Here is a 144,179-nt window from a genome sequence, read left to right as displayed (position 1 = left end):
TGGTACTAGCACCACCACCACCCCCCCCCGCCACCGCAAGGAAGTTGTAAGTTCTGTTTGTAGACAGGTCATAGAGAAAAAATTTTATGATTAAAAATTTACGATAAATTTTATGAGTAGAAAATCCAGTAAGCAGCTGGAGGGTAACAGAAGCCGCAGCTGCCATCAACTCCGATGGCAGGTTTACACAGAAGTCATGCCGGGAAGCCATGATGGTTTTTTATGCTAACTAATTTGTAACATGAGTGGGAAGAGGGGCAACCGAAGATTTAGTGCTTTTTGATTTTAGAAAAGCCTTTGATTCCGTGTCTCGTGAAACCTGACTGGCAAAATTAATTTCAATTGGCACGGACAGGGATCGTCCCTGAGATGGAGCTCAGCTGAAAGTCTATAAATGCAGGTGTGATAAACGGGGTGGGGGTGGGGGCACGGACGAGGGGGTAAAGGGGAGGCCTGGGTTTCAGCTGGCAGGGCTGAGAGGAGGGAAGCGACTCTTCCATCACGTGGGGCCTTCACAGATGTGAGGTCCACGGTCGAAGGGTGAAATGTGTATGTGTAATTCCTCCAGGCAGACACAGAAAACAGAGGGAGGAGACATGAGAGATGGACACAGAGCAAAATGTGCCACCCACCCTAAATCAGCGTGTGCTGCACAGAAGGGTGCCCAGCGCCTGAAGCAGCAATGTCCAGTTGGCAGCAGAAGTCTGAGTCCAGGTAAAACAGAAGGGCCCTAGAGGGGTAGGGTTCACTCAGGGACTCATAGCTGACAGGAGCTCAAGGAAGAGAAAACAACAAAGACATTTCCATGTAGGGATCGGGAATAAAGGTGAGCTTCAGACACAGGAGAACCAAGTCCCTGGCTTAGACTCCCCCCTCCCCCTCTCCCTCCTCCTCCCCCAAAAGGCTATGTTCATGCCCAGAAACATGTGAATCATTTTTTAAAGGAAGACTGAAACTTTTGTTTTTTGTGTTTTTAATTAATTTTTATCTTATGTACATGAAAGTTTTACCTACATATCTGTTGTCTATTGTTATGATAAAACACCATGACCAACTTGGGCATTTTCTTAGTGATTGATGGGGGAGGGCCCAGCCCATTGTGGGTAATGCCATCCCTGGGATGGTGGTCCTGGGTTCTATAAGAAAGCCAGATGAGGGGCTGGAGAGATGGCTCAGCAGTTAAGAGCACTGACTGCTCTTCCAGAGTTCAATTCCCAGCAACCACATGGTGGCTCACAGCCATCTGTAATGGGCATCTGATCCCCTCTTCCGGTGTGTCTGAAGACAGCTACCATGTACTCACATACATAAAATAAGTAAATACATCTTAAAAAGAAAAGAAAAGAAAGCCAGATGAGCAAGCCACGAGGAACAAGTAAGTTAGCAGCACCCCTCCATGGCCTCTGCATCAGCTTCTATATCCAGGATCCTACCTTGTTTGAGTTCCTGCTCTGACATCCCTCAGTGATGGATGACGATGCAGAAGTGTAAACCAAATAAACCCTTCCCTCCCTAGCTTGCTTTTGGTCATGGCGTTTCATCACAGCAACGGTAATCCAAACTAAGACAGCCTGGAGCTGGAGGGAGGTGGAAGAGGCGAGGAAGCTGCCACCATGGAGCCTTTGGGGAGACATGGCTGTGCTGTTCCAGAACTATAGGAGAATGAGGTTTCTGTTGTGTTAATATTCGTTTGTGGAGCCTTAGTCGAAGAGTCTTGGGGAGATCACACAAGGCTTGCCAGGAGCAGCTGTGTGTGGTCAAGCTCAGAGTGAAGAGCTTCCAAAGCCCCAAGGAAACCTCCCTATACTCCTGATTGGCTGATAAGAGCCCAGGCTTGTCCTGGAACAATCCTGAGAAAGATGAAAGCTGCTCATCTCGCAGAAACGGAGCCACAGCCACGGGCCGAGCACTGTAAGAGAAGTGGGGCCCCCATAGCCAGTGTTTCCTTATGAGAGTTCATGTGAATTAGATTTCTTTTAAAAATGTCCCCAAAGACTCATGTGTTAAAGACTTGGTCCCAGGTGCTGGCACTGATAAGAGATGATCCTCTCCCTCTCTCCCTTTGTCTCTCTCTCTCCCTCTGTCACTTTCTCATTCTCTCACTCTCTCCATCTCTCACTCTCTCTCACTCCCTCTCACTCCCCCTCTGTCTTAGTCAGGGTTTCTATTCCTGCACAAAACATCCTGACCAAGAAGCAAGTTGGGAAGGAAAGGGTTTCTCCAGTTTACACTTCCACATTGCTGTTCATCACCAAAGGAAGTCAGGACTGGAACTCAAGCAGGTCAGGAAGCAGGAGCTGATGCAGAGGCCATGGAGGAATGTTGCTTACTGGCTTGCTTCCCCTGGTTTGCTCAGCTTGCTTTCTTATAGAACCCAGGACTACAAGCCCAGAGACTGCACCACCCACAGTGGGCTGGGTCCTCCCCACTTGATTACTAATTGAGAAAATGCCTTACAGCTGGATCTCATGGAGGTATTTCCTCAACTGAGGCTCCTTTCTTATAACTCTAGGTTGTGTCAAGTTGACACACAAAACCAGCAATACACCCTTCCCCCCCCCACTTCCATCCTCCCTTCCATCCTCCCTCACTTCTTCCTCTTGTTTCTGGCTTCATTCATTGAGCAGCTTCCCTTCCCCATTATGTTTTGCTTTGCCACAGTCCAAAAGCAAAAGAGTAGTGTATAGGACTGATACCTCTGAAACTGGAAACCAACACAACCCTGCCTTTTGTGGGAAAAACCTGATGAACAAAGACTGAGTGGAGACTACCATCCAGCCTGTGCCACCTCCCCATACGATGGGCAAGCACCTGAGGGGGAGCACAACACCTCCTGTTTAAGCTACCTCGAGTGCTGTGTCTCAGTGCTCTTGTCTCTGACTGGTTCAGAGATTGCTAAAATCACCTAGGGAGATGGGATTCTGACCACAAGATATGAGAGCTATTCCCAGCAGGCAGAGCTGCCAGGGGAAGAAGGAGCTACTAGTCTGGGAAGAGTTTGTAGCTGCACCCCTGGAAATGAGTGTTAGAAGGCAAGAACAGGGTTCAGGAAGGGAAAGATGGATGCTCTTGAGGACAGAACTTAAATTTGAAAAGGAAGGAATACAGGGTAGGTAGATGCTAGAACTGCAGCAAGGGAGATAACAAGAATGGTGTGGAAATGCCATTGGGTGGTTTGTCAATAATCGATAGTGATGGTTGTTTTTTTTTTTTTTTGTTTTATTTTAAAGATTTATTATTTATTATAAGTACACTGTAGCTGTCTGCAGACGCACCAGATCTCATTACAGATGGTTGTGAGCCACCATGTGGTTGCTGGGATTTGAACTCAGGACCTTTGGAAGAGCAGTCAGTGCTCTTAACCGCTGAGCCATCTCTCCAGCCCCTGTTTTTTGTTTTTGTTTTTTTTTTGTTTTTTTTTCACTTACTAGTGTTCATTATGTGCCAAGGGGCCTGCTGACTGCTTCATTTCCGTGTCCTCATGGAAGGAGGAGCTAGGATTAACCCAGGTACTACCTAGATGAGCTTCAAAGAACCCTGGCCCGTGCCCTAGTATGAAATGCCTCTGCTCTGCCCCCAAGTCTCCTGCTGCACCCACGTGCACCTGCAGTGGTGTGTTGTCCTGAGCATGGCTGTCCCTACTCTGTGCTGAACGGGCTGCTGACCTACTGTGAAGAAGGTGATCCATGGTTTGAGCCACAGGCTTACACGTCAAGGCATGCATGTCCAGGGCATCTTGTGGCTTTGTAGGCTACCTTGGGAGCATTAGACTCAGTGAGACACATGAATACCCTGGGGAAGCCTTTAGGGGGTGTCACTCCACTGGAGAAGCAATGCCTGGTTCTGGAAGAGGGACAACAAAAGAAAAAAGTATCACAGCCCACACCATTGAAAGGTCTACCAAGACTGAGTTCAGGAAAAACCCAGTTAGGCTGCTGGGAGGATGTCAGAAGTCCAGCCTTCTGTTAGCCTTCCTTTGCTTTGGTCTCTCTCAACTTGGTAGCAAGGCTGACCTTGACGCTGGTAGCTCCCTTGGAAATCAGTAACTCTAGAGACTGGCACTAGGTATCTTTCCTATGGCTTCATCAAAATCCCCAGCTGTGACTGTCGCTGGCTCCTGGGTGTGGTGTTCACATTAAAGACTGGGATAGGGTCTGCTCCGCTGAAAAGCACAAGTCCAGAGCGACAAGCTGAGGGCAGCTCTCATCGAGCTCGCCCACAGATGCACACTGAGACAAGGGCTTCAGAGTGAGCCTTTTGTATGGGAGGTGAGCCCAGGAGGCATGCGCAAGAACATACAAGTGTAGGACTCGGGGAAAAAGAAAGCCACAGAGGGTGAGTCACAGCACAGGGCATGTCATGGACAGTGGGGGACTCTGTTCCACTGAAGCCCTGAGAACAGGGTTCAGGGGATGCTGAAGGACATTTATCAGCACACAAACTCATCACTGGTTGAGGGAAGAGCATTGGTCATTAACTCTCAATGCAGGCCCCTACTCCATTTAGGTAGCCAACCATATACATCTAGAGGCTCATGTATGACCTCTAGATAAGACCTCCCTGTAAGGGGGTTGGGGAATTTAGCTCAGTGGTAGAGCGCTTGCCTAGCAAGTGCAAGGCCCTGGGTTCAGTCCCCAGCTCCGAAAAAAAAAGAAAAAAGAAAAAAGAAAAAAAAGACCTCCCTGTAAGGTGGCAGTGTGCTTGGAACTGAGTGCTTAAAGAAGATCTGCAGGCCATTGATGCCCTCTGTAAATGGTCTCCAAGGAAAGATAGGGAGAGATTGTCCAAGGGAAACAGGAATGCACAGGGTAGGCACAGTGTAGACACAGACTGCAGCTGAGCCCCTGGTTATAGGAGCTCTGAGCAGTACAGGAAGCTGACCTCCGAAACTCCACCCCCAAATGTTGCATGTTTCTGCACAGGAGATACAGAAGTTGCATAGACTCCCAGACAAAGTCTTGTACTGACTCCAAGAATATTAAGAACAGCCTGCCTAGGGGTTGAGTTGATCAAAGGTACACTCACCTCAAGGTTGAGGACTTACAGTGGGACGGTGGCTGGCGGACTCAAGAACATCACTAAATGGGGTTGGGGATTTAGCTCAGTGGTAGAGCGCTTGCCTAGGAAGCGCAAGGCCCCTGGGTTCGATCCCCAGCTCCAAAAAAAAAAAAAAAAAAAAAAAAAAAAAAAAAAAAAGAACATCACTAATGGTTTAATTTTGGTCTCCATGAGAGCTGTCCAAATGAGAGAGATTCCTGGAGAGAAAGGGCATACGTAGCATAATACACCTCAGGTCTCACCATTAGGAGCGTTGCAAAGGGTACAACAGATCTACAGCTAAGAACAATGTCGACCTTATCTGGACCACAGAGTACTCTGAGAGGCAGAAAGAAGTATTAGCCCCACTTCAGAGACGAGAAAACCGAGGCTCAATGAGCTAACGCAGCAGAGCAAGACTCTACTTAGCTCCATCAAAATGTCCTTATAAAATCCACCACCATGGGCTGGAGAGACGGCTCAGCGGTTAAGAGCACTGACTGCTTTTCCAGAGGTCCTGAGTTCAATTCCCAGCAACCACAGGGTGGCTCACAACCATCTGTAATGGGATCTGATGCCCTCTTCTGGTGTGACTGAAGACAGCTGCAGTGTACTCACATACGTAAAATAAATAAAAAATCTTTAAAAAAAAAATCCACCACCATGTACAGTGACTGTATTCTAATTTCAAAAATTTAGATCCGCTTTATTGATTTTCCAGCTGCAGTTATCTGTGCCCTCTTGTGTGTGCATAAGAAGAACTTTCCAGATGTTCTGGGAAGCTGCACCTCTGGGCTTCCATAGCAGTGAATGGTGCGCTCCCCAGCTCTGCCGACCAAGGCATGATAGGCTTCCATTTCAGAAAAAGGGATTACAAGCCTTTCCATGAAGTCTCTCACAGCCTTAACAGTGGACAGAGGTACAACCCGTGTGCAAGGTCACCTGAGTGTGAGCCTCGGCCCTGACGCCTCCTGGTGTGTGACCTTGGTCAAGACTCTTGGGCTCTCCATCACCTTCATCTCCTCTTCTGCCAGAGGCAGGTTCTAGTAGTTCTCGCCCTGGATAGGAACCGATTGGGTAACAAAGGATGCCTGAAACAGAGCCCAGCACATAGCACTCGATAAATGTTAGCCATTTAGATTATTAATGAGTGAGTGCTGTCTGAAAGGGGCCAGCAATTTGCAGAAGGGATGTCCCGGGAGGGCTCCTTAAGATTTCTCAGCCATCCTTCTTACCGCACCATCAATATTTGGTGAGCTGCCTGCAAGAACTGTTGCTACTGCTGTTTCCCTGACTACCTGTTGCCCTGAAGATGCTTGGCTGAGGGTTTGGGGCGGGGGCTGGGGAGGTCTTGCATAAAGAGCTTTGAGATTTGCTGAAGTTTTGTTCCTTGGGGGCGCGGGGGCAGGGGGAAGCTTGGGCAGCCTCACCTATGAAATCCTGCCATCAGTGATGGACTTAGGTAGAACTGGCAGAATTCTTTATTGGTCTTTAGCTGCGTCTCTAGAAAGTGTTTCTCAACCTTTGGGTCGCGACCCTTGTGGGAGGTTCAAATGAACTTTTCCCAGGAGTCGCCTAAGACCATCAGAAAACACAGATGTGGGGTTGGGGATTTAGCTCAGTGGTAGAGCACTTGCCTAGGAAGCGCAAGGCCTGGGTTCTGGTCCCCAGCTCGAAAAAAGAACCAAAAAAAAAAAAAAAAAAAAAAAAAAAAAAACACAGATGTTTACATTACAATTCATAACAGTAGCAAGATTGCAGATAAGAAGTAGCAACAAAAAAATTAATTTTGTAGTTGGGGTCACCACAACATGAGGAATTGTATTAAAAGGTCACAGTATTGGGAAGGTTGAGAACTACTTCTCTGGGTGGTAGTCAGTGGCCCCCCTGCATTCCTTTCCTCCAAGAACTTGTTGAAGGGAAGTTATCCCTATCACAGAGTCTGGTTACGGTGGCTCCTGATCAGGCATTACTCTGGCTTCTCCTCCCCTCAGGGTCTTGACAATGGGTATTGAGGCCACCTTAGCTGCCAGTTCTGTGAGGGGGATGGGGATGGAGGGGTAGTGGGAGGGTGGGTCACTATCTGCACTCACTCTGGTTTCCTCAGGTATGGAGGATCTTGCTGTTCTATTTGATCTTCACAGAAGCCCCATGAAGTAAGTACTATCTTATCTCAATTCTAGACTGGGGGTGGGGGTGGGGAACAGAACCGCCAAAGAGGGAAAGTACCTTGCTTGAGGTTACACAGGTATCACACAGTCAGGCTTCTAAACCATCTCTTGGCATCTGATTCCACAACAGACTCTTTAAACTGTTAACCAGAAACCACAGAAGAACAAACATCCCTACCTCTGCTGGCTGCTCCCCTCTGTGAACTGCTCTGAAGTAATCACAAAGTGAGCTAGCTGCCTGATTAGATTCCAGTTCATGGTTGCTCCAAGTGCCCCCCTCCCTGCCCCGGGGTGGGGAGGAGGAGCTTCTAGTATGGACAAGTGCACATTAAAGAGGGAAGATATGATCCAGAGACCCAGAGAGAAGAAAAGCAAACTTCCAGCAAATTCTGGGTATGCCAAGAGCTGGCTTGGGCTGGCACCTCCTTCTAATGTACCACAGACTGGACTGGCCAGACTGCAGAGAGAAGGTGCCCTGGGTACCAGGGTGGTTGTAGTCTAGGCTGAGCTCCCATGAGACACCTGCTTTTGCCTTGCATCCTTAGTATCTAGTCCTGTACAGCTCAGCCACACCCACTACCCCTCCCCAGCCTCCCCAGCCTCCCCAGCCTCCTCAGCCTCCCCAGCCTCTGATCAGGATGCAGCATCACAATGGGTCTTTTTTTTTTTTTAATCCTTTTGGGATCTCTTTTATTTTTTCCCCCTTTGCTGGGCTTTCTGGGCTGTAATTTTTCCCTCTGTGTCATCCATCACAGACACAGCATCGCTTGTGCAAATTAAAATGCACCTCAGAATAATAAAAAAGGGGCTTTCTCTCTCCCCCTCCTTTCCTTTCCCAGCAGCAACTCAACACAAAACATTTGTCTCCAGCAAGAACAGAAGTTTTAACCCCATGTGTGCTGTCTCCAGTCCTGTATAACCCTGCAGGCACCAACAGCTGGCTCGGGATTCTATTGGTTTATCTGGACAGAAATCAGACAGCCAAGGAACAGCCCCTTAGTGTTGGTGGACTTGAGTTCCAGAATTTCACAAGATGGACTGCCTAACTCAGAGGTTTAGAGCTCTAACCCTGGAGGACTAGAGGATTATGACTCCTAGCCATCAAAGACAGGGGTGTATTGCTCTATGTGCTCAAGGTGCAGAGGCATATTGCCTAAGAAGTATTGCTCTGAGCTGACAGTATCAACACTGTGCAGCTAAAGCTGGAGCTCTGGAGCCTCATGTCTTTATCCCCCCCCCCCGCCCCAATTGTGTAAAGGTTTCCTCAAAAATTAAAGTGTTCATTCTATCCTGAAGGAAGCTCCTTATACAGGAGGGTAAACAACTCAAAAGAGCTTCAGGAAGTTCCTGAAACTGAGCAAATTCACTAGGCCCCTCCCTGACAAAGTAAACAATAAAAGTTGAGCAGCAAAGAAGGCTCTGAGACCAAACCAGCTCCCTGGAAGAAGCAGAAACAAGTGGCTGAGTTGCCTATAATTAATTTAGACCAGAGTCACTTGGAAAGGACACTCTCCAACCTGATGAACTGCTTGCAGGCTGTACAGTGTGCTCCACATTCCTGGTTTTTGTGAGCTAGGTGAATTTTTGTAATACAGCTATCCTGAGTTATTTCTGCTGCTGTAAGTAACCTCTCCCATACTCCTGTAAGTAAACCCAATAAAACTCACTGGTATCCCTACTTTTGATCTGTCATGAGCTCCCTATGGGGGTGAGAAGACTTGCATGTTGCATTTCCCAGAGAAACGTTTTCTCACATAACACCCTGGCTTCTTTCTCTTTCAAACCTTTCTAGTGACTGAGGCTTTGAGCCCTTATAGCCTGGGTCCCTTTTCATTCCTCTTTATGCACCATTACTACAACTTCAGCCTCTCCCATTCCCTACTCCCCAAGAGTGTTAACTTTCACACTCTTCACTTTTCAGCTTCTGTGCTTGCTGGATCTCTTAGTTCTTTTCCAGTTGCCGGGCACACGATGACAAAGGCAACTTAAGGGAGAAGGGTTTTATTTTAGCTCACAGTTCACGCCTCAATCCATCCTGGCAAGGCAACAGGAGTTAAAGCAGCTGATTATATTATACACACAGTCAGAAGAGAAATACATAACTGTTCTCTCTCTCTCTCTCCCTCTCTCTCTCTCTCTCTCTCTCTCTCTCTCTCTCTCTCTCTCTCTCTCTCCCCAGTCCAGAGCACAGCCCATCTTCCAACATCAATTAATATGCCCAAGATAATCCCCCGGCATGTTCAGAGATCCACCTCCCTGAGTGATTATTAACTTTGAGTTAATAATCAAGTGGACTATTAATGCCAGCCATCAAGGTCAGCTTCTAGAACTTTTTAGCCTCTCCTAGTGTTACAGCCCTGAAATCTGGGCACTGGGAACTTTAGCTCTAAGTGTCTGGGCTCTTCGACTCTATCCTCAGAGGTACTATTAGGCCTGGAGCTGGGGGATTTATCTGTTCTTTGTGCAAGCATCTCAGCCCACCTAGGTCCATGATAAAGACCACAAGCAACCCAAAGACCACTCAGGAGAAGCTGTTGTGGGACCTAATATTTCAACACTAGGTGTGTGTGTGAGGGAGAGAAGCCTCTATGACTAAGCCTACTAGACTGAGGAGTAGAGAGGGGTGTGGCATGCAACTGTTTAGTTCACAGTTCTTCCAACAATGGCTCTACATGTGCATGGCTTCAAAAATCTACCAATCACAAGAGTCTGCTGAGTCAGAATAGAGATGACACCAGCGAGAGTAGCTGCAGGGAGAGCAGAGTCATGTGAAGCTCACCAAAGGCTGTTTGCCTGGAGTGGAGCCTTCCAAAGCAAATGCAAGTCCCGTGGAGCAGCCGTGACTGGAGCAAGGCTTCTAAAGCAGAAGTCAAGACTGCCACGGCAGCTGTGGTTTCAGTGAGCCTTGCAGTGGGGTGATCAGTGAGATAAGGGTCTGTCATCTGTCATCAGAGGGCCAGACCAACATGGCCCCAACAGCCTGCTTTATTTGAAGGAGAAGAATTAAAGTGTGTTCACAGCAAAGACTTAACATTCATAATGGTGCGTAAGAGTAGTCAAGTCTTGGAAGTCTCCCTTTGAGAGAATTGGGTCCTTCGCCAGTCCTACAGCCAGTGGTTGGGCTGAGGTGGTTGAAGACACAGTAGAGGAGTCTCAGGTCTCCAGACTTTACCCTGGCTTCTGCTCTTATGTCCTTTGCTACATACCTGAGAATCAGGTTCACACCACTGTCATTGTGAGAACACGTGAGCTGTGGATGGTTGGTAATTTGCTCACTTCTTTAACCGGAGTATTTGCACTAAAGGCCACACCCTACTCAGCGTGTGGTCCACAAATTGGTCAGTTCATGGACATCTCTTGGGGGCTTTTTAAAACCAGTATAGAAGATAAAGAGCTTTCAGGTTAACACAAGGAAAGCAACTCATGGCCATTTACCGGAGATTCTTAAAGGCATCCTACACACAGAGGAGGGGAAAAGACAGTATCGAGCATAGAGACTTGGGAAAGAATAACTTCATGAGAGGAATACACGAACAATGAAAACCAAGAAAGTGTAAAATGTATTCAGATCAATAATCCAGCAAACCCCTACACTGAAAAGAGTAGGCACAAACAAACAATATTTGAATCGATCAGGAAAAGAACCAGCAAAATCATAGGAATCCATGAGTACACTTCAACAATAACCCTATAAAAGGTCTTAACACTTAGGACTCAACTTAGAAGATTGGATTTAAAAGATCTGGGACTAAAGAGAGATGACTTAGCAGTTATGAGCACTGTCTGTTCTTCCAGAGGAGCCAGGTTTGATTCCCAAAACCCACACAAGAGATCACGACCATCTGTAACTTGAGTCATAAGGAATCCAACACCTTGTTTTGGTCTCTCCATGGATAACACACACCACACACACACACACACACACACACACACACACACACACACACACACACTCCATATCATGTGAAACCCATAGTTCATATGATAACCTAAAAGATTAATGTGAAAAAATATAGCCTAGTAGCTAAGATTACTGGGTGTTCTTTCAAAGGACCCAGGTTCAAGTCCCAGCATCCACACAATGGCTCTCAAGTTCCTCTAAATCTAGCTCTATGGGGTCCAATGTCCTCCTCCTGCCTCTGAAGGCACTACACCCATACATACATGCTGACAAAACGCCCATGCACTAAAAACAAAAATTTAAGATTTAAGCTTAAACATATTTATAATAAGTCATAAGGTTGAAGCAATATTACAAAATCTGAGGGACTGGGGGAGATAGCTCAGTCAATAGATCCTGCTGTGAAAGGAGGAGGACTTAAGTTCATATTCAGAGAGAAACATAGAAATACACATAGATAGATACACACACACACACACACAAAGTCACTATAGAAAAAATCAGTACTTTTATACAATAGTAATAAAAGTGTTCAGAGATCAATCAAGAAAACAATTCCATTTACGATAGCCTTAAATTTTTATCTAGGAATACATCTAACTAGGGAGGTTAAAAACATCTATACTGAAAACATTAAAACACTGAATAAAGGAACTGAAGAAGACTTTACAAGATTGAAGAGGAGGCTTGGGGGCAGGATGCTAGCACACCGGAGGCCCAGGATTCAGTCCTCAGCACCACAAAGAATAAAGGATGGAGAACCGCGAAAATAGAGACCTCTGGCGTTCATGCACTGTCAGAACATGTAGTGTGGAAACAGCTATCCATATTACTGAAAGTGATCTACAGATTTAATACAATCTCCAACAGAATTCTAATGACGTTCTTCACAGAATTAAAAATCAATCAGTCATGAAGTTCATCTGGAAGCACATATCACACCTGATCTCAAACTGCACCACAGAGCCATAGTAACAAAAGCAGCACAGTACGGTCATGAGAACAGACACACAGACCAGTAGAGTAGCAGAGACCCAGAAACAAACACACAGAGCTAAACCTGCGGGCTGTAGGCAAACTTGCCCAAACCCACAGTAGCAAAGACAGCTTCGTCAATAAATGACGCTGTGGCGAATCTGGATGTCCACTCGTAAAAGAACGAAGCGTGATCCCTATTTTCACCCTGTTCAAAATCACTCCAAACTTGTTAATAGGCCTTAATGTAAGGCTGGAAACACTGAAGCTATAGAGGAAAATATAGAAAAAAAATGTTTCCAGATAGGACCATACGCAAGGACTTCCTGAAAAGGATTCTGAGAACCTAAGAAACATCAGGGGAATTGATAATTAGAATTGCACGAAATTAGGAAGCTTCTGCGGTGGGGGGGGGTGTTGGGGGGTAGGAGGTGAAGGTACAGTTTACAGAGTAGGAGAGAAACCTTTGCTCACTCTGTTGGCATACTCACTGGGAGTTAATATATAACACAGATATATAAAGAACTCAAAATCAAACACCAAACCCCCAAATCTTAAATCATCCAATCTTTTTGGAACTGCCACTGATTATCAGGTGGAAGAAACGCCCCAGGGCGTGGCTGTTCTGCTCACCACCCAGCTAGGGTCTGGGTAATAGGGCCGCGGATAATAGGGCCGCGGAAGGAATAAGATCAAAGAAGATAAGACAAGAGCATGCCGCTTTTATGGGAGGGAGAAAATGGGGCGATGCGGAGAGAGGGAAAGAGAGGCGCAATCACCGTTATTCTTCGACATTCTATGGTATATGAGAATAATCCAGTAGTCCTGGGAATCCTAATTATGCTTGATGAAGAGTAATCCGTGTAAGACCAAGCCTGGAACCTGTAGTGTTTTGCCCTTTTTGTTTTGGGTCGGGGTCTTGTGTAGCTCAGGGCTGCCCTTGGATTTGCCAGGTAGTTGAGGCTGGCTTTCAACTTATTCTTTCTACCTTCTAGGATTACAGCCGTGCACCTTTACACTAGACCTCGTGCAAGGTTTTATGTGATGCTCAAATCTCAAGCGGGGAACACGAAGAGCATATTCCGTACCTGCAGCCCGGACCAGCTGCTGCTGCTCAGTCACTGTTGGTGAAGAGGGCATTGGAAAGGCTTGTCTGAGTCTTTGCTAGGAAGGCGCAGTACTAGCAGTGGGTACATTTCGTTAATTGTGAGAGGTAGAAGGCCAGGGTATCATCTCTCTGTAAGCCCATGAAAAGCCCTGCTGCTACTGTCGGAATGAAGGGCTGTTGCTTAGGGCCTCTGACTGCTGACTCGTCTGGCACGAGCGGCTACAACAAGAAGCATCATCCGGATGACAGGTGCCACACATGCCATGGCGGAGTCACAGCCATGGGACCTAGGAATCTGGTACGCTGCCAGCAAACCTCCGAGAACTGGTGGGATCCCCAGTGGCTGTGTGTCCCTTCTTCTGTTCCTTCCTCCCTCCCTTTCTTCCTTCCTTCCCTGTCGGTGTCTTGTACCATCCTCAAAGTTGCCATGTCATCCAAGATAACTTGGAACGCCTACTCTCCCTGCCTCTGCCTCCTGCATGATGGTGTAATCCTCATCCAGTTCGTGCAGTGCGGGAAATCGAGTCCCAGGCTTCACCCAGACTAAGAAGCATTCTACCAACTAAGCCACACCTCCAGCCCCATTCCTTGTTTTTCTATTAAAAGCAACCTTGGCGGTGGATGTGGAGATGGACACAGCCGTGATGTGGTTGGTCCACAGTCACTTCTTGGATTCAGAATTCACTGACTGCAAGGCACAGGTACTGATGCCAAGAGAAGGACATTTTCCTGAGCAGCTCCCGATGACAGCCTGTTCTCAGGAAGGGGAGGAAGCTGCGTAGCTACAACCAGAGCAGATCCCTCAAAAGGTGCCATCACAGGACTGTGCCAGGGTCAAGGTCTGACTGGCCAAGCTCCAGCCTTGGTCCCACCCCATGGGGAGGGCGGTATGAGTGGTGAAGTGGGGCATGACATTTATAGTCGTTGCATTTGCAATGGAGGCAGGAGTTCATTCAGGGCCAGGCTCAGCTATAGTGAGTTTGATATCAGCCTGGGCTATGGGAGACACCATAGCAAAGTAAATAAATAAATAAATAAATGAGTTAATAAAGACAGCGGGAGGAGTGCCTAAGAGTACCCAAGGACACCCTGGAAGGTGGCTTAGGAGAGAGACCCTGGAAGGTGGCTTAGGAGACCCTGGAAGGTGGCTTAGGAGACCCTGGAAGGTGGCTTAGGAGACCCTGGAAGGTGGCTTAGGAGACCCTGGAAGGTGACTTAGAGTTGTTTACTCAGCCCAGCAAGTAAGGGATTAGGACAGCAGGATCAAAGCTATCTTCTTCCTTGGAGTCCTGGGCAAAGTGACAAAGATCAGTGCCGGTCAGGCAAGTTTCCAGACTCTCATAGTAGGGCTGTTCCCTCATATTTCAGCTTCTTTTGACTCAAAATGCTGCCGCCTGAGCACCAGGCAGTGAGTGCCTTGGGTTTGGAAGAGGATATCTCTCTGTTTCTTGTTGCTTGGTCCCCAGGAGGATTCTGTCCCCTCAGCAGGTAGACTCCAGTGTGTTCTTCTCGAAGCATCGTGGCTTTAATAAGTAAGTCCTCTCTGAAGGAAGGCAGAGCAAAAACCTCAATACCAATGAACCCCAGCCCCATCTGGCTGACCCCAGGCACAAAGTGACCAGTAGAGGTAAGCTGACTCACCTCTTGCCTCTCTCACCAACTCGGGGGTAGCCTTCTATCCAGTTTCGAGAGACATTCATTTAATCTGATCATCCCCAGTTGTAGCCATTTTATTTTCAAATGACATGATCTCATCCTTCTTTATAGATGAGAAAAGCCCCCACTGATTACAAACCATGTTCTCCTCAGCCATCCTTTGTTGGGGACGCTTAGGCTGGCTTCATAGTGTAGCTGTTATGGATCATGATATGATAAGTATTGATATGAAGTTAGCTATCCCTGTGATAAGTCATCTGAAGTCCCATAGGTGAATGCCCAGGGGTGGAATGGCCAGGCCTTTTTATTGTTCATTTTTTTGGGCAACTTCCATATTGATTTCCGTACTGGCTGAACTGCCTTCCAATCCCACCAGCACAAGGTTTCCATTTTGTCCATTTTTTCCAGCACTTGTTGTTACTCATTTTCATTTTTTTTAATTGGATTTTTGTATTTACATTTTAAATGTTATCTCCTTTCCCAGATCCCCCCCTCCAGGAACCCACTATCCCATCCCCCCTCCCCCTGCTTCTATGAGGGTGCTCTCTCACCCACCCCCCCCACCCACTCCCTCCCATCTCTCCGCCCTGACATTCCCCAAACTGAGAGCAGGGCCCCCCCAGTAGAGGAGTTAGAGAAAGGACTGAAGTAGCTGAAGGGGTTTGCAACCCCATAAGAAGAACAACACTATCAACCAACCAGACTCCCCAGAACTCCCAGGGATTAAACCACCATCCTAAGAGAACATGGAATGGACCTATGGCTCCATCTGCATATGTAGCAGAGAATGGCCTTGTCGGGCATCAGTGGGAAGAGAGTCCATTGGTCCTGTTACTCATTTTCTTAATAGCTACTGTTCTAACTAGACCAAGATGGGATCTCACTATAGCTTCAAGTTGCATTTTTTGACATTTTAGTTTATTTTTATTTTATCTGTTTGAGTGGTTTTCTTGAACGTCTGTCTGAGTACCACGTGTGTAGTGTGTACTGTGCCAGTGGAGGCCAGAAGAGGGCGTTGGATCCCTTGGAACTGGAGTAACAGATGGTTGTGAGCCAGGCTGTGCATGCAGGCAATTGAACACAGGTCCCCTGGAAGAGCAGACAATGCTCTTAACCACTGAGCCATCCCTGCATTCTCTAACTTCCAGAGCCAGTCACTATTGTTACAGGCTAGGAAACTTGACTTTCAGATAAGCAAAACAAAAGCCCACAGCGCCCCAGAATACACTTCTGTAAAAATGCACTCTCATGTACCTGAAGTTCAAAGTTAACTAGACTCATCAGGCATGGTGACTCGGACCTGCAATCATAGCACTGGGGAGGCTGAAATGGAAAAATGGCGAGTTCAAGGCTAATTTGTTACGGACTGGCAGGACGGCTCAGGGGGTAAAGGTGCCTGCTGCCGAGCCTGCTGACCTAAACTCAATCCTAGGCCCTACATGGACGAAAGAGAACCGACTCCCATAAGTTACTCTTTGACCTCCCCATGTATACTATTCGTGTGAGGACACGCACACATTTAACTAACTAATTAAAATAGTGAGTTGCAAACAGTCTCACTACAGCAAGACCCTGTCTCAGTAAACAAAAACAGGGTTAGAGAGATGGCTCAGCACTTAGGAGGGTAGACTACCCTTGCAGGGACCCTGATTTGGTTCCTAGCACCCACGCTGAGCTTTAAGCTGCCAGTAACTACAGCTCAGGGGGATCCAGTGGCTTCTTCTGGCCACCAAGGTCACTGTACTTACAGGGGTGTAGCCCACTCCTCACAAACATGTAATTTAAAATATCTTTGAAGCAAAGATAACTAGCCTCGTGTGTCATCTTGGAGAGGCTTCCGGGCTGACACACTCTTGTATCTGAGGCTCCAGGCCCTCGCATTCACCATTTTTCTGGGGCAGTTGGTGGGGAATGGGCATCCCCTGTACTCCCAGGGAAAGCTTCTGACTCGCCACCTTGTTTAGATCCCCACCTTCTAGTTGCCTGCAGCATCAGCTCCATCCCGTATCCAAGACCTGCGGGACCAGGGATGCAAGTGACCACCGGGCCTAGATGAGAACCTGCCAACCTAGGGCAAGCTCCCGCCCCGTTTTGGCTCTTTATCTAGTCTCCGGCTGTGGTAAGCTGTTGTCTGCCCTGTGCTGTTCCTTGGGCACACTGCTGTCACCTACACACACCTGATTAGAGGATTGGCGTGACTTACAGGGGCTTCTCTTCCCTGGGGTGGGAATTTGCATAGAGTGATGGATGCCGAGATGTCTTTTGCGGACAGTTGTACTTTGCATATTAAACAAAGCAATTTCCAGAGGAAGCTGGGGGAGCTTGGCCTCTTTCCAGGGATGTTTCCTCTGAGTCAAAGTCCCTTTCATTTCAGTGCTTACCCTTTTAGTGCCCCCCTCCTCCCCATCCCCCATGGGTCCTGGATCCCTGGCATCTACTAGCCTCCTACCCTCTCCCATTGCAGGAACACCATCTTGGCTGCATGGGGCACAGGATGAAGGATCACATGGCCAGGACTAGGACAGTTATTCAGCCTTCTTCCTTACCTGATACTGGTATCCTCTCCCCATGCCCCACCTCCCAGGAGGCCTATGACTAAAATAGGAGGGGAATCTTAGCCAGTACCAGTTCCCAAGAGACCTGGCTGAGGATCACAACATATCTGCCATCCCCACCCTCAAGCTGCAAGCGCAGGGCTGGCCTCTTAATCCTTCTGGGATGTCGGGAGACACATACTCCTGTCTGGCTGCTAAACTTGGACAGTGCACAGCTGAGATAACTTCTGCTTTAAATGACTCTCAGCTTTCCATCCAGGGACTTTTAGGATGCTGAGAGGGGGGGAAATGTCACAACACTAGCCATGGGGTTAGACTTAATGTTTTCTTCAAAGATGAACAGCAGAAAGTAAGGTTGGAAGTCTTGCTGTTTTTGCTCCCATTAGTGTAGACCGAAGGCTACATCAGTGATTGGACTTCAGTGAGGCATGGCTTAGGGTAGTCACATCGCCACCAAACCAGCACAACAGTGTCTCCTCCAGTGGCCCCACTGGTGTGCATAGGCTGTGGGGGCACCTAGAGAGCTTCCAGTAAATCATTTGGAGCCCTTCCCCAACACACTTCCCCTTATGCATATGCCTGAGCTAGCCCTGGCAGGGTGGGAGCAGACATCTGTGGCTACAGAGGGCTTCTGTGGCCCCATCATAACCAAGGAAGAGGTGAAGATGGAGGGATTTGTTGAGTGGCTACTCTACACTCAGCCCTTTCTGTGACTAGCCAGATTTGGGATGTGAGGATTCAAAGAAGAGGCTTCCTTTGGAATTGTTCAAGACTGGGTATGAACCTGGCCTCTGGAACCTTAAGCCTTGCTAAAATCTCAGCCCCCCGTAAAGTAAAGGCTGTGGTCACTCATCTAACACATCTGGAATCCATTGAGAAGCCTACTGACATTGGTCATGGGCAGCAGCTGTGCCCAGTGCAAGGCTCCATTACACAGAGGTTAGGGGAGGAGTTATGCTGGCTCCTAGAATCCTGCTAACCTTGGACCAAAGGTCTTACATCATTCTTACAGCTAACAGTAGATCCATCATTCCTTGCTTGGGACTCTACGTGGTTTACCATTGTTCTACGGTGCTGAACAGCCTCAAGGCCGACAAAGCCAGGACTCCTACAGTATGCGTTCTTCTCACTTCCTGTCTTATCCTCTGCCACCAATGAGCTAGACCGTTCAGTGGGTAGAGGCACTTGCCACCCAATGGTGAAAGCTGGACAGATGGTCTGAGTTCAATCCCCACAACCCATCTAATGCTGGAAGGAGAGCAGGGACTCCATATAATTGTCTTCTGTTCTCTACATGTATAGTGTACATGTATATGATTTAGCTCAGTGGTAGAGCGCTTGCCTAGCAAACACAAGGCCCTGGGTTCGATCCCCAGCTCTGGAAAAAAAGAAAAAAAATAGGATCCGGTGCCTGCTGGCACTCAGACCTTTCTTGAGACTCCTGTGAAGTCTTGGATCACAGCTCGAATTTCCCAGGAAGGATCTTTACTAGAAGCTTCTTTCGGTCCTATTTATCTCACTGGTAAATAATGACGTACAAGGTGGTCACGGAGTCCTTACTGCTCCACAAAGCAGGGTCTACCTCAGTCACCTCAGATCCAATGCAGACATGCACCTCAGAGCATATTTCTTTTCCTACACACACACACACATACACACACACACACACACACACGCCCCTCTATGATAAAGTCCAACTTAGCAGGATAGGCGATAAGCAAGTAGTACTAATGAATGCAGCAATCATGACAATACAATGAATAAAGGTTATTTAAAGATTGGAAACTGCTTATTTTTGGAACTTTGTGTAAAGTGTTTTCAGTCTGGTAACTGGCGACTTCAACACTGCTGAAGGTGGCACTGGCAGAGAGAGCCTGCCTCTGTACAGTGGAGGTTGTGTGTTGGGGAAGGAACCCACCCCAGGCAAAGGCTTCCGTGAATCTGTTACTAAGGAAGCTCATGGCATTTCCTGGTTACCTGGAGCACCCCTCTTTGCGCTGATGGTGTCTCCCTAGACAAGCAATAGCAACTTAAACTTCACATCAGTTCTTCTGGCCCCAACCTTCCATCAAGTCCTCCCGTCTCAACAGACACCAGCTCTCTCTTCCAGTCCATTTTCAGTGTTGTGATTGACACCCCCCTGACATCCCCCACCCCCCCCCTGTGCGCGCGCACACACACACACACACACACACACACACACACACACACACACACACACACACACAGTTAAGCATGGGTAGCTGCTGGGTGCATTCCCCGGTGCTGAAATCGAGGACAGCCGGTTGGGGACCCTGTGTTGGTGACTTTCATAATTTGTTGAAAGCTGGCCAAACTCTGAGCTGTCCACAGATGTGGGGTCTGTGGTCTGCTTCTGAGGGCTTCCAGGCCACTCCTTTCCTGTTGCTTCTCAGTAATGTTGTTGAGTGGAATTTACTCTGTCCTCGATGACTAATGACTCCTCCAGGAGAAAACCTTGAAACACTGGGATTGAGGATGAGAACCAGGCATTTGCCACATTTGCAATGAGAGATTCTCCCCACCCCCTCCCAGGATATGAAGTAAAACAACAACAACAACAACAACAACAACAACAACAACAAAAAGAAATCCCTAACTGTCTCTTGCTAAGCAGACAGAACAGGATTGAACTGACCCAGAGAAGCTGAGCACTCCACAGGAAACCTCCAAGCCATGCAAGGTTGAGGCAGATGAGGCACCCAGTTTCATGGACGCAAAACTACATTGTTCTCAGCCTCTCTGAGACAGCCATTGATGACAACCACTGTATCATGAGAACTAATCCAATAAACCTCCTTTTACTAGACTTTTAAAAGTCTAGCTAGTAGTAAATTGACTTTGCAATTCTGGATCAAACCCAGTCTGATGGTGTCCTACTTCACACACACACACACACACACACACACACACACACACACACACACACACACACCCTTCCTCTGTGGGAATTCCCCTTAAGTCAATTTGAGATGGAATGAGTGTCCTTTACTTGTAACAGAAGAATTCTTGTGGGTTTTCCTGGTCTTGGCAGGCAAGCATAGTGAGGTTGTAGCAGCCTTGGACTCTTGCTTAGTTTGAGCTAACCTTATAGCCCTTAGTTTGGGCTATCCTTACACCTCTCTCCCAAAAATGTACCTAGCATCAAGCTGCAGACATACCCCATTTCAAACAGTGGAAAGTCACTCCTTCCTAGTAGCCCCTTAGTGACTGCTCTTTTGTGATCAGTTCCCACTCCAACATATCCCAGAACACATCTGGAAGGAAACTAGAGGCAGAGCACCAATCCAGTCTGAACCAGTTTTGAATGCATAAACCCTATTTACCGTGTACAGTTGGACATGCATATGATTAAAACCAGATGCACCATGGGCATATGAGCAGTGAGCTAAGTCTTAAATAATCCAAACCTGCCAATGAAAACAGAGAACCACTTACTTACCCCATGCCCCTTAGCAACCATCTCCTGCCCACAAAAGCAGTAACCAGGGCTTTGTGTTCTCATAACTCAAAGAACCTGTTGCAAAGCAACGTATCTGCTCGATACTACCAACTAGCTTTTGAATGAAGTTCCTTGTGACTTTGCCATTTTGTTTCTGTAGAGTGGTGGGGGCGGGAGGTGTGACTTCAATGCTTTGAAGAGCCAGGAAGCATTAGGTGACTTAAAGCAGCCTAGGTAGCTGCTGTGCTCAGTTTGGTGATGTCCCACCTCCCTGGTGAGCAGCAACAGAGTCTCTATGACCTCCGTTTGATATCCCAAGTCACACACTCTTGACTGCTGCTGACCACACTTATGCTCTGCGATGCTAGGGATTAAACCCATGGCCTCTGGCATGCTGGTCCCACTCACTGACAATCCACGCAGCCTGTACCCACGAGGCCTCTCGGGCTCAGTGCTTTCTCCCTGACCTCTCCGGTTATCGAGTCCTAAGGGCAATGCTGTCCAGAGGGCAGTGCTCTCCAACAGACAATGAATGTGTGGACAACACAGCAGACCTTTCCTTATTTATTAGATTTCAGATACATGGGACTGGATGGGATAATCCCAGGGCATGTGATTTACATGAGGGCTGTGGGACAACACATACGTACGGGGAGGCGAGACAGCGAGAAGGACTGCCGGTTAAAAAATATATACATCTTAAGTCATTCCAGCCACGACATCATTATCAGAAAATAAAGCAATCTCTCCACATAGTGCTTCTCTTTGGTGCTGTTCCATGGGCTTGGACTCTGGGCCCTCCTGTCTCCTTGTCGCAAGTCTGTCATCCTTGCCTGCTACCTGTATCCCATGGGCAGTCGAGTCTGGAAAAGGGCCAGGCACAGACTCTGACCCAACTATCCCCAAATGAGAGCCTTTTATTTCTCAAGCTGTGTCCTAGGGAGGTCGTCTGTTTATGTACGCAAAAGCTGTGAGGCTTGCCAAAACCATCCGGAATCTTCAGAAAGGTTAGGGGACAAGGGGAAGAAATCCCAGTCAGCACCTCTCTCTCTCGCTTTTTCCTGTTTTAAGCACCCTGGCCTCACAAGATCTCCCTCATCTGGCCAGTCTTTGAGCAAGTGGGCTCTACCTTCTGACTCCAGGTGCCCAGGGGACCCTGCTTTCCCACGGGGTGCTCAACTGTCACTGGTCCATTCTCTTCACTTGCATTAAAGAAGAATTTCTATCTAGGGACAGCAGGTGAGCAGTCACGTCTGGTGACAAGTGTCCCATACAGGGGTACTTGCATTAGTAGACCAAGGAGGCAAGGCTGCCAACTTAACTGATGCTGCTTCAAAGCAGTGTCCCCTCCGGCAGCTGTGGGCGCTTGTCGGACTCTTGCTGGTGTATCCCGGAGGCTGAGAAATAGGTGGAATCTTAGGGGACACCCCCTTTCCACAATTCTGGGCACACAAACAGTGTGGCTGAGGGGAGTTTTCAGAGGCCAGGATTATAAGCCCCGCCCCTAAGAGTTAACCCAGCTTAATACAAAAGTGGGATCTACCTTGGATCAGGGACAAGGATAGCCCACGCAGAAGCATGAAAGCCTTGACATCCACTCGCCCAGTGGCTCTGAGATACAATTCCTTGTGGGCAAAAGGACAGGGAAAGGCTCTTCAGGAGAGGTTAGCATTAACTATGTGAAGTAACCAGCCTCTAATCTGGAGTCCTAGCAGCTTCTAAAGTGTCACCAGGGAAGCAGAGTCAGTAGCAGTGACAGGTGCCAGAAAGCCTGAAAGAGGGACCCTTGGCACTCCAGGCAGGGATCAGAGTAGGTGAAGCCTGGAGGGCTTCTCAGAAAAGTGGCATGTCCATTTTCCAGAATGAATCTCGTCTTCTTTAGGACATCCTGTCAACCCATAAACACCACGATGAGCTCAGGACTGCCCTCTGAGTGAGTGAATTGGAAGAAAGCTGTTTGTGTGCCTAGGACCGAGGGGTTTATTAAGACTGGGATGGGTTGGTGGGCCACCCTATAAAGACAACCGGACGGCAGGAGGCTTGGTAGGAATTGACCCAGGAGGGCCACATCAAACAGTTCTGGTATAAACACCAGGAATCTGCTCTCCCACAGCACAAGGCCTTGCCTTTTATGAGGTAAGGGAAGGGCCAAAGAGGACCTTTAGAGCTCCTTCCTTTCCAAGGTGCAATGACACTTCCCCTCTACCGCTGGGTCTCTCACTGTCCTACAGGCTATCCTACACCCCAACCTAGGCTGCTGACCTTGAGTGTCCTCTGATGGGGCCAGGTCCTGAATTCTCCATAGGTTTCTAGACTCGCCATGCCCAAGAGGATTAGGAGAAACAACAGGCAAGGGTGGGTATAGGACCCGACTCTTTTCTGAGCCAGCGAGTTCCCAGGTGCATGTCCTGGAGTTACCTCAGCTGGCTGAGGTAGGGGCAGGAAGCAGGGGAAGGGCCTCTTAGTGGTGGGGATGTGGCTACTCTAGCAGGAGCATCCACTGAGAGCTGGATATACTAGGACAAGAAAGGGGGTAGGGGAGGGAGACAGCTAGACTGAGGAGGCACAGAGCCCCAGGAGAGGCCACAGAGACCTCCTGTTCCAAGGGCCTGCCCTCTGTGATACCAACACCTTCAGGAGCACCCAATCTAAGTCTCTTGGGCCCTGGGCACTAAGCCCTGCCCATCCAGGTACCTCCAGGTCCTAAATATGGAGTGGTCCAGAAATGGATCCCTTGCAGGAAGGGATGCTTCCTCCCGTGGTCTCCAGCCCTAAGGGAAGTCAGCCCCGGCCCAAGCCTTAGCACTGCCCATGGAGAAGGAAAAAAAAAATACCAAAGAAAATGCGGGTGACAGATGAGCCCCCCGCCCCCACCCTCCCATCCCCATCTCCCCATCTGCTGCCCCCCAGGAGTCTGCACATGGCCAGGAAGCAAGAAACCCCTTCTTCTGGGACAGCTCAGAGCCCCGTTGCAGGTGTGAGAAAGTCGAGGCCGGTGGCCGTGGAGGTCTCCACGTGGATCGTGTCCATCTGTCTGCGTGCGGGGCCATCACACCTTGGCCTCCAGCATCTCCAGGAAGAGTTTGTGCATGGGCACCTTGCCCTGCAGTTTCACACTGTAGAAGTGCTGGACGGCTTTGGCTGCCGTCTGCCGCAGCAGGGGCAGTGTCAACAGCAGCTTGCCCGCCCTCCGTGGCTCCTCGTGGCGCTGGCTCAGCTCATAGTCCTGCAGCGCCTCGTGCAGCAGGTCCTGAAGCTTCTGCACAGCCTCCAGGTTCTCGATGTACATTGAATCTGCAGGCACAGGAGAGGGTCGGTGTCAGTAGGGGTTGAGCATGGGAAAGGCATTCCTGGAGTGGAGGACCAGACCAGCAGGCAGCCTGTCTGCCTTCTGCAAAAAGCTGACTGAGTAAAATGAGGATCTTCACTGCAGGACTGAGTCAGAGACTGAGGGCTGAACTGAGCTCAGCCCCTCCCAGAGAGACCATGAACATGAGCAGACCTATTGGATGTCCCGGGGGTTCAGGGGACTCTGGAATCTGTCTAGCACTGTTGGAGTCCTAGATCCCTCACTTTCAGGCTCTGTGAGACTTTAGGTAAGTTATAGAACTTCTCTGCCCCCCATTTTCCTAGCCATACCTACGTCATAGGGTTAAGAGGGTTACGCAGCTAAGTAACCCTAATTAAGTATCTGTGTCATAGAAGCCTCACTGTTATCACTGCGAACACCATCATGTCTTCACGATGATGCTGGGCCATGGGTATCACCCACATGCAGTACAGCCACCAACCTTACAACTCTGGCTGCAGAACAGACATAAAGGGGCAGGAGTTAATACCTAGGTGTTTGGGAGGCAAGGGGAGTAGGAGTGTGGTGACAGAGGGAGGCGGCAGGAGCAGAGCTCAGGGGTGGGTGCTTGCCCAGCACACCTGAGGTCTTGCTTGGGTCTGGCCTGGGATGTTTACAGCTCATGCACTCGGCCGTCTGAAACACTAGGATACAGTCGGGCCTGAGGAAACAACAAAGGGAATCCCCCAGTCCCGTGGGAGAACTACTCAGACACTTTTTTTTTAAAACATTCTGTGCTGCCCCCATGAACTGTAGCCCCAAAGCTTGCCAAGTGGACAGAAAGAACTGAGCCTTCTGCATTCCTTAAAGGAGTAGACGAGTCCAGTGCACGCCTGAACCAAACTGCCAAGGCAGCTGCACCAGGGGGCTGGTCATAGTGATGTGCATGCCCCTGGGTCTCCTCCCAGCCTGTGCTTTCCAGAATCCCTACAGGGCTGGGCCCCAGCCACCTCTGACCCCATTTTCCGTCCCATCACCCTCCCCAAGGAGCCACAATTGACAGGTGCTTTCAACCAAAAATGAAATAAAATAACATTGCAAGATCAATTTCTTTGCAATCCATCAGCAAGTCTGTATCGATGGCATTGATAAACTGTTAATTACAAAATCAATGGCTATGAATTTTTTTCCCTGCTGTCAGAGAGCCCTAGAGATGGCCGGGATGCAGGTGAGTGACAGCTGGCACACTCTCAAGGGGCCCGGGTCAGCTTCTGATGAGCTTTGCTCTTCTGCCAGGTACCTGAGTCACCCCATCCACTTAGCCATGGTGGGGGGGCCCTTGTACTGCTGCCAGGAGGCCTGATTGGTCTCCTAGACATCTATCCAATATGCTTTGTAGGCTCCCGGGTCACTGTTCTACCTCGGAACAATGACCTGCAGGGGCCATGTCCACCCAGATCTCCTTTCCTGGACCACAAGGTACTGGGCTTTAGAAACCAAGGGAAGACAGGAGGAGTCTCTGGTGCAGGCAAGGGTCACTGCCATGAGAGGGTGGTATGCACCTATAATTACAATACTTGGAAGGCTGATGCAGGGGGATATCCATGGGTCAGCCTGGGATATACAGTCAGTCCCAGGCCAGCCTGGGCGACAGACTGATGAAACCTTCAAAAACCCGAGAGGCATCAATCCTCATTGGCTTACTAATTGCAGCAAATTATCTAACACTGGGAGTGGAAAGAGCACGCTGAGGATGGGGAGGAGCAGGGAGGACACACGGAATTCCGCGTGCTGTTCATTTATAGAGCTACAGCAAAAAATAAAACACGACAACCTGTGTTAGGTTAGGTCCTTAGGAGCAGAGCCTAAGGTGGGGGTTTAGGATTAGTCATTTATGGAGAGGGAGGGGAAGGGGAAGGGGAGAAGGGGGAGGGGGAAAGGAAGGGCAGGGGAGGAGAGGGGAAGGAGAGGAAGAGGGAGGGGATTTTCAGAAGGAAGAGGGAGCAGGCAGCCAAAAGGAACACAATACAATGCCAAGGCCTGAACCCACACAGATGTCCAAGGTAGACTGCTATGCTATGAGACGCCTCCATCAGCTGACAATGCCTGGCTGGGGGCTGATTACATCAGGAAAGGCACCAGAGGGTGAATCTGGGGAGCGGAACAGCAACAAAGTCAAGTTGCTAAGGATGGGAGTTCCTGGGCTAAGAGACTTTCGGGGAAAGCCTGGCAAGGACCGAGAAGGAGACATGGAGCCTGCCTGTGCGAGTGTCTCCACCTGGGAGCCAGCTTTCCCTCATCGTGTGCTGGGAGCGCCATTTCTTCGGATGTTCTAACATCAGTGACAATAATCAATATTTACCAGGCTTTCCTCTAGGCCTGGCCCTGGGCCGCATTATCCTTAGTTGATCTTTAATACTCACGGGTGCTTGAAGGTGGACCTGGGAATATCTCCTACTCAAGGACAGAGCTAACCAAGGTCATGCTGTGTGTGTGTGTGTGTGTGTGTGTGTGTGTGTGTGTGTGTGTGTGTGTGTTGTGCAAATATGTATATGAACCATGTGTGTGCAGTACCAGGTAAGGCCAGAAGAGGGCGTTGGATCCTTTGGAGCCAGAATTAGAAGTCTGAGTGCTGGGAAGGGTGTGGGTGCTGGGAACTAAACTCTGGTCCTTTGCAAGAGCAGCCAGTATTCTCGCTAGAATTTGAACTCAGCTCCATCTGGCCCCAGCCGGAGCAAGAAGTCAGCCACATAAATGCCCTGCAACCGGATTACAATTCTGTGTGTGTTCCTAGCACTACTCTCACGCACGTAGACCTGTATGTCTCTCTTTCCCCAGCACCCGCCCAGTAAGCCAGCCCCGCCCAGTAAGCCAGCCCCGCCTATTGCCTACGCTGTGCTTGTTAGGCGCCCACAGAAGGGTCACGTGCCACCCTTACCTGAGTTGGCGAGGGCCAGGGCTTTGAGCATCACAAACTCTTCCTTCTCCACCTTGAGCTTCTTGTACCTGCGTACGAGCTGCAGGATGGCTCGGTAAAGCTCCAGCAGCCCCACCAGGCGAGAGTGTTCCTCATCCATGATATAGTCCTCCGCGTATGCCAGCTTGTCATCGTAGGGAAGCGAGCGGTACACGATGCCCAGGATGAGGATCTCCATCCAGGCACTCTGCAGCAGGCTCATCTGGTCCCCGAGTGTCAGATTGGAGAAACCTGACGAAGGAGAAGACCATGATCAGAAGAAGTGGTCCCACGGGCTTCCTTGGCGCTTGCCGGAGGGCAGCCTGAGAATGGACTTTGTCCTTGCATCTCCAGACTCAGCAGGACGTGGGGGAGCCCTGTGGGGCTGTTGCCATCCCCTTAGTAAATGAGTCACACCGGAATTCGTGGAAAAGACTTACATAATAAGAGCTGGGTCAATGTTGACAGTTATTATCGCTACATTCATTGACTCTAGGTCTTTCCCAGCGTGGAGAGACATACTGATGAATTAGGTGCATATGTAATTGAAGGAGCTGCTGAATTAATAGCAGGATTTGTGGGTGGCAAGATGGGCGTCTCCAACACCAGGGAAGCTCTCTGCTTTCATACCAGATCCTCCCAGCCAGGAAGGAGGATTCAGTTATCCATGGCCTGGGCAGAGGCTGCTGGGAAGGCAAGACTCGGAAGACAGCCTGTGAGCACTGTCTGTCTGCCTAGACTGTCATCACTCTCCCTTGAGAAGACTCAGCAGATGTGCTCTGGGCACTCGTACTTACGAATGCTACTCTCCTCTCTCCAGGGAAGGGAAATAGGTGTTAAAAGGGTGTACTGGCTGTTTGTGTGCCGGCTTGACACAAGCTAGAGTCAGAGAGACCTCAGTGGAGGAAATGCCTCCATGAGATCCAACTGTAAGGCATTTTCTCAATTACTGACTGATTGGGGAGGGCCCAGCCCATTGTGGGTGGTGCCATCCCTGGGCAGGTGGTCCTGGGTTCTGTAAGAAAGCCGGTGGAACAAGCCACTAGGAGCAAGCAAGTAAGCAGCACCCCTCCATGACCTCCACATCGGTTCCTGCCTCCAGATTCCTGCCCCACTTGAGTTCTGTTCCGACTTCCTCCAAGGACAGACTACGTGGGATCTGTCAGTGTAACCTGAATAAATCCTTCCCTCCTTAGCATGCTTTTTGGTTGTGGTGTTTGATCACAGCAATAGAGAGACCCTAACTAAGACTGAGGGCTCCATGACACTGCCTTGTCCAATGTGCTGTGTAAGGTTGCCTGAGCTTGACCCTGACTGCCCACGTACTAGCTGTGGGTGGACCTTGGTAAGGGCCTGTAACTTCTGCAAAGCTGAGCCTCTTTGTCATTGGAGTGAGCACAAGAGTGGGCGCAAGAGCAGAGTGTGCTCCAGGCAGTGGTGGGCTGGGCGCCTCGTGGGAAGACAATTATAGAATACATGAGTTCTTATTAATGTTAAGACTGTGTCTGCAGGGGTTGGGGATTTAGCTCAGTGGTAGAGCGCTTGCCTAGCAAGCGCAAGGCCCTGGGTTTGGTCCCCAGCTCTGAAAAAAAAAGAAAAGGAAAAAAAAAAAAAAAAAAAAAGACTGTGTCTGCCGGGCGAGGGTGACAGGGAGGGTGACATGCTGAGATTGAACTGTGTGTGTGGACCTGACAAAGTCACTGAACAGCCTGAAAAGCCAACAGAAAAGGGTAAGGTTGCTAATCTCTGCCATCATAACCACTAAACAGGAGGCAGGAACTTCTCAGGAAGGCTCACCCAGAAACGGCAGCGGATTAGTCAAATTCTAAGGATTTATTAAGAGAAGGAAATGGCTGGACACGAAGGATACATGCCTATAATCCCAGTACTTAGGAGGATCTGGAGTTCAAAGCCCGACTTTGTCTCAAGCAAAACAAACAAACCAACCCGGGCTGAGCGTATAGTTGAGCATATAGTGAGCGTATAGAGCAGTTGTTGAGTTACACCAGTTGGCCTAACTTGTGTAAGACTCTGAATCCAACTCCCACGCCACAGAAGAGTGAGAGAAAAAGGAAGAGTCCACAAAGCCATTCGTACAATGTGCCATGTGCAATTTGAAATCGAGGGCTTCGTTTCTGGGTAGTCCCCGCCAGTGAATGGATTTGCTAGCGTAGGACTTAGCCCTGCCTAGTCACTGCTCAGGACACGGAGGTGTCAAGAGGATGAAAGGCATGTATGTGTGAAGACCTCACACCAGTAGGTGTGGTACACAGTAGGCCAGCATCCTTCTGCCAAGGATGACAAAGGAGGCTACCATTATCCTTCCCTGCAGTCATTATTACTTCCGTCTCCTCTTTGGATTTGCCCAGTGCCCGGATGGCCTTTAGGGCCTGTGCAGTGGTCTCTTGTCACCCACCCAGGGTAAGTCCCTTCCCTCTTGGACCTGAGGCTGAAGGCCAACTATCTTGCCTTCATTTTCTAAGTCCACCCATTATGGGCCCTGGACCTGTCTATACAACCTTTGTCTTGGATCACCTCCTAACTGCCAGGCTCCATGGGTGACCAATCGCAGAGCAGGAGTGCACCCACCAACCAGTGGGCGCTTTGGTGACTGTGCCTCCGTGGGGGTTTTGGGTTGGTGGTGGTGGACAGGACAGAACACGGGGGTTAAACTGTGTGTATCTGCCCACATTCCCAGTAGTACCACAGAGGGTATGTGGCTACGGGGGTGGGGGGCGGGGTAGGAAGCTGGAGGTAATAAAAGATAGAAATGGACATCCAATTTCCCTTATCAGGTCCGTGAGTAGGAGAGGCTTTGGGTGACATTAATTAACAGATACCAATCAGCCCACATGGGAGGGTGTGGGTGGGGAAGATGTAGACCGCACAGGGAGGGGTAGGCTTGGAGCAGAAGGACTGGGAAGGGTGGAGGAGGCACATGGGAAGGCAGCAGAGATGCTGGGAGTGGGGCACAGCCAGGCTCTGGGCTTGGGAACAGGCCGGTGAGGCTCATCCCTCAAGGCATGGCCTCTGCAAGACTGAAGATGGCTTGCTCACACCATAACTCCAAGGCTTACCGTGGAGACCATGTCGCATGTCACTAAATGTCACCAACCATGGGGCGACCCACACCTTTATGAGGCCATAAACTATGAGGCCAAGTGAATCTCTCAGTTTGAGGCCAGCCTGGTTTACAGAGTAGGTTCCAGGACAGCCAGGGAGAGATATAGAGACACCCTGTCTAAAAAAACCCACCAAAAATAAACAAACAAATTTTTAAAAAGAAAAAACGAAGACTGGAAGATTCTGAGAGCATGCAACCTGTAGTGATGCTAAGGGGAGTCCAGGAATCGCTCGCTGTAGGATTCCCGGGGGCTGAGCTCTGAAGGGAAACCCCACAGAGGTATAGACTTGTTCCTGATCCCTATGCTCGCCTTCCTACCCACCCGTCCTGGTCAGCAGTCACAGCAGAAGATTGACAGATGCCACAGCCTGCCCCTGGGATAGCAGGAAAACAACCTAAAACATTTGCTTAGAGAGCCCATTCATTAGATCCCATGTACGAGGTTGGGGGTGGAGCGGGAGGGTGGAGGGGCCAACAACTACCTGGAAATTTCTAGGCTGCTGTGGGAGAGACCGCTCAGAAGGCTAACTAACTTTCATAAGCTGGGCCAGCTGGGTGTGAGGTCTGAGTAGCAGGCTCACCCCTGGGAGAGAGTCCCTCCCTCCTCTCCAGCATCTGAGAGGTCCGGGACAGAGTTCGGAAAACCCCAGCACACATGCGTGTGGCATGTCAGTCCAGGCAGCAGCCAAGTGTGTGCAGTCACTACTTGAAACCGTTTTAATGCTTTCTAACAGTTGAGAAAAGAAACAAACACTATGAGAGGAAATGGGGCTACTTAACTCCAGGAGAAGACCAGGGTAGGGGGGGGAGAGGGGTTGTTGCGGGCTCACGAGCAGAAAATATGCCAGGCAGGGCTGGGGATTTAGCTCAGTGGTAGAGCGCCTTACCTAGGAAGCGCATAAAAGGCCCTGGGTTCGGTCCCCAGCTCGAAAAAAAAAAAAAAAAAAAAAAAAAAAAAAAAAAAAAAAGAAAATATGCCAGGCAGAAAACTATGGAAATGTAATGTGTGGCACATGTATTAATTATATCAGCCCAACATGCGAGGGAGAACTATTTATGTAGGTGTGCAAAGGCGCGTTGAAGGCACAGACTCCAGAGCCAACTGGTCAAAGTAGTCACTCCGCTGGCCACCAAAGGTTGACCCTAGGCGAGGCCACCTTCTCTGACCCTGTGTATCTACACTCCTCTGTAAAGTGGGACTGACAATACCATGTCAGAGGTGCAGAGGTTAAATGTGGCCACACACAGAAGCCTTCTTGGTCTGCTTAGCACCCAAGTAGGGCAAGTAACTATCTACTATCATTGTGTGATAAAGTAGGGTGATACAGTGTTAAAATGTTAGCCCATGGTGGGAGGGAATACACCTCGGCTGGCTGTGTTCTCCCTCCCTCCTGAGCCCTCCATTCCCAGATGACTCCAGGTTTTCCACATTCACTTCAGTTACACCTGGCCTTAGCAGACAAGCAGATTCTCTTGTCATGTAAAACACGAGCACCTTTGGGAAAACACCCTGCACTTGGGTTTCCAATTGGGCTGGGCCTCCAACAATTCATCTGGGATCTGGGCCAGCAAGGTCCCTTGAGCAGAAAGTCCTAGAACAGTTCAGGGGGCCAGGGCTCAGGACCAGCATGGCTGACCAGTCCCTGCCTGCTGCTCACCCTGGATGGCATTACCGAGTCCTGGACGCCCTGGCTCTCAGGCCTCCCTCCGTATGCTCCCCTTCCCCGGGAAAACTGCCTTATCTGCACCAGTAGATCTAATAACAGCAGGCCCCATCCCCCCACTGACACTCTGCACTGCTAGAATTTAAAGGGGGGGGGAGCACATAATTTGTGGCAAGTGGAGTTCATAATCTGCTAATTTATGATAGTCTCTGCCGACCTGGAGGGCCATTAGAGAGGTAATAAAGGGAGATGTAATTATAGGATCTGGGGCCACTTCAGACACAGCTGCTGCTGCTCGGCGGTTCATCCTTCATCCAGCCAGACAGCGGTTCCCTGGGAGCAGGCTGTCCAGAGAGCCTTCCTGAAGAGGCCTCTGGGGAACCCCTTGCACATAGCAACCTGGGCTGGGCAGGAGTGGGGACTCCTGATGAAGTCTCTGCTGGCCAAGGTGGAATCCAAGCTGCCCGGGGAGGGGCAGATGGCGGGACAAGACACAGGAGAGCCACACTCGCTGTGTGCTGCCAGCAGCCTAGCTCCAGCGGCCTCAGGATCCAGCTCTCATCTCTGGGTCACACGGTTCCTCAGCTGCCGCTCTCACGCCTAGGGCTTACCCTCCAGGAAGCCTAATACTTGGAAAAATTCAACTCAGGGCAACATAGTGTAACCAAACAAGAACCGAGCAAAATGTTACTATTCTGACTGAGTCTGTGACTGCAGCACTGAGAGGGAGAGGTAGAAGGGAGGAGGAGCCCAACTTCAAAGCCAGCCAAAGCTACACAGTAGCATCCTCATCTCCCAAACAGAAGAGGATGAGCAAAGCTAGTCGGCCCTCCGAGTTCTAGATTTCACTGAGATGTGGCAGAAAACTTCAGAAATAAATTTATTGTAAGTTTTAAGTTTTGCAACATTCTGTGGACTGTGTGACCTCTGTCAGCCTGTGCTACTCTGCTCCATACATCAATCTGGCTGTTTTCTGGTGTAGACAAGTGGTATGTGCTCCTCCCATGCTGTCCCAGGAAGCCACCTCAGTTGTGAAGTCGAGTATCAGGGTATGTATGCAGTGCACAGCTATGCTGAGGTGGACCTCAGTTCACTCACTAATGGTCCCAGGTGCAGAAGAGGCACCAGGACATAGACACACAAAGGACAAATAAAATCTAGTCAGTGAGATGATAAAAATTCAATCTATATGGGTTTCAGACACGGGAACCTCTTGGAGGTCTCAGGCTTCTGGGCTAGGGGTGGTGTCTCAGATCATCTCTGGTTAATGAGTGGGTACCCCCTACAACTCTGTCTAAGCCCCATCTTGAGAGAGAACCACTGTCCAGTGCTTACTCTGCAAGCAAGCGCCTTCTGTGCCTCTGGTTGTTAGACCACAGGCTAAAGACACGGAAGGGCGAGCCACCACCCTGCGTCTAAAGAGAGTTTCAGAACTCCAGTCCCAGGCAGTCGGAAAGTCTCCCTTCTGAGTGTTCCTGACCAGAATAAACAAGACTCAACATGGGCTGGGGGCAGGCTCTAACATGTTAGCCCTCTAACCAACCTCTGCTTTCTCTCCCTCTGTAAGCCTGTCCTCTGTGTAATCAGAAATAGGGATTCAGTCACCAGGAGCTAGGTCACTTGCTGCTCCTATAGGGAGGGCTCAGGATAGATTCCTAGCACCCAAATGGAGGATCACTGTCATCTGTAATTCCAGTTCCAGGGGATGACGCCCTCTTCTGGTTTCCTTGGGTACTGCATGCACACAGTGCACAGGTTTCTACGTCCTCAAAACACTTACCCATAGATTGCTTTTAAAAGACACTTGGTCTTTCTTTGTCCTTAGTGTGAGGTTTACAACCAGTGTTAGGAGACCCCGATTACTTAACTTTACCTTAAACACCCGAGGGTCAAGTCCCAGTGATTGATTGAATGCGCAGATTTATATGAAATAGGCATCAGTGATGAACAGACAAGCAAGCCTTTGCTTACTGGCTATGCGGAACAGACCGGCCTCAACCCTTCAGCTAGCCCACTGCCCGTTTCTAGAGTGCCGAGATGACAGGCATGAACCACCACACTCAGTTGCTCTGTCTCATCCACAGGAATCCTGCTTTGGGGATGAAATGCGGGTGCAGGGAGAGGTTTGTGTCACTCAATTAGTTACTATGACAACCATGGCAGGCATAGCAGTTCTAGCAATATCCTCCCAGGACTCCTAGTGGGGATCTCTGTGGTTCCCATTTTACAGATGGGAACACCGAAGCTCAGAAAAAGCTTGCATGAGGTCACCAAGGGCAGAGCTGGGACAGGAGGAGCCCTGCTTGTCTGGATCTAAAACCTATGTCCCTGCCAACCATTCTTGCCTATGCCTCTTACTTGGCACAGAGGTGAAAACTATCTGTAGGACACAGGGAGACCCAAGTCTTCTGGACACTCCCTTCCCCCAGGTGTTGTGCCGGTAAGGGCCACAAAAGGAAGATATACTACTGCCATAGGAGACCGCCCGCCAGGCGTCACTCCAGAGTCATCTCTCGGACACTGTACCTGTCTGACCGGGAATAGTAGTCTCGAGGGCTGGGCTGGGGTGACTGTGCCCAATTTGGCTTGGGGTTAGTGGAGCAATCCAGGCTGAGGTGTCTTAAGCATCAGCCTGACGCCACATCTGTGCTGAGTCAGCATGGGACGGATTTCAAAACTACTGAGTGTGTAATCCCCAGAGGCCGAGCTTCTTACAAAGGGCATACGTACTAGCCAGGCTCTGGCAAACCCACCCGAGGGTTAGAGATCCGGGAGACCATGTCAGAAACCTCTAGGCTTCCTGAAGGTTAGTGTTGGCAACCGCGTCTTCAACCCCTGTCCACAAGTTGGTGCCTTCCCATGAGGCATGTGCGAGTCTCACACAGGACCTGAATCCCCTCAATTGACTGCTGGCATCCACAGGCCTGGACACCTCTGTTACCACGTGTGCTATGCTCACTTAAAGGGCCACAGCTGAGGAAAAAACTATGCACAGAAAGAAGAACCCATGTGTCACATACCTAGAAAGAGGCCACAGTGTTAGTTCACTGCCAGGGCTAACAGCCCGTCTCCACACAATCCACAGGGGCAGGACCTTGAACTGTACAGAGTTCCCACTGTTCACCTGGACTCACCAAGAGGCTTACAATGGGGGTCTGGGTCCAGAGAGTGAGAGGCCCACAGGGCCTGAAACACAGTGTGCATGCACTTCCTGTCATGGAGTCTCAACCATGAGACAAGGCAAAGCTCCATCAGGTGGCCACGGTGAGCATGCAGGTGACACTGACCCATGCCAGCCAGATGCCACACCTGGGACTCATGACCTCGTTTTGCCCGTGAGTTAAGCTAAAAAGGTCGTTTTCTCATATTCCCATTTGACGGAGTGATAGGCTCAGACCTCATGGCTTCTAGGCCTAGAATTGGAATCTGAGTTGACTCCCCCAACCTGCTCCTAACTCCTTCTATCTGCCTGCAGCTAATGTTAAAAAGCAAGGGGAGGTGGGTGTAATGATTGTAAACCTCTAATTGCAGCTCCTCCTCCTAAAATGAGAAGTGGTTCTCCTAATGCTCCCTGGCAGTCCATAAACATTGCTGAGCCTTCCAAATGCTACTCCCTTCAACCCCACAGAAAAGAAAGGGGTCTTTAGAAAAGTGGGCTGGCAAACGTCTTCTAGGCTTCGCTGGGCCAGGGACCAGGCATCCAAGGCACAGCTATGGGACAGGGTGAGTCTAGAGCCCCTTACCATTCCTGCCCCCGCCCCACCGTGACTCACCTGGGATGTGCTTGGCCCAGCTAATGAGGAACACAAGCTCCCGATCTGCCAAGTCACAGAGAGTGGTCAGGGCCTTGATATCCCCTTCAGGCACATCGTCGGGAGGCATAGCGTACAGCTTGTCCGGCTCGGCCACCAGTAGATACGAGACAATCTTAGTCACTGCAATGACCAAAGAGGGAGTGAACAATCAATGCCTGGGAAGAGCGGGGACAGAGCCCACGGGAAGGTCAGATAAGGCTGGGGTCAACATCACAAAACTGCTAGCAACAGTGGTGAGAGCACTGAGATGTCCCTGCGAGGGGAAGCTACTTCCTGAACGGGAGAGGGCAGCCATGGAGACAAGGTCTGTGTACTGGGGCCCTTATTGCACACGGAGGTGGGGTTTGGGTCATCCCATATGGATGGGCCTTCTGATGAAGCCAGGCAATGCCAGGCACTGTTGGCTGTCTTTAGGTCCACACTGCCCACCACCCAGTGGAGGGAGGGAAGACAGATCCGCCCAGGAAGATGCCAGCTATTCCTGCCTGGTACGCACATGGCTTTTTAGCAGGCGGGGAAATCTGTAAGCTCAGGTAGGGGCTGTTCTCCGAATCCAGCCGTCTCTTGTACTTCTGGCGGCCTCCTCGCACCCGGTCAAGGCGCACGCCTGTCAGACAAGAAAGATGTTGGCATCGAGAGTTGATCCAAATCTCCGGTGAATGGGCCCCGACTTGAAAACTGCTGCCCTTGATAAGAGTTTCACAGCCATGCCCAGATGGCCAGCATCACGTCAGAAGAGGAGAAATCATCTGAAGTCCATCCCACCAGCTAGCCCAGGTCCTGCCTCTCCAGGTACAGCTCCATCTTAAAATCACCTTGAGACCTCTGAGACCTCAAGCGAGGGCTCAAGAAAGTCCCCTGCCAAGCAAGTGTCTCAGGTCTGCTCTGCGTCCAGGGAGGGCTGGGTTCATTAAGCTAGAAAAAGAGGGCTAGAGATGCAGGTCAGTTGGTACCCTGCTTGCCTGGCATATGCAAAACCCTGGGTCTGATCCCTAACACCTAACAAAGGTGGTATTGGCCAGCACATGCCTGTAAGCAGTGAAGACAGGGGGATCAGGAGTCCATGGTCAGCCTCAGCAACATAGGGAATTTATGACCAGCCTGGGCTACATGAAGAGTGCCTCAGAAATAAAAAGACAGATGGAGAAAGAGTCCTCAGAGAGAGAGAAAGCAGGGCTACTGCCTCCGAGGCTAAGAAAGTTCTTCTGTACTTTCCCCTGAAGGAAGGCATCGCACCTCAAAGTCTGCTCTTCCTTTTCCAGGAAGACTTGCAGATCTAGAAGTAAAAGATGGTGGATGGTTGTCAGCGGCCTTAGCCTGTACTCAACTCATACCACCCTGCAGAAGAGAAAGCTAAAATGGCCACTTGATAGAGGGATAATTTACATCCCATTCATGCCCCGGGCTACTTCTTTGATAGTATATACCACTAGTTATGTGCAAACAGGCCAAGGGAAAAGAGGAAGCTGACCAGAGAATGAGAGCAATTGAAAGTGCAATGATTTTGTAGGTGGAGCACGGCCTTTGGGGCTGAGGAGGGAAGACACCCACACATCCACACCCAGTTTCCAGTTAAAGGCTGCAGCCCACATCCTCTCCCTGAAGGGAAAGACGGTGCTGGAGCTAAGGAGCCGAGCTAAGGAGCCAAGCTAAGGAGCTAAGGAGCTAAGGTGCTGGAGCCAAAGTCAGCAAGCCCCTGCTGGAACTCCTTCTCACTGAGCCAATTCTCAGCCACATCTAGCCCAGGCTGGCCTCCAAAACGGACCTTGAACTTTGGATCTTCCTGCTTTCACCCCTGAAAGCAATAGGTGTATCACCCCCCCTGGTTTACACAGTGGGGAGGGGAGATTGAAGGCAGGGCTCCTTCTGTGCTAGGAAAGCACTCTACAGTGGAACTACATCCTCAGCCTTTTAATCCCTCGCTGGAAACTTCTGTAACAGGTGAGGCACAAGGCTATAGTGAACACTGGGGTGAGGAGGACTCAGGATCCCCTCCCCCTTCTACTTAATGCTAACCCCATGTGGAGGAGGGTCGTCTTGTTGGAGGTCCTGTTCTGTACTTCCATTGGTGAGTCTGACACAGGCCCATCCAATGGGAAGCAAGACGGGTACAGAGTATGGGCGTGGATTCAGGCCGAAACATCCTGGTTACTCTCAGGCCACTTTCCTGAGCATTCTGGGACCTGCTGCTTCCTAAGTCGGGGTCCTTAGACCTCTTGAGAAGCCACCCACAACCCCCTGCCTCTGTTTAGAGGGTCAAATGGTCTGTGTTGATTTCTCTAAGATCAGAACCTGGGCAAAAGATGCGCCTGCACGAAGCTGTGAGGGAGGGAGAAGAGAGGCCGTTCTGGATTCTGCGCCTAGCTGGGTCAGCTCAGGCGGCTGGTACTCCTCAGTGCCTGGTGGTCTAGCCCAGGCTGAGCAAGTGGGTAGCCGAAGCTCTGGGCAGAACCGAAGTCATGAGACGTTAAGTCAGCACACAGACCGGTAGCATCACCATCATCCTGGACTTGACAGGAGAGCAAATTTCTCAGGCGGGACGAGCAAATAGGCCTTTCGCGCTCGCGCACCTCTCTACTTGGCCTCCAAACTGCTGAGTTGCCAAGGATCGAGGAGATCCTGAACTCCTGATTCTCCTGCCTCTACCTCCCCAGGGCTGTGATTTTAGGCGTGTGATGCCATACTTAGGGTTCGAGTATGGGCTTTGTGCACGATAGGCAAGAACTCTGTTAACTAAACCATATCCCCGCACCCAGAATGAGCATCTCATCATGATGAGCTATGGTGCGCAGAGCACGGGGCGCTCTGGTGGACCTACTCTAGCTTCCGCCTTCATCACCATCCTGGACGTTAGGGGGCAGCAGAAACAGCTCCATTTCCCTCAGCACAGACCTTTGTGTCCCGCTCCTGGGATCCCCCGTAGTGGGGGGCAGAGACACGAGTAGACAGGAGACTCCTGCTCAACTGCTCTCCCACTAGAACTCCTCAGCTCACTCCTTGAAATGCCAACACAACCCAAGTGCAACCCCACTGCCCAATTCACAGTGGACAGCAAGAATCCCCGGGCACCCTGCATGTGCCAGGGGCTGAGAGGCTCTCGTTCTGAGTCCACTTTCTCCACTCCTTTTCCCCACAAGTCACTCCACGGAGTCCCTCTTCCCTCGCCGCCTAACCCTAAAGTGGCTGTTAGCTAGAGAGAGATTTGAAACAGGAAAAAAAAAAAAAAAAAAAAAAAAGGCCAGTTGCCACCTCCACTGATGTTCCTTCTGGAATGTTCTCTGACTTGATTAAAGGCCTTGGTAGGTGTTTAAAAAAGACCTCATGTATGTATAAGGGCACGGACACCCCGGCCCCAGGCCCACTACCAGTAACACACACCATATTGTTTCTTCACAGCACCAGAGCCTCTCCTGATGACTAGGTAGGTGTCCCGTAAGGCCAGGTTCTGCCATGGTACCTGGTACCCATCGGGTGCTTAGGAAGAGCACTGTGTTCTAAGTCCTATCAACAAAGGTTCAGTGCTTCAGTATCATCCTCTGGTTAGAGAAGGCAGCAGTGGTCATCATACCCACTCTGCCGGAGTTGGGGCTTTCCCAACAGTTGACCTTGAAGGGGGCTGCAGATGACCTTGCTGCTTTCAGGCAGGGCTACTACCACAGGCTTGTTCCCATCATGCTGTGGATTCTATATTCCCTACAGTTCGGCACCAGCACAGTCAGGATTTGCTAATGATCTTTTGGAGTGGGGGACATGGGCCTGTGCTTCACGACCTGTGGAGCATAGTGCCACATAGTCGGTGCTACCTCCAAATCCAATGACTTTGTCCTCCTGGCCCAGTGCTTGAAGCTCAACTTTGCAGTTGTGTACCACCAGCAGCAGAAAGCAACCTCATAAATCAGCTGTGCTGGTTGGTACCTGCCTGTGATACCAACGCTTGGGACTGGGGGACAGAAGGATGAACACTTCAGGGTCACGCTCAGCTATACAGCCAAGCTTGAGGCTAGTCTGGGCTACCAGGGACAGAAGGGGAAAAGCATCTCCATTTGCTGATGCTTACACTACCAGCTATCAGAGGATGTGGCAGTAAAGAGCTATCCCCACTGACTGATACAATGAACCATTACTTCTAAATTAGAATGTGACTTCAAACTGGGGAGAGAGAAAATGGAGTCTTTAAATAAGAATGTCTTATTGTTTGTGTTCTTATATTAGCAAAAAAAAAAAAAAAAAAGCAGCCAGGAAGTGCAAAGAAAATACTAATTAACTTATACTGACTGTCTCAGATTAATAGATCCTATCATTGAGACTTTCCAAATATAAAAAGGTATTAATCATGCTAATATGAAAATCCTTGCTGATCTCCAAATACTTAGTAACACGTGGCCGTTGTCCTAACTACTATCGGATACTGTTTAACCCCTTCAGATGTACAGAGAAATTTAATGCCTAGATAGTATCTCATGAATATACATGATTGGTAATCAATGCAATTCATAGCTGTGGGCAAACAAGGTCCTTGGAGTTTTAGCCAGAGCTAGACTCCTGGACAAGTGTGATAAGTTCCTAGTATAAGCAGAGTAGTGGCCTAGGGCAGATCTGGGTCAACCCAGATGGACCAGCTACCTGAGTGGTACTGGGTAGGGTAGGATCTTCCCCTCTTGTACCTTCACTTCTTGGTGTCTAATGTGAGCATTTGAGAACCTTCAGTGACAATTGAAATAAAGACAATTAAATAAATGCTAATACCAAAATACCTCAACCTGAAGGGGGTTCTGTGTCGCTGCTGTTACTAACATCAGCATCTTGACTATATAGTGTTACATTTTCAGGACACCATGAAGGAGAAACTGGGTGAAGGGTACACAGAATCACTATGAATTTTCTGACTACTGATCTCAATGATCTCAAAATGAAAAGTTTAAAAACTTCTAGAAAATTCTGGAAGGTATACAATAGTATATGTGCTGGTAGCTCAAAAAAACTACCCGGAATCACCACAAGCCCCACTCCTAGATTTCTACTCCAACTGAGGATGGAAAGAAGCCAGGGTTAGCTCAAAGCAGGGAGCAACCTTGTGGCCATCAGTTGCCATAGGCAAACAAATGTGGCCTATAATATTGGTCTACTATTCAGTCATCCTGAGTGAAATAAGACAGAAAGGCAACTATTGGCCAGTTCCATCTTTGAGGTTTTTGGAGTCGGCAAGATCAGACACAGAAAGCCTGGGGAGGGGCTGGTTAGGAATCTGGAACATAGACTTAATATGCCCAGGGTCCCACTTGGAGCAAGCATGGGGGTTTTGTGCTTGTAAATCCTAGCACTTGAGAAGCTGGGGCAGGAGGATCAACGTGAGTTCCAAGTTAGCTTGGGTGTTACAGTGAGTTCCAGGTCAGCCTTAGCGACAGTTTGAGACCCCATTTTAAAAAAAGTAAAAGTGTCAAGTTATCAGACAGGACAGCAACAGAACCCAGCACCCACCTCTGTCCAGCCCAAGGACAGAACTCTTGGCCTTGGCTAAGTCACACTAGCTCCACCCTTCACCAGCCTTATGACAGGAGCCCAGGGGCCTGCAGGGGCCCAGTTCCGAGCCCAGAAATCAGCATACAAGATTCACACACAGGATTCACACACAGGAGGGGAGGGTCTCAAATCTATGCCCCACCTCCTGGCCTCTGCCATCCAAGGCAGGCACCTCAGAGCCACAGATCAGGCACAGATTAAATGGACGCCACGACTTCGTTGGGCTACTCCTTCTTTCTTAATGGAATAGCAACACTTCCCACTTCCCGCCACCCACCTGCTTTGCTTCTCACTTGCAACCCCCCTCCCCCAGGGCTGGATGGGATCCCAGTCTTTCAGAAGCAAAAATAGCTGATCGCACTGGGGTAGCAGCCAGTTTAAGTTTCTTTCATTTACACTAAAAATAGCCAACTGAGGCATAGTCCCACCACCTGGCCCCAAGCCTGTCCTGGTGCTGCCCTCTGACTATCAGATGTCTCCACCCTTGGGGTGGGCGGGGCTGTGTGTCTGGAAGCCAGTATCCTTCCCTCATTTCTGTCCCAGGTTAAAGCCAGGAAAAATCCCTGTTGACCTTGCTGAGGTATTCAGGGTTGACAGGCTTCCTCTCCAAAACCCAGCACCACCACTGACCCCACCATCTTCTGTTTCTTTATTCAGTGAAGTAGGTCCTGAACGGAATGGGCTCTGCTTATAGAGCTGCTCATCTCATTTTTGAGCTGCATGACAACTCTGGGAAGGGGGAGAAAAAAAAACAAGACTAGAGAAAGGTCAGGCGGACTTGGGGGCACAGCTCAGGTGATAGAGTGCTGGCTTAGCACTCATAAAGCCTTGCATTCAGTCTCCAATGTGGTATAAACCTGTGCGATGGAATCTGCCTGGAATCCAGTCCTCTTGAAGGCTGAGGCAACACAGCCTGAGGAATGCAGGGTCATTTTTGGGTACTTTATGAAGTTCAAGGCTAGCCCGGGATACATAAGACCTGAGTGAGGTCGCTCCACCAGGAAGTCCAAAGGATCTGCACTGGGATTTGTGGGTGACCAAATGTCAGTCCATTTCAGTCCTCCGTGGTGAGTATGGCCTGGAAGGAGACTGGAGGACTTGTTCCTTGAAGACACTGAGCCTGGGGGCTCTGGGGTCATGTATTCTCTACAAGAGTTTAAAATTCTGGTGGTTGTATGTATACTGGACCTGGGTCTTTATGATACATTTATTTGCGCTGAGTACTCTTCCCTGGGGGGGGGGGTTATGGGTTGAAGCTTAACCTGGTGTCCCAGTTTGCTGTGATAAACACCATGGCTAAAAGCAACTTGGGGAGGAAAGGGTTTGTATGGCTTATGGGTTACAGTCTATCGTTGGGGGAATCCAAGGAATGAACTCAAGGCAGGAACCTGAAAGCAGGAACTGAAGCAGAGACCATGGAGGGATGCTGCTTACTGGATGGCTCCTCATGGATTGCTCAGCCTGCTTTCTTATACAACCCAGGTCCACCAACCCAGGGATGGCATCACTCACAGTGGGCTGGATGCTTCTGTATAAAGATAGCACACCCGTAGACTTGACTTGCCTACAGACCAATGTGATGGGGAAATTTCCTTAGTTAAGGTCACCTCTTCCCAGATACATCTAGATTTATGTCAAACTGATGAAAACTAACCATACATCTGGTGATGGGGACAGGGAGGGGGATGAGGAGGAGGAGGAGGAAGTGGAGGAGGGGATGCTCTCCTCGTGGGTAAACAAACACACCTCTACCTTATGTTCCCAGGCTCCTGCCAACTCTCTGTACCAGGTACTCCAGGTCCCCAAATAGCTAAAGGGGAACTCCAGTATTCTGGCTACCAGTGTCTGTCTACTACTGTCACTTTCCTTCCTCTAGACCCTTCTGGTCCATGGCATCACACCAGTGAGGACACTTTGCCTGTGTCATCCCTGTGTTCCCACCGGCCAATACCTAAAACTACATCTACCATGGAAAAGTCAGTTCAGCCAGACCCTACTCCAAGCTTGCTGGGGAGGGACTGCAGGCTCCTGCTGGGCAGGGAAAGCACACTGAGGTTAGGACCAGCTCCCTACAAGAAGTCTAGGTTACACCCAGCTCTGTCCTGTCCTAGCTGTGTAGGTCTAGGGGGAAAGAATCACCCGGGCGTACCTGGACCAGATCAAGCATGGCGGGTCTCATCCCTGTGCCCCAGCCTGCCATTTCCTTGCTTGGGATAGACATTGCTAATCAATCACAGCACCGCAGCCTGCTGGTCTCAGATACTCCACTGGGGCCTCTCAATCATGCATCCTACCACCCTGGAGGTGACAGGCTGGTGGAGAGGCAATTTGCCACCCTGCTTCCTGAATTAAGAACAGGGGTGATAGGAGATGGCAGAATAAACAAAATAAGCCAAGCGCATAAACAAAAACGAGGTCATTTCTTGAGGAGGGGGAGTTCAATGACAAGGTCTTCCAGGGGCTGTGACAGCAAGTGATGGGGATGCTGACATCGACATGGAAACTGAAAGGATGAGAAGCCTGCCTTCAGGAAGGCAGGCCAAGGGAGTGCACTGTCTGGAATTCCTAAGGAGAGGAGTTTGCCATGCTCAGAGACTGAAAGCCAGCCCATGAAGTCTGGAGCTTAAGGGATTGGAGTACGGAGAGGACATGGTGGCAAGGTTGATGGCAGAGTATCAGCAGACCTGAACCGTGTGGTCAGATTCTAGGCATTATTCTAAGTGCAATGGAGAACTTCAGGAGGATGGAAAACAAGACGACAGACTCTCGTTAAGGCTTTTAAAAGGCTCCTCTGAGCTGGCTGAGGTAGCACCTACCAATAATCCCAACACTTGGGAGGCAGAGGTAGGCGAATCTCTGAGTTCAAGACCAGCCTGATCTATAGAGTGAGTCCCAGGACAGCCAGAGAAACCTTGTCATGAAATCGTAAAAAGCAAACAAACAAACAAATAAACCAAAGCCAGTGTGGCTTCTAACCCAGCACTGAGTGGGGGCAGAGATGGGAAGACCCCTCACTGTAGCTTGCAGGTACCTGCTTAGCTCCAAGTTCCGCAGACAGTCTAAGGGGATAAGGCAAAAAGTGACAAAGCAGGGTAGTCGTGTCCTCTTCTGGCCTGGGCACCGATACATACACACTATATACTATGTGCTATATACCATATATACTGTGATGGTTCGCATATGCTTGGCCCAGGGAGTGACACTATTAGAAGGTGTGACATTGTTGGAGGAAGTGTGTCACTGTGGGGGTGGGCTTGGAGACCCTCTTCCTAGCTGCCTGAGGATGCTCAGGCTGTTCCTGGCTTCCTTCGGGTACAGATGTAGAACTCAGCTCCTCCTGCACCATGCCTGTCTGGATGCTGCCATGCTCCCACCTTGATGATAATGGATGGAACTTCTGAACCTGTAAGCCAGCCCCAATTAAATGTTGTCCCTTATAAAACTTACATTGGTCATGATGTCTGTTCACAGCAATAAGACCCTAACTAAGACATATACTATATATAGTATATACACACACACACACACACACACACACACACACACACACACACACACACATCCTGGAGCTGAAGTTGTATTCCAGGTCCTTCTCCTGGGAAACTAACTCTTCCACATACACATCTGGGAAACAAACATAAGCACAGTGCTTCTACGACAGCCTAAAGCCCAAGTGCTAAGAAAGGGAGTTAGTACACTCCAGTCCACAGGCCAAGTCTAACCTCCGCCCTTTATGAAAACACTGCTCAGCTGATCATTACATCAGTGGGGTTGAGTACTTATGGCAAAACAACCTGTTTAGTAGCTTCTATTTCAGAGAAATAAAACACCTTCTTAGCAGCACTGCCTAGGAGTCACTGGCTCCGGTGGTAGGATCCTAGGCTAGAGAGATGCTGCAGTAGTCAGGAACACTTGCAGCTCTTTCAGTGGACAAGAGTTCAAATCCCAGCAGCAGTGTCAGGTGACTCCCAGCTGCCTAATTCCAACTCTAGCGGGGAGGATCCAATGCCCTCTTCTGGCTTCCAAGGGTACCAATGAACATGTGGTACACACAGACACACACAACTTTTGTTTTGAGGCAGGATCTCAGACCACCCAGGAACTTAATATGTAGACCAGGCTGTCTGCCTCTACCTCCCAAATGCTGGGATTAAAGGCCTGCAAACCTACCCCCAGCACACAGAATAAAGACAAACTCAAGAGTGTACTCCAAAATAGACAGCACTACATAGCGAGGCCCTATCTCGAAAAACACAACCACCTCACTCCACCCCTCCAAACATCACACAAAGTCATTACAACTAAAAGCTAAAATACTAGAATAAAAAGAAGCTCGGTGAGATGGCTCATCCCTGTAATTCCAGCCTTCGGGGAAACTGAGGCAGAGGATTGCTGAGACTGTTACCCTGAGCTGCAGAATGAAAGCCCTTCCCAACAAACAAAAACCTCCAGATGAACCTGCAGGGAAAGGCCAAGAGAAAATAATGCAATAGCCAGGATAATGGTTTCCTCCAAGAATGGAGGTTGGGGGGGAGGATGACAGGGGGAAATGACAGGGAACTTTAATGGTGCTTCTACCTTCCTGTGGTGGAGGTGTCCATATTCTTCCTGTTTGGCATGTGCTCACACCTGTCCTGGACCCCCTGAGATGGCTCACCAGGTAAGGGTGGCACGACCCAACCTGATAACCTGGGACCCACATATTAGAAGGACTCCCGAAGATGACCTCTGACCTCCAGGGCATGTGCAGGCACACACATAGGAAATAAAGGTAAGAACGTATATTTGAAGATGTGTGTGCTTTAAATACCCTTCTTCCTTACCAACTGGGCTTTTGTGCAGCACACCACATCCCAGATAAAAAACGATTCCTAGAGTCTTCTACGGAGGGGGGACGGTCATGTGATTAGGCTCTGCCAAGTCTGTGAATGAAAGGACCTGTGTCCTGACTACCTTGAGAACTGGAGTCATAGGTATAGAGCACAGGCTTGTGAGGATTGTGGAGCTGTTACCCTGTCCTGTACAGACCTTTGAACTACTATCTTTCTATTCAAGAGAATCAAACAAAAGGAGCTGGGGTGTGGTGCCCCATGACTTTAATCCTAGCTCTTGGGAGGCAGAGGCAGGAGAATTTTTTTGAGTTTAAGGTCAGCCTGGTCTACAGAGCCATACTCCAGGACAGCTGGTCCTGCAAAAAGAAACCCTGTCTCAAGACGGAAACTGATTTGATACATGGGACTGAGGCAGAAGACCTACCTAATCAACAAACGGGGAGGACTCCACCGGAGATGGATAAAAAGTTCCCGCCTGGCCCAGAGCTGCTACTTGGGAGGCTGAGGCAGAAGAGTCAGGGTTCAAGGCCTGCCCAAGGAACTTCGTGAGATCCTGTCTCAAAGGGGAGAGAGCTGGGGTTGTAGCTCAGATAGGAAGAACAGCTGTCTAATATACATGTGACCCTGGGTTTTACTCCAGCACTTATTAATTGGAAATTTTCTATTTTACTATTTCTACTTTCAAGACAACACGAAGCAGGGGTCATTAGCTAAGTGTGTGTATGGGGACCCCAAACTGCTTTCCAGATTACAGAAAAGAAGAGAATCACTTGGGGGGAGATTCAAACAAAAGAGCGAGGGAAGCTTTGTCTACACTGCCTGGGCTCACAACGAATGAAGCGATGCACTCAGGTGTCAGCTAATAAAGAATTTTAATGACAAAATGAACTGGCGACGTGATAGGTATGTTTGCTAATATGCTTGAATCTTCATATAGTATTTACATAAAGCCAAGGGCCACAATGTGCCTTATAAATGCAGTCACCCACCAGTTAAAAATAAAACAACCACAAGAATCAATGCTATTCCATGAAGACTATCTCTCATCAAAAGTCAACACTGGACAGCATGGTGGAATCCCAGAGGCATCCCTGGAGATGGGGAAAACAAGATGACAATAACCACGCCATGGTCCTCATTTTCCGGAGGAGGGAAGTGAAGCTTAGGGGCGTCTAAGTGGCTTTCCCACGGAGCTGCTAAATGGTCAAGCAGGGTCTGACCCAGTGGGGTGAACCTGTGATCCAATGCTCTGGCGTTAAGTGCCCGGAGTGAAAGGTAATAAGAATTCTGCACAGCCACAAGCAGCTGTCTGTATTCAATCAACACCTGTCCAGCCAGAGGTCACTGTACCTGAGTGTGCAGAAGGCTTTAGGAAGACCTTGTGAGCTAGCAGATTGGGGAACTGGGAGGGCACTGTGTATAGGCAGAGAGTAGTTCAATGGTGTCCTCTGACATGCTGGAGAGTTGGTTTGTTTCAAAACATAAATATATTTTGGAAAAGCAAAAGAATGTCTCCTCTTTCATCCACGAGACCAGAACAATAGTATTTCTGGCACAGACTTGAGGCAGAGCACTCTATAAATACAAAACTATTAGATTCCATGCAGTCGGAACCTGATCAGGGCCCCCTTTTAATTCCCTGACATGAGCTGCCCACTAACCCAATTACCCAGAATCCCTGGAGGAGCTCTCCGCTTTTCCATCGCTCACAGAGAGAGTGAACGCATATTGCATGGCCATCAGCCCAGCCTCTCACTGAAATCAGATTTCTTTCAGAAAACACTTGGGGAAGAGGCAGGCAGGGCTGGACAGGGAGGAAACAGCAGGAGCGGCTGGAGGGTGGGTAAGTCGGGCAAGGTGAAGGTAGAGCTGAACGGAAGACTTGGTGGGGTGGGGCGCCTGATAAACGCAGCAAGTGAGTTGGTCTTCAGAGTTCTGATCTGGAGACTAAATCAACCCACACCTGAGATGCCAGGGGACCATCTGATTCCATCCTGATCCCAGAACTTAGCAAGGATCAGCTCAAGGTAATGCCATCCCCTGTAGAGCGCCCCCAACAGGTCCAAAGGAGATCAATGGGTCCTGTCAATCTCACTCAACTCTGTGGGTGGCTGAAGAAAAGACAAGCAGAACCTGAGCGAATCTAACTCTAGCTGAACTGGCACCAGGGAGCTGACACACCGAGGCAACATCATGGCTGTCTGACTGGATCCTCACCCTTACCTGGTGAACAGTACGGGTATCAATACAAGTGAAGAAAGGTCCAGCGAGTGTTAAGTACAGGAACCACAAATGCCAGTCACCAGCTCTGAACCCAAGTCCCATTTTAAACTCGATTCTGCACACTGAAAAAGGACGGCTTTCCCTGAAAATGTGAATTGGCATAGAAAAGATCTGCATAAAGACTCTGGGACACCATCTTCATTCTCTGACCACTCCAGTCATCCCAGGAGAGACCGGGCAAAGCCAAAGGAAGTCACGTGGGAAACAGGATCCATCTCCAAACACCTAAGGAATGGGGCAGGCTTTGATCCGGAGACAGAAGACACCACACATCTGACGTCATCCCTAGTAATGGTGGAGCCCCTACATCAAGGATCAGTGACCCGCACTCTTTACTAAGAAAGTTATTGGAGACGTCTTGAGCTGCTTTAGGGTGTTGAGCTAAGAGCACTGGGAAGGGCGTGCTAACCGAGGGAGATTAGAAGCGCCCAGCAATTGAGCCATAAGGCAGGTTGAAAAATAAGTTAATGTGTGAGTGTTTCCGGAGCTTAACGGCCGGGTAGCAAAAAATACTCCCTACAAGCTGCTGGGTAGTTGGAAAATATGGTTCTGACATGTAGAACTAACTAAGGTGAGGGTGTGGGGGAGGGCAGTGTTTCTATTCCCTGTGAGACTCTGGAACCCCTGCTGCCCAGCTTGACTGTGAGACCCTCCTGACACAGGAACCAAGCAGCATGGCGAAGAGTGCCGCTTGTTTCCAGAATCAAGTTGGAGTGGGGCAGGAGCCCAGGCTAGTCCCCCAGGGACTAGACCTTGAGCATGTAAGCAAGGAGGGACACTTCCAAACAAAGCAGGGGCCAGGACTACTGCCAAAAACTCTCCCTGGCAGAGCCCCAGACTCCTGCAGGCTCCTCCAAGGCTGGTCCCAGGGGGGCTTCCGATGCCAGGTACCACTGAGCTCTATGGGGATCCACACTAAGCCAAGAGCTCAGCTTCACTCACACTCAGGAGGCTTCCTGTCAGTTTTTCTCTTTCAGATACAGGCCTGCCAGCGCTGGAGGTATGGTGGGATGTGTCCTGGTAACTGTCTCTTCCTCCCTCAGGTAAAGCTCCCTAATGGCTGAATTGGGCTCAGTGTTATCAGGACAGGAGACATCTGGCTGCCATGGGGGAAGCCACTCCTGGAGGGGGGGCAACTCTGGGACCACCCGGTCCTCCCACATGGCCAGCATCCTTGCAGCACTCCACCCCATTCCCACCACTGGAGACCTGCATTAGCCATGGGCTTCTCTCTCAGGAGCCAGCCCAGGATCTCCCCACCACGGTCCTTCAGTGCGCTTGGTCATGACTCCTGTCTTTGGTGAGAGGACAGGAGACCTTTCTGGGGACCACTAGAAAAGTATCCTCCTTTTTCCCAGCACTGGATAACTCCTGGGCATTCCAACTGTCAAGGGCCTGAGTGGCGGCTCCCCCATTCCTGGCTTCTATCACGGGGAGATGGAGTGGGGTGGGGTGGAGTGGGGGTGGGGTAGGGGAGCAGAAGGCATGGAACAGAAAGGTCCAGACCTGGGCCTGACCTTCTCAAGCCAGAGGATGGCTGAAGGTGCAATAGCTAGCCATCTCACTTGAGCCCCTGAGAGCCCCATTATCACCTTAAAGGAGAGAGGCTGCCTTTTGCCCTGATTCCCTTAGATCAGATTTTTTCCAGATTCCCTGGAAAGCAGGCAGCAAGCGAGGCATACTCCAGTCAAGGAAGTGTCTGCTTAACAGCTCATGTCTCACTCAGCTTCTAGAACAAGATGGTAGTTCTATCTCTGGGGCTTAGGAGGAAGAAGTCTCTTCAAATCCTAAAAACCCTCAGGCTCCCAGCACCAAAACACAGGTGTAAGGAGACCAAGCATGCCTGCCTCTCTGGGTCTCCTCGTCTGTGAACACCGGGAGTCATGGCAGCAGAAAGAGCCTGGTGTGGGGGGCAGGGGATCAAGTCCAACCTCCATCTCGGTCATGCCTATGTACAACCAAGGCCAAAACTGTGCCGCAGACTGACACATGGTCTTCCATACAGCAAGCCCAACACAGGACACTCCAAACAGGGAGGCTGTTTCCTCCAGAGCCCTCTGAACTTCAGCCAACACACCACCAAGGACTTAGGAAATGACAAAGAAGGGATTTGTGGTAAATAGTTTTGTGTCAACTTGATACAAGCTATAAAGTTATCTGAGGAGGGAACCTCAATTAAGAAAATGCCTCCATAAAAATCAGGCTGTAAGCAAGCCTACAGGGCATTTTCTTAATTAGTGATTGATGTGGGAGGGCCCGGCCCATTGTGGGTAGTACCAACCTTGGGACAGTGATACTGGGCTCTATGGAGACTGAGCAAGCCATGAAGAGGAAGGCAGTAAGCAGCACCTCTCCATGGCCTCTGCATCAGCTCCTGCCTCCAGGATCCTGCGCTATTTGAGTTCCTTTCCTGACTTTAACGATGGACTAGTGGAAGCATAAGCCAAATAAACCCTTTCCTCCCCAACTTGCTTTGGTCATGGTGTTTCACTGCACCGCAGATCCAAAAGGCAATTGGGATCTGCCCTGAGAGCTTCTTCATAGGTACAAATGCTAAACTGAGCTCAGGTAAGGAGAGAGAGGACCTGGAATTTTCCATGCCCAAGCTGTCTCACAGGCAACACAGCTCAGAGGTAGACACTTCTCCAGGGCACAGGAGAGGAGCAGGGAAGGTCCCTAGCCTGCTGAAGGTTGAGCTAGGTTTGGGAGGCGAGCAACCCCACCTTGCCCTTCTCAGGGAGGACTGCACCCCTAGCATGCCCCTTCCTCTTTGCCTGCCCTGTTCCTCACCCCCAGAAACTTTCCCTGTTTCCTTCCATGTTAAGAAGGATCAAGGCTCAGATGCTGATCTGTAAGCATTTACACTGGCTCTCTCTGAGGGAGACACACATGTGCCCATGCACTGATGTGGGTACATACAAGGGATGCATGCACGCACGCACGCACGCACGCATGCACGCCATTCCCAAAATGGTACTGAACAAGATGCAAACCAGGCAGATCCACAGAGAGGGTGAGGAAAGGAGGGCCTTACAGCAGCCTTCCATACAACGAGTCTGACATCACCCCCACAGTTCCTAGGAGCCACCTTTCAAGTAAAAAAGACGCTAGTTTGCTAGTTTCACAGTGCTTTAGTTGACTCAGCCTGGACCAGGGTTTGGGTTCCAGGACCCACACAGCAACTTACAACCACTCCCAGGGTATGGATGGCCTCTTCTGAACTCCATGAGCACCAGGTATGCACATACATGCATGCAGGGACTCACACATACACACAGAACAAATACAAACTTTTAAAGCTAATTTCCTTAATAAAATATCTTTTTTTAAAAAAAAATCTATGAAGGATAAAGCTATTCATAGAGCCAAAGATATTTAAAAAAAAAAAAAAAAAAAGTACCTTGGCTGAAACTAAATAAAACTCATTCAGCATTTGCGACACCTACGGCATGGTGCAGCTCTGGAGTGTGCAAGGGCTCACCTGCACACCTGAGGGAGGACCAGGGATCCTAAGGTCACTTGCTAAGATGGATTGGGGGGCGGGGGGCAGCTAGTCCAAATGAGGAACTTCCCAAAGTGACAAGCTTACAGCTGAGGCTCCAAATAGGGTCTGGAGTCCCAAAAGGATCCTTGGGACCTCTGGACTTCCATACTGCTGGCCCACATATTGCCAAGAAGAGATGCCCAGCAGGCTACGGTGTGACAGCTATGATGGCAGCCAGCCTGTAGCTGCATTTACACACATACTGCCCTCGGGAAGGTCCTGGGTGTGACCCTCAGCCTTAGGTACCCTTACACAGGCCTGACTCTCCCCACCAAGACAAACCAAGCGGAACCCCGACCCTGGTGCTTGGCTGTGGGGCTCTTACCTTCCTTCAGCATCCCCACTTTGAGGCATTTCATAAACCGGCAGGCCTGACAGGACTTGCGCCTCCGTTTGGTGATCTCACACTCGTTGGTGGCAGGGCAGCTGTATTCGATGTTTCCTGCAACAGAGAGATGGGTTGCCAGGTGTCTGCTATCCGGCCAGGACCCCGACCAATTAGGTTAGCAATCTGGGGATTAATTGGCTAGGGCTGACTTGCCCACCCAGGGCTGCATAGGGAATTGCTTCTGGAATAGGGGGTTCCAAATGGCTGTCGGAATGCTTCAGGCTCTCCCGTGCCAGTTCCAGCCTGTGAGCTGGGTAGGCCAAGAAGCCACCTGGAGAAAAAAAATGTTCTTCTGAGAATGGTCACTCACGGTTCTGAAACAGCCAAGGGATTTGGGGGAGGGGTGGAATCAAAATATGTTGAGCCAGCATTTTACCTCAGGAAAAAACAGCCACCATGCAGAGCTGAATGTTGACACAGATCACCCCAGCTCCCCAGCCTCTAACTTGCACCAGTTACTAGGAAAGGCCCAGGAAACTCTGGTAGAACCTGGACTCTGCCTCCTACTGGGGCCAGGACACCTAGCTCCCCTGATTTTGAGGAAACCTTTTCCTGTCACCAAGCCTTAGTTTTCTCACCTACAAACCAGTTATTAGCTCCTAAGGGAAGGGTTAAGCAATTTAAATACTTGTAGCCTTGGAGGGCGGTGGTGGCACACCCCTTTCATCCTAGCACTCCTTGAGTTCAAGGCCAGTCTGAGTTCCAAGGGCCAGGGATGCAGAGGAAAACCTGTCTTGAAAAAAAATTGTAGCCTAGGCTGGATGAGGTGATACTCACCTTTAATAAGCAAGCCAATCTCTGAGTTTGAGGCCAGCCAGTGGTCGAGGGCAGCCTAGACCATCGATACACAGCCTGTCTCAAAAAAGAACTACATGGCATGTCTTATACAGAACTACTAAGTATGGCCACCCATTCAATTTGTCCCAGCACATGGGAGGCTAACACAGGATGCTCAATGGTTTGAGGGCAACCGGAGCTACAGAGTTTCATGTCGAGACGGTCTCAAACTATTAAACCATTTCAGCACACAGGTTGGTTGTTTTATAAACACATGTTCATCTTGAAAATATGGCTGCCTCCTGCCTGACACAGGGACAGTATCTACCCTGAGTTCCCTGTCTATTCAACACCTAATTAACAAATGTGGGCTGTAAGCCTACAACATGCCTGGTACTAGAAGAGGAACAAAGGAAGGCACCAGGTCCTCATCCTATCCCAGAGGGCTGGGGAGAACGTGAAGACCTGCCCTGCTCCCCTTCTACCCACTCATAGTAATAATATCCAGGGCTTATTTATTGTGCACCTACTCTGTGCAGCCTCTGGATCAGCTCTCTAGACCCTTACCCCGACTCTGAGCTGACCTATCAGTGCCCAATTCACAGACCAAAAAATGGGGACTGAGGAAACCAAAATGAACTATCTCAGGCTCAGAGCCCTTAGACTCCCTCCCCTGTACCTCCCCAGGAGCCTGACGGAAATCAGGAAGTACCTCCCCCACAAAGGCAGGCTGTTGCTAACCTACAGCTGAGGTGGCCTGGTGGTTGGAAGGGGAGGTAAGTGTCCCAGGGCATCCTGCACCACAGCTTCCTGGTGTGGGATGTGGAAATACTGTCAGGCCTAGGACACCTGGGCTACCATGAAGGAGGGCTCTGAAGCAGGGTCAGGTATGGACCCAAGTTACCACACTGCAGCACCCCCTACAGCACAGTTAGGGAATCCCAGAGACCCCTGTGGAGAACAGGACTGTTTTCTCACACATGCTCTCATTCCTTGCCCTACAGCCCCTCACCTCTTCTAATCAATGTTTTTCTGTGTGCGTGTGTGTGTGTGTGTGTGCGCGCGCGTTGCATTGATGTTGTGTGTGTATGTATGTGTGTACTGTGTATGTGTAGGACCTGGGTGTCCACAGCGCATGTTTGGAGATCAGAAGATAGCTTCTGGTTCCCTCCTTCCAACATGTGGATCCTGAGGTTCGAATTCAGGTCATCAAGCTTAGCAACAAGCTCCCACAGAGCCCTCTTGCCAACCCCACTAATGTTATTTCTTAGAATTCACTTGTGTAACTTTATGGGAAGTCAATTGAGGTGTGGCAGTAATTTCAAGAATCACATAAACATGTTTCCTGTTTGGTTTTGGTTTTTCAGTAATTTTTAATCTTTGAGATAGGACCTCACCCTGTAGCCTAGGCTAGCCTCAAACTCAGTTCTTGGATTACGGATGTGAGTCTTTACACCAGGCTATACATGGTAATATTAAAGATAAATGAGAAGGGGAAACGCAGGCTCAGCTGATGCATCTGTCCATGTGTGTTGGCTTTGAGGCTCTGTAGGCTGTCCCCTACCCAACCCCACCATCCCCACAACGTCCACAGCCTGACCCCCTCCCACTCCCCAGCACTGTATGCAACAACCAACTCCTAGAACTGGCATAGAGGCAGGTCCACCAAGTGCCCTATGCCCTAGGCCTGCAGCCACCAATCCAGATTCCACTTGGGAAGGTGTTGCTTCTCTGTGCTGACTACCCCACGATGCCCAACTGTCTGTGGCCTCTCTATATCCTTGTGCAGGCCAGATCCTCTTGGCAGATCAAACATCTGACACACCAAGGCTCCTAAGGCACGCTAACGGCTAAATAACCAGGTGTTTGGTGACACAGCTGCAGCCCTGCTCAACTTAACCAACTTCTCCCCTTCTTACAGATGAGAGCCAGGGATACGGCGGCAGGAGGATCACATCAGGATGGGAGAGGTTATACAGTGAGAGGCTGGGGGTTTCATTGTTAGCTGAAGCAGCCTGGGAACTGAACCCAGGTGGCCTGCTTGGGATGACAGTGAAGACCTCTGCACTCACTCTCAGTTGCCCTGGGTCAGCCACTCCCGTGTGTGAGAGCGGGGCCATGGGATATGGCTCAGGATGGGGTTGGGGTGGGGGTGAAGAGCATGTGTGGGTTTGATCATGCTGTCCTCCTAAGGCAAAGTGACAGGACAAGAGTACTTCCTAAGGCCAGAGTGCTAACAATGTTCTTGACCTTTCAGGGTACATGTGTGTGCACGCGCATGCCCGCCAACACGCTCGAGTGCCTGTGTGTGTGTCCCTCATGCTACTTATTTATTTGGTTCCTTTCAATTTGTTTTATGGGCCTGGCGGCTGGCTGCCAGCAAAACCAGGCTGGTGGCCTCGTCTTGTAATTTCTCTAAGTGCCTCCTTGATAAAGTGATGAGATTAATTCATCATTGTTCCGGTGGTCTCAAGGGGAGTCTAGGGGAGCTTAGCACAGGGAGGAGGCATCGGTGGGGCACTCACACACACACACACATACACCATCATCAACTCAGTCGTGGCCAAGTTAGTGAACAGACCCCTCACAGGACAGGGACATTAACCAATTCCGGTCCCAAACTGAATCTCCTAACTTGTCTGAGCCTCAGTTTCCTCATCTATGAAATGGGTGTGTAGTTTCCATCTCAAAGTTGGATGAACTCAGCACACCAGGACTGAGTGAAGCATAGACCCTGGCATCCAGGCAGGCAAGGCTGACAAACTAAGTCGTACATCCAAGCAGATCCGCTAGAGTAGATGCAGAGGACATTACCATCTAGCCCGCCAGGACAGAAGGCTGTCCTGTCCATCCAAGGACACTTGAGAACACTGTAATCGATCTATGGATGGCTAGACCTCAGCTCCTGTTCATGCCCGAGGTTACATCCGGAGCTGAGCTGGAACTCTGTGTGACCCTGAGGCAGAAGGGTAGTCTCTTTGATCCTAAGCCACCTGAGAAGGGAACCCCAGGGGAAGCCCCATCAGCTGTCCCTGTAAGCAAGCCAGGCGTCCCATCCTGGCTCCGGCACAGGGGAGCTGCTAAGCTCTAACAGTTCTAAGGCCCCAGCTGACCTCAGGGGTGTGGTGAGCAGCAGTAGTGAAAGGCTGAGCGCTCATTTATCTCAGTCCTGTAGGACAGAGACATCCCTTTCTCTCTGTGTGGTCCCCTGTCTTCAACCCTCTCTCTACCCTTCCCTCCCCATCCACAGCTAGATAATCTCAGTCCTGTGTTGACTCCCTGTCACCCAACTGCAGTGTCCTGCAGATGGTCTGTCCTGGGCCTGCACGCTGCCTTTGGGCTTCTCAGCTTTCTCCAACTGAACCAACCCTCACAATGTGTTCCTCCATCTTCCTCATCATGTCAAAGAGAGTTGACTCTCCAGCCTGCCTCTTGGGCCGAACACTGAGGAAGCTTCCGGAGTCTTACACAATTTGCACCCAACGCTCTTTCCGTCCTCCTTCTTCCCTGGAGGCCACATTCCAACAGGCAAATTCCCTGTCTGTGATGTAATGCAGTGGCCTCTGCTATCTACGTCCCTTCCAGTCACAGCCACAATGAGACACACATCTACGTGCCTTCCCTGACGCTTGTTAAAGTTGGCGCAACAGTGAGAGTCTGGGAATGGGACAGGTAGAGCGTTAGGGACGCGCTTCAGCTGGTAGAGAACTTGTCCAGCACACGAAGCCCTGTGATCGTTCACCGAAACCGCATCACAGCGAGCGTGACGGCACACACCCATGATCCAAGTACTCAGGAGGAAAAAGAAATGAGGACCAAGAGTTGAGGGCAGCCCTTGGCTATACTGAGTATGAGGCTCGTCTGGGATCCAGGAGACCTTCTCTCAAAGAGGTGTGAGGAGAGGAGTAGGACAGAGGAGAAAGTAAAAAGGCCTGAAGCTCAAATGGATGCAGATGAGAAGCTGTTGGATCTTTGAGAAGATCCCTCAGGGAAAGTGCTTGCCTCTCCGTACTGACCTCCACACTCATACACAAACAATAAATAAAAATAAAGAATAAAGGAAGGACCCAGAAGGAAGAAGATACACTTGACCAGAATCTCAGAAGGCCTCAGGCACAGAAGATTCAAGATAATGCAAGAGATAGGTGTAGGCCTGGGCCAAACACGGGTTTCCTGGAAGTGTACGCTGGCTAACTCAAACCAGCTCTGCAGCCTCCTCACGGCCTCCGAGAGTCCCTCGAAGGTCTACACAAGAGGAAGCTGACAGTCTCTGGAGAAGAGGAACCAAAGATGTCCCGGATGCTGGATCAAAGGCAAAGATAAAGTGTAGCAGAGAAGGAAACACAGATGGACGGATGGACAGATGAACAGACGGACGGACAGATGGTGGGACCACTCAGCCCCCTAAATAAGCCAAACAGAGGATTCCCCCACACACCAAGGAGGAATACAGAGGGCTCGTCTCTGAAGGAGCAACATGTGCACAGAGTAAGATAAACAAATAAACACCTTTCTATAAGCTGCATTCCTGCCCTGCCACACTCAGAACCCCCACACTAGTGAGAGGGCAACTTGGGAACATTTACCAAGGTGAAACAGGGTGGGGGCACGCCCAGTCACTCTGTATGTTGCCTACAGCTTCACATGGTCTGTAATTACCTCAAAAACAAAAGATCCAGAAAAATGACAATTTACAGGGTAGTTTTTCTTGTTGTTGTTTGGTTGGTTTTTTTTGTTATTGTAAAGGTTACATCAGCTGAGCTCTGGGTCGGTCACTGCAGGAGGATTGGGATGGAGTTCGCAAGCCAACACAGGCTACATGGTGAGCCCTAGATCAACCTGAGCTGCACTGAGACTGCTCTCCAGTACCTCAACGTGTTTCCTGCCCTTGCTTTTCTACTTAAGGGCAAACATCCAGGTTAGGGGGATGGCAGGTGGTGGTGACTGTCAGCCAGAATCCCACATAACCCAAGGCACAATACAGTAAGAGTCCAAGGGTTAAAAAAAAAAAAGTCCTTCCCAGGCTAGAGAGAGAGATGGCTCGGTGGTCAAGAGCACTGACTGCTCTTCCAGAGGTCCTGAGTTCAATTCCCAGCAGCCACATGGTGGCTCACAACCATCTGTAGTGGGATCTGATGCTCTTTTTCTGGTGAGTCTGAGCATATACATTGTGCTCATATAAATAAAATAAATAAGTGTTAAAAGAAAAAAATCCTTCCCACTCACACAATACATCGGGAGTGCTTCTTCTCCAACATGTCAAGCGGCATATGCCGTGGGCCCCACAGAGAGCAAACTACAAAATGTGGAAGAAGCCAAAACCATCGTTTAACCTAAAAACAAGAGGATGCAAAACAAGGAGGAAAATAGAAAAAAAAATAGGTTTCAACCAAATAAGGGGAAGGGGTGAAGGAGAGATGGACACAGGGTAGGGACAAACAGTAACACTGGGTGTAATGCCACAGGCCTATGATTTAAGGGCGAAGGGGACGGGGAGTTCAAGGCCAGCCTAGACTGTGAGGGAACCCATTTTGAAAACATCAAGCTTTCTAAGGCAGTAAGTACAGGTGTGACATTATAACCTTAGTAACTAGGAAGATGCTAGAGGGTTTTTGTTGTTGTTTGGCTTGGATTGTTTTTTTAATGGTTAACTTTGGATTACAAAGAAGATGGGTAGGGCCAGGCACTCTATCTCTCCTTAGACATTTGTATTTCTAAGGGCAGTTAGATAGCTCAGTGACGAAAGGTGCTTGTCCAACCCTGAGAACTTGAGAAGGATCCCAACCCATGTGGTAGAGCTCTACCAACTCCTTCCTACAAGTTCTGACCTCTACCTGTGTGCTGTGGGTTAAGGGCTTGTCCACGATAAACAAAACGTCATACCGATTTTAAAAAGAGAACCTATGTTTCTATTATAGTCTTAGTTAATAGAATTTTGAAACTGTATTTTATGAAAACTTAAGAAATTCTGGGGCTGGGGATTTAGCTCAGTGGTAGAGCGCTTACCTAGGAAGCGCAAGGCCCTGGGTTCGGTCCCCAGCTCCGAAAAAAAGAACCAAAAAAAAAAAAGAAAGAAAGAAAAGAAATTCTGTGGCCTGCAGTGTAGCTCTGTGCCTTACCTGACAGGCCTTGGCCCCTAGGTTTGATCCGCTTCGGGCTCTTAACGACTCTTAACGAAGAAGACAGCACATCAATCTATGGTGCACTTTAATCGTCTACGGTGCATCTCACTCATGAAAAGAAATCCAAACTCCATGGCAAGGCCCTTTATTCTGGGGATCTCTGACCAGCGTAACCTATCCTCCCCCAGAGGCTCCTGAATCACCAATGCCCCCTATGAGTTCATGAAACCCAGAACCCATCAACTCCCTACACCCCAAACTCCTTCATTTGTCCACCACAATCTCCTCCCAGTTCTGGGTCTGTCCATGTGGCCTTCTGGGCAATACCTTCCATCCTTCCATCTTTCCCACTGACAGCAACTGATAGAAATTTGTGTTGGAGTCCTTATTACAAATAGACACTATCGTATTGGGTTTTGTGCCCTGTGTAGCCCTGGCTATCCTGTATGTAACTCACTCTGTACAGACCAGGTTGGCCTTAAACTCATAGAGATCTGCCTGCCTTTGCCCCCTGCATGCTGGTTTTAAAACCACTCAATATTTTTGAGTCAGGGTCTTATTTATGACAAGCTGGCTTCAATGTTGCTGGGTGGCCGTTGACCTTGCAGGTCTGGTCCTCCCACTTCCACCTCAGTTACAGGTCTTCACCACCACACATGATGTCTGTGAGTACTCATCAAAGGGCCTCATGCAGAGCTAGGGGAACCAACTGAACGACACCATTTTCCCTCCCCCACCTGTCATTCCTCCATAGTCCTGGCTGGTCAGTAAGTCAGTGTAATCCTCCTGCCTCTGCTTCCCAAGCACTAGATTTACATGTGTGTTAGCATACTCCCGTACCACATTCATTAACAAGTAGAGTGCCTGGCACTGATTATTTATCTGTTGAATTAAGGCTGAATACAACAGAAAGCTTGAAGAACCCCACAGAAAACCCCAAAGAGCAATGGTGGACTGCCAGTGGCCATGAGTGTGCCAAGGAGGTCCCTATCGTCCACTGAGTTCTTCCCAGGGAACCACCCCCATCACCACCAACTTAGCTAAGACTGATGCCCACATTCCTCTCCCTTTTCTATGCAAAAGCTGTCATCCACATCGCCTGACAGGTGTACTTCTTCATCTCTAAGGTAATAAAATACATCTGTCTGTCTGTCTATGCGACTTCTCAAGGCAGGACTTCTCTTTGTAGCCTCGGCTGTCCTGGAACTCACCCTGTAGACCAGGCTGGCCTCAAAAATCTCAGAGCTCTGCCAAGTGCTGGGATTAGAGGCGTGTGGTATCACCTCCCCATCTTAAAATGCACTTTCAATGTGGCACCAAGAAAGAAAAAGAGAACTCTACCGATTAAACCTCTGCTTCGGGCAGTGTGGTGAACTCCTTTAATCCCAGCACCCGGAAGGCATAGATCCACCCTGAAGGTGGATCCCGGCCAGGCTGGTCTACAGAGCAAGTCCCAGCACAGCCAGACTATGTAGAGAGACCCTTTCTTTTAAAAAAAAAGCTGTTCTAGTATGACCAGCATTTTCATGTGTTTGTTTCAAACACATAAAACACACTTTTAGATGTAGTTAGATATAGACTTGATCACATAGCATTATGTATGTATGCACAGATAAATATAGATTGGCTAAGTAAGGAGGTTTTTATTTGTGTATTTTGCTTACTAAATTACTAAAGCTCACAGGACTTTCCTTCATAACAAGGAGTGGACAATCTGTTTCTTTAGCTGAGCAGCCACTGCTATCTCAGTCTTCCTCAGATTCTAGAAGTTTTGCTGTAGGCACGTGAAGTTACTGACCTCACCATCACCATTACAGGTGTATGAGCCGCAGCCATAACCGGGGCGAACCAGTGTTTCAGAACTGATGGGACAGTGTTTTCAACTCCTTTGAAGGATCTTCCTCCTTCCCTTCCTTCATCCCTCTGCCTCCCAACCTGCCCACAGAGCTGGCTGGGTGTGGTACACAGATAGCTGAGCCCAGCAGCAGTCAGGAGGCTCTCACAAGTTCTTCAGTTCAGGGGTAGGGCTCTACGTTTGCACTTCTAAGGAAGCCAAATAGGTGGGCGTGGGTGGGGTGGGACACATTTGGAGAGCCACAGCCCTAGATCCCATTTGACCTAAAGCCTAGACAGAGCATGCAATCCTGGGCTCCGGCGTCTCTGAACTGAATAGAATTTCGTCTATTTCAAAATTTCCCTCTATTCCCCATCCTTCGGCCACCATCCTGCCATCCACGTTTCTTTTCCCAGATGCCCGTGCACCTATGTCTAACAGAGCCTCACCAGTCACTGTGCTTTGAACCCTCTGCTGCTCTCTGCCCTTCTGGATTCTTTTCTAACTGGATGGTACCTGACTCTAATGCTTGCCCCCCAGATACACTTGGCTTCTAGACCCTTCCTTCCAATCACTGCCAGAATTCTTTTGCTACAAGGACAACTAATTCCCTACTCAGGAACCTTCAATGGCTTCCTTTGGTCAAGCGAAATGAACACTCAAATGTTATTTTTGTTTCGATTATAAACCAGGCAGTCAGTTACACACATTTTGTGCATGGTTCAGTTTCTGCAATAATGCTTGAGAGGACTGACATTTTTTTTAGCAGTGCTTTGCTAATGAAGAAATGAGAGCTCAAAGAGTTACTAGTTCAAAAAATACAGCTTAAAAAAAAAAACTGGATGGGTATGACTTCCAATAGTTTGAACAGCCCTCCTTGGACTCTCGTCACCAAGTCAGAGTCACCTTCTGAGTGCATCCACTGGTCTTCGACAGAGGATCATGAGCTGTCTTTCCCATTCTCTGGTGGCTCCATTTTAACAGACCCCGATGACCGGGAAATTGAGGCCAGGGGACTCAAGTTCCTGTCCAAGGTCAGCCAGCTGGCTTGTCACTGGCCTGAAAACTGCTTCAGATTCTGGGCTCTGTCCCCATACCTGGGTCCCCCAGGATTCACCAACCAGCCTCATTCTCTAAGACAAAAGGCCTGGAGGTGGTCCCAGACAGAACAACCCATCAGTCATGCCTCAGCCCTGCTCCATGGAGACTTTCCCCGCCGAGCCTGGAGCTGGGCCTCTGGTGGACAGGAGCCAAGCCAGGATTCCTCCCTAGTTCCTAGGCTTAAATCACAAATCCAGGGAGGGCTGGCAGGGTGTCTCACTCCTGCTGTGTTGATCACGGCTTCCAGGCAGTCAGGGTGGGTACAGACTGGCTCCATGCTTCACGCTCCCCATCTTTCTGTGCTGGGCACTGAAGCCAAGGCTCACACATGCTAAGTGTCTGTTCTACCAATAGGCCACACTCCCAGTTCCCACTCTTGAGAAAAGAATTAGTGGAGAGGTGATATAGGGCACGCACTTGAAAGGTGGAAGCAGGTAGATCTGGTCTACACACCAAGTCCTAGACCAACCAAGACTACAAAGAGAGACCTTATCTCAAAAGCAAAGCAAAGGGGAAAAAAGGAGGCGGGGAGGGGGTAGTTGGAAAGATGACTCCGTGGGTAAGGCCTCTGCTCTGGCAGAGGACCCAAGTTCTGTTCCTAGCACCCACATTAAAGGGCTCACAACTTCAGCCAGGCACCTTTAATCCCAGCACTTGAGAGGTAGACGCAGGAGGATCTGTAAGTTTGAGGCCAGAGTGATCTACAGAGCAAGTTCCAGGACAGGCAGGGCTACTCAGAGAATGTCAGTCTCAATAAAGTGTGTGTGTGTGTGTGTGCGTGCATGTGTGAGACAGCTGCCTCTAACTCCAGCTCCTGAGATGTGAGGACCTCCTCTGGCCTCAACAGGCACCAGGCACGCATGCACACAGACACCCCTGTTTTATAAGATACCTAAGCTCCAAGCTGGTCTTTAACTTCTGGGTTCAATCCGTCCTCCTGCTTCAGCTCCTGGAGCAGCTGAGACTCTGCCTTCAATACACTTGATGTTTCCTCTGCCCACAGCTGCTCCCCAGGGCTCCTACCTGGGCCTCAACTTACCCTGAAAGCTACTTCCTCACAGAGCCTTCCCAGACCCTCCCTCACCTTTGTTCTCCGTCTGTCACTAAAGATTGATCCCATCTCAGTCTGTTCCTCGACATCTTTGTCACGTTGGAGAGGCTGGAGTAGGGGCCCTCGGTTGGTGCCCAGTGCAACGATTGGCACTCAACACAAACTCACTGAAGAACTTAAAGACCTGGTCACAAGCTCAAATATAAGGCAGGGGCTTCAGTCATTTAGAAAAAGTCATTAGAAAAAGGGGAAGTTGCTTAATATTCACGCTTTCAATGGTCTCATATTAGAGATGATATCATGGCAGCTCTCTGTTTCTCTCTGTCTCTCTCTGTGCCACCAACTCCCCCCACCCCCCAATCTCATTTTGATACAGAATCTCCCTCTCCTCCAACTCACTAAAAAGACCAGGCTGGCCTCGAACTCTGATCTGTCTGCCTCTATCTCCTGAGTGCTGGGATTAAAGGTATGCACCACCACGCCTGGCCTTTCAGTAACTTAAGATTTAACTAGAAATCAATGGCACTGTCTAAAGACTGCAATCGACGCTGGTCACCTGCATGAATCAGCAGCAAGAGAACAAAGAAATGTTAAGGCAAATTTTGCTACCCTCAGGAAAAGAATTGACAGTTAAAACTGTTGGAGAGTCAAAAGCAGTATACTGCCCAGTTAAGTCTGACACCTGGAAACGAACACACAAAAGAATTATCCTAACACACACACACACACACACACACACTTTTTTTTTTTAAAGGCTGGAGATGACTCAGCAAATAAAGGCACTTGCTGCCATGATTGAAAACCTATGTGGGGCCCTCAGGATCTACAGAGGACTGACTGACTCCCATAGGTTGGATATCCTGACACCACACCCCTCCTCCCCCAAACTGTGGTGGCACGCACAATAAACAAATGTAATAAAAATACCAAAACCAACAAAGGCTGTGCATGGTGACTCTCTCCAGTAACCACAGCACGCAGGAGGCGGACGAAGTTTGAGGTTCTGTCAAAAAAATAATTGTCTTACATCATGAGATTTCAAATCCAAGCTTCCTGCCCTCTCAGAGGGGAATCAGGCCAGTGCTAAGGGTGTCCGAGACATCCTAAGGGCTGGTGATGGAGAAAAACATAGGGACTCCAAAAGGGAACCTCACTGAAAATGACCCCACAACCATAACCATTAAAAACAAACAAAAAAACAGAGAGGAGGAAGGGAAGCAAGAAGGGAGGCTGAGGGTGGAGGGCATTTGGAGGACTGGAGGCTCCTACGTATTTAAAAGCGACAGAAGGATCCACACTCAGTGAAAGGTAGGCAGTCACTGCTAGAGTGGTCAAGGTTGACTGACAGGGCCCTGGAACTGCTCCTCAGAAGACCTAACGTCTACAGCCAGCTTCCATCAGTGTGGGCGTGGTCAGTACCGCAGGCAGGAATCTGACCCCTAAGACTCCCATAAGTCAGTCAGATGACACTAGCCACAGAGAGGGGCTGTCTGTGACGTAAAGAGCATGATGTATAAGCCCCAGAGACTCCAAGGCAGAAACAAAGCCTCTAACTTCATTGATCTGTCTACCTAACTAGAAAGTTCCCAACTTGATTGAGAGAACCAGGTCCTAATCAGAAAGGTATTAATCACATCACCTGAACGTTTAATGTGTCAGCACCCACAGGCTACCCTTAGCTTCAGTTTCCCCTTTCCTGGGCAGGAAGAGACCTTGGCCAGTCTCTCTGCTCCAAGGGCAGGCTAATCGCCCTGGACAGTTAGTCACAAACCCTCCTTTAGATATGCTAGCAAATTCAATCAGGACCCCGTCTTCCCTGTGCCAGGAGCCACTGGTCTGTCAGCAGGAAGGTGCCTTTGTTTATCTCTGAGCTCATCTATTCTGGTCTACGCTCCCAACAGCTCCCAGCTCCACAGACAATCTCCACTCAGTGAAGACATTCCACTTACACCAACTGGAGCTGATTTTAAATGGCAGGAGCCGGAGAACAGACTGTGGCTTGCTCTCTAAGGAGTAGATAGTAAAAGTCTAGGGTTTTGTGGCCCTACAGCCAGCCGTTCTAGCTCAGTCATGTGTTGGAAACAGTAAGTCTGTGCTAGGAAGTGTCTGGGTCCCGGCACTACTTGATTTACAAAAGCTGAAGGCAGGCTGATTGGCTCGTCCTGTGAGCCACCCTTCTACTTCACCTGCAGCCAAGCCCAGAGGATGAACCACCAGGGGTGGTCTCCCAGTGTCTGTCACAACGACATGCCGGTTTCTGTAAACTTCCTTTCCTAAGGGAAGGAGCAGACAGAAATTTCCGACAGGAAGGGATGGCAGAGTTGGAGCCTCCACTGCGCTCAGAGCCTGCAGGTGCTTGGATATCAATCCACTTACTAAACCTTTTCTGTGTAGCCTAGGTTGACCTTAAACTTGCTAATATAGACCTGGCCGACTTTCCCACTGCCTCCCAGTGCTTCAAAAGCTTTCATCACTAGGCCAGCTCACAAAGCCAGACTTTTAAAAGATGGCTTGGGGCTGAGGTGTAGCTTAACGAAACGCTAACCTTGCTCTCAAGAAACCTTCGGTTCCAGTTTGGCACATCATCTCCGCTCCAATCCTAGCGTATAGGAAGAAGGCAGAGGCAGCTGGATCTGTGAATTCAAGGCCAGCCTGGACTACATAGCAAATTCTGGGCTAACCAGGTCTCAAAAGTTAAACAAAAAGACTGAGCCTACACACATAGCCCAGGCCTGGAAATACCCTCCCTGACCAGGCACACAAAGGAAATGGTCTGGATCTCCCTAGTTAGAAGAAAGCCGCCGTGGTCGCCGTGGTCGGAGCCTTCTGTCATGCCCGCAGACCCTGCAGACCCCTAGGCGCTCAGCATTAAATTCCACCTTTTTTTTTGGGAGACCCGATCCACATCTCCACCTCTCCAGCCTCAAATTCCTGCTGTGTAATGTGCAGGAATTTCCAATCAAGTGATTGCTTCATTCTTCTGCTATTGACTCCGTTTAGAAACAATAAAACCATCCCAGAGAATTACGAAACCCGAGGGGTGAGAGGCAGAGACAGGACAACAGCGAGCCTGCGAGGGCTACAAGGTGATAGCAATCTTCGTTAGAACGAAACTAAAGAGTTAATAAGGAGAGCATCCGGCCAACTTCTGGCCTCGAGCTACCTTTCCCCTGCTTGCGAGAGGAGCATCTCCTGTAATGAGTTCCGACCTCTCCCGGAGATAAGGGCCACAGCATTCAGCCAACTTCTAGGAAGAGATCCGTATCCTTTTCATGGTAGCACATAATTAATACTGTTTACAGACCTTCCCTAAGAAAAACTCCCAGCCACCTGGTAAGGAGGTGGGCAGAGGCCCTGGGTCTATACATACCAGCCTTGGTTTCTAGAAAAAATCTGATCTAGAATATCTCCTGCCCCATTTAAAGAAGCCAGGGAAAGGAGAAAATGCGATTGTCTCCTAAAAATCCCATTTTCAAACAAAATTGTCTTGAGAGTATAAAACGAAAGGGGAAGGTTACTTCCCGATTTAACAAGAAAAACCCTGTGGTTTCGGTAACATACAATGTTGCTTCAAATGTATGCGGCCAACGTTTGCTCACTTTAAGTTCTCTGCCCTGACTGAAGCAAGAGAAAGAACTGTTTGCCACACCATTCATTTCACCTATAAAGACCCTGAGAGTCCTTCCACCCAAGGGCAGGGGTATATAATACGGCAGATGCCCAGTACGCCATGTCCTGAGTTACATCCCCGGCACCACAAAGGGGAATACGAAGCAAGAGCCGCCTAGAAGGCATTCATTGTTTACCTCTGTTTCTGGTATACAACAAATGTTCAAATGTGTTCCACCTACACATTTGCAGGCTGGCTTGGCCAAAAGATTCTAAGGGAGGTTTTGTTCATGCCCGGCGGTTGCAGCACACACCTTTAATCCCAACACTCGGGAAGCAGGGGCAGGCAGGGGTCTTTGAGTTTGAGGCCAGCCTGGTCTACACAGCAAGTTCCAGGACAACCAGGGCTACATAGAAAAACCCTGTGGAAGGGGGAGAATTATTCATGGCCCGACATGTTAGTATATTCCTTTAATCCCAGTCCTCAGGAAATAGAGGCAGGTGGATCTCTTGTGTTTTGGGTGAGCCAGGGCTATACAGTAAGATCCTGTCACAAAATACCAAATAAATATTATTCATGAACACAATAGACTAATTGTATTTTAGTAATGTTGTGTATACGGGTGGGCTTGTGAGGTCGGAAGTTGTCCACCACGTGGGTGGGTTTCAGGGATCGAAAGGTTGTTAGGCTTGGTGACTGGCATATTTACACTAAGCAATCTCAGAGGCTCTAAAACGGTTTAATAACCTAAATTTCTTAGAACAAGGTAATTACACTAGTTTACTTAAATATATGCACATGACAGAGCTTGTTCTGCATGATGAAATTTGTTGTTATAGTAAAAACAATATTGTTTAAAAGTAGAAAACAGCAATGAACACTAAGCTGGGGCCAGCAAGATGGCTCAGTGGTATAAGACACTTATTGTAAGCCAAGGCCCCTGATATTGCCCTGACTTCTACATGCATGCCTTGGTAAGCACACACAACCAGTTCCAGCTTCAATTCCCAATAGTGTGCAGGGAAAAAAAGAAAAGAAGACGGGAAAGGGAAAACAACAGGTGCGGTAGTGACGGAAGATCCCGTAGTTCCCGCACGTGGGAATTTAGAAGGTAGAGATGGCGGGCAATCCAGAGATGGAGACCAGCCTTGGTTATCCAGGAAACTGAGCCTACAGAGGGCTTCGCTCACTCTGTAAGGCGCACGAGGACACTGAGGCAGCACACCCAAGTTTGAGCTCACAGCTACGGGCTTGGTCAAGTGTCTGACCCAGGAGCCCGCTGGGTTAGCCCAGCCTTCCAGGAGTTAAGTAGAACTGTAAACTTATCCAATCTTTAATGCCCCCAGTTAATCTAACAGAGCATTATCCAATGAGATTAACAAATATAAACGTGTTGAATAAACAGAGTCGCCCTAGGGAAGCTTGGCCAAGGCCTGCCAAAGTGGCCCAGGGAGAACAGTGGAACGGAACACTGTTGAGACCAACAGGTAGGACACAAGAGTGGTAGGGTGAGTGGGGGTGGGGGATAAGGGGTGGGGATGGGAGAACTGGGCAGCATCCTTGGGTTTGGCAGTGTGTCCGTCCAGGCGGAGGGAATTGGTCGGTCTCTCTCTCTCTCTCTCTCTCTCTCTCTCTCTCTCTCTCTCTCTCGGTTTACCAGCATAGATGGTGCTTAGGAGGTGCTCAACAGATATCTTGACTGACCGAGTGTTCAACACTAAGCCTGAGACATTAAGATTCTCAATCCCGGTCCCACCCGGCCAGAAAGAATATTGCCCAGTGAGGGCTTGATTGGTTCACCATTATCCTCCACTCACCTGCACAGAGGGACACTCCAGGACTCCCGAACACATTCATCAAGAGCTGAATACCCCAGGGCTATCTGCATGTGACCCTAGTGATATGCAAATGTAACGAGAAATAGCCCAAAGCCGCCTGCCAGGATCTCAGTCAGTTCCTGTCTACGTGAATACGTGAATACGGGCCTACCTTTCAACTTGTGTGATTAACATAGAAGCAAAAAGATAGCTTAAATATGATATAGCAAGGCAAATAATGGTCTCTCTCTCTCTCTCTCTCTCTCTCTCTCTCTCTCTCTCTCTCACACACACACACACACACACACACACACACACACACACACACACACACACACACACACTCAAATAGGCTTATGGAGGGGAGGGCTCATGCACCGGACAGTATCCATAGTGAGAGCTGTCCGGGATCAAGTATTCCTGTGGATCTTTCTATGGCATTTCATGGAAGAAGCAAGAAGAAACATGGTATATCTATGAGTCCTTGTCTAGAATCCCCGAGGGAAAAACATCAAGACACAGGAGACCTCCAGAGCGCCTCGGCGCTCAGGAAACTAGACTTGTATTTAAGGGAACAACCCAACAAGACCTGTAGACCAATGTCCCCACCCAAAGCCAGCATCCCAGGTCTTGCACTGCCCACCACGCACCTTGAATGGTTCTCTTGAAGAACGCCTTGCAAGCCTCGCAGGAGGCCACTCCATAGTGGTAGCCAGAAGCAATGTCCCCGCACACGAGGCACAGGCGCTTGGGGATGGCGTTAAGCATGTACTCGCACTTGATGGCCGAGTCCTCCATGATACCGCTAGTACAGTCCTCGTAGCTCTTGCGGCACGGGTTGCCTCCCAGCCCCGCACCTGCGAACATAGGCGGAGAGTCCAGACCGTTGGCGTGGGTGCCCAGGGCCATGCCAAAGCCACCGCTGGCGTCGGACGAGCCGCTGGGGCTGTGGTGGCTGAGGGCATCAATGCCCGAGGATGGGCTAGATGGCTCCGTCTTGATGAAGGAGCCGCAGCTAGAGCCCAGGTGCCTGTCTTCGGACGACATTCGGTTCAGCAACCTGCAGGCACAGAACGCGGGAGTCAGTTCTAAGAGAGGTGAGAAGGTAGGCGGGAGTTAGTTCTAAGCAAGGTGAGGAGGTGGGCGGGGCGCCATCCTAGTGGGCGGGCACATGGGCGTGCCTACAGGTAAGGCGTAGGGGGAGCTGCAATGGTAGTCGGGTCAGGAGCTGCCGCCCAGAACAAGTCTCTGCGACTTCAGAGTGCTAAGAAACTTTTAATAATTCGGTAAGCTTCAAATCAAAGAACCTGTCTTTTGCAAATTGCTGGTCTAAGGGTGACAATATGCTAACTGCCTCTTCTAAATATTTGGCCAGCCTGCCTACTTGACAAAAAGTGGAAGCCGACAGTGTACCTGTCCCAAGCAGGGAGCCTCACACCTCAGGCACTCACAGTAAAAGGGCCTTTTAGAACCTCCCACAACATCTTCCAATCCCAAAGAGTTGTGAAGCCCAAGCTTGGAATTTGCCTCAATACTAAGTACCTCACAGTCACCAAGATTGCCAAGTTTTCTAACTGGAACAAGAGGGACAGTTTAACCCAAAGGCACTAAGTGAGTTTTTACCCATGGTCCAGGCTGGATAATGGAGGTCCTATCTAAAATGTGATTTCCTGATCCTGTTTTCTCTTTCCCTGCCTTTTTTTTTTTTCTTGAGACAGGGTTTCTCTGTGTAGCTCGGGCCACCACCAAGATCTTGCACTGGAAGAACAGACTGGCCTCAGCCTAGAGATCCCCCTGACTCTGTCCCAACCGCTGGGATTCAAGCTGTACTCCACCACTGGTCCCTTCCATTTTTCCTTCTTAGCCCCGGGATAAACCAACTTGAACCCAGCTCCCCAGTCCCAAAACACTGTTTCCAGGTTTGATGCATGAGGGAATCAGTCAAACCTAATTCTACACACACACACACACACACACACACACACACACACACACACACACACCTTCCTACTCCCTCTCTTTTTGCGAAGGAACCTCTGAGAGTAGCCCTGACCGGCCTAGAATTCATTAAGTAGCCCAGGCTAACCACAATCTGTATCCCATTTATCCCATTTGCCTCACCCAACAAGGAACTTGAACTACAGGTCTGTGCCACCATGTAACAGAGTCACTCTGTGTAGCCCAGGCTAGCCTAGAACTGACTATGTAGACCAGGCTGGGCACAAACTCACAGAGATATGCCTGCCTCTGCCTCCCAAGTGCTGGGACTAAAGGCGTGTTCCACTAGACCTTGCATGCCACCATGTAACACTTAGCCGAAGTTGTTTTATTTTTCTTTTAGAGATTAAACACCCACCCACCCACCCCCTAACTCACATAAGCTCGAAAGCATTCTACTTACACCTACACTCCTTTCACTTCAAGTTTTTTTTTTTTTAGTTCAGAACCTTCAGGAATGCTTTGGAGCCTCACCAATACAGTAGATCATCTGGGATCCCTGAAAACTGTGGGATAATCAAAACTTTCTGATTACTGGGAATCCTGTCTCTCCAGCCAAGTTCATGTAAAGGGAACTGGATTGAAGGATCGTTCAGGGGAACCTAGTTGTTCACCATGTTCAGTTAAAATTGTCTCCTGCTAGGCATGGTGGCACATCAGAAGCAAAGACACTAAGATCAAGAGTTTGGGGCTAGCCTGGTCTACAAAAAGAGTACCAGAACAGCCAGAACTGCAGAGAGTGATCCTGTCTCCAACAAACAAACAAAACCATCTAGAGACATGATCCCCGAAAGTAGCCTCGATCCCAGTGGAGAGGGTCAGTACCAGCTTATGCACCCAGAAACAGGGAAAGGGAGCAGGGGGAAAAACAACACAGAAGGGAAGGTTCCTGGGTAGGAAGGAAGATCTCAGAGCTGGAGGCTCTGCACTTCCTGTACCACTCTTAGGTAACTCGCTCGTGAACTCCTCTTTTTTGTAAAGTGCCCATGAAAAGGGTCACTCCATAGTGAATGGGGGGAGGGAGGAGCTTCATTGTTACACCCCCCTAACAAACCTTGGTCTAGCCTCAAATTGAGAACAGAATTGGTAATGTGACCTGGCTTTTGGTCCCACCAAAGTGCAATGACACTCAGCACACCTCCTGAGGGTGTCACTCACCCATCTGCACTTGAGTGTATAGAGAGAGGGAGCTTCTGGTACTGGAACGAAAGGCCCATTAAAGGCCCTTGCACTCCAGCTTGTAAAGACTGGGTTCCCAGGTCCCTACTGTTCCACATGGAATGTTCCTTTCAACTCTGGGGATCCTCTCCTACCAGACTCTGCTCTCCATCTCATAAGCAGCAGGTCCCCAGGTAAGGGTCTCCTCTGGATCCTTTCCACATCTCTGTCTGGTGCCTTGTCTTCTTCCTGGGTCCTGCTACCCACCAGCTAAGGTATCCTGAGGAAATAACAGGGCACCATCTGGAGGGGAGTCTGACTGAACACATGGCCTAAAGCACTGCTCTGCTCCTCCCCTCATGCCCTTCACAGGGCAGAGAAGACAGCTGACTCCTCTCCATTAACTTCTGACCCGCTCTGACCGCTCTGGGCTGTAATCCTCTCAGGGGCACCTTGGGCTCAGTGTGAAGGCCTGGGGACCAGAACTCATAAATTCCCTAATTCTACCCAGCCTTCCACAGGCTTCCACGGAGCACCAACAATTTCCCAATTTACACCTGACACAGGAAGTCCTGGCAGCAGCTTCTGTTGAACATGCCCCATAAGCCCCTGCTTCTGGGGGCACAGGAAGCCTTTGCCTGGAGGGAGGGAGAGAGAGGCTTCAGCTTCCCCTGGGAGGGTATGGGCCACAATTTCCCACTGCCTTCCCAGTCTTGAAGCTCAACCTACCCTGAAAGATACTAGAGATATCAGGTTGTGCCCCCCAAGCCCTGGCTTCCCCCCCAGCCCTGTGTCTTGATTCAGAAGGTCCCAAGGTAGCCTTCACTGGATCCTGGTCTCAGTCAGACTTGGCGTAGGATAAGCAGCTAGTAATTTAGTATCTGGATCCAAGTAGAGGGGCATATGATTTAATGATGTCATTAGTTATTTACCTTCCACCCCTCCCTCCTCTCCCCTCCTTCCCTCTTCTTTGCATTTCTTTTTTTTTTTTTTTTTGTTTCTTTTTTTCTGAGCTGGGGACCGAACCCCGGGCCTTGCGCTTCCTAGGCAAGCACACTACCACTGAGCTAAATCCCCAACCCCGCATTTCTTTATTTCTTTAGTGGGTTTTTTTTTTTGTTTGTTTTTTTGTTTTGTTTTTTTTTTTTTTTAAAGACAGGGTCTATTTATCTTTGGCTGTTTTTGAACTCACCATTTTTTAAACTAGGCTGGCCTCAGACTCAAAGAGATCCACCCGTCTCTGCCTTCTGAGTGCTGGGATGATCAAAGGCATGCGCCATCTTGTCTGACTAAGACCATGTCTCAAAACAAACAGATGAAAAAGTGAGGCATAATTAAGACACCCAACGTCAACCTCTGGCCCCCATGGATATACAGGCGCCCCCTCTTCAAACACACGCACACTGAAGAGACTAGAAAGAGCCCATTGCAAAAGTAATGTCAGAGCCATCTGGAAGGGGGTAGACAGACAGCACATCGGATATGGCCACAAGGTGAGACAGGAAGAGAGGGCTGGTGTCCTCTGTAGTCATTAGGAGGTGGCCTGGCTCCAGAGCAAGCTCACCTTTATGGTGGGAAGAGATGCGGTGTTGCAATGGCCAGAGGGGAAGTGAAGGCAGACAATTCTTCAGGAAGTTTGGCAGCCTGGGGTGGAGGATGGGGGAGGTGGGGGGGGGAGTGCCTTTCTTACCTGCAGTGAGCAGCACCTGCTTACACACTTGGCAGGGTGTGGGGACAGGATGCACTTTAGACTAGTGAGAGCCGTGTTAGAATCTTGATGAGAAGCCATTCATTGAGGATGGGAGGAATTTAAGGTATTTAAGAAGAACCATCCAATACTTTCCAGTCTGCCCTGAGCAGTTCAGTCCCTCCAGCTGACCATTAATTCAGCTCCGCCCCACTAATCTTCCCATTTCCCCAACGCAAACTGCAGATCACTGATTGAGTAGTCTTTGATGCAACGCCTCAGACCAATGGGTATTTTGAATTTGAGTTTTTGTTTTTTGTTTTTTTGTTTTTTTATTTTGGAATATTTGGATATAAACCATAAGATCGGGGAAAATAGGAAACTCTAAACATGCAGTGGATTTATTTTTCCCAGAAGGTTCTCCCAAAGGCTATTAATCTACATAGCCAGAGGGTATTTTTTTTCCAGTACTGGGGATTGAACCCAGGGCCAGCCCCCCAAACCTTTCGGAAAACTACCCTGATGCTAAAAGTCTTATGTCTCAATGAATACAAGTTTTAAATTATTAGGACACTTGCATACTATTGTGGATACAATTCAGGTGAAAACCACATATGACACCTTGGGTCCAATCCCAGCACCAAAACAAAGCAAAAATCCAGATTAGAGTCCACTCCACTTTCTGTCCGTTGCTGATGGTGGCTAATGGTTTTGTGTGGAGCATTGTGGGCATATGCCCGCAATCCCAGCTACTTGAGCTGAGCTGAGAGGATCATGAGTTCTAGGCCACCTCCAGCCTACACCATAGAACTCAGTTTCAAAAACCAGTGGATAAAATAATAAAGTGTAGGGATAAAAAAGGGAGGATTGTTCAAGTCCCCAAGACGGAGACACACTAAAAACAGTAGCACATTCCACCCTGGAGCCCAGCTGAAGGTAGCAGAACTTCAAAGAGCTGCCCTCTGCTCTCTCCATGTTCTCCAGCTCTTTGGAAAATAGGAAGAATAAGAAAATAGGCAGAGGTGGGGGGATACAGACTTTTGCCCGGTTTGTATAACCCTGGGCTTGGTTCCCCATCCTGCAAAACCTCATGCCTGACGGTGTATGCCCGTAACTCCGGCACTCAGGAGGTAGACACAGGAGGGTCTGAAGCTCAGCTACACAGTGAGTTGAGTCTGCTACAAAAAGTTGTCACGTACCTTTAATCCAAGCATTTGGTTGACAGAAGCAGTGGGTCTTTGTGAGGTAAAGGCCAGCCTTGTCTGCAGGACAGTTCTAGGCCAAGAAGGGCTAACATAGTAAAACCCCTTCTCAAAAATAAAATAAAATAAAATAAAACAAAGGAAAAGAAAATTAAAGATGAAAAGATTTTAGAGGTGACTCTGGATAGGTTACCGAGTGGAAGTCCAGGGAGGGTACAGATTCAGGATGAAAACAGGAGACAACCACGACTGCTCTGGGAGGGGCTCAGGCTAGACCCTCATCTGGGGCTGGCTGGATCAATAACTATTGACTCCTTGTGGGAAGGGACCAGGCATCCCATGTCAGGGCCTTTGCAAGAGCAATCATTGGTGGTCGAAGCCCCACGAGGCATCGTTTCTCTGTGATCTGTTTGGTAACTGGAGCCCAGTGAGCCACCTTGACCTCAATGTCACTACCCTCTGACTAAATGTGGGCTCCATCTTGTTGGACATCCCTACACAGGGCTGAAGATTCTTTACGTACAAAGAGACTGGGAGAACCTCAAATGCTGGGAAGAGAACTGGTACTCAGAAATTTAGCAGGAATTCCAGGGATAGGTCCCCTTGAGGTACTATCGGGTGGGCAGGTAGAGGGAGGTGTAGACTGGCTTGCCCGTTTTCTACTGCAGGGTAGGGTCCTCCCACTATTAAAAAGGAATCTGTGTTCGGTCCCCAGCCCGAAAAAAAAAAAAAAAAAAAAAAAGGAATCTGTGTCACAAAAAAAAAAAAAAAAAAACACAACAACAACAACAAAAAAAAACCCAAAAAAAACCCTGTCACCCCAACTAGAGCCATCTGGCTCTCAGCTCAGGTCATGCGCTTGAGGGCAGGGACAAACGTCTGTACCAAACATACCCAAATTTGCCCCAAAGTATGGTTCTGAGTAGCCAGGTTGTGCCTTCTCCAGACCTGGGTGCTCATGAGCGGAACAGCCTCTGTTTCCCAGGGTATCTCGATGACGGAGCTGAGGAGGTAACCAGCTCCAAACAGCCCTGGTCCCAAGTTGACACAGCATGGGTGCTGTGGTTGGGATAATTCCCATGGACAGCTTCCGGAAAAAACCAGCAACTGGCTGACCTGGAGTTACCTGACAAACCCCACCCTCATCCAAAACTGAGGAGAAAATGAAAGGAATTTGCCAAAATACTAGGATGGGGAGGAGCTGACAAATGAAGAGGACAGACAGACCTAGACTGGGACGCCACGGCGGGCGGGGGGGTGGGGTGGTGGTGTCTGAGATACTGACTCACACGTTTCAGTAATCATTGACCTAACTGGAAGCCAGGGACTCTTAGGTAAGGCAGAGCCTCAGACCCTCAGGCACCTGGGAGGAACACAACTAAACTTCCTGCGGAGGGATGCACTACAGCTTGGCTCTACAGGGAGTTAGTTCCAGACCAGCCTCGAGCAAGTGAGATCCCGACTCTAAAAACCAGCACTTAAGAAAGGTTGGACATATTGGCTCATGCCTAAAATCCCAGCACCAGGACGATGGAAGCAGAGGAATCAGAAATGCAAGGCCGGCCTCAGCAATCAGAAGGTTCAAGACCCTGTTTCACCAAAAAAAAAAAAAAAGGCAGCAACAGGATGTAAATGCTCACTACCTTGAAGGGAAGGAGGAGGAGTGGGTGGGCCAAGGATGAGACGAGATGAGTTAGCATTGTGATAAATCAGGTTCTGTGCACTGAAGTTCATTAGTTACAGATGCCTTTCTTTCTTAAACCCAGACACTTCATTCATTCAAACCTTTCCCCTAGTAGTCTGAATTACTCATTTTAATAGAAGATACTTTTTTTAAAAAAAAAATCATTCCTGCGAGATTGACAGCTTGCAAACATGTATCTTTCAACTTTCAGAACCCGGCACCCCCGCCTAGCAGAAGTCACTAACCCACAAATTCCCAGGGGGCTTTATGCCTAACTTGGCAACTTTTAGATTAGGTAACCATAGCCTGGGAAACCCACTTGTCCCAGTCACTAAGGGACCAGGCTAGCTGGTGGGCAGCACCCCAGAAGCATAGGGCTGACGGGGAGACCTAGCTGACAAAGAAAGCCACCCACCTGTCACCATCCCGGGTCACCTTGCTATTCAGACACTTTCCTCTGTGAAGTTTAGATTTTGTTTTTATTTGTCTCCCTAGAAGTATTTTCCAAACAGGGTGCCCCCCCACCTTGGGGCTCACTGGTTCTCAGGACAACTGAATGCTTAGCAATGTAACAGAGCCAATGACAGCCTCCATCCTTTTGCATGCTCCAGAGCTCAGGCAGAAATCTATAATTAAGCGCCGTGTCGCTTGAAAGATTAGTCAAAACCACGCTGATCCCAGACAACTGATGGAAATCTCGTTGCACGCAAATTGCGGCATGGGGAAATAATGATAGGTAATTAGCGCCTTTCAGTTGGGGCTCTTTATCCATCCATTTTCAGGCTGTATACACCGGAATGGGAAGAGAGGATGTCGGGAAGATAAAGAATGGCTGCCCCAGGACAGCCATGAAGTCCCAGTCCCCTGGCCCACAGATGACCACTGCTAGCTTGTGAACCATCAGCCCAGAGGACCACGGTTTGATTCTCAACACCCAGACGGCAGATGAGGGTACCAGGCACACATTTGGTGCACAAACACACATGCAAGCAAAACACCCCCAACACTGGGGCCGGGGCGGTGGGGGAGAGGGACTTTATTCCCGGCAGTCAAGAAGCAGAGGGAGGCCAATCTCTGAGTTCAAGGCCTGCCTGGTCTACAGACTGAGTTCCAGAACAGCCAGGGCTACACAGAGAAACCCCGTCTCAAACAAACAAAACAAACACAAACAACAAGAAAGGGACAGGAAACCAAAACAACAACCAAAACCCAAACACATAAAAATAAATATAAATGGACCAAAAAGAAACATCAAAGGGCCAGCGAGATGGCTCAGTAGGTAAAAGCGCTTGCTGCCAAACCTGATGATCTGAGTTCAATCCCTGGGACCCTCATGGTAGAAGAACAAATATACATATGTGCACACACATAAGCACACACATACACACATACATGGTGGGGGATGGGCATGGGCACACTCACATATAATGCAAAAAATTTAAATGGCTAAAATTGTTTCTATCCCATCTCTCAAGTGCTAATGAAGACGACATGGCATTTGTGAACTACCACAGCCAGTCCTGAGCCTGTTTGTATATCTCACCCTGTGTCAGTTACTGATGTGGCATAAATACCTTCCAGACTGCGGCTGAACACACTTGACTTTGACCTCACGTGAGCCACAGTCGTGGCCTCAGAGTTTAACTCGGAGCCGGACAGTGTGAACTTGAACCCCAGTTCTGCCGGTCATGATCTGGGTTAGTTGACCTCTAGATGCCTCAACTTCCTCATTCGTGGCAGCAGGGTATGAGCAAGAGTGCTCACCCTTCCGGGCAGTCTTATGAATGAACAGCTTGACACGGAAAAGGCCCTGGCACATGGTAGCTTCTCATCCACATGAGAAGTTCCACCTTCCTTCCTTACCAATAAGGAGATGGTCTATACTTATCCTCTATCCAAGCATCTGTCTCCATGTACCTGTCCATCCACCCCTTTAATCATAGACTCACACACCTGCTGCTTCCACTGAGAAAGTTCCTGCAGGCAAAAAGGTGCCTTCATTCAGGTACTTCTGGAGACCTGACGTCCTATCCCAACACACTTCTCTCACTCAGGGGTGTGAGTGCCTGACCTAAGACAGGCCACCAAGTCCCTCCCAGAAGATTTCTGGTGTTGTAGCTGCCTCTTCAGGAACGGCAAGCTGCAGCGCTCAGGTGTTGAGTAAGGTCACGCACCCCTCCAGTGTGTAGTGGGAAAGAATATTGAGGCAGGCAGTAACAAAGAACAAGGGTCAGAGGCAGAGAATTCTGGGAGGCTCTCCTGCTGTAGCAGCCGCAAACCAAGGAGCATGGCTTCGTCCCTGAGGTGAGTCCACACAGGGGGCTTCAGACACTTGAAAGCGTGACTCGAGCACCAGCCCCACCTCACCCTCACACACTCCTTCAATGGCTGTTCGTTGAGTATCTGCAATACAATCCACTGTTCCTCTGGTCAACAAAGCAGACAGACCCCTGCCTTGAAGACAGACAATGCCATATTGCGTTAATTCTAGGCAACTTTCCCTGCTCCCCCTCCCACCCCCGGACATTTTGCCATCTAGGTGATGAGAATGCATCTGAAATTAATCACCAGTTATAGTTGAAATGGCGGCTTAGAAAATAACGGGGCCTTACCTCAAAGATGTCACTAATGCAAGGAAACAGCAAGGAGTTCACCAGATCCCATTCTGCTTTCCAATTGCCCTAGCACTGGATGTAACAGCATCACTGACAATGTGACGGAACGATTGCTCTTTGCTGGGAACAGGACAGGTATGCATGAGGTCCTTGACTCACTGTAACTCACTGAGGTGGGCTCTGTCACTCCCTGGCTCTGTGCTGCCTCCCACACTCATTCCAGCCTTTTTACAGCTTTGAGACAAGATTTCACTCTATAGCCAGACTGACCTGGAACTCGCTGTGTAGACCAGGCTGGTCTGGAAGTCATAAGCATCCTCGTCTTAGCCCTAGCAACCACTGGAGTTATAGGCATGTGCGGCTGTGCCTAGCTCTTGTTTTCTCATTTTTCAGATGAGGAAATTGAGGCCCGGGAGGGAACGAGTCAATATCTTGGCAGGGGTTACAAAGTCAGAAAATGCTGAAGTGTGTTACTGTGCAAAGGGGACAGTCCCACACTCATAACAAGGACTTTTACCCAGCCTGGGGCCATCCAGGATCAGCCCACTGCCTCTGCTGATTCCTGCCCACTTGTCTCCAGGGCTGTACCATCTCAGCCTGCTGACCCCTTCTGCTGTGAGACAAAACTTTCCTTAGGAGATGTAACACTGGTCTTCTCACCCCAGATTCATAGGGAACCCACAACAGAGCAAAGTACAGATACCACCGAACTCCGGCTTGATGAACCAATGAGTTTTATTGGGATTGCTTACAGGAGCTGAAACGACTCAAAGACAGATGTACCACCAAAGTCCACCCCAGCATGGGTGACAGCTCCCAAAAGCTGGGAACCTGGAGCACACTGCACAGCTCAACAGGTTGGAGATTGTCTACTTCAGATGGCTGTTGGTCTAAACCTCCTCCAGGCTCAGCTAGTCTGGTGCCTAAGAACTCTGCAGTTTTTCTCCTGGGAGAGTCTTCTTGGCATCTTGACTCATCTGCAGCTTAGCTTTTACTTTCTCTTGAGCAACTCTCAGCTTTTATTCGCTCTGGCAGGGAGGAGCCTAGTGAATCTGGTCAGTTTCAGGGAGTTCCTGAAGCTACTTTTTAGTTGTTTACCTGCTTAATGAGCTCCCCAGCAGGATGGAATGATTTGTTTGTTTTTAATCTCAGAGGAAATTGTCACACAACACCTCTTCCCTCACCTGTTTTGGGTTGGGGGTCAAGGGACTGCCACACAGTGGTTCCTGACTCCACCAAGGCATAGCCACCTGCCCTACCTTGGCTGCATAGATCAAGCCTTGTTCCTCTATGCGACTAGGAGTTCCATTTGGTTTCTCACTTGCTTTCCACCAATGCTTAGAACTCTGACAGGTTGCACTGGCTAGTTTTATATCAAACTGGAGTCATTTGGGAAGAAAGAACCTCAGTTGAGAAAAGGGGTAAACCTCTGGTACATTTTTAAAAATTGGTTGATTGATGTGGAAGGGCCCCTCCCATTGTGGGTGGTGCCACATCTATCCTGGTGGTTCTGGGGTGTATAAGAAAGCTGATTGGGAAAGCCGTGTGCAGCAAGCCAGTAAGCAGTTCTCTTCCATGGCCTCTGTATCATTCCTACTTCCAGATTCCTGCCTTGCATTCTTACCCTGCCTTCCCTGGATGGTGGACTGTAAGCTATAAGAAGAAAGAAAGTCTTTCCTCCCCAAGTTGCTTTGGGCCATAGTGCGTTATCACAGCAATAGAAACCCCAACTAAAACACAGACAAGCATTAGTTGAATAAGAAATAATAAGGAGGGCTGGAGAGATGGCTCAGTGGTTAAGAGCACTGTCTGCTCTTCCAGAGGTCCTGAGTTCAATTCCCAGCAACCACATGGTTGCTCACAACCATCTGTAATGAGGTCTGATACATAAAATAAATAAGTAAATCTTAAAAAAGAAAAGAAAAGAAAAAGAAAGAAAGAAATAATAAGGAAAGGCAGAAAACTGGTTGTGTCAAACTGGCTGCAGATCATCCCCAAAGCCCACACCCTGAGAGGATGGGACGTCACAGGCTGAGTGTCAGTATAGAAACAGGGTCTGAAAAGGGGGACAGCCAATGTTGTACAGAGCCTGGACCCCCAGTCTTCTGAGAGTGACTATCAGATCTGCCTCCTCCTCATTCTATCAGAGTCCCAAGAATCTCGATTTAGATACTTCACATATGAAGTACAAAGGGCTCTAACAGGCCCAGGTTTGGCAAACATGGAGCTGGCAGACCTTACCCTTCTGCCCCATTTCATCTGCCTTGCTAGAAACGATTAGATCACATTCCTAAAGCTGGTCACCAAGGTCTATTCCCTCCTTTGGCCACTTCCTCCTTCTGAGGCTGACCACCAAGGTCCAGCTATCAAAGTATTGATGTCCAGCAATCAAAAGCCCCCTTTGGCTTACGTAATTAACATGCCCGATTAAAATTAAACATCTCATGCTAACACAGGGTTTTCCCTTTTACCATTACAAACCACCATTTTCCTATGGGCCACATATGTTTCCCCTCTATCTAAAGACAGTTCTTTGTCCCATTCCAGGACAAATATCCCTGACCCCTCTCCCTTGTTCCCTTCTCTTCTTCCTTGCCTGTCTGTTCTCTACATCTTGTCTTTGTTCCTTAGTCCCTGCCCTCTGTCCCTCTGGGACAAGTAATTCTCCTTTGCACTGAGAACTTGGGTTTAGGGATCCCAAGTAGATAGAACCAATTTTTACAAAGAATAGATGTATCTTTCTTATTTTTTCAATTCTTTGTGATATTTATTTACTGTACGTTTGGGCGTGCATTCAGTTTGATCCTTCTGTCATTGTGGAGACTGAATTAAAATGCCAGACATGACGTCATGTGATTATATGCCTTCACCTGCTGAGCCAAGGCTGTTTATTGACTTTTTTTTTTTTTTTTTTTTTTTTAGATAAGTCTCACTATGTAGCCCAGGCTGCCCTTGAACTCATAACTCCCTTGCCTTTGCCCTTCCCTTAATGCTGTCTGACTTCTTTAAAAGCAAACAAGCAAACAAACAAAAGCCCCTGAGTTTGGGGAGATGGCTCAGTGGGTTTTACTCTTGGAGAAGACCTAAGTTCAGTTCTCAGCAGCCACATCCCAGGCAGCTCATAACTGCCTATGCCTCCAGCTCCAGGGAATCCGACACCCTCTTCTGGCCTCTACAGCTATCTGCATTCATGTGCACATATGCACACAATTAAAAATGACTCTTCAGGGCTGGAGAGATGGCTCAGCGTTTAAGAGCACCCGACTACTCTTCCAGAGGTCCTGAGTTCAATTCCCAGCAACCACATAGTGGCTCACAACCATCTGTAATGGGATCTGGTGCCCTCTTCTGGTGTGGGTAAAGACAGCTACAGTGTACTTATATACATTAGATTAAAAAAAAACTTTAAAAATATATAAGTTAAGTTAAAAATGACTCTTCAAAAACTCTGGAAACCATGCCATGTGTTCAGGAAGTATCAGAACCCAGAGCCGGAGGATTGCTTATGGAGAAATAGGGTTCCAAAATGCTACAAAGAAGCCGGAGTTACAGGAAATTGTAATCACCTGATCTCACCTATCTCTTTAGATAGGCTGTAACTATGTATCTCTGCATAGTTACTTACTATGCAGTTATGTAGACCAGGCTAGCTTCCAACAGAGATATTCATGTGCATGCACACACACGCACACACAGCTGTGAGCCACCCAACATGGGTGCTGAGAATTAAACTCAGGTCCTCTCCATAAAAACCAATACGTGTTCTTAACCACTGAGCCACCTCTCCAGCCCCCCAACTCCCATGCTATTTTAATATGATGACATTGACTTAGAAAAGAGCCTCATGACTTCAGGGACAACCACCATATGTAAGTAACAATGATCCGCAAGGCTCCTACCCCTAAGACAGGAACCCACAGGATGAAGGCACATATTGCCTGGTTCTGAGTCTCAGCTTTGGCATTTGCTGACTATGAAATCCCTTACTTAACCTCTCCAGTTTACACCCAACTCCTGGAACTTTTTTGAGGGTTGAATGTCAATAAACAGAAAGCATCAAGGAGCAACACCTGCATGTAGTAAATGCTCAATAAACCCGAGCTCGTCTGATTTCCAAGCCCCAGTGGTGGCACAGTTTGTGATCATGGTGAGGCCCTCCCTGACTGAGGACTGCATTACTCTCTCGTGATCTGGATACAAGAAGAAAGTGAGGAAGCAGTGCGCATGCATGTACACCCTATTTGTAATGTTTATTTTTTTTTAGCAGAGGATAGCCCATATAGCCCAGGCTAGCCTTAACCATACTATACATGCTATGTATCTAAGGATAGCCTTGAACTTCTGCTCTTCCAGCCTTTATTTCCTGAGAGCTAGGATTTCAAACTTGTGCCGCCATGCCCATTTTATGCAGTGCTGGAGTTTGAACCCGGGGCCTTGTGTGTGTTAGGCAGGCACTCACCCACTAAGCTAGATCCTTTGGCCCTACTTTACCACTCAAAAGGGGAGGCCAAGGTGGCATCATCCTTGGCTTTTGGCCTCCCTACTCCAAGCTGCTGTGGGATGGGCTGGAGCAGCAAGGGTTGCCCCCTGGCTATGCTGCCACTCACCACTGACTGACCCCAATGTTTGACTATTGATCTGATAAATTAACAGCTGGTTGGTTCCATCAAAATGGCATTCCTCAATTCAATTACCGCTCAGGACTGCAGAGCTCATCCTGTGGGGATGCTACTGTCTGTGGCAATGGCCCTGCCTGAAGCTAGGGAGGTAGAGTTACCTCTGCCAGCACTGAGGAGACTGAGGCTATGCTTCTTGAGAGGCCAGCATGAGAGAGAGAGGAAAGAGAGTGCCAGTCATGCCAGCAAGGGTGGGACCTATGTGTGAGCTTCGGGGAGCTGGGGGTCCAGCCTCAGCTTCCAGCTTTGCAGAGACACCTCAGATGCTGTCACATGCCACTGAGCCTTAGCTCCTGGACCAGTAAACTAGGTCCAAGACAAAACTTCATGGCACTGGGTTGTAAAGACACCAGAAAAACAAACAAACAAACAAACAAAAAAAAAAAAATGAAACACCATTCTTCCTCTGGGAGCAAAGCAAAACATTGACAACCATGTGGGGGGGGAGCACAATTAAGAGCACTTCATATACCCAAAGAGTGCCCCAACATATAAAAAAGGTGCTCCACTATGAGCACCTTATTTATGCTGGAAAGAACCCAGATGCCCTTCAGCACAGGAATGGATTTTACATCTACACAATTTACATTCAAAACAACAACTTTATGTGAGGGGTTGGAAGAAAATATCATTCTGGTGAGCTAACAATTAATGGTATGCACTCTGGCCTTCTACCCTAGTGGCCTAGAACAAAGAAACCAAGGGATTTGGTTCCTTCTTCAAAAAAGGGAACAAGAATACCTTGGCAGGAAGAGAGAGGCAAAATTAAAACAGAGACTGAAGGAACACCCATTCAACCAAACCCTATGTGGCCCATACATAGAGCCACCCAATTAGACAAGATGGATGAACAAAGAACAGAATGTCGGATGAGCTTCTGGGTTTACAGCAAATACAGAGAAATGCCAGCAGGAAACCATTGAACTGGAGAAGGGACCCCGTTGAAGGAATCAGAGAATGAACTCCACTTGAATCCCTGAACTCATATGTACAACAATGCCCCAACCAAGCTTCCCCAAGCCACTACCTAAAGACTATACATGGACTGACCCTGGAGACCTCAGGACAATGAATACCCACCAGTCCCTGGGAGACTGAACCCCAGTGAACTAACCCAACAATTCCTAAGGAAGGGGGGGGAGGGATGTTTGCCAAATGTACATAAGAAAACTCACTGGGACTTGCTCACAACCATTCCTAACTCTAAAGGGATCCAATACCACCAGTTTTGAAAAACCCCCAATCCCTCCTCAGGAATCCACTAATCCCTGAACTCAGAAACCCAACAATTCCTGGGCTTGCCCCAAACTCAGGACTTGAAAACCCACCAGTCCCCACCCTGGAAATCTCTGCCCTGGAAAACTCCACCATGGAGGAACCCTATATATGCCTTCTTCCTGCTCAGGTCTTTACTGCTTCTTGCCTAAGCAGAGGTAGCCACCCTTTTGTGTCTTTATCATTAAATCCCTCGGGTAAGGTTTGTTGTGCCTTATGACTTTGTGGTATTCCTTTGGCTCCAAACTGCCAGGACACCAAATCTAAACAAATATCTCTGCTGTTTTCCCACCTGGCACTTGCCTAAGAACCAGCTCTAGAAAAGAATCAGGAAGGCCAGGCTGGAAAGACACAGGTTAGGAAGATGGGCCTCTATCCTTCAGGTGGATCGAGGCAAAAGAGATGTCACTTGGTAACTTATTAGTGTTTTGGGTGGCCTGCAAGCCCTAAAGTTAGAGAGCTCAAAGTGGGTGGGGGAGGAACTTCTAATGCGAGGGCATGGCTAGTCTGGCTTGGTGGTGCAATTCCAGTTCTGAGACTGCCCAAGGCAGGAGGATCTTAAATTCAAGGCCTGCCTGGTCCACAGAAAGTGGGCAACCTCAGTCCCCAAGAGCCTCCACCCCAAACTCACATGCCTTGGTTGCCTTGATGTCAAGTTTTGGCTATTTGGCCTGAGTCCCAAATTACTTTGTGTTGTTTTCATAATGCATTGATCTAATGTCCCCTCCCATCTCTCCATCTCTCCCTCTCCCTCTCTCCCTCTCCTCTCCCTCCCCTCCCTCTCCCTCTCCTCTCCTCCCTCTCCCTCTCGTCTCCCTCTCCTCACACACTTAGAATGGTAGCCTCCTAGCCCCATCCTCTTTAAGCCCTATGTCTCAGGCTTAAAGACATACAAAGCCCAGATCCTCTAAGCCTGCTGGAAAGAACCCAGATGCTGAGGATTCCAAAACTATGTGCTGGGGTTGGGGATTTGGCTCATGAGAGCACTTGCCTAGCAACCCAAGGGCCCTGGGTCGGGTCCCCAGCTCGAAAAAAAAAAAAAAAAAAAAAAGCAGCCAAAACTGTGTGCTTTGACATGGTTCCTCACCTTGCCTGATCTGCCAGTCTACGCCCCTTTCTAGAAAAGGAAGGCAACCCTCACCATCGGCTAGAAGGGTCTGAAGGATCCAGGAAGCAGATTGTGAGACACTCCACCCTGAAAGAGAGCTAGACCCCCTGGACCTAGAGCTGACCTCAGAGGCTGAAGCCAGGTATGATCTTTTTACTTATTGGCTCAATTTCACTGAGAATGAGAAAGTTAAAAAAAAAAAAAAAATTAAACCACAGGCAGAGGTGGCAGGGCAGGCCTTTGATTCCAGCCCTCGGGAGACAGAGGCAGAGGGATCTCTGTGAGTTTGAGGCTAGCCTGTCTACAAAGTGAGTTCCAAGACAGTCAGGGCCACACAGAGGAAACCTGCCTCAATCAAACAAACAAACAATGGAATCACCCAAAGGCAGTGAAAATCCACAGGACAGAATCAAACGCTGGATGAATACGACGGCTGGAGATCAATATGACTGATAGACAGGGACTGGGAATCCCTGCTTACGGTCCTCTATCCCTTGTGTCTGGTCAGCTAAAATGCTGCTTCCAGGAGCTAGGGGCCAGGAACTATGGGCTAGGAGGCAAAGACAAGGCTTCGCCGCTCATAACACCCAGGAACCTTCGGCCTTGGGAAGGAAGGGACACCAGAGACTGTGAGCCAGGCTCACACGCCAGCCTGCCCCTTCTCCCTCGGATCTCCAGAAAGTTCTTGACCTCCTCTAAGGCCCAACTCTTCATTTCAAGCAGGAAGCCATTTTATAAAAACTAAGGATAGATAGAGTGTGTTTGTGAGGACTGAATTAAAGTCAGCTTCTGTTAAGTTTGTCCCTCCCTCTCAGTCTTCCTCCATCTGCATTTTATAACCCCAGCTCCAGGGAGAGGCAAAGAACTGCAGGGCAGATCACTGCTCTGGAGACACACCCACAAAGAACACTGAAGGACCCAAGTCCATGTTTTACTCCAGCTTAGCCCCACAAGGCCCCCAATGAGGCTCCCTAATTTGTGTGGCTTAGTGGCGGGGGGAACCTGAAGCTTGTCCCCAAGCCCCATATTGCTGAGTTCTGGATTCAACTTTGACCTTTTAGTCTTTCAGCATCACAACTTAGAGAACTGGGGGAAAAAAAAATCTGGCTTGTGTGCCTCAAAACTATTAGCGGCACAAGAACTAAGGAACTCGTGAGAAAATGTCACAGGCAGAACAGGGATGACTCAAGAGATATGTGACAGCTAAATGTAGAGTGGGGTCTGGAGAAGGGACATCCACAGAAAAACCAACAAAATCTGAGAAGAGTGAGTTTATACAGCTCACAGCAATGGAGCAAGGTCGGTTTCTTAGCAGGGATATAAGTCTGACGTTTACCATGGTGACACGAGGCATAAGGAACCCTCATGAGGGGCATGCAGGAATTCAGTTGGGAACTGGTCTATAATGAAAAACCCCCATTCCAATAAAATGTTTTAAAGAAAGACTGTAAAGACCAGGAGGGGTGGTACCCGCCTGGAATGACAGCACTGGAGACATGGACCCAAGAGGGTCAGGACTTCAAGGCTAGCCTGGACTACACGAGACAAGAAGGAAGGAAGGAAGGAAGGAAGGAAGGAAGGAAGGAAGGAAGGAAGGAAGGAGGAGGGAGGGAGGGGGAGGGAGGAGGAGGGGGAGGGGAGGGAGGGGAAGTAAGGAAGGAAGAGGGAGGGAGGGGAAGGAAGGAAGAAAGGAGGGAGAGAAGGAAGGAAGGAAAAATTAGAAATAAGTAAGAAAAAGGAAAAAAAAACCTCAACTAAGCCTGGTAGAATAGGCCTGTGATCTCATGACTTTGGAGACTGAGACAATGAGACAGAAGAATGGGGGGTGGGGAGGCTAGCCTGGGCTACACACTGAGTTAAAAGCCAGTCTGGACAACTTAGACCTTATTTCAAAATAAAACTAGGTTAGGAATACTGCCCTGTGGTAGAGTGCGTGACTTGCTCAGCATGTTCAAAACTCTGGGTTTGATTCCCAATACTTGGGGAAGGGGGTTAGAATTAAACACAAGCAAAAAAACCAAGCAAACTATTTAGCATATGCCTTAGTGCTTTGTCGTAAGCATGTTCCACCCCTCAGGGCTCTCCTTCAGACTGGACCCAAATCCTGCCCTCCCATCCTGGAGCCCTCTCTCCTCCCCCAAAACTGACTCATAGAAGGCAAGTTTGTTTCCCATTTGGGTCTCCACAGACCCAGCCACACTCTGGGCCTGGCTAGGTTGCCACTGTAACAAAGGTCTGAGTCACAGCCAGAGGGGTGGCTACAATGTGACTCCAGTATATCAGGGGCAAAGCCAGAGGTTCTGGCACAGCAACAGACTGGTCTAAGGACACCAGGTTTGGGGGACCTGCACCAGCTCCCGGTGCATACAGTGCACACTGCATCTCAGGACCCTGGGTGTAACAGGAGGGACAGACAAGCTGCTAACAGGAGGCCAGGGTTACACCAAAACTCTCTCCCATCAGCATGTGTGACTCAATCACCTCAATTCAGTCTGGAAAGCTGGGGTGGGGGCTTGGGGGGAGGCATAAATGAAAAGAAATAGCAGCAGAAAACAGTGTGTAGTAATCTAGTGTCATTAGATTCTCTCTCTCTCTCTCTCTCTCTCTCTCTCTCTCTCTCTCTGTGTGTGTGTGTGTGTGTGTGTGTGTGTGTGTGTGTGTGTGTGCTGCCCAGATGGGCTGATCGAGGAAGCGAGGAAGCTCAGTAGTGTGAGTGAGGAGAATCTAGCCCTGCATCAGAGAGCACCCAGAGACCACTGCAATCACGAGCTGGAGGAACATTAGCAGCCCCTCCAGTCTTTGCAACAGCAAAGATACCAGAGCAGACAGAGCTAGGGTCCCTTCAGCCTTGTGGGAGCCAATCCAAGGTTCGCCACAAGCATGCCTTGTGTGTTTCTAGGGCACAGGGTATCCCTTACACCCACAGGGAAACACATGTCCTTCCTACAAACGGTATAGGCTATGCATTTAATTCGATGTACCACTCATTTATTGAGTCAATACAATAGACTCCGCACCTAAAGACATTCAGGCAGTCAGTCACTGTGTCTCGCTTCAGCTGAGGCAGGAGGATTGCCCTAAGTTTGACTCAGCCTATGTAGCCTCATAGTGAGTTCCAAGCCAATCACAGCTACCTAGTTAGAACCCATATTCAAAATAAAAACCCTACCAGGTAGTTAGTGGCAATAAAGCCACCCAGCGATAAAGTGTCCTAATGTGTCCTATTGGGTCACAAAATGCAGTATTATTCACAGAGAAGCATCCATTTGCACTCCTGAGGGGAAGAGGGTCAGAGGATGCTTCCTCAAGGAGGTGAGGCCTGGGTTGAGAGATAAGAAGGTGTCATTAGGTAGTAGAACTAGTGGTGACTTCTGGTGTCCCTTCAGAGGAAAGGAAGGCTCCAGGGGTTTATGGCTGCCTCAAAACCTCTTACCTTGCGGGCCTCCCTTTTCTCTCCAGCCCCCCTTTCTCCTCAGCACCAGGCAAAGCTAGCTGGCTATTTAAAGGAACGCAAAGCTAATCCTCATGCAAATGGAACATCTTCAAGTAAAGCTAATAATCGCTCCATAACACAGCTGTTATGCAATTCAGGATTTTACAGTAAGGCTTCCGGCTGGGGTGTTCTGGTTCTTACAAACCTTTCTTCACTGAGGGAGGATGGGTTCTGGATAAAGGATGGTAAAATGTGTCCTTTGTGGGGCAGGTTGCCAGGAGGCACTGGTTGTAGTAGGGTAGGGGCAGAGGGCCCTTCAAGAGCAGGAAGCTTGTGCTCCTGCAGGTCTGTAAGCAAACCAGAGCCTGTAGGCTCCCAGGGAAGGGGGGCAGGGCAGAGAGGGGGTAGGGAGGGTTGGGGAGGGGTTGGCAGGTTGAAGAACCCTGGCTTAGCGCTTCCAGCCTCTACATCTTCCAAAGGTCTTTGCACAAATCTCGAAGTCCATTCTGTACTGGTTACCCCAAACCTCCAAACCCCCAAACGCTGCCCCTCCCAATTCTGTTCTTCTCCACAGTTCCTCTGCGCCCTCAGGCCTTCAGGGTAAGCTCCATTCAGGGGTTGTCTCATGGCCCCACCATACAACCAGATGCTGAGTAAACAGCACGTGCTCAATCACTGTGTCGAGAAGAAACTAAGATCAGGTTCAGGATACAGAGCAAGTGAAAGTAGTTTTCTAATTATTTACTTGTTGGCTCGTTTGTTTTTGAGACACAATCTTACTCTGTACACCATGATTGGCCAGACTCTTAATTTAAAGTTTATGGTAAGGGAACAGGGTGAGAAATCACACTTCCTGGATCTCTCCTAAACCAAGGCATTATGCTAATTTTGTTTAAAGCGACACAGTCTTACTATGTAAACACATTACTTTGAAAAAGCATCAGCCATCGAAAGCATAATAATATAGGAACAACTGTATTCTTACACTTCAGAGGAAGCAAATACCACAGAGTAAGGAAGTCACGTTGCCATGGCTCACAAGGCTCTGCCTGCCTCTGTCCCCTAAAGCGGGGGTGGGGGTTTGGGGAGTTGGGAGTTGCAGTCCGGCACCACCCGCCTGGCTTTGCTGTTTGGTTTGTTTGCTGGAAACAAGGTTTCACGTACCTCAGTAGCCAAGGCTGTGTGTGTGTGTGTGTGTGTGTGTGTGTGTGTGTGTGTGTGTGTGTGTGTGTGGTGCAAGGGCAGCCAGGAGCTGGGTGTGGCGTGCTGGGCATAGAGTGAGTGTGCTTCAAGATGAGTGTGCTTGACAGGAGGATCAGAGAATGGCTTCACTACAGACAAGAGGAAAACTGGCTTCCTAAGGTCCTTAGGAGGTCTCAACAGCGCGATGGCAGGGGGCTAGAGAAACGCCAGCTCACAGTACTAGTAATTACTAGCTCCTGTGTGTTTGCACATGCACGTGCCATGGCGCGCTGTGGAGGTCACAGGACAACTTGAAGGGGTTTAGTTCTTTCCTTCTATCTTTACGTGGGTTCTGGAGATCCAACCCAGTTCATGAGGCATTTTTTTTTTTAATTTTTTTTATTTTACATGAGTACACTGTAGCTGTCTTCAGATACACCAGAGGAGGGCATCAGATCCCATTACAGATGGTTGTGAGCCACCATGTGGTTGCTGGGATTTGAACTCAGGACCTCTGGAAGAGCAGTCAGTGCTCTTAATCGCTGAGCCATCTCTCCAGCCCTCATGAGGCATTTTTAACCTGTTGAGCCAAGTTGTTGGTCCTGAACTTCTGATCCTTTTGACTCCACCAACACACAGCTTTTAGCAGGAAAGCGGACAGATCTAGATGAAGCTGGCAAAAGTTACACAAGTCACTCCCCCAAAGGCAGGCCCCCAAAAGAGACCCTGAGAAAGAAGTCCTTGAAAGTTTCCATCCTGCCCCGAGGAAGCCTGGGCACAAGCCAAAAAAGTAATAGCAAGGAACAATCCAAGAAGTGAAAACCAAAGTATGTCCTCCCTTTGTCAGTGTCTTCCTTCTGTGAACACTACTGGGGACAGTGACTCACAGAAAGATCTCAGGATTTGAAGCCAGATCATCCACAGTTTGGTTCCTGGGCTTGTCACTCAGCAATTGTCACTTAGATAATATGAACCTCCTCTCTACCCATCTGCAAAATGGGAACAATCGGGATTCTCCTATAAGTTAATTGGAGATATTTTTATTTTTAATTAATTTACATATTTGTGGTGTGTGTGTGTGTGTGTATAAGAGAGAGAGAGAGAGAGGGGTTGGGGATTTAGCTCAGTGGTAGAGCGCTTGCCTAGCACGCAAAGGCCCTGGGTTCGGTCCCCAGCCCGAAAAAAAAAAAAAAAAAAAAAAAAAAAAAAAAAAAAAAAGAGAGAGAGAGATGGAGACGGAGATGGAGAGACAGAGAGAGCTTACACATGTACAAAGGTGCCTGCAGAGACCCGAGGGTTTCAGATCTGTTGGATCTAGTGGATCTAGAGTTACCGGTGCTCGTGAGCCTCCTGATGTGGGTGCTGGGAACCAAACTCAGGTCCTTTGGAAAAGCCGTGTTCTACTTCGCTTCTCTGTTGATGTCATGAAACACTGACCAAAAGCAACTTGAGGAGGAAGGCTTTAGAACTTACAGCTCCCAGGTCACAGCCCATTACCAAGGGATGTCAGGGCAGGCAATCAAGGCAGGAAGCTGAAAGGTACTGAAGAAAGCCCATGGAGGAAGGCTGAAGCTGCTTTCTGGCTCGCTTTCCTGGCTTGCTCAGTTAGGTCTCCTATACAACCCAAGACCTAGCCTAGGGGTGGCACCACCCACAGGGCTGGACTCTTCTATATGAACCATTAAGCAAGACACTACCTTACAGACAACCCCACCCCCAACCCCTGGCCAATCCGATGGAGGAAATTCCTCAATTGAGCTTCCCCTTTTCTGGGTTTTTCTAGTTTGTGTCAAGTTGACAAAAACTCCATAACAAAAGCAGCACATACTCTTAACTGCCCTTGGTGGAGAGATTTACAGTGCTGACTATGAATGCTTCCACCTCCTGAGTGCTGGGGGAATTACAGGCGACTGCTGCTGTACCTGGTTTTGTGGGATGCTGGGACTTGAAGCCAGGGCATTGTGCCTGATAGGCATGCACTTAACCAACTGAACCACACCCCCTCCCCCATATTCCTTTATTTGTTTGTTTGGTTGTTGTTTTTTAGACTGGGTTTCTCTGTGTAGCCCAGGCTGTCTGTGCTAGAACTCACTCTGTAGATCAGACTGGCCTTGAACTTAGAGATCAGCCTGCTTCTGCCTCTTCCCGGCACCATCACCGCGTAACTTTTTCAAAAAGATTTTATTTTAATGTTATGTGTATGATTGTTTTGTCTGCATGTACGTCTGTTCACCCCATTCATTCAAGAGCCTGTAGAGACTAGAAGAGGGCATTGGATCTCCTGGGACAGGTGTTACAGATGATTGTGAGTTGCTATGTGGGTGCTGGGAACTGAACCCGGGTCCTTTGGAGGAGCAGGAAGTGAGTCACCTTTCTGGACTTCAGTATTATTATTATTATTATTATTATTATTATTATTATTATTTTTAAAGATGAAAAATGAAAACAGGAAAGTACTCAAAGAGGGTCAAAAAATGGCAAAGCAATAAGTAACAAGCCTCCTTATAAGGCTGTTTTAGTCTTCTGAATGCCCCCTCCCCTGCCCCCATCATCAGAACTACAGTTCACCACTCAAGACAAGAGCAGTGCTCACTTCTCTCCATCCGGCCGAGTGCTTTGTTCCCACTCTCCAAAAATCCACTCCCCTAGGGAGTGCCCTCGGCTTGCTTAGCTAATGTATTCACAAACCAAATTAGGGGAGCCCTGGCTCCAGGGGAGGCCCCCCAGTCTGATTGCTCTATGAAGAGAATTAGATATCATCTGGTGCACAAATGCGATTAGGCCCACGGTCCCCACCCCACATGCAAAAGCCCGCTTTCTAATCAGTTTTATGAGGGGCCTCTGCAGATAGACACTAATGGTATTGAGCTGAAATCTTTACGGGAGCCTGCCTGAGTGAAGTCTGGGGAGATAAAACGCGCATGCTGGATTAAGGCAAAAGCCTGGTGCCAGACCGTGTCCTTCTTGCTGTCCCCACTCTAGGAACGCCAGCCTTACTTTCCCTCACCCAGACCTAACTCCTACCCACAATCCTCTTGTCACCTATCTGTTACCTATCAGAAACCCAGGAAGGGGCCCAGTAATTAATCAGAATGTTCTTTCTCCAAAATCTTTTTGTTGTTGTTGTTGTGCATTTGTTTGGTTTTGTTTTGGTCATGTAGCTCTGGCTGTCCTGAAACTCTCTCTGTAGACCAGGCTGGCCTTGCCCTCAGAGATCCACCTGTCTCTGCCTCCTGAGTGCTGGGATTTTTTTTTTTTTTTTTATCTCACAATTGTACCTGACGTCCATTTGTTTCCTGTGTCCTCAGACGAGAACTTGATTTTTTTCCCCTGGCCTTGCAGCTGCGTAGCTGCAAACTGGGAATATGGACAACAGTGGAAAGAGATGGAATGTTCTGGAACAACCATTCTCAGCCAAAGTGGTCTTATTCCTCTCCCCTACACTACAGGTTACACTAAATCCCTCCTCACTTCCTGATGGCTCCTCAAAGCTCTCCGGTGACTCAGGGACTCCGAAGACTTAATGTCTGAAGTCTGATACCCCCATCACTGAAAAAAACGGGCCCTGTCATTGACGATGATTGTCAGGGCCTCAGCTCCATGTGCTGTTAGCATCTGTCTGAGAACCAGACTGCCAGGAGCCTGTCATCCTGCACCCTAGTCACCCACGCTGTGGCTAGACCAGAGAGAGCCGTAGGCTGCTCACACAGGTCAAGGAGGCTTCAAGGAGCTGTTTTGCTTCAGGTGCCTGTTGGTGAGATTACAGGAGACAGATCATGAAGGCCCTTTGCCCTCCTAGAAGCCCCACTTCCAGAACAGCAGTTCCCATCCTTGTCAACTGCAAGGGCTCCAGCCCAAGTAGAACCCTACTGCCCTACTGACCCACTTTTGTACTGAGAAGCCTGTTGACAGCACGGAGTGACAAAGGGTCATGCACCACACCCCTAACCTGCTTATCTGTCTGTAGAGCATTAATGGCTTCTTCGTTGTTGTTCCGTCTGAGTGTCCTATAGGTCAGGGTAACTTCAACTTTGCTTTGTAGCCAAGGGTGACCTTGAACTCCTAATTCTCCTGTCTAAGTTTCCCAAATGTCCTTGTACTGGTCTATGTCACCCCACCTGACTTGCTTGTTCCCTTCCTTCCTTCCTTTCTTTCTTTCTTCCTTTCTTCCTTTCTTTCTTCCTTCCTTCCTTCCTTCCTTCCTTCCTTCCTTCCTTTCTTTCTTTCTTTCTTTCTTTCTTTCTTTCTTTCTTTCTTTCTTCCTTCCTTTTCAGTTTTCTTTCTTAAACAAGAACTAAGGTACCCCAGGGTGAGTTCAAACTTGACGTGGAGGCCAGTCTCAAACCATGTTTTCCTTCCTTTTCCTTTGCTTTGTTTTTTGTTTCTGAAGCTCTGGTTGGTCCCAAACTCATAGGATTCCGCTGCCTTAGCCTCCCGAGGTGTTGGGTTTAAATGTGCGCTATCACTGCTGGCCTCTGAGATCCCTCCCAAGAAAATTTAAGCTACAAATGGCACTCTGGTAGAAGGAGATATTTATACCTGTGTCGTCATCCAAAACCTGTCTCAAAACAAACAAACAAACAAACGAGAATCTGGGAGGAGGAGCTCGCAAGTCCCCACCCTTCATGGGTGAGGCTAATAATTAATGGTTTCAGGGGAGGGAGAGGTATTCTGTTGAGTGGTGTAGTTACTAGTAAGGTTCATGCTGCTGTAGATAACCCCTCACCCAACTCTAATAAAACTCAAATAATCAATCAGTCAGTCAATCAGTCAATCAATATCAGTCAGTCAGCTGGTCCTGGTATTGAATACCTGTATGTCCACTACTATGGAGGAAGAGGAAGGAGGATCAGGAATTCAAGGTCATCCTCTGCTACTGTGGTGAGTTCAAGGCCAGCCTGATTTGTGAGATTCTGCCTTTAAAGTACATTTAAAAAAAGGGGGTGGGGTTGTAATGTCCCTGGTGACACAAAAAAACCAGAGAGGCAGCTGGGTAGGGAAGACAGCTAAACCCTGTATGTGTTGGACACCCTGACTACAGCAGGCCTGCACTCTGGAGTATGTGCGTACGAGTGTGTGCTGTTGCTACAGAGGCTCCTCCTATCTGTTTTATTTATTTATTTATAACTTTAATTTTTATTTTTAATTATGTGTAGCTGGGAGTGCATGTGAGTTGGATGCTTACAGAGACTAGAGGCACTGGATTCCCCTGGACCTGGAGTTATAGGCAGTTATGAGCCAATAGACAGACATAGGGGCTAAGGATTGAACTCTGTCCTCTGCAAGAGCGGTACAGGCTCGCTGGGCCATCTCTCCAGACCCTTACACCTCTTCTGGTGAGCCTGTGGACTTACAGGCCCAAGGTAGAGTCCCATTACTGCCTCAAGAGGAAACTGACTTGAGACTCCCCTTGCTCCTACCCTAGGATTGACCCAGCCTGGTACACCTCACCCCACAAACTCTGAAAACTCTCTTCTCCTTCCCACTGCCAGACAATTTACGTTCTCCTTAATGTTTTCCTCACTTAGCTTGCTTTTGGAGAAAAGCGCCCCTGAGTATCCACTGTCCACCTCTGTTCGTCTGGCCTCAAGTTCCAGGATCCTCAGGTTCATGCTGGGTCCAAGGCTGGCCTTGAACTCACTAAACAGCCGACAGTGGCCTTGAACTTCTGATCCTCCTCTGTAACTTCTGAATGCTGTGATTACAAGTGTGCATCATCACACCCAGATGGTGAGGTGCCTCGGATTAAACCCAGGGCTTCATGCATGCGAGGCATTCGCTCTCCCAACTGAGCTACATCCCCAGTCTTCACTGCCCCCCTTCTCACACAAGATCTTGCTCTGTAGCCAAGTTGACTTTGAATTCAAGGGCTGAGATTACAGGCATGTGCCACACCTCATTTGGCAAAACAAAACAAAACATATCTGTCTTATTGCTGCAGTCACTTCTAGGGTTGGGATTTATCCAGTAGCCAGCAGGCCAACTCAAACGCCTCCTACCGGATGATTTTTGTTGCTTTTGGAGAGAAGCAAAACCACATTAAGCCTATTCAAGGCTAGACAGGAGCTGTGGCCATGATGGTTCTAGGCACTGCATGATGGAGCAGGTGTACCGAGGAGTGAAGAAGAAGCTGGGGTCGGGGCTGAGGCAGTAAACTGCAGTGTCCTGGGGAGGGTTGGTTGAAGGACAGCAGTTCATATGTCCACGAAGTTCTAGGGCACTGACCAAAAGGTCACCTGGTAGTCTGTCTGGTTATCCAGTCATATATTGGAGATGAGGCTGCTGTTCTGGCGGTGATACCAAGAGCTCTGGTTCCACATTTAGGGCGCTTGTGTGTTTTTTTTTTACAGTAGTGAGAATGGCAGATGATGAACAGGACAGGAAGCTATTGGAACATAGATAGTTTAAAAGTCCAGTGGCACATAGGGTTGTATCTACATATAGTCTGTGCACATACAGATGCAGATATACTATTTAGGGGCACCTTGGTGGCAAGGCCAGTCCCTGGTTAGTAGATAACAGAGTCACATGTGCATGCATACATCTACACACACACACACACACACACACACACACACACACACACACACACACACAACATGGCTACACATGCATACACACTAAACATTCATGCAAACAGGCTTACATACAAACACATGGTTCATACACATATGTTCCCATGCACGCCTGCACACACACATTCTTCCTGATGGAAAGCCCTCATGCAAATCAGAATGCTTAGGACATAAGCAGATAGCATACTGGGTACTAGAGAGTAGCCATTCTCCAAGATACACCAAGTACTAGTCTATCAAAAGTTCCTGCCCTCCATTAGTTGGTCTTTCTGTCCATTGTCATGTCTGCCTCGGAGAGTCCTGGGCCCTCACACAGCTAATGAAGCCAGAACTAAGCAAGATCTTTCACCAGCGTAGCAGATGGCAGCGCAGGACATTCTGTGCCCAGTGTTCATTTTTCTGACTACGCCTCTGGAGGTGGGAATATCACGGCCCTAGGCTCACCATAGCCCTGACCTTCTCTCCTATCTCCTCCTATTACCAAAAGTACTTGCTGTCAACAAAGGGTTTTCAGATGAACTGAGCCACCCAAACGGTACGGCTGGGGAGCTTCCTTACTCTGCAGAACTGCCCTTATCCAGTAAGACCCAGGCAAGATGGTGGTGGTCAGATCACTGCTCTGAACTCACATGGGTCAGGATCCAGAGGCAGAGACAAGTGGATCTCTGAATTCGAGGCCACCCTGGTCTGCAGAGTGAGTTTCAGGACAGTCAGGACTACACAGAGAAACCCTGTCTTGAAAATCAAAATGAAGGGGTTGGGGATTTAGCTCAGTGGTAGAGCGCTTGCCTAGGAAGCGCAAGGCCCTGGGTTCGGGTCCCCAGCTCCGAAAAAAAAAGAACCAAAAAAAAAAAAAAAAAATCAAAAATGAAAACAAAAACGAAGAAAAAAGGAAGAAAAAAAAAAACAAAGAAGGGAAGAAAGGAAAAAAGGAAGGGAGAGAAGTTGGCCTAGCTTGAGCTGTAAAAGAGCCCAGAGCTAGGGAGCAAACAGCAGGATTCCTGCCTCAAGGCTCCTACTTGGAGTTCCGACCCTGAAATTACTCCCTTAGTGATGAGGCCTGAAAGTGTAGGCCACATAACCCCTTCCTCCCCAGGTTGTTTTTGGTCAGCGTTTCACCATGTCAACAGAACAAAACCAGGCCAATGGTCACCTCAGCTGAACTGAGTTCTGGAAAATTCTTGGCCTTCGACGGTCTACCTCTGTTCTCAAGCCTGCGGGCCTGTGTTTGAGGCCATCTACACCTTTTACACTCCTATTCAAAACACCTAGGCCTCTGCCTCTCCAAATGACTTTTCTAGAAGGTTTTCCAGAATAACGCCAGCTTACAGTAGCTCGAGAGAAAGGGGGTGAGTTGCCCTCTCAGGGTCCTGCTGCCCAGCTAATTCTCAAGGGCAGAGGATGGGACCAGAGTAGGAAAACCTGTGTGTCGTGCTTCCTTCCCTCGGCCTGGCCTTCAGAGCTCTGCAAGCTCTGGCTCATTTGGTCCTCCAGGCCAAACCAGCATGGGTTCTGTCGGGCAATTTGCAGGCGCGAAGAGAAAGTTACAGATATCTTGCTGGGCCATCGCTTATTCTGCATGGAACTGGATGGAACCTGACCAGTGGCTGCCACAGCTACTCATGAAGTAATTGTTCCCTCTGAGACTTACATGAACTCCTACCAAGTTTACAACGTGAAGCAGGGACAGCTGGCCTGGGGCATCCGCTGTGACTATGAAGTCAGGAGACCCATTGTGACCAGTGATATTTATATACCTGGAGAGTGCAGTTCCCCTCAAAATGGTCACCTTGGACATCTCCGTTCCCAGCCGTGCTGCCTTTGGTCATATTCTTGACGTTTCTTTTGGGAACTGCCTTTGGGGTCGGTCAGATCCTCTGAGGAAGAGTCACAACCTCTCTTTGTCATCAAAAATCGCTTTGCTAAGCTTTGTCACCTACCTAATTCCCCAGCATGACTTCTAAATGACCTTGGCCACATGAACTCCACCCCAGCCCCAGCTCTAGGAAAGAATTCACCGCTAGTTGGAGCAATGCTCACAGTAAGTGTAAGGAACAGGGAGCACAGGGGTGAGAGGGAGGAAGGGGCTGTTAGAACCCGAGTCTGATCTAAGCACACATCACCCACAGTCGGTTTCGTCTCCTTGGCTCTCCTAAGAACTGGCAACTATACCCACTCTCCAAGTGAACCCACAAGGTTCCGAATGAAGACCTTTCTAAGAGTCCCGAGCTCCCAGAGAGGGCTTGCACCCCATCACAAATAGCTATGTTTACATCACCCGAATGAAGACGCAATAGTACATGCCCGTATTTGCAACCCTTGGCAGGTGATATCAGGAGCACTGCCTGGGGTTCAGGGTCAGCCTGGGCTACATAGCAAGTCTCCCTTTCAGAAACAAAAGCAACAAAAGTATCCACCAGTCCACCCACCAACCTTCCCATCCTGTACCTTTAAACATCACCATGGTGACTAGTCCCTCCCACAGCATTGATATCTGTGCTTTAGGCATGCCTGGAAAGAGGCAACTGGAGGTGGGGGTGGGTCAGAGGGCGTGCAGAACACGGGAACGTCTGGTGCACCACACTCAAGCTTGAGTCTCCCTCTGTGCTATAATGCTGGGCCACCCTGGACCAGTCAAAGAACCTCTCCAGGCTGTAGTCGCAACATCTTGAAACAAGGATCAGAAGGGGTCGTTGCAAGGATCCCAGGTGTAATTTATTTGGTACCCACAGCAGCTGGTATGAAAGTGATGTCTAAGGCCATCACTCGCTGGACCCTGCTAGGAAAAAAGGGAGAAGTCCAGTCTGTAAGCAGCAAAACTGAGACCTCCCACTCTCTGGATGGCCTCTGAACTCTAGTGGGGAAAATGTGATCAATTGGAGGTAAGCTGCCACTCACGAGGCAGTGTGCTCACCTGTCACACAGGAAGCACAAAGCATGTGCCTGTTCCCACTGGGCGTGGGGACACATCATACCAGTAATCCCGGCACTTGGGAGGTGGAAGCAAAGGGATCGGAGGCCAAAGTCATCCTAGGCTACGTGGTGTGCTTGAGGAGAGCCTGGGATACACAAAGCCCTGTCTAATGAGAGGGGAGAGAGAGAGAGAGAGAGGGAGGGAGGGAGGGAGGGAGGGGAGGAGGGAGGGGGAGAGAGAGAGGGAGGGGGGAGGGAGGGAGGGGAGGGAGGAGGGAGGGAGAGAGAGAGAGAGAGAGAGAGAGAGAGAGAGAGAACACAGTTGAGATAGTTCAGTTAGGGAAAGCCTTGCTGCCAAACCTGATGATCCAGGCACCATCCCTGGGACCCTGGAAGGAGGGAACTCCCACATGTTGTTCTCTGACCTTGGCATGTGCACCCTACACCACATAAGTGAACAAAATTAAAACCAGGTGGGAGGGGGATACAGGAGTCATTTGTCATCTGCAGGTGTGCCTAGCATGGCAGACCTATGTGTGTGTGTGTGTGTGTAGAAGCCAGAAGAGGGCATTAGATCCCTTGAAGCTGGAGTTTAGTAGACAGATGTAGACTGCCATACACTAATGTTTGGAGCAAAGCTCAGATTCTATGGAAGAACAGCAAACACTCTTAACCACAGAGGCAGCTCTCCAGCCCCAGTCTTGTGAGTTTTACCAGCTGTGCCTTTGGGGCCAACGCTCCATCTTCCAACCCCATCTTCTTGCTAAGGAAAATGTATGTGCACAGCAGAGAGAGTCAAGACAGGAAAGTGGGAAAGCACACTGCAGTGTGCCTGGGGCAGAGTAATCGGCAGGCCTCTGCTGACTCCTCAGGCAGTAGAGGCAATTTCCCACGGCCACAGGCTGGCTGAGGAGGTACCGCTCACACCTCAAAGATCAGGAGTGAAGCGATGAGACCATGCCAGGGGCTCACAGGAGCCCACTCAACAGTGCCCATCAAGCCGAATGAAGAGGTTGCTCTACAGGGTAAAGGGCACAAACAAGAGCGGTTTACTCATTTATTTCTCATTTGAGGCAGGGTCATATGTAGCCCAGGCTGTCCTCCAACTTGATATGTAGCATAGGAAGACTGAACTTTTGATCTCTTGTCTCCACCTCTCAAGTGCTGGGCTCTGAGTGCTGGGATTACAGAAATGCATTGTTAGCATGCAGATGGCTTGGGCTTTAAAAAAGTAATAATTATTATTTTACGTGCATTGGTGTTTTTGCCAGCATGTATGTCTGTCTGTATGAGGGTGTCGATGCTGGATTACAGACAATAGGGAGCTGTCATGTGGGCTCTGAAAATTGAACCCAGGTCCTCTAGAAGAGTAGCTGATGCTTTTAGCCACCAAGCCATCTCTCCAGCCCCTAACTTTGGCTTTCTTAGCATAAAGAAAATAGAGTTCCTCAGCTGCTGCTGTATTCAAGGCCAGGCCCAGACTCCATCTATCTGGTACCCAGATGGCTTGTGGTCTGCACTTGGTCAATCCATGGGGAAAGATGAGCTAGACAAGGAGAACCAGGGCAGGGAATTAGAATCTCTGCTGCTCAGCAGGGCTGATGAGATAGATGCAGTAAGCCTTAAGCTCCAGGTCACCCTCTGGAAGCCTCCTTGGGGGGACCCACAGGTGACTCGAGGGGTGCCTACATAGCCATGACCTTGAATGCTAAGGTCTTGCCAAGGGTATAGCAATGAGATTTCACCAGGCAGGGCTCTCCTTGATGTATCCTGACCTGGAGAGTTGGTGTCAGAAGACTCAAAAAATAAAAGGCAGATGGTGTTTTCCAGGGTCCTGGCCTAGCATGGAGAGAAGCCGAGGGCCTCATTCATGTCCTTCTCCACCACAGTTGGTGCCAGGCAGGCTGGCAAAGGACGACAAGGGCCCGCAGAGACACAAGATTAATGGCGTTTGAGGCAGGTGATCTTCTGTCCCTTGCCAACTCCCATGGCCCAGCCAGGCTGTGTGAGGCATGCAGCGTAGCAAGAGCCTGGCAGGGAGGCCAGCCCTCACCAAGCAGGCAGCGTCTGTCACTGTCTCCATCCACTGTCCACGCCCCAGCCCAAGCCCCGAGCCTTTGATTCACCCCCACCCCGCCCCCCATCGCTAGACTTTGGACAAGCAGAGGGACAACTTGGTGGCAGAGAAAGAGAGAGAGAGAGAGAGAGAGAGAGAGCACAGTAGAGCAAGGATAGGCAGAGCTTCTGTAGGCCAGAGCTTGGGCTCCATGATATGGTTCTTTGTGATTCTGCTTTTCTTTCAAGAGAAAGATGTCTGCCTTCTGGCTTTCCTGTACCTTGCTTCGTTAACATAAATTATTGCTTTTATTGAAGAATACTTACATGGGATCGTAAGAAAGAGAAAAGCAAAACAAAACAAAGCAAAACAAACAAACAAATAATCCCCCCCCAATATCAGGACCCCACAAGTCCTTCAAAATGACAGTATTGTGTGTCTCCTTCCAGAAGTTTCCAAAGCTCATACCTGGCATTTTAGAGCTTAGAGATCTTTGATTTTACTGCTTATATTACTCCATTGCTTTTTAAATTTATGATAATGATGATGATGACGATGATGGTGATGATGATGACAACGACGACAACTATGACCCTAAGTTGCTTGTTTTTTCATCCAATCCCCACATTCCCATGAGGACATCTCCCAGCTGCTGGGGTCATGAATGTCCTCCCCACCTTCTGCTCTACAACCTTCCTTCCCAGCCAGAGATCCTAGACACATAGTCCCAGAGTCCACCTCCGAGTAAGGATGGTCCAGTTAGGCTGTAAGCTTGGACATGGGTGTGATGCTGACTGGCAGTCATCATCGGGAGGGTAGTAGGGCAGCAGCAGTGTAGTAGGGCAGCAGCAGTGTAGTAGGGCAGCAGCAGTGTAGTAGGGCAGCAGCAGTGTAGTAGGGCAGCAGCAGTGTAGTAGGGCAGCAGCAGTGCGTCTGCACCAGCCACTGAAGCCCACAGTGAGGCAGCCGGAGAACACAGCCACATTTGCTCCTGTTCTGAGCTTTACCCACCTCACAGCCTTTCCATCCCCGCCATCCACACCACTCTGTCCCCACAGATCTTTTTTTGCAAGGTTCCTCTCTGACGATGAAGACAAAGATAAGTAGCCCTCGCAGTATTTGCTGCCGGTGGCCACACGTGCAGGCTCTTCCGTTCTGAAGATTCACCCTGGATCCCCTGAGGTCCCTGCATGGCTGCCAAGTAGGACCCCTCTGCTTCCCACTCTCTCTGGAAGAAGGCCTGCCTGTCAGAGGCATAATCTCAGGCTGACCCATGTGGCCAGGACTAGGGTAGCAGAGGCACAGGATCGGAAGTATCCTCTCCTGCCTGGTCAGGTGCCAGAGCTGGCTAGGGTATCCAAGTCTTGCAGGTGTCTGGGACGCACGAAGGCTCTGGTGATTCAGTCCCCCATAGCTCCTCCTCAAAGACCTGTCTTCTGCTTCCAGAGGACCCTGTTTGATAGAACTGCGTTGATCACTTTTTTTTTTTTTTGAGCTGGGGACCGAACCCAGGGCCTTGCACTTGCTAGGCAAGTGCTCTACCACTGAGCCAAATCCCCAACCCCTGCATTGATCACTTTAATATTGTTTTTCCTTTCTTTCTTTCTTTGTTTCTTTTTTTCTTTTTCTTTTCCTGTTTTCCAAATAGGGTTTCTCTGTGTAGCCCTGGTTATCCTGGAACTTGCTCTGCAAAGCCAGTTGGCCTTGAACTCAGAGATCTGCCTGCCTCTGCCTTCTGAATGCTGGGATTAAAGGCATGTGTCGCTGCGCCCGGCTAATATTTTCATTGTAATAAAGATGGCTTGGGTAGTATGTCTATGACATAAAACAGCGCCTGTGTGTCTTCACACAGGCCTTCCACGGCACCAGTACAGGCCACATTTGGTTCATTTGATAGGCACTCTCTGTGTCCCTATAGGGACCGAGGCTATGTTCTCGTCTTCCTCCTTCCTTCCTGGCAGGGGCCACCACAGACAGGGTCACTTCCAGATGCTCAAATCTTCTGAACGGCCACAGGCCTTCTCAAAGGTTCCCTAGCACCTTTCTAAGCACTTTGTCCACACGCATGGAGGAAGCATTTCCTCACAGCTGGTCCATGCTGGACCGCCATGAGATGGGATAGAGAAGCTGCTTTCCAAGCGTGTGGACTTCAGAGTTATTTCAGGAAATGGCTTTGTTTTGGACCTGACTCCAGTGGATCCCTGGATCACCTGGGCAGGCCCTTCCCCCTCTGTACTCTGTAAAGCAGGGCAAGGTTTCCCGCTTAGAGTCACTGTCAAAAGCCAAGAGCAAATTCTACTGCGCACAGTGGTCCCCTCCCCTCCGATGGCCTCTCAGAGTGCCTGCACACTCCCAAACCTGCTCCCCGAGACCTCAGAGCCTGAGGACCTCAGTGTTGCTCCAGAAGATTCTTTTTTTTTTTTTTTCTCTCTTGTCAGTTAGGGAATGCTCAACTCAGGGAGTCAACATGGTTCTTACCCCTGAGCACTGGATTCTCAGCAGTGAGAGCAAGCCAGGGTGACTGAGTGATAGGCCCAGGTTCCTCAGCTTCTCTACACCCACAAATCCTCAGATACTCACTCCCCTCTTCTCCCTGCTCTGCCTGCCTCGTGGCTGAGGAAAAACAAGCCTCAGATCTCACCCATGCCCTCAAACAGTCCTTCGTGCTCAGTGAACAACCTGTACAGCTGTACGGTGGACCAAGAGTGGCCCAGCCTAACAGAACATTCTCATCTGTATCATATTTAGGAGAGGCTCCTCCGATCCCAGATTCACAGATAATTCAGAGCCAGGCAGGCCCCAGAGTCGCTCCGGGAAAGACCAGAATTCCATGAGGAGTAACAAGTCGGGATAGACTTTTCAAGGCTACCCATTCTAGACACAGTCACTTCCAGGACTGTTGGTCTGTGAGTCCAGGGTTAAAAAATGGGACCACAACAATCAGTGAGATGCACCTTCAGGCCCATGCAGAGGCAGCTATAACAGTTACTGGGAATCCATAGGCTCCCGGTTAGCTTACTGTTGGAAGTGGGCTGGGCTGCCGTTTGGGTAGGGCCTGTCTGGGTGTGACTTAGCAATGTCAGATAACTTCAGAGCAAATGGCCTTTTAGGGCCAGAGCTGAGCTGGGTGACTAAGAACCAGAGCGCCTTTGCCCACTTGGCCTCTGCTGCCTGAGTGGCTGCAGCACAGAGTGACTGGGTCTTTCAACCTCTCACTCAATATCCCAAGAAACAACAGCCCAGACAATACGGTCCAGCCCAAGACACTCACTGTGCATGCTCCCTCGGGATAGCCTGGGACAAGTCTTCTGTCCCCAGTATCACGGGAGTCCCTGCCTACTGGGGCACAGCTTCTGTGTCCTACACTCACAGGGAGGACAGGAGTCTCTTCACAGAGCTTCAGTGTGCCAACAGCCATCTGCCGACCTTCCCTGATTATGTAGGTTGGCTATGGTTGACATCAGCCCCACTCTGCCTGAACCTCCTCTGTGTCTTCTCACGCGTTCCTCGGTCTGTTGCAGCCCTGACCTCAAAGCCTCATAGGCCCTGGGGCACAAACCTCTACTCTACAGGGCTATTCCTCTAGGACACTCAGTATTTTCTGCTTCTTGCTCTGAGCCACTCAGGTTCAACGCCATGGGCAGGGGGGCAGGAGGGAAAAGCAATGGACCTTAGAATCCAGACATATAGTGAGCATTCCTCTACCTGGGAAGTCTTCCGTGGTGGTGGGGTTTGGACACGTGTTTCAGGACAGTGAGGAGCTTAAGTGCCACGAGTCAAGGCTTACTGAGCACCTACTGTGTACCAGTCTCTGCCTGAGCTCATGACGCTTACCACGTTTTAGTCGTGCCAGCAGCACAAGAAGGCTCACTGCAGAGAAGGAATCCGAGGCACAGAGACGTCAAGTCAATTATCCGGAGTCACAGAGCAGGATGCAAGGGAGCCAGACAGTGTGTTGGTGGCCGATGCTGAACTCAGAGGAGTCATGACTGACCAACAGTATTTTCTGAGTTTTTGTGGTATCCTATTTTGAGCTACCAGTGTGGCGCGACTCTGAGGTGCTGAGGGGGACGGGCCACAAATTGCCACGGTGCAGTACAGCATGCCCCTTGACAAGCTCAGAGATGGCTATCTGCTTCGAACATCGAAAGCGAAGAGTCCCACGGCCTCAGGAAAGGCTGAGCTTTTTGTATCATGATCTTTGGTTTTGCTATGATGTGTCCAATTACACATTTATATTATTTCATGCTCAACAGCGATTGCGTTTAACAATTAACCTTTAAAACAAACTGACAATTTAACAACGGAGTCTCCTGGGGCCCTTGGCACCTAGAGGTAGGTTTTCTCCCAATGGCTGCACTAGCGGCTTCCCAGAAGAGCGGGCACACTCCCAGCCACCTACCTTAGTATTGGGCGGCTCCTTGCTCAGCCTGAGCAGCAGGTGTGGAGCCACAGAGAGCCCTGGTCATCACTTTCTACAGGGCCCTCGTCCCCCTTTTGGCTTCCCTCTCCTCCCTTCTAACCTCTCAAACAGGAGTTAGTAAGACTTGCTCTATGCTAGGAAGAGGCCCAGGGCCACTGGGCAGCTTCAAGGAGATCCAGCCTTCTGGGGACGTAAGAGATGGCTTCACAGAGAGAGGCATACTTGGGCAGGGTTTCACAGGATCCACAGAAGCTCTCGGGGTTTGGGAAAGGCCTTCTGGGGAGGAACAGATCTCAAGTGTGGATTTGGATGTGTTTTCAGGTGTCGATGGGCGTTAGACAACGAAGAAATGGAAAATAACTGAAGATACTCTCAGTGTCTTGCTGGAAATCTCTGGGTTACTGAGCAGAGCGAGGGAAGGCACATGGATGGCTGGGCTGCTGCCCTGGGGCTGTGCACTGCTGCCAGGCACAAGCCGGATTCAAGGAAGGCCCCAGCATCACACACAGACTCCAGCTTAGGAACTGATGGAGAAAGAGTGAGATAGAGATGAGGGCTCGGGAAGGGAGAAACGAGTCACAAGAGAGGATTCTATACGGAACGCCCTTATGATGCCTGAGAAAGGGCAGCAGAGGCAAGGGTTGAAACAGTGACCTAATATCCCTCCTGCCTGCGTTTATCTAGCTGTGGAATGAGGTTCCTGGGGCTGTTGTGAGGAGGCAAGGAGTGAATATGTAAAATATCTTTTAGGAACATGTGTCACACAGTAAGCACCCACTAAAGGTCAGTTGTGATTGTTGTGATTGTTACTATTATTGTTATTAAGATCATCCATGGAACTGAAAACCACCATCGAGCTCTGCACCTGGCTGCCAGGCTTCTGCATATTCAGCAGCCAGAGGGCATTCCTCAGAATAAGTGGGGCTGCAACACTTGCCAGGCTGTCTGAAGGTCAGGCAAGCCGCAGAGGCAGCGGGTGTGTCCTGTCCTGCTGGTGCGTGTGCCTGAGTGTGTGTGTGCGCACCGGCGCGCTCCCGCGCGTGCCCGCGCGCGAGGAAGGCACTCCACAGCTGGAGGCAGCGCTACAGGACCTGCGCCACGGCTCAGAAGGAGAACTAGAAACTAGGGGTGAGCTGTGATCCCGGCTTCTGAGGCGTCCATGCGCCTCTCCTTTCCGCTTAGCTGTCGGGCTGGTGCCCACGAGCTGCAGAGTCGGAGAAGGCCTGTAGAGGGCTCTAGAGCCCTTTTATTCCCGGTATCCAGGCAGAGAGGACAGCTTTAGGTAAAACAATGGTATTTACCAGTTCTGGGAGGCCGGTGAGTAGCAGCTGGGCTTCGCTGGTATTCTGTTACTAGCGGGTCCTAGTTTATCTACACCCCTCGCTGATGGCTCTGTTCAGCTTTGATCGCTAGTCCCCTCTGCTTCCAATATGACACTGATAAGAGCGGATTTTCCACAGTCTCTAACCCGTGTTCTCCATAGGAAGATGGGATAGTATCTTTCTTGGCCATTTAGGTAGAGCACCGATTCTCTTCTCATTGCTTGAATGTCGGGGTTCTCGTAGCAGTTGTCCAACATGTCTGAGGGTGGGGTGGAGGGCGGAACACCAAGCAAATACGGGTCTGCAAAAAAGTTTTTCCTCTGCTTCTCTCTAAAGCAAACCTCAACTGCTGTGGGTGCTACGTGTCCCAAGGACTTATTTACACAATAGCGATCCCACTGACACGTTGGGAGAGCGGAACTCACTTCTACCCACTAACCCCTGAGGCTAGGTATGACCAATCTAACCAGCCATGATTGACAAGATTCCGGAGACAGTCACTTAATACTCTGAGGGGCCAGAAAGATGGTTCAGCCGGTAAGGGCTCCTCTGGCCAAACCCACCGAGCAGAGTCTGATCCCTGGAGACACGTGGCAGAGGGAGAGAACCAACTCTCACATACTGTCTTCTGACCTGCACATGGCATCACGGCACGCACATGCCCATACCTACACATGCATACAGAAACACAAAATAAATGAATAAAAACGTAATTCGAAGTAATTTGAGGGGAGCGTAATACGGCATGTCTGTAATCCCAGCACTTGGAGGATGAGGAGTTCAAGGTCGTCAGTGGCTACGTAGTGAATTCCAGACCAAACTAAGCTGTGTGAGACTCAGTCAGAAAACACCAAAAATAAATTAAATGAGTTGGAAAGAACCCCTCCCCCCAACACCCCTCCTCTTTCCCCAAACTCCTAAGCATATAACTACCCTTTGGTGTTTTGCCAAAAACAGCAACAACAATAACGATAAGAATATACTAGCTCACCACTTTAATCAGACGAATTTAAGACTTAGCAGATATTGCATGAGATTTACACTAAAAGCATTGTTTATCTAAATTAGACCAAATTACCCAACTCAAAATCACATCTAACTGTATGGTATTCTCTACTTCATCAAGCAGCTCTTCTCAGGAGGCTGAGGATATACACGCCCATTCAGAGGAAAATTTTCCTATTCATCACTGCCCGCTCCCGGCTAATCCCTTCTCTAATCCCCTATGTTACACATACAGAAATCCAAGCCACAGTGATCACATTAAGCTAAGTCCGGTTCAGGCACCCCACTTTCATTAACACGAAACATTTGTGGCACACCCACCGCATGCCTGCTAAGTGCCTGGCACTTCTCAATGACTTGGTTTGATCACCGCTGCAACCTAAAGAGAGGTAGACGTTATCTGTGGAAAAGAGGGGATACAGTTTCTGCAAAAAAAAAAAAAAGCCTATGAGTCTGGGTGTCGTGGTACATGCCTTTAGCGTTAGCGCTCTGAAGGCAGAGGCAGGTGGATTCCCTTGAGTTGGAGGACAGACTAGCTACAGAGCAGGCTAACTAGTGAGGCTCCATCTCAGGGCAAACAAATAAAAACAAACACATGCAACCCTACAAAAGTCCACGTGTCTCATTTCCACGACTCTTCCAAAAAGGCGTGCACGTTTCCTGTCAGTTACATCTTGGGGAAAAGAGGGAAGAAGCCAGAAAGACTCTGTCACCAATAAACAAACAGGGACACAGCCGTGGCTGTTCGGTTGCGTGCTAGTTGTACAGGAAAATGTCTTTATTTCAACCCAATTGCCTCTGGAATCAGCACGGGATGAGACGCACACAGAAGGGACACCCCCAACAGGCAATAGCAAGTTGGTCATGCACCTGCTGGAGATGTGCTACGAAGGCCAGCAGGCATGCTCGGGCCATCCCTGAACTCTCAGTGACAAGGACACACAGATCCAAATGGTCTTTGGAAGAAAATAATAAAAATTTAAAAAATTAAAAAATTAAAGTCTTTCTCCTAATCGTTCTTACGTTCAACAAAACCGATTGATTGTTGTTATTTGTTATTAAGAAAACAAAAAACAAAACAAAAACAAAACCTCTGAATCCAACAAGGGAACTGCAGCCCTACGATTTCTCACTGACGGGATGAAAATCAGATTTGAACCCGAACAGCACAGCTACCCCTGCTTGCATTTCCAGAGGGGACTGGTTTGTTTGCTAAATCGCTTACTGATCAACTTGTAATCCAAAGCTTGCATTTTATTTTCTTTTGGGGGGGGAGGGTAAGAAGCTGAGAAATATTGATGCTAAGTTGTTCAAAAGAATGCAGCCACCAGGGTCCTTGACATACTAGGGGAGACCGAGCTGTGGCTTATGTTCCAAAGTGCACTCGCAAGCACAGACACGAGCAAACGAAAGCGAACACAAATGTGGCATTGTTGTGTCACACAGAAGCAACTTAGAGGCTCTTGGAGAGGTCCACACCCTGCAAGCTGAGACAAGAGCCTGACAGACATGGAATGGCCAGTAAGGCTACTGACCGGGGCTAGGGAGGTGACTTTGCTCACCTCATGCCACTCTCAAAGATGCTCCATGTCAAAGCGCCACCCCCCTTGTCCCTCAGAAGGCCCCAACCTGCAAACATTGGAGAATGTAGCCGGAAGAATCGGTGGATGGCAATAGGACAGGTGGAGCCCCACAAAGGCTGCTGATGTAGTGGGGCCGCCGAACCGGCCTCCTTAAAGAGAGACACCTCTCTTCCGCATTTCTCTGGAGTTGGGCACACGAGGTTAACACCGACCAGATTCTCTGCCACCTGCCTGCTCATATCCAGACACTGGGCTGGCTTTGCTCCTGGATGATGAATTCAAATATGCAAGCCTGAGGCCTTTGCGTATTTTACATTCCCACAAATATATTTATGCTCTGGGGCAAAACGTGGCCACCCTCATCCAGAGACTGTGAGAACATGGATCATGTGAACTGCTTGGCTCTCTGAGGGGAGGAAAAGGTGAAAGCCGTTATTACCATTCTTATAATCATTACAGCCATCACCTTCTCGCTATTTTCTTATTTCTGTGAAAAGCGGTGTTCTTTCTGACAGTGCTTGTTAGCCTGACTGTTTAGGTAGACGGCAGCGCCAACAGACCCAGGAGATGGCTGACAGAAGAGTCAGGCGGAAAGGAGGCGGCTAAATATTGTTTTATGCGTGCCGAAGGCCTGGTTTATTACTAAGGAAGTTCTCTGCAGACCGACCAGAAATGAGAGGATATAGCAGGCCTACTCTGCTTCACCAGGATCCCAACCGAAGGCACCCAGGACCGGGCAGTGAGGCGAGAGAAGACTTGAAAACTGACCCTGAAGAGTTTTGCCTTTTCCTGCTACCTCCATTCATACTCTATCACTGGTTTCCCAGGTAACAGACAGACAGCTTGAATGAAATATGAAGACTGGGACTCTCTTCACTGTTCTGGCTGTTTTTACCAAAACAGATGAGCAGGTGGGTGACAGAGGATAAAGAGATCGATGGATGAATCAAAGTGGAATGGCTGACGACACTCTGTATCGGACTTTACCGGCTCCGCCCCACGGCAGCTCAGACGCGCTCCTGCTTGCACTGAGACATGTGTGCATAGTCAGGCCCTCGTGCCTACAGTCTCCCTCCGAAACGTGAAATCGGAGCAGGATAGTGGACGAGGACGTTGGGATGGAAACGGTGAGGGTGATGAATGAGGACAGAAGATGAGGCTGAGTTATCACCTAGGGCATTCCCCTTCACCCCATCTCTCCCCAGAATGTGTCCTTAGGACTGCATGACCTTGTTCTTCATCCTTCCAGGCCCAAGAGCACAGGGCAAAGCTGTCGATGTTCAAAACCACCTTCCCAGTCTTCATTCTCCTCTCTCACTCTTTCTTTTATTAACATAGATCCTCTTCTTTCTCGTTTAATGTAGACCTCCTATAGCCCAGGCTAGCCTCCTACTCTATATGCAGCTGAGGAAGACTTTGAACCCCGGATTCTCCTGTCATCACAGGTGTTGGGATTGCAGACATGCACTGTCCTGACAGCTTCAGGTATCTACACAGTCGGGTAAAATAAATAAATAAATAAATTTCTCAAACCAGAAACCCGGAGTGAATTAGCAGAAGAATCGATAATTTTAAAAACTAATACACGAACTCCAGTTAATCGGGCAACTGAGAATTAAAGAGCCACGTGTGACGAATACTTTCTACTTCAGAGCTGGAGCTCTGGGATGGCAGTGCCCAGTGTGATGTCTGTGGGTCACCTTCGCTCTGTTTTAGAGGCCGAGTTTTTAGTAAAATGCCGGTTATCGGCTGCCAGCTAGCTGTTTCTGTAACTGTTCAGAGAGGACCACGCCAGACCGTTAAGCAAAAAAATTGATCTCATTTGAAGCCAGACGATAAAAACAAAAGCCGGTCAGAGTTTGTGCAACTCCCCTTCGACCCTTGAATAAGATGATATTGAAGAATAAAATAACATATTCTAGAAACCCATTCCCAGAAATGGCTCCATCCCGGCAGTGCTGAATGACAGCCGGGGATAGAAAAGTCTCCACCCCGGACAAAGCTGAATCCAGTATAGAACAGACAATTTGGGGGTCTTAAGGAACAAGAAAGGAACACTTATTTTTTTTTTTTAAGATCAAAATCTATACAGGTTTTAAGACACAACAAAACGAAGAGTGGTGACACACTCTCACACACGTGTCCACCTTCAGCAAAACTTTAGCTTTACATCACTGTAATTCACACTGAGGCGATCCTAATCTTAAGATGTTCAGCTGACCATCCCCCCCCACCTTATCTTATCAGATCCCATATAGAAAGGACAGATGAACTACAATTTATTTTCCTCGATGTAAGAAACCATCTGACTCTTTAAACTTCAGGTTTTTTGGTGACCTAGCTGTCCAGGGAGCAGAGGACACAGAGGCCTGAAGCAGAAGGGCCAGGTCCTCAAGTGTTCCTCAGAATAGGTGGCCATCTGTTAGAGGGGCAGGGCGGCCTTCTCTCTCTCTCCCCAGTCCCGTCCATGGTAAAGTTGGAAAAGAGGCTTCAGAGAGAAGCTAGGATCGTTTGTACCAAAGAAACACCAGCCAGTGGGTCCCTCTGTGGTCCCTTCCATACTCTGGATCAACTTCAAGGTGAGAGTTTTTACTGGAATGTCGCCAGACCTGATCTCAGCTCAGGCAAGGGACAGGCAGGCAGTGGGTTTTTTGTTTTTTCTTCTTGTACACTGTTCTTTTAAAGGGGGGCAATGCCCATGGTGCACACCAGCACACACAGCTCTCCAGAGCATAGTGACACAGGGCTGGATGCAGATCCCGATGGGGTCACAAAAAGGCGTGACACTTCTTTACCCCAGTACTTACAAATTAAAATCTCCTTAAGATCCTTTCTGATATTAATCCTGACCAAGGCAGAAAGGCAGAGAGAGAGAGGGAGAGAGAGAGAGAGAGAGAGAGAGAGAGAGAGAGAGAGAGAGAGAGAGAGAGAGAGAGAGATATGCTCTTGGGGTAGGGGGAGGAGGGAGAAGACTAGGTTGCTGCATGTGTCTGCACTTGCATGGTGGTTGATGTTTAGTTTTGGAAGATGAACTCAATGACTGGCTCGCTACAAATCTCTGAGCAGAACAGGCAGAAGCTGGGCTGCCTCACGGCGGAGCACGCTCAGGAAGAGCTCACGCTCTGGGGAAGCAGTCACTTCCTGCAAGCTGACTGTGGCTGAGGCTGATGAGATGGGTGAATACAAGCCCCTGCCCCTGAGCCCCAAGTGCTTCGGGCAGAAGTCATCATGAGCTCTTTTCAGAGTTTTCTCTCCAGCACTGCGACTCCCAGGGTCACAGGATGAACCAGCATGAAGTCAAAGGTTCCCATCCCACCGTCCCAGGGTGACTAGGAAAATGGGGAAGGAAATGCCGCAGCAGACAAGAATTGAGGGTCACTAACCCAGTGTCCAAGGGAAGAAAAGGCTCCAAGTACCAATTGCCTGGAGAGCCTCTCCAGAGGAAGGGGTCTGGTCTCAGCAGAGCTCTGCTGTGGTCAGCGAAAGATCAGTGGGCCCCACTGGTGGCAAGAAGCAGGCTGGTCCTTCGAGGGTTAATCTGCCAGGCTAGCTATCACAGGGGTCACTGAGATGTGCAGAGAAGTTGAGCATCCCAGTCCCCCATGACTGGTCTGCTAATTACATTTGCAATTATAAGCACCACAGCCTCCCTGCACAAGGACCAGACCACATTGGGCCAATGGGGCAACCAGATGTAAACCGGCCCCAGGTTCCTCTGGTTCTACCAGGAGAGACTAGGGCCAGCTGAAGCCTGTGGGCCCTACCTCTAAGGAATGGTCTTCTCTGCAAGCATTCCACAGAGGTATGAGTGTGCTGGACAGAGATAGGAAACTCGGCAGGCTTAAATAAGGTCTGTCAGGGGTCACAGATGTATAACACACACACACACTCACACACACTCACACACACACACACACACACACAGAGTGTTTTTCTTTTTTTTTTTTTTCCTCCCCTTCAGAGCTGGAAGCAGCAGGAGTCTCAAGGGCACACAGCAGAATGTTCAGGATGCTTCCAAGCTGACTGACTGCTTTGGCTGCAGCCCATCCTCCTCAACTCTTCCCTGTGGCTTCCAGGGAGCAATCTGCAGACCCTGTACTCACAGTCCACTCCTGCCCCAGCTAATCTTGGGGAATTACAGAGAAGGACAGATGCTAGAAGCTGAACATTCCAGCCAAACTGGAACATTGCACTAACATTGAGTTAAGAGTCATCGGAATCCAAGATGGACATTCCCAGAGCCCATCAGCAGGGCTGGTTAAGGCTGGGCAGAGCTTCTGTTTATCCTATTTATTCAGGAGGAGCATTGTGAGGGTCTCCTGCTGAAAGAGAAGGGCAGACCTCAGGAAAGCCAGCAGGTCAGGGAGGGCTCAGGGTATGGGTCTGGCTTTATTTAAAAAGGTAGGTCGTGGCCTAAAGATCTACCATTCTTTCCTTTAAAATTTGGCTTAATCGCACCTTGAGATGACAAGTTCTTACAGCTAAGTTCTAGGGAGCCAAGTCAATAGCATCCTGCCTGTGGTCTATGTGCTGTTGGCCACACACACTCTCCCGCAGCCTGCCTGCTCCTGCGCCTTTCCCAGCTACCCTCTGAGGTACCACCACAGCCTGGAAATGAGAGACCTCTGTGCCAGGGAAGCAAGACATCTTGCAATGGAGCCAAGGAAGAAGGGAAACTTTTTGATGGCTTTAGGCCCTCCTCAAAAGCCATCTGACAAAATGTCCAGCTGCAGGAACATGAAGCCCAAAGTACGGAGTTGTGAGAGAGCGCTGCTACAGACAGGGCACTCTGAGAAGGCTGGGTGTGACATCCCGTCGCTGTCACAGCTTCCACCCCCTCCTACAGACTGCTGTCCCAAAAGTCTCCTCTGTCCCTTTTCTCGACTAAATGGGATATTTATTGATTACTCCAAATCAATAGAATGAAAAGGTTCCTGTTTGGAGGATCAAGTTGTTTCTCTTGTGCATGCTCTTATAAAAGAAAATCTTTTACACACACTCACATACATACTCACACACACACTCACACACACACTCACACACACACACTCACACACACACACTCACACATACTCACACACACTCACACACACACTCACACACATACACACACACACACACACACACACACACACTATAATTATTGGCAGAATAGAAGGTTGTTTCAAAGATGAGAGGAATTGGTAAAATAATCTACCCCAAGAGGAAATTTCCAAGGGTATTAGAGCTGCCACAGACCCGGAAGGGCCTCAGTACTGACTAGGGCCCTGTGACACTGACCTAATGTTTTTTCCTATTCATTGCCTTGGGGCTGAACAACTCGGGCTGGCTATACCACCATCCTCTACCAGTTATGGGCACCTCCAGAGGAGTGGCAGACACATAAAGGTTTCTTTTCTGGAGCCCCTCCCCTGGAAAACCACGACTAATGCCTTCCCTCTGATTTATTTTTGAATGTACCATTAAAAATTAATCCCCCCCTTTGTTTTTCTCCAGGTCACTGATTTTGAATTACCATGTGGCATTTTTCCTACGTGTGAACCGACATATTTTACCTTCGGGACAGTTTGTTCTTTGTTTCCTTAACAACAGCAAGGTGGTCTTCCTCCTCCTCCTCCTCAGAAGGCGGCAACTCCACTCTCACACCCCCCCCCAGACACACACATTGGGTTTTGTGCCTCGGGTCTCTAGCCAGTGCCTCATCGAGTCATTCATACACAGGCAACTCGAAGGAGAGGACGTTCGGTCTGCCCGTGGCAGGGCATACGAGTACATAAAACACTGATTAGGAAGGGTGAGGGAGTCACCTCCAGGATGGACTATGGAAAAATAAAAATGGGGGGCAGTAAGGTAAGGGAGACGGTGCACACAGGGGTGCTCATCCCTGGGGCAGGGCAGATGACACAGAGAATGTGACGAATGCTCTCCGTGTGAGGAGGGGACAGGAGAGCTGCACCCCCACCCCTGACTCACACTCCCTGTGCCCTTGGGCTTTCTAAAGTCTAGGGATGTCAATGAATCCACACAGAGGTATAAAATGTATAGACAGAGCACACCCCCTCAACTGCACCCCATGACAGTTTCCCTGAGAAGCATCAGCCTGCCATAAATGCATGTATTCCACCATCCCTCCAACAAACCAGAGTGTGCGGCACCCCCTGTTTGGTTACTTTGCTAGAGGAGACTCCAAAGCGACCTGTCCCTGTCCTCCACAAGCTCATGTTTATGTCCCTGGGCAAATGCGAACCATGGCTTCGGCAAACACCTTTAGGTGCTGCAGCTCTGAAGGTCCTGCCTGGGTTTAAGAAACAAACAAACAAACAAACAAACCAAAACAAAAACAGGCAGCCTTCTGACTTTTGGCTCAAGGAAGGAGGAGCTATTGTTATTGTTATTATTATTTTGAAAAAGAGGAGAGAGAGAGAGACCAGAAAAGAGAGAGAATCTACATCACTGCCAGGCTTATTTTATAAATGATTTTCACTCAACACCTTTCCCAGACCTACAAGACCTTGGCTCCATCATCCTGTTTTGCACCTCCCTGAGAGGCTCCTCTTAATCCACAAATCTCCCCAAACTGAAACCAGGCCTTCTGGGGGGGGGGTGTGCTCAACACTATCGAGGCATACATTCCGGCCCCTCCACACGCACACACATTTTCATATTGATCGATGATGACTTGAGCTAGGGACAAACACAGAGATATTTCAGGCTCAGGGGAAGAAGTCACCTCCGGAGAAAGGGAGCCTAAATAATTTAAATATCCAATATTTGACGTACTTGGTAATTTTATGTGAGGAAATGTCCAACAAGCATTACGGTCCACAGTCCCAACCTTATTCTTCCCCGGGGTTCCCGAGGCTCTCATACTCCCTTGAGGAGGAGTCTGAACGCAAAGACCCCTACTCCCACACGGCAGCCCCAGGAGCAGCATAACCTTGAAAGAGAATTGAAAAGGCACTTTTCACGCTGATGGAAATCAGAATCCATTATAATTAAGGATTGCTTTCCTCTCCCTCAACACCTCCTTCTGAACCTCTGTTTAATTCTGCAGGTATCTAAAAGGACTTTTTGCCAGGGAGAAAATCCCGAAACTAGAAGCGAAAGGGTCACTGTTTCAGGCGTGAGGGTGGGGAGCAGGACGGCCTGGCTATTAACACACTAGCGGCTAAGTTGCTGCCTCGTGCTGGCCCGGGCTAGTGGGAGTAGCCTCTGAGGTAAGGCGAGGGTTCGAAACTTCACCTAACCAGAGGTGGTCCACAGCCAGTCTCAGAGCTGTCTCCCAAGTTCTTTGGCGGGATGGTAAGGAAAGGACGCGTGGTGTGGAAAGGAAAGGACCGTGGTAAGAAAGAAAACCTGACTCTAAGTTTCTTTCAGGAAAAAAGAAGGAAGACAAACGAGGGATGTTGGGGGCGGAGGAAAGAAAAACACAAAGTTACTTAGAAAAGCCGCCGGTGAGAAGCAAGAGTTTTCATTAGATTCTTTTTAATCTTAATTATTAAGTCTGAGGAGGGCCATTTCTAAGATGGCACAGCCCGTACGAACGCTCACCGAAGCGCTATGGGACGCGGAGCTCCAGAAGAGAGACCCCGGCAGGTGCTTGAGCAGGTGGCACAGCCACCTTGGAGAGCGCGGGCCGCCCGTGTTGAACTGAGATAGTCCAGGCTTGGGTCAATTCTCCCCTTCCCACCCAACACGCTGAGAAAACTGTCCCAAGACCCCGGAGCTACGGAGAGTCGTGTCCGGTCGCCGCAGCCTCAGCCACCCGTGTCGCTCACTTAATCTACGTTCTGGCCCGCGGCAAGGAAACAGCACCCGACAAGCTGCCCCGAACGTCCAACCGACTTCACCTCTGCAGCACCGAGAGGGACACCAGGCTCCCGGCGGGACACGGCTCCCCAAGCAGGACGTGCGGAGCGCAGTGCTCCGGGGCCCTGCCGCGCCCCAGGGGTTCCTAGGGACCGCCACACCGAGAGCGTCCCGCTGGGACCCCCGCGCCCACCTGACAATGGTCACCTGCAGTTTCCCTCACGGGACCCAGCACACCTGATTTTTCTGCCCCTGGCTGAAATCATTTTGCCCCAGGATGGAAATCAAAGCGCCCGTGGGGAGGATTCCTAGGACGGGACAGAACACCCTTGCGGTCACGTTCCCGCACCTGTTCTGGGCTTCCGCCTGCCCGTCACGGAAATGGAGAGATTTGTCACCGTGGAGCAAATTCAAAGTGAACGAGAAAGCGCCACTGTTGTCTAAAAGTAAGAGCTCATGAAAGAGGATGCGGGAAAAAGTTAAGAGGAGGGTTTAAGAAACCCTGGCAAGTGTGCGGTTTGCCCCCTCCTACGTCCGGAGTGCCCCTCCTAGGTCCCTGCCACTTCAGGAATGTGTAGAAGAGGAACTGCGACATCCAGGATAGAGACACTTGGATGGGGAGAAGGACAGACAGACAGACGGACAGTCAGTCAGACAGACAGACAGACAGACAGGAAAGTAAGGCACCTACTGGTTGTGGTAGCCGAGGGGGTCCGGGATGCAGAGTTCGGACACGTCCATCAGTCCCGTTTTAGCATTCCCAGTTGGAGGAGAAAGGCGGCGGGGAAATCACGCGGAAGACGAGTGAAGGGCACAGGCGAGGTGCGAGTCCCGGCCGGGCACTGTGAGCCCGAGAAGGCGGAGTGGAAGGACGCGGCCGCGGCGGGGGAGCCGGAGGCAGAGAGCCGCGCGCAGCTCCGCGCTCCCACTCATCCGCGCGCTCAGCGAACGGGCAGAGGGGACGCGAAGCGGTGGAGGAGGCTGGGGCGCCCGACACTTGGAGCCCACTAACCCTACTGTAGCTTTAAGGCTGAGAGACTGATGTATGATTTGGCTCCTATTGGCTATCTCTCAGGGGCTGGACTTAAAGTGACAGAATCGAGCTGGGGTGGGGGAAGGGGGGCCAGCCCAAGAGACTTCAATGGAATAGGACACTCCCGCGGGCAAGCAAGGTCCCCACCTCCTGTGGAGTAGGAAGGCTGGATTTTAGAGTCCGAAAGCTTGCGGTCTTGCTTTTGCAGCAGAAAAGCAGAGAGGAAAGTCAAACTGCTTGGTGGGACTGTCGGTAGGGAGGGTGCTAACATACGCATGCCCCCCTCCCTCTTTACGGTCCAGCTCTATGAACAGGCTTGGCAAACCCTCTCTGAGTCTCTTGGTATGGGTTTGTTCTCCAAATTAAAAACCAGTCACATTCCGCCGCACCATCACCACTATGGAGAAGCAGCCAGTGGCTTAGAAATCCGCAGGCTCTAACCTCTCAGCGCACAAGGGTCAGGCCAGCAGGTGAAGTGTTTGCAGCCAGAAGAGAGAGACAGATTTCCTCTCCAGCTCCGATCACCTGGGTCAGTCTGCTCTAAACCGCTGACATGTGGCTTGATGCAGGGTGTGCGCCCATAGAATGCCTCTAGACTACACAAGTCAGGCTTTGCCCATTGGCAAATCTCAACAGCGCACTCAGGCCCCGGGTTCCAGGCATAAATCCCTGTCTGTTTGGGGAAAACACAATTGTGCTTTGAAACCTCCAACTTACCTGTCACAGCTTCTCGGAGGCACTAGCTGACACTTTCAAACACACACACCTGAATTCCCAGCTATCAACACACCTGCATCCCTGTCCGCCTCTCCCTCTGTGAACCAGAACATTATGGGCTGCCACTGTACCAAAATGAGCCGTAAGTCAAGTCTCAACTCTTCCTGTGGGGCTCTTCACCTTGGGGATGTGCCTGTCACAGGGATAATAATCAATTCGATTATGTGTACTGGTGTGGATACAGAATTATTTAAAAGGGGGAGGAAAAGCCCTCAGGAGAGAGTATTATACCTTATTCTCTACAAAAGACAATGTGTGTGTTTGTGTGGGGGGGGGCGACAAAATTTTATCAACAAAATAACGTCTAAGCAGAGTGTAATGCTGTGTGTTTTGGGAATAAAGCTGGGAGGGTAGGTTCTGGAAGCTTCAGGAGGGGTTAGCCACTGCGGAGGGACTTGGGGAGTAGGCACTGGCTTCAAGGGTGATGCTTGACTTGGATAAGTGCACTAGCGGAGGCTGCGGAGGGCAGGTGATAACAACGTTCACGTTTTGCTGAAGTGGAACAAAGTGTGGGGTGGTCCTGAGGCATCCCATCAAGAGATGGGCAGGGATGTTTGCTCTATCAACAGACACCCCCGCCCCCAGCAGACCTGCATCATTAAAACAAGATAAAACAAGCAAATAAACAAAACCCATTATTTTATTAGAGACAAAGCGACACAGAGGGTATTCCCCTTGAGCCTGGTTTCCACTGACTCCCATCTCTTGGGAAGGCCTCATTGACGGGCTTCTCTGAATTCTTTCTGTTCCAAGGCTTACCCAGGGCTTGACAGTGCTTTAAAAATGCACAGTTAATGACTCCTGTCGCAGTGAGGAATGAAGCCCGCTCTTTGGCCTGTGTGAACAAGGACACAGGGCAGGATGCTATAGGTGTCTCTGTACCCTTCCCTCCACAGCCCAATCTCTAGAGCTCTCATCTAGAAGACCATTCCCTCCCTTCCAGGCAGCACCCAAATCTACTGCCAGTTACATTGTTTCAAGTTGCTTGACACAGTTAGCCATCACGACTTTATTGATGAGAGAGGTACCGCCCCTCCTCCATAGATTGGAAGTCTCATGAGAGGAGCGACTGTGTGTGTGTGTGTGTGTGTGTGTGTGTGTGTGTGTGTGTTGTTCACTGGAGAATTCCAGCATTCTATACCCAGCAGTGCCTTGTGAAGAGCAGTTCATGGACCAAGGTTACGCAGCAAGATCTTTTATGGGGGCTGGGGAAATCCTTTTCAAAGCATATACAAATGTGTGCCACACTGCCTCAATGTGCCAGGCGGTGACAGCCCCTACTCAGCCCCAAAACATGAGGGGGGGCACGGTGCACCGTATAGTTTAGTCATGAGGTTCACTGGGATGGGTATGTTCAATGCCTTTCCAACCTACGATCATTTCGATTCATGATAGACTGATGGGGATGTAACCCCATCCTGAGCTGAGAAGCACCTGCATGTAGACCTCTCACCAGATTTGATAAATGGAGAGATTCGTGCACTTCCCTGTGTGCTGAAATGTCCTTCTCCAGGTCACACAACACATACCAGACAGCATGCCACCCAGGGTCTGGATTTCTGCTTAAAACCACTTCTTGATGTTTGCAGATGGGTCTCTCTCCTTCCCCTGCCTCCTCCTCCCCTGAGTGCAAGTTTTTTTAGAAGTTGTGAGGTCAGTAGCATGAGCCTCTGGGTGTATTCTGCACATAAAGACACGGGGGTCTGGGCATCTGAGCCTCTGGGTGTATTCTGCACATAGATACACTAGGGTCTGGGCATCCGTGTCTATCTCTTTTTTTTTTTCCTTTTTTCGGAGCTGGGGACCGAACCCAGGACCTTGCGCATGCTAGGCAAGTGCTCTACCACTGAGCTAAATCCCCAACCCCCCGTGTCTATCTCTTACATCATGATGACAAAAGGAATTGCTAGTTGGTGAGGGCCCGTTTTACGACCTGCTCTCCTGCCCTAATACATTGTCTATAGCCAGGGCCATTCAACACTACCTACTATGCTCCAAATCCCGTGCTTTCCTTTGAACAGAAAGCTCCAAGTAGGCCATGAATCCAATCAAAAAGGTCCACACAGACCCATCTTCTGCTGGCCCTATCACAGCTGGTCTCTGTTACCATAATGTCTGTACCTGAGTCTTTTGCCATTTTTGCAACCATTCCAAGCATGGCAACCCTTGTCTCTGGTGTGGTGCAAAGCACACCTTTGTTCCCTCAGAGCCCAGTCTCGATTTTATCCCGCATCCCTTGGTACAGCCTTTCCAAACCAGTCTTACGTTTTCCACAAATAAGGCAATAGTTAAGAAATGTCCGTCATGTCCCATAACTTCCTCCTCCCACATGCTCTAGGACCAATTGCTAGAGGAAGTTGTTTGTATCTCTCAAACCACAAAAAATCAACACAACTGGTGGACCCAGTTTGGTCCCTCCCAGAGGACTTGATGGCTTCATCATTGAATAAGACCCACCAGGCAGTTTTAGGAAATCTACCCTATGGTCACTAAGCCCAGTGGATGCTAGGGCTCACAGTCCGGTACTGCCGTCCCTCAGCCATTCCTACATCTCCTGAAATCAAGGGTGCAGGGTGAGAGCAAGGCTGTGGGGAAACACACAACGTGTAGACACGCTTCTTACCATCAGTCCCAGAAGAGGAGGCTGACTCCGTGGAATTGTTTGGATCATAAGCCAAACCCGAGTCTGCTCCAGCCCACTGTGAAGACTGGAGAAGGTGGATCCTGGGGAGACATCCATTGACAGTCCCCAGTGACTAAGGCAGGCCTGACCAAGACAGTGACCTTAACCTGAGCATATCTGAGGTCCGTGTTTCCTGGGCTCCAGGCTGGAGGAATGCCCCCAGCCACACACCTCTGCAGACCCACTGCTTTCTCATATGCTTGAATCTGGGTATGGAGTTATATCATCCAGTGGGGACCAGCAGACTGCCAGCCCATTGGCTGGCACTTGTGCCAAGGATCATAAGGAACTGATAACACTAATACAATGTGAGTTTGTGCTCTGTAATAGTCTCCTGCTGACAGATAAATGCTACAGAAACATGATGGCTTTTCCTGAAGCTCTAATGGGCCATTATTGGGGCTAGAAAGCCTGAGTCCTATTAGCACTGTCACCATAACACCAAGAACTATGAAGGGGGAGGGATCTCGAGTGGACAAATACTAGGATTCTTGCTTAATACTTCTATCTGAAATCCATACCAAGGGTCTTGGAAGAATGTCCAGATATTTCAAAACTCTGTTACCTGTCCCCTCATTACACACCCCGAAGATATGCTCCCCAACACAGCTGAATAGTCTATTAAAGCTCACTGCTTGGCATACAGATTGGTTCTTCCTATAGATCCCATGCAGAAGACAACAGAAGCCAGTAGGGAGAATAAAGGACCAGAAAATTGAGAAACAAAGATCTTCCTTCCCTCCTCCCTATCACCAGGACAATCAGAGGGCATCATGGCTGTAATAGCATTGTTGACAAAGTTCTGGGGGAGGAAAAGAACTGTTGGCAGGAAACAAAGAGAGAGGAGTCAGAGGAATGAGGGAGAGGAGGAAAAACAAGAAGGAAAGCCATGCCTTGACAGTACCTGGTAGCTAAGCGGCATTGAACAAGGAGCTATTGACTGGATGAATGATCTAATTAAGTATTTTCCATTACAGTGCATTCTGGTTTTTTTTTTCCCTTATAACAAAGAAACTTGACCTTATTTTTGTCTGTGTCACATGTTAATTTATCATCCAATTTCTTGTGACTCTGGCATCAATTTGAGCACAAAACATCCCTGACTAGAAAAGATAGTAAGGGCAATTCATCTCGAGTCTTATTGGTAAAGAAAAACTTCTCAACCAATGATAGTCTAACTACAAATGTCCCTCTGTCAAGATCCTCTGGCCACAAAGGAAAAGGAAAATTGGACTGCATTTACATTTCTTTTTTAAAACTGTGTGTTTACATATATACACAGTCGAGTGCATGAGCGCGCATGCACACACACACACACACACACTTCACCCATTTATATTGCTAGTCTCAAGTACAACTATTTTAAAGGAAACATAGAATACATGAAGCTTTGGGGGAAATGAAACCCTAACACTGAAATGTTATTATCAAATAAGAACAACAACAACAAAAAAATCACATCAGTTGTACCTATCTCAGCACTCACACCAGAATTCAAACCTGCGATGGTGAATTCCAGGCCAGGGCTACATAGCAAGGAAAAAGCAAAATCAAAATTGGAAACATTTAAGCGAGCCGTGGCAGCGCATGCTCGAGAGTCCAGCCAGAGGGCCACTGAGGCAAGGGGGATTTGTGAATTTTGAGTCAAAACAAATCAACAAGACAAACCAACAAGATTCCCACGGTCGATTAGGGATCGTGTAACCTGTTTTGAATCCCTAATGATGCAGAGAGCTTTAGCTCTCTCAGAATGTTTTACAGAGAGTGATATGGGGGTGACAGCTTCCAGGTTTAGAGGGGGAGAAACATGGAAAGGTTTTGTGAGGTGTAACGTGCTACGCCTATGCTAGACACGATAGAGAAGACAGCTTTCACTAGAGCTGTGGTAGGAGCAAACTCAGGCCCACCACTGCCTTTACAGATGCGTAATGTAATTACACCAATCCCCTTGGTGAGCTCCCCCACTGCTCTGAATGATACAATTATGAATGGGTCAGCAGCGACTCCACATGAAGACTCCAGCTTTGTAGGCAGGGCCACCCATAGCACCTTTATTCTTCTTGAGCGTCTGGAAACCCAAGACCACAATAGACTCCTGACTTAGGAGGGAACGGCCAGGCAGAAAGCGAGGCTGCAGGAGAAGCGAAGAGAGTTTAGAAAGATGGGTAAAAGGCAGTCACCGATCCAAGATTTAATATGGATAAACACCGGTAATACACTTGTCAGGGATGACCCTCCGAGCCACAGACTGTAGGATAGCTACGGGGAAGGAGCAGCGAAGCAGAGAGACACCTGGGGTCAGCGTAGATAGCACATTAAACATGGGCACAAGGTTCAACGGCATGATAAACACGGCTTTGGGGTAATTCAGCCAGGCCCAGCAGAGCAGGGAGCGGCAGTAATTTCTCTTTACACCTGCTGACTGAAGGCACGGGTGCGGTTTATACTCAACCCCAGGGACTTGCTCTGAAAGACAACTGCAAGTCTGGCAATGAAGGGACATGGGGAAAGGTGGTGTCAGCAGCACTGTGGAGGGCACGTGAACCCCAGAGAGAAAGGGACAAACACGGGACAAGGAGGGGTGGGCTCTGGGGCCTACCAAAGCACAGACTCACTGACTGGTCCCTGTTTTATCTCACCTGCAGCGGTGTCCAGAGTTCCCCAAACTCTGTCCTTTCTGCTCCCCTCTGTGGGATGGCTTTCAGGTAGGGTCTCTCTTCTCTTCTTTTGTTCTAGGTTTTTGGTTTGTTTTAGACAAGGTCTTACCACATAGTTCTGACTGGCCAGGGCATTGCTATGTGGACCAGGTTCGTCTTCAAGCCTGGGGCAATCTTCCTACTCCTGAGTTCTGGGATTACCAGTGTGAGGTACCAGGGCTAAGACAAATCAAAACTGCCTGGGTCTGTGACTTCTTCCTTAAAGCTCCTGTTACTCTATGGGCCTTTTGGCATAGGGAGGGGGGCTATAGTTGAAGGGCAGTCCTTGTGGTCTTCAATCACTTGCCCACTGTGTAGAATCTAAGGAAGGGCTGAATGCATGCACGCCTGTGTTGAGGCAAATGCTGCTCCTCCTTGCTCTAGTTTACTCTGCTTAGCTTGACTTGTATTTGCTTCAGATAGATTCCTCCCCCCCACCCCCACCCCCAGGAGTTCTCAGTTCCTACCCAAGAAGATTCATCTTCCTGCTTTCTTTCCAGGGGATGGAACTCAGGGTCTTGTACACTAGACAAGCACTCTACCAGTGTGGTGTGCTTTCGAGCCCTTATCCTTCTGAGACGGGGTAGCATTTACAAGTATATGCTACCGCACCAGTATGCTCAGCCCCTAAGTGGCCAGAATTCAGTCACATGCTCACCCTCCAATCAATCACAGTTGAGGAAGAACTAGCCTATCATGACTACCTTAAAAACGTATTTACTCACAGGAGGGAAAGGCTTGGCTTTCTTGAACACACAAATGCTTAAAACCAAGGTATTCGATTCCGTTAAAGAAAGAAGTAGAGGTGGATCTTGGGTGGGCAACCAGTAGAGTCTACTATAGCTGGGGGTGAATCATGGGCAGTTGATGGGATCAGGCTACCATGTCAGCAAGCATAAATAGGACCCTGGTTTATCTGGATACAGAAACAAAAATAAAACTGGCTAAAAGTTGGGTTTGCTTTTTAATAAATAGCATCTTGCCCAGCAAATCCAAACTATTGATAAAAAAAATTCTTCCCATGAAAGTCATTTGCGGGCCAAAGTCCTAAGCAATTTCTGCAGGTGCAGGTGCACACACATGCTGCACCGTGCATGCAGACGCTGCAGTCGCTGGCACGCACGCATGCTGTGTTGTTCGTGCAGACATCTGAGAATGACTTTTGGGAGTTGGTTCATTGCTTCAACCATGTAGGTTCCAGGCCTGGCACCGGTGTTCCCAGAAACGATGGCAAGTTCCTCCAGCAGGTGAGCCATTTGCTGGCTCTCGCCTTAAACTCCTAATCATCCACCTCTGAGGGATTCCACCAGGAGATGTCACAGTGAGTTCTAGGAACTTCTTCCCATAGATAAATAATGGTCATCTCCAAGGCACTGAAAGGGTCCAGAGCTGCTCACAGAACTGTCATGATCTGCCCTGCCCCTCTAACCATCTTTTCTAACTGAATAATTCTACCTTTTGTCAAATAACACAATGAAGACTTACTATTTTACCTCCGTCCCTTCTTCCCTTCCCTTCCCTCCCTCTCTCCCTCCCTCCTTTTTTTTCCACTACTCAGCTACACGGTTGGTCTCATGTAACCTAAACTGGCCTTAAACCCCTTAGATAGACAAGGATGGCCTTGAACCCCTGACCCTTCTACTTCCACCTCTCAAGTGCATGTTTTAAGACAGTCCATTTCTTATTTAATCCCATGGTGGACTTTCTGTTTGGGCCCATGCTTTAGTTATTGTTTCAAAGAGATACCATGACCAAGGCACAGCTCTTCTAAAAGAAGGCATTTAATTGGGAGTGTGCTGATAGTTCCAGAGGGTTATGGTCACAGTGGCAGGAAGCAAACAGGCATGGAGCTTAAGCAGTATTTGAAAACTTTCCATTCTTATCCACAGGCGTATGGGCTTTTGAAACTCCAAACCCCACCCCTAGTGACACACCTCCAAATGAGGCCACAACTACTTCAACAAGGCCACACCTCCTAATCCTTTCCAAACAGTTCCACTAGCTGGTTACTACACTTTCAAATATCTGAACCTATGGGGGGCCTTTCTCGTTCAAACCCAGCACAGTTCATCATTAAATATTCATTTTCATTGTTGTCCACTGTTAAGCACAGAAAGAGTGTACTAATTATGCTGTGTTTTCTGGTTCAATGAGCTGGATGGTATGCAAGCCAGTATTTCTGAATGTTCACTCAGTACTGGCCACTAGACACTGTCCTGAGGTTTATACTACAGGGTAAGCAAGGCAGCCCACAGCTGGGTTGGGTAGCACTGCCCTTATCTTACTATCTGAGGAGGAAACCGAAAATCTGCAAGTACACTATTCGGGGCCAGAAGAAAATCTGGAGTTAAAAACCAAGTCAAATCCACCCTCACATTACTCTCTGTTTTACTCTGCTATCTTCAACAGAGTCAATACCAGTGACTTTGGGGGCTAGCTTGGGAACCTAATCACTATGGATAACGGGAAATTTATGCTTCGAACAGCCAACAGATTTATGTCAGGGCTTTAGAAAAACAGTCTGTTGGGAAGCCACTGTGGACCAGACCTATGCCCACATGGGTTTAACAGCACACCCAGCTCTTACTGAAGAGTTCTTTCAAATTGGAGTGAGGTTTGCTATCAGCAGGGAGAGGAGAAAATCTGAGAAGGAATGTGATGTTGGGGAAGGGACTAACCAGTTATGGACGGAAGCCAGAGGGTATAGTTTAACTTTCCATGACCCAGAGAAAGTGAAGTACTGCCGGAAGATGGCGGAGGAGGTGATGAAAAAGAAGACCATCTATTGCCAAGCCAAAGCTTCCCATCGGGGTCATGTGCTTGGTTGGGGCAGCTCAAATAGGCAGCACTTCTAAGCCAAATGGATGCTCTCACAACTTTCTGCACAGATACCCAAGAAATGAGGAGGCATCTCCTGATGCTAGGGTAGGTCCTAGGATTACATAAGCAAGCTCAGGAGTTCATGTTCTTCCCTTGTCCAACTTGAAAGGCTATTCAAGCACACACGGATGGTTTTTATTTTCCTGTTTCTTCCAACACCAACCGGTGCACATTTCCTTTAATCCTGTGGGTGGGTACTGGCTAACTTATCGATTCCAGTATGGAGTGAGAGTCCTTCCTTGCTCCCAATACCAAAGGGTGGACTAGAGAATGGAGTTTTATGGTGTCTTGATTCCTTCATAGCTCTTGATGTCTTCAATCCTCAGAAGAGATACGTGCCACTAGAAGACAGGTTTTTGCCTGTGGGATTGCAGAAACACCATTTGAGAGCACTGGTTTAGAGACTTTAAAAGAAAGCCCCAGATAATTACCTTCTACTGAAACTGAACCTGGGACCCTGATATACAAAGCAGTCAAAAATAACTATCCAAGTTCAGACAAGGAGGAAAAGAACGGACCACTCCATCTGGGGCCACCCCCTACCTATGTTGCTCTTGTATGGGGTGTTGTTGTTGTTGTTTTGATTTTTTGTTTTGTCTTGTTTTCCATCTATCCAGCATCAAGCTGATATCATCTCTATGGCCGGACTTGAAGCACATTCATGACAATATCAGGCTCATCCTGATGGGTACTGTGACTTGGTTGTTCTTTTCTAGTGTCATGATGTCCACATGGACTGGAGTCAGCAACAAAACTTGTTACTGTGAATATTATAATTGGCAAAGGACACTGGCTTTGGAGTCTTGCAAAGCTTAGTTCAAATTTTGGCCGTGTCCTTTGTTAACAGCATGATCCTGGAGCAATATATACTTCTGTGATGTGACCTCAGGGTGGCGGTGTGTCAATATGCCTTTAATTCCAGCATTCGGTGGGCAAAAGCAGAAGCAGCAACAGGCAAATCTCTATGTTCAAGGTTAGCCAGTCTACATGGTGAGTTCCAGGCCATCTAGGACCACAGAGAACTTGCCAATCAATCAATGAATCAATATATCGATCAACAAATAAATGTAAGGTTGTTTGGTGCAGGGCAGGTATGCAGTTTGCACATGCCTAGCACAAAGCTGGTTTTACCTCTTCCTTTCCTAAATGGAGGTTCTGACTTCAATTCTGGGGACAGAGAGCCTGATCTCAGAAGTGGTCTCTCCTACTGTAACGTGCGTGCCCTGAGTCCACATTGCTCTTCAGCCTAATGAGGCTCAGTGCCCACAACCGAGGCATTAGGTTGTATCTGTTTCTACTAATAATAAAATTCAGATGCTTCTGACCGTCCCATCCTATCTTCAACCCCTCGAAGAGCCTAACCCATCTCTAAGATGTACCTGGGGCACGATCATCCCACTGTTCCACTCTTTGTGAGTACCCAACTCAATAACCCAATGCATGGTTGGTCACAGGGAACCACAGACACCTACAGAATGGCAGAGATGAGACCACAAAGGCAAGATTATCTTGAGAGTTGCTGTGGGTCTGTTTTAAGCCTTATTATGATTCAAGACCACTCATCTACAAGCACCTAGTCTTTCAACAGCTATAAAAAGAACTGCCATTCCAGAAGCCTGAGACTTAGCCATGGTTGCAAACCCTTTTGTCCCCTGTGTAGACAAGGTGCGACTCTCAACCCTTCATCTTGGAAAAAGCATCATCAATACACAAAAGTCTACACTTTAACCATTTCTGCTGCTAAGGACCCTGGGAAAGAATAGTGAAAGAAAGCCTGGTTCAACCCCTCCTGCCAGCTCACTGCTCCAGCAGATGGAGCAGACTGCCTCCCGTGTCAATGGACTGCCCAGTGCTCTCCCCACGAGTGGATCAGACAACAGTCTAGGCAGAGATGATTGCGGATTGTGACCTCATTTGTCTGGACACTACTCGAAGCAAACCATTCCACCTCTTCCAAGTTCAGTTGTCTGAACATGATGAACACACATACAGCTTCTTGGTGTGCTCCAGGCCACCCATAATGTGGGAGGACCCCCTGCAGGAAGGACTGAGAAGGAACACCTCTGTTCCTTTATATGAGGTAGGGGCCATGCATGAGGTGTACACTAGTCTCTTTTCTATCGCTGGGATAAAACACCATGACCAAGGCAACTTGAAGAAAAAAAGCTAGGAATTAGTAGTGTGTCCTAGGAGAGGGTGGAGCAATCCCGAAAGGTAACCAGGTGTGTACAGAGTTGAGACCACTGGGGCAGAGACATGGTAAATCTTCTTCATCTAAATCTTAGTTCAAGGACTAACAGCAGCCTGCACGATCATGACCCTGGGAGGAGCCCCCAACAAATGCAATGACTACTAAACAGAAAGGGGGAGACTTGGGGTCCTCCTCCCATATTGCCACTCCTGGATACTAGAGAGGGAGGAACTGTTGGTCTGATTGGTCAGCACCCAGGACCTTCTCGGGGTCACATCCCACTGGCACTCAGGCCACCGTATATTACTTAAAGATCATACATCTGCAAAGGCTTGCCCATGTGTTCTGTAGGGTTTTCAGGAGCTCCCTCCGAGGTCAGTATTTCTACTTTGTCTCACATTCTGAAGATCTCAGTGGCTGTTTTTTCTACCACCTCTGTCTACAGCTTAGACACCAGGGTCTGCTCCAGAAACCTTGGGAGTGTGCAGCATAGAACAGGCCAAGGAACTCAGATGAGAACAGTAGTGCAAGGCTGAAGAGATGGCTCAGCGGTTAAGAGCACTGACTGCTCTTCCAGAGGTCCTGAGTTCAATTCCCAGCAATCACAAGGTGGCTCACAACCAGTGGGATCTGATGTCCCCTTCTGGTGTGTCTGAAGACAGCTAAGTGTACTCATATAAATAAAAAAAATTTTTTTTAAAAAAAAAGAAGAGTAGTGCAGACATTCGAGGCCACAGGCCTTCGGAAACAAGTCTTCCCTCTGCCACGGAAGGGAGGATGGGAAGTCAGACTCATCCCTACTTGCAGGTCTTGAAGCTCGTCAGCAAGTTACTCTAACTGTTGAAAACTGTGACCTGTAGTTTGGACAGTAGCGTTGTCACCTCTGCCTTCCTTCTTTATTGTGTCCCTTTAGAAAAGGCATGCTGTCATAAGGAGCGGTAGAGGGCCCCCAATGGTTCCTAGATCCAGCTCTCCCTGAAGACGGAATCTGCCCTGGACACAGAAGCAGCATGATCCTCAAGGATGTTTTCTCCTGGGATTTGTTGTGTCTTACTCCCAAGAGTCCTGGCAAATATGGGTTACACCCTGCCCATACAAATTCTTTCCCCACCCTCATCAACATGTCCACCTTCCCTAGAGCTTTGCACCAAGAAATTGCTCAATAAACGTTTGCCTTTTTCACCCCTAAAAAGACATTCTCTTGAGGCTGGAGAGATGGCTAGTGATTAAGAACACCGAATGCTCTTCCAGAGGACCTGAGTTCAAATCCCAGCAACCACATGGTGGCTCACAACCATCTGTAATGGGATCCCATGCTTTCTTCTGGTGTGTCTGAAGACAGCTGCAGTGTACTCACATAATACATACATACATACATACATACATACATACATACATACATACATCTGAAAAAAAAAAGACATTCTCTTGTGTTCAAGTATACAATGCCAATAATTTAAATTTGTGCCTTGCCTTGTCTTTAAACAAGTGTGCTTCCATGCTCCTTTCATATCTGGTAATACCAACTCAGGTCTAGATCTCTGACTGGAAATGTTTGAGACCAGAGCTGTTTGGATTTCTCATTAGGGCATGTTAATAAGCTATGATAGGTTTGATAAGATTTGACAGATAAGGCGATGGTAAAGTAATAGCATCCATGACTACATGTAAAATTCATGTCTGTGTCGTAGTCACCTCATGCACACAGCCTGGGGGTTATTCTACACAACTTTTAGTGTGCCCCTTTGCCCAAGATGGATGGATGACACAGGGTTAGGTGTGGAGTGTTCCACTTGTGTTGTCACACTGGTACTCCGAAAGTTTTTCAGATTTGGTGACTAAAGTTTCTCATACCTTGAGTAGCAGCTTAGGCTAGAGTTTTTGGAGAAAGCACGCATGAACAAGACCATTAACATGAATTAATCCTGCACTGATCACAAGTTGGATGCTCACAGGCACTGACTGCTAGCTTCTGTTTGTTTGTTTTGAGTCAGAGTCTCAGTTCATAGCTCTGGATGTCCTGAAACTTACTGTGTAGATCAGATTGGCCTCAAACTCACAAAGATCCTCCTGCCTCCTCTGCCTCTGCCTCTGCCTCTGCCTCTGCCTCTGCCTCTGCCTCTGCCTCTGCCTCTGCCTCTGCCTCTGCCTCTGCCTCTGCCTCTGCCTCTGCCTCTGCCTCTGCCTCTGCCCTGCCTCTGCCTCTGCCTCTGCCTCTGTCTCTGCCTCTGCGTGCTAGGATTAAAGGCATGCACCCCCAGCCATTGACAGCTTCTAGAACAGTGGGTAATCCTCTCACCCAGACCTGGTGGCAGTTATAGTCTTGCAGAGGGGGAACATACCTTAGTACACATCACCTATGCCCTCCCTGCCAGGGATGCTAGATGGTGATGGTGGTGTCTCTTCTCGTTCCCTTCTTACTCCTCTTTCTGCTCTGAGACAGAACCTAGCCTAGGATGGCCTCAAACTCATTACGTAGCAGAGGATAAATTTAAACTTCTGATCCTTCTGCAGAATAGTGGTTCATAAGAGGGTTCTGTAGAAGTGGGAGTGGCGGTCCATGCCTTTAATCCCAGCACTTGGGAGGCAGAGGCAAGAAGACTTCAGTTTGGGGCCAGGCTGGTCTATATCAAGAGTTCTAGGACAGTCATAGCGATATAGGATAACCCTGTCTAAAAAGGGGGGGACGGGATTCTGTAGGTAGAGCTGTTAAAAATCTTCAGGCCCACACCTGCTGGGTGAGCTCTGTCATCTGTGTTTGAGCCCCACTGCTGGGTGAGCTCTGTCATCTGTGTTTGAGCCCCACTGCTGGGTGAGCTCTGTCATCTGTGTTTGAGCCCCACTGCAGAAGTTTGAATTTCTTCAATGTTGGAATCACTACATTTTAGAAACAGTAAGTATTTTACATCCTTAATTCTATTTTCTTATAGCCAAATGCTGATGTCTTCAGATCGAAGGAAAAAGCATCTTTTAAAAACAGCCCATTACCAAAGTAATTTTAAAAAAAGTCAGGCAGAGTCTCACTGGGTGACCCAGGCTGGCCTCAAGCTCATAATCTTTCTGCCTCAACTTACTAAATGCTGGGATTAAAGGTGTACACCACACACCCGGCTCATTGTTAATTTTTAAATTTATATTATTATTATTATTATTATTATTATTATTCATATTGTGTGGGAGCAGGAATGTGCCACAGCATGTGTGTGGAGGTTAAAGGACGAACTTTATACAACAAGTTCACCCCATCTGCCTTTTCATGGATCCTAAGGCTCAAACTCAAGTCACCAGGGTCATGCAGCAAGTGCTTTAACCCCCTTAGCCATCACAACAGTCCCTTGCTACTAACATGTATTTATTTAGCCATTCATCCATTCATCCATTCATCCATTCATTCATTCATTCATCGTTCTTCCTAGATTTGCTTCTTTAAGATTTATTTTTATAAATGGAGCAGAGATTGAAGGAAAAGCCACCCAGAGACTGCCCCACCTTGGGATCCATCCCAACTGTAGATACTAAACCCCGATACTGTTGCTGATGCCAAGAAGTGCCTGCAGACAGGAGCATGGCTATCCTCTGAGAGGCTCTGCCAGTACCTGACTAAGACAGATGGAGATACTCACAGCCAACCATTGGACTGAGCTCAGGGACCCCAATGGAAGAGTTAGGGGAAGGACTGAAGAAGCTGAAGGGGGTTACAACCCCATAGGAAGAACAACAATGTCAACCAACCAGACCCCAGAGCTCCCAGGGACTAAACCACCAACCAGAGTATACATTAGTGGGTCTGTGGCTTCTGCTACATATGTAGCAGAGGACTGCCTTATCTGGCATCAGTGGGAGGGGAAGCAATTGGTCCTGTGGAGGCTTGTTGCCCCAGCAAAGGGGGATGCTGGAGGGGTGAGGCTGGAGTGGGTAGGTGGGTGGGGGACTACCTTCTTAGAAGCAAAGAGGAGGGGAGGGGGGGCTTGCAGAGAGGAGACTGGAAAGGGGACAACATTTGAAATGCAAATAAATAAAATAATTAATAAAAAGATTTACTTTTATTACACATTTGCATGTGTGTCTGGGTGGGTATGTGCATGTGAGTGGCCAGAAGAGGGCGCTAAATTTCCCTGGATTTTTAAGTGTTTTTGATACGCCCAACGTGGGTGCCGGAAATGGAACTCTGATTCTCTGCAAGAGCAGTGTGCCCTTTTAACCTCTGAGCTACACTTCCAACATTACCCCTTTTCTTTCCTTCCTTTTTCTTCCTATTTTGTTTTATTTGTTTGTTTTTATTTTTTTAATGCAGAGTCTCATACAGCATAGATTAGCCTCAAACAAACCCTGTGTCCGTGGCAAATCTCTAGTTCCTCATCCTCCTGCCTCTCCTTTCCAAATGCTGGGACTGCAAGTGCGCACAGCTACGTTCATTGTTTCCTTACTTTAATTAAGAACAACTAACCGTTATGAATTTAGATTAAAAAATGTTTGGTACCATCAGGAAGGGACAGGGGCTATTAGATAGGCGTCAGTGTGGCAGGGACCCCAGGCAGAGGCTCAGTCAACCTCTCTCACTGGTGTACCTGGTGGGCAAGGCGGTTCAAGCAGAAGTGGATGGCAACTGTGGTGGTGAGTTTTAATTGTCAATTTGAGATGGTTTAGAATCATCGGGGAAGAGAGTCTCACTGAGGGATTGACTGGATCAGGTTCATGTCTGTAAGGGGTTGTCTTGATTAATCAATGTGAGAAGACCCAGCTTGGAAACAGGAAACACTATTACCTGGGTTAATGAGCAGGTGTCTGAGCACTGGGCTTGAGGGCATGCCTTTCTCCCTGCTAGGATGGGCGGTATCCTTGGAGCTAAGAGCTAAAACCCTTTCTCCTCTAAGTTGCCTTTGCTGGGGTTTCTTATCACAGCAACAGAAAAGAAACTAGGATGGTGACTACCAAATGCCTTCTTTAAGAGAGACAGAAATAGTGGTGGACGTAGTAAAGCACAAACGCCCATAAGAGACGTTACAGCCCTGGGACCACCCCAGGGCATCATCTATTGGACTGGGTGAAACGACCACCATTGGTATGCTACGTGTCCCCTTTAAAGGGGCACTGCCCGGAGTAACGGAAAGTGGGAGGGGGCCAAGTGAAACAAGCTGACCCATGTAGCCCTGTGCCAAACGGCAGGCTTTGACGAGAAGAAACCAGGCTGTAGAATTTAAGTTCTACATCACCTGGGAGACAACATAGCATAATGGTGGCCACCATAGCCTCAGAGTGGGACTCTCGGGGATACTTGCATGATCTGAGTATGCCCCTTTGCATCCGTGTGGTTCAATTTCTCTCCGTCAAAAGTAGCATCTGCCTTCTAGGACAAAGGCAAGAAAGCATCAATGAAACCATCCCTGGGTAGGGCAAGAGGAACAGGGCAGAGTCTTACACCGAGACACAACTGTGCAGAGAGGGCTTATCTCATGGCCCCTGCATAGCTGTGGCTAACCCCACCCAGACATTGCTATTTAAATGGGAAGTGCCAAGGGACTCCCAAGCTGCTCAGGCCAGCAACAGTCACAGTTAAACTTCTACCCTAAGCTCCTGCTGGGCATTGTGGGAAACAAGCAAGACCCTCCACTCTGCTGGAGCCCAATAAGCCCCCTGCTGTTTCCCTCTACTTCATATTCAATCCCTAAATAGAGGGATCACCGGGGACCCTTGGAAGCCAAGAGAGCACTATTCGCTACTCTTTCCCTGGTGGGAGAGGAAGCTGGGATAAAGCAGGAAATGGTTAGTGGGAGAGATGGGAAATTAGCATGGAACAACTTCCTACGGCGTGCCGGGTGCAAAGAAAGCCAGCAGCTTCTGCTACTGATAGATAGGCTTAGGATCCCCCAGCAAAAGTGGGAGAGTCCCAAAGAGGGCAGCCTCCTGTAAAGATTGGGGAGCGTGCAGGGTCTGGGAACAGAGGGGAGCAGGAAGAGTGCCGGTCAGTCTTGTTTATCAGGGCGGGACAGTAGGACATTCTAGATGGGAAGATGGGGTACCATCTTCCGAGGCAAGTGATCAGGAGAGACCGTACAGTGTTTGGTATGGAGGCTGCAGGACATGGGGCTGACATTAGCATAGAACCTGACTATCAGGATACACATTTCCATCTGTGTGATCTTGAACGCATCCCTAACATCTCTGTGCCTCGGTTTCCCCGTAGGTGCTACTGTACAGATACGTCTCTCTCTCCGGGGTAAAATGGGTTACACACACAGTCCTTAGCACAGCACCTGGTTCAGAGATGATAGGGTGAAAGCTTGGGGCTGGTCTCCTACACAGTAGCTGCGCGTTCGTCTCCCTGTTCCGTGGGTAGATTTGCAGACGCCAGATCCCTTTAGCTATCAGTGGGTTTTGATATCACAGTAAAAGGGGAGAAAAGGCGAGATAGTTGGGATTCTCAAGAGAGCTAGGGTCAGCTGTGTTTGTGTGCTCTTTCACACTGGAAGCCTAGAGGTGAGGATGACGGGTGTTGTCCTCCCTCCCTCATCCCTTTCCCACCCGGGTCCTACCCACTTGCACTCGGGACAAAGAGAGGTCGCACCTAAGCCATGGAGGGAGGAAATTCAAGGTCAACGGTGCCTAGTCATCGAAATCAGGAAACATTGGAGTCAGAGCACCGGTGACATTCAGAGCTGCAAGAGCGCTCCAGGGACCTCTCCGCGCCGGTCCGGGGCTGTGCGCCACCAGAGGGCGCGCTGGGTCTCAGAGTGCTCGCAGGGTCGGCAGTGGTGCTGCGGGTGGGCAAGCGCAGCAGCCGGGGAGCGCCCAGGTGAGAGACTGGGAACCGGAGAAGAAAGGCCACAAGCTCAGAGTCAGCCCAGAGTTCAGGGATCAGGGCTTTCTTATGATCTAGCCCTGACCTATCAGGGAGGAAGACATCGAAAACTGATGCCAAGAAAACAAAACTGGTCACTTATGTGTCAGACTCTGTGGTACAGTCGCCAAAGGCACATTGTTCGGCTCCCACTTCTCAGAGGGTTCGTCATGACCTCTGGTTGAGACAGTCCAACCGGTCCCTGAAGCAAAGAAAGTGAGTCCCAACGTCACCTACTCCTGGAGCTGGTGCCCGCCTTTCCACAGCAGCCTAAAGACACAGCACACCCAGGATCTCCAGCAGAATCTGACTGAGCACTTCCTGAATATCAGCACTGCAGTTCGCGAACGTCTATGGGGTCAAATGAACACCGCACCAATGAGGTATATACACGGCGAACTTCTTTTGTTTTCCAGAACGGATCTTGCAATGGAGCCTAGTCATGATTTAGAACTCACTGGATAGTTCAGCTTGCCCTCAAACTCAAGAGTCTCCTGCCTCAGCACCCAGCAAACTTATGGAGGTAAGTGGTTTTCTTTCAGTCACGTGGTTGAGACCCCTCTCATTCTCTGGAGATGCCAGCACCTTAGTCATTCGTGATTCACTCAACAAACCCTAAGCACTCTCTGCTTAGGTGACCAACTCCACAGTGAGCAGGACCAACTAACCGCCCCTGCTTTCTTGAAGTTTCCGATCTTACACCAGCCATGGGGCTGCCCACGATGTTATTTATCCTGCTTCGTGTTTCCTGAGGGTTCATGAGGAAGGACATGCACACTGAGCAGAAAAGAAGCCAGCCTTTTGCTCACCGTGACATTTGTGACTCAATATTCCTGCCCCTCCACCGGGGGATGGAGAATTGACAACTGTTCCAAGTTCTCCTTTCCTGAAGCACTGACATCCTAACCCCTGGTTCCTGAGGATGGGACCTTATTTGGAAATCGGATGGCTGTGACGTAGTCAAGTGAAGACTAAGCTCATAGCAACAGGAGGCCTAATCGGATGTTACTGCCCTCAGGAGACAAGGTCAGATCACCCGTCCCTGACAACGGTCAGAAACTGAAAGGCAGCTACAGCCACTAAAGAATGCCACCAACCCCCAGCAAGCGACTGAAGTGAAGAAGGGATGTGGAAGAACCCTTCATCGAGTTTCAGAGGGAGTCTGGCCTGCCCACATCTTAGTCTTGGAAGTCTAACATCAGGTTCAAAGGTCTCTGGCCACCATGGCCTCAAGTCCAAGCCAATAACCTCAGGGTCACAGTCCCTGTCTTCTCTCTCACAGAAACCCCCCTCCCCCACAGTTCCCGGCCTGGTTGACAAAGGTACGTTCAGCTGGCAGAGGCAGGGTAGACAACAGGCAGGTGTGCCCAGGGCCCCTGCACCTCACGTGCCAACCCGAGCTCTGCCAGCCTCTCCCGGCATTGCCAAAGCCTCCTGTCACTGATATATTGCCTGTTTGGTTCCTGGAGAAGGATGAGGACAAAGGGAGAGATTATGTCAGGCTAGTCCATCCCGCTGTGTCCAGGTGGCCCATGACAGTAGCAGGAAGAGGCCAGTCCTGTGGTGAGCCGTGCCTATCTGGGTCTTTCACTCAGCAGTGTCCCCAGAGAGAGCCTGGACAGAGCTGTCACTGTAGCTGGATCAGCTGAGGACTCCGGACTCAGGGAGCCAGGACAGGGCTTGGCTTGCTTAAGAGGTTCTGGTTGGGAAGGAACAAAGTGTCGAATTTAAACGCTGGGAGAGTACCCAGGAGCCAGATAGATGGAGACGCTCCCTCCATCCAAGACATCCCAGGGTGGTTGCTTTCTATCTCGGAGACAAGCCTTACATCACTTCTCAGGCCCTTCCTTCCGCCCAACATTCCACTGGGCACAAAGATGTTGTGCTCATGTGCTCAGTTCCTCGGAAGTCAGCAAACTTTACCCAGCAGGGCTGTTCAGGCCCATCTGTGTCTAACGCAGCATCTTCAACACTCAGAGTCAGCACTGGTCCCATCCACGGCACCTGCTGGCTTCAGAAGGGTGCCCACGCCTTTACCTAGCACAAGGAGGCAGAGGCAGGTGAGTTTGAGGCCAGCCTGGTCTACAGAGAAGAATGCATTTGCGGAAGCCACAGAGGCCTTCCAAAATGCCTTGCCCTGCTTGTTAGGTGGAGGTGAGCAGAGATTCAAGAAGGACCATGTGTAGGACAGGAGAGAGCTGTTGGCTGAGACATGGGACATGTTGGGCGGACACTTCCAAGGTGGGTGGCCTCAGGATAAGGAGGGGGAGACAGGTTGTCTAATGTTCTCCCATAGGACCAGGTACCTTAAAAATGGGGTAAAAGGTGGCATAGAAGATGCTGCTGCTGGCATCAAATTTTCTCTACGTTCTGTTAGACTCACTCTGGTTCACAGGCCCCTGCCTCCCTAGATGTACGACAGTGTTTTCCTAGGTGTTAAGCCATTTTCCTTCCCCAATACTTCTTCCTTCCTTCCTCCCTTCCTTCCTTCCTTCCTTCCTTCCTTCCTTCCTTCCTTCCTTTCTTCCTTTCTTTTCTGTCCACTCATTGTCAAGAAAACATTTCCTGAGCATCCACAAAGAGCTTAGTATTGTTCTAGGGTCAGGTACATCCAACTTTTCCATATTGCAACATGACACTCTCCTTTACAAAGTTCCCACTCAAGAACCCCGCAGTGAAGTTCGCTTTTGAAACCCCACAAGACAACCGTAAGGCTTCCAGTAGCTTTCCACTTTTGTGCTGAGCTGAGCTGCGTGCGTAACTATCTTATTCACACGTGGCTGCCCGTGGGCTGTGAGTTGGATACGCCTGTAGTTACCAGGGACCTTAGCAGTAACCAACACACCTCACCTTTGTGAAATTTATACCTGTCTTAGGGTTTTGTTGCTGTGCACAGACATCATGACCAGTGCAACTCTTATAAAGGAAAATATTTCCCTGGGGCTGGCTTATAGTTTCAGAGGTCCAGTCCATTGTCATCATGGCGGGAAGCATGGCAGTGCCCAGGCAGGCATGGTGCTGGAGGAGGAGTCAATATTTCTAAATCTTGATCCAAAGGCATCAGGGAGAGACTCTGTGCCACACTGGGTGTAGCTTGAGCCTAAGGAGACCTCTCCCACAGTGACACATTCCCTCCAACAAGGCCACACCTCCTATTAGTGCTGCCTCCCCGGGCCAAGCATTCAAACACATGAGCCTATGAGGGCCATACCCGTTCACACCACCACAACATCGGAGTGATTGCACCTCCTTCATTTCCTTTCAGTTCATCTTTTAGCCCATCTACCCCTTACCCCCTATCATGCAGTAGCAGCTCAACTAAACCTCGGTTGGAAGATCACCCATTCGTTCACGCTGGAGCTGCCCACTGTGTACCACTGGGCACCATTCCGCAACTGGACAGCTTGGCCACCCGCCACCCTGGCTTAGCATCTAAGGAAATTACATCTTCCTTCCTCCCCTCTGTCTCGCTCAGTCCCCTCCAGGCACAGAGAAAATCCTGGGAGACTCCTGGGTATTCTTAGAGATTGTGAATGGAATCCAAAGGAAGCTCTAAGAGCTGCAATTAGCCATTGTACTGAGCAGTTTTGGAGTGTCATGGAGGCCCTGACCTCCACCCTTCATTTCCCCTGCAGACCCTGGTTGCTCCTTTTCTAACTTTGGCCTCTCTTTGCACTTTTGGAGCCCAGCAGACCATTGAGGGAATCCTGTTATCAAAAGGGCTGTCCCTGCCTCACAGTAGACCACAGAGGGAGCCCCATTCCCAGCAGGAGCTGTCCCTGCCTTGAGGCTCCTCACTCCAGACTCCAACCCCCCCCCCACTGCTTTAATTAACTCTGCCCGGATGTGCTGACTCACTCATTGGCTCTGTGACCCGCCTGGTTGCAAAGGACACCTCCTCAGACACAATTACATTTGAGGATGAAGCATTTTCCTCTGGGCAAAGAACAAGGCTGTGAAAGCCTGCTGTGGAAGTGGGAATACCAGGAGGGGTGGAGTGTCTGTTTGGAGATGACTCATGGGACAAACCTGGAGGTTAGTGGCTTCCCACCAACCTCGAATCTCTCTCTCTCTCTTTGAGGCAAATGGCATTAATATATTTATTCATCACCATGCGGTGTTACAGGCCCTGGCAGAAACAAGTGCGCTGTGCTCAGAATCCCTTAGGTCTTAGCGTCACCTCAAAGCTCCACAATCCATCACTTATATTTATTGGAGACTGTCTATGTCCCTGGCCAGACGTGGAAGAAATGAGGTGTGATCTTCCACCCTGGGTTTGAGGACAAACTTACAGGCTCCTACATAGCCCCCTGTGATACAGGGACTCTCTGTCCCTTTTCATGGATCTGAAAGTGGAGGTCTAGACACTGGTAGCTCTTCCAGAGGACTTGGGAATGGAGAAAAGATAAACATACAGGCCAAACACCCAGAATCATACATTTTTAAAAAATTGGAGAAAGATAAAAATGGATTGAGCCAGCATGACTTAATCCTAGCACAAATGAGCCCTGAGGAATGGAGTCTCTTTCTTGACTTATAATCCAAAGACATAAGAGGAGAATGTAAGACCTGTTTGTTATGCTTGTGAGGAAACGGACTTCAAGTTTGGCAATGTCCTACCATCCTCCAACTATGGCCAGCCCATGGGCCAACGGTGTCAAACTCAAGTGGCTGGGTTCACCCCTGAGCTTGAGAGAAACACGAGCTGTGCTTGCTTTGCTAATATTGAGGCAATCGCATCTGTATTTAATGACAATTGTTCCAGATTGTGGCACTTTGAAGAGGTGTTATTAAAGGAGACTAAACAAGGCAGAGTTGGTGGGAAACAGGGTAGATGTTTACATTAAAACCCCATCCTTTGATATATAGACACACCATCCATCTATCCATCCATCCATTCATCTATCCATCCATCCATTCATCTATCCATCCATCCACCCATCTAACCATCTGTCTATCCAACCATCCATCCATCTATCCATCCACCCATCTATCCATCTGTCCATCAATCTGTTTGTCCATCTGTCCGTCCATCCATCCATCCACCTATCTACTGTGTATCCAAATGCTTCCTGAAAGGTGTAGGAACAGCGCCTGGTCCATACCTGCAGCAAACTCACATATGAGTCTCTCAGTCTACAGCATATGACAGAAGAGGTAAGAGACTCCAAATAGCCACGTTGCTATTCCTTACCACGTTCTAAATCTTATCCTTATAGCCACAGACAAATGTGGCTACCAGCCTCATCAAAGAAGTTTCTGCATACATCCAATGGAGACCATTACAGAAAACTACAATGGATTGTAGAAATCCCAGTCTCAGGGAATACATGTGCATCGAAGAATCTATGGCTCAGGGAATATCTGGGATGAGGGGACAGAAAGACTGTAAGAACCAAAAAAGCAGGAAGTAACTCTCCTAGAAAGGGCTATGTAAACTAGACCAGAGCAATGGCTATACCAACAGACCTGCTAATATGAAGGAGGGAAGTTTCACGGGACCCCACCCAACACAAGGAACTATAGACAACTAATGACTGCTGGGTGAAGGGATAGCGCCTCTCAGGGATGAGACTCTTTATTGATACCCTCCCTCAGGGATATCATCCCCGAGATCACATACTCGCAGACAACAAAAAACAGACTAAATAGGTTCTCTCTCTGTCTCTCTGTCTCTCTGTCTCTCTGTCTCTGTCTCTGTCTCTCTCTCTCTCTCTCTCTCTCTCTGTGTGTGTGTGTGTGTGTGTGTATACAATAATAATAATAATCAAATGAAAAGAGGTTATCAATTTGAGATGGGGATGGGAGGACCAGAGGGAGGAAGATGATGCAATTCTATTTTAATTAAAATGTATTTAAAATTTTAAAAAGAGACACTAAACTAAAAAGAAAAAAAAAGCAAATATCTAATAAACCCTGAATAAGAAAAATAGGGTTTACATTTCATAACGAGGATAAAAGTCCACTCTTGAAGTTCCTGCATGAACTAGGTAGGAATTATTTGCTCGGGGGCCATGACTTTCAGGAAAGCTTAATCTCGGTGTTCTGGTCTGAAAGGCCAAGCGGAACTGGCTTTGAGTTCTTGCTTTGTTATGCACACTGTATGTGCACACAGTGTTGGGCAAATCGCTTCACCCTTCTGAACCTTCATTTGGTTCTTTCTGAGTTGGCCCTGCAAACAGTGCCTCTGAATTCCCACTTCATACCCTCTCTCTTTCTCCACCCCGCCCCACAAATTAACATTGTTAGCCATCCTATTTAATAGATGTGGAAACTAAGACCCAGATGCTAGCCCAGGCTTGCCTGGCGAGTAAGGCCTCCCTGGGTTTTGAATACCAAACATGAATCGATTCCCACCGCTCACTTCATTGGCAGTGGTCTAGGTCAGTCAGAGACTGGACTTCTCCCTAAGTTCACAGAAGCCACCTTAACTTTGATGGGAAAAGAATGGAGCAGTCACCCGTGAGGCAAGGTTATGGCACAGTGACTAGCCCCTTGCTGGTTTCAATACTCTGGGGCAAGGAGGGCACCGCAGAGTATTTGGGACATCACAGAGGTATTGGAGAACTCTCAGGCCTGGATTCCTAGGCAGTGTCCTTGTGAGTGTGTGCTGGGGCCGGGTTGTTCACGCACAGATGCTGGCCGCAGTAAATAAGCCAGTGGAGTTTGATTCATGAGCTCTGACAGGAAATCTATAGCAAGTGGTGTCTATAATCCACACGCTGCGTCGCAGCAAAATGAGAGAACAACCGTCCAATTACGGGTCCCCGTTGATCCCCGGCATCCT

The 144,179-nt window shown here is 49.0% G+C and overlaps 1 protein-coding gene across 1 annotated transcript; it reads right to left on the bottom strand.

Annotated features, from left to right (window-relative positions):
* Window positions 1-23,784: 23,784 nt before the first annotated feature.
* Window positions 23,785-119,058, bottom strand: Esrrb (estrogen related receptor beta). Its single transcript, XM_032908787.1, has 7 exons — window positions 118,986-119,058; window positions 69,241-69,650; window positions 52,216-52,332; window positions 36,208-36,318; window positions 35,670-35,831; window positions 27,091-27,360; window positions 23,785-24,157 (listed from the first exon to the last, which is right to left on the bottom strand). The coding sequence occupies exons 1-7, from the start codon at window positions 119,033-119,035 to the stop codon at window positions 23,913-23,915; spliced, it is 1,365 nt and encodes a 454-aa protein (XP_032764678.1). The 5' UTR covers window positions 119,036-119,058; the 3' UTR covers window positions 23,785-23,912.
* Window positions 119,059-144,179: the final 25,121 nt, after the last annotated feature.

The sequence above is a fragment of the Rattus rattus genome, chromosome 7, assembly GCF_011064425.1.
Source record: "Rattus rattus isolate New Zealand chromosome 7, Rrattus_CSIRO_v1, whole genome shotgun sequence".
Lineage (NCBI taxonomy): Eukaryota > Metazoa > Chordata > Mammalia > Rodentia > Muridae > Rattus > Rattus rattus.
The sequence above is the reverse complement of the archived record's forward strand: the minus strand, read 5'-3'. Positions and strand labels throughout refer to the sequence as shown.

Coding starts and splice junctions, on each gene's coding strand:
- Esrrb (XM_032908787.1), bottom strand. CDS start 119,035: ATGGACGTGTCCGAACTCTGCATCCCGGACCCCCTCGGCTACCACAAC. Junction 69,651..118,985: donor CCCCTCGGCTACCACAACCA/GTAGGTGCCTTA, acceptor CTGTGCCTGCAG/GTTGCTGAACCGAATGTCGT. Junction 27,361..35,669: donor CTGGGCCAAGCACATCCCAG/GTGAGTCACGGT, acceptor CTCCTTCGTCAG/GTTTCTCCAATCTGACACTC.